The sequence below is a fragment of the Phacochoerus africanus genome, chromosome 9, assembly GCF_016906955.1.
Source record: "Phacochoerus africanus isolate WHEZ1 chromosome 9, ROS_Pafr_v1, whole genome shotgun sequence".
In the NCBI taxonomy this organism is placed as follows: Eukaryota; Metazoa; Chordata; class Mammalia; order Artiodactyla; family Suidae; genus Phacochoerus; species Phacochoerus africanus.
Window position 1 is genome coordinate 45,820,875 of NC_062552.1, and position 125,205 is coordinate 45,946,079.

Consider the following 125,205-nt stretch of genomic DNA (forward strand, 5'->3'; position numbering starts at 1 on the left):
GGCCTTCCTCAGTAGGTTAAGGATCCCGCGTTGCTGTGGGCTGTGGTGTTGGTAGCAGAGATGGTTCGGATCCTGTGTGGCTGTGGCTGTGGCTTAGGCCAACAGGTGTAGCTCTGATTTGACCCCTAGCCTTGGAACTTCCATATGCCTCAAGGTGCAGCCCTAAAAAGCAAAAATAAATAAATAAATAAATAAATAAATAAATAAATAAATAAATAAAACTGGCCTTAAAAGACTGAATTGATTATTTTACAGGCTAAACTGTGGTACCAAAGGAATTTGAGAACACCATGGCCTCAATGAAGAGATGGTTGATTTCTCTTACACATAATATTCCAGACAAAAAAGTAGCTCACACTGGTGGGCAGGTTTGTTCCACGTGGTCATTCACCTCCCAGGTTCTTGCCTGGTTGAGGCAAGTAATCACCACCAGAGACATGAGAAAGCAAGTCCATGGGAAATGCATGAGGTCCTTCACATGTTTTTCTTTTTCCAAGTTTTTATCTTGGTAAATTACACGTAACATAAAATTTAGTACATTAGCCATTTTCAAGTGTAGAGTTCAGTGCTATTGAGGGAAGGCAGACTGCTGTGTAGCCATCACTGTCATCCAGCTCCAAAACAATTTTCATCTTGCAAAACTAAAACTCTGTACCCAAAACTTCCCCAAGCCCTCCTCCCCGAACCTCTGGTAACCACCACTTTATTCTCTGTAAGTATGAGTTCAGCTTCTTCCTTACTTTTTATTTTTATTTTTTCAGAGTCCACGGATAAGTGAGATCATGGCATATCCACCTTTCTGGGGCTGGTTTTTTGCACTTAGCTCAATGGCTTCAGGTTTATCTAGATGGTTGCAAATGGCAGCTTTCCTTCTTTTTTAAGATTGAATGATAGCTAGCTAGCTAGCTAGATAGATAGATAGATACAGATACAGATATCCATTCACCCATGGACAGACATTTACATTGTTTTCATATCTTAGCTAATGTAAATAATTCTGCAATGAACATGGAGCTACAGGTGTCATTTTGAGACAGTATTTTTATTTCCTTTGGATTTTTACCCAGAAATGAAATTGCTGGGTCATATGGTAGTTTTGTTGGGGAACCACTGACTGAAACTGCCCACTTTGGCAGGCACGACAACAACCACTTGCATGAGTTGTCTCACAATCGGAGGACCCGCTAAGGAACGTGGTGCTTCCCCGAAGACTAAGCAGAAGGATTTAGGAGGGGCCCATAGGAGGGAGGAGATGACCAACTTCCCAGGATCCTTGGCGCTGGAAACCATCTTGACTGAGAGGTTATTGCACCACCAAGAAGGACCCTGAGCCAGACCAAATATGAGCTGAGCAAGAAAATTGGCTAGAGACAAACTAACTCCCATGCCCATAGACTGTGAGCCATGAGGCAGAGCAGTTCTCCTGGGTTCCCTCACCCTGCTGGTCTCTGCCTGGACACCCCTTCCTAACAAAGTCTTTTTTTTTTTCCTTGCTTCTTAGGGCCACGTTTGTGGCATACAAAATATCTAGGCTAGGGGAAGAATCAGAGTTGCAGCTGCAGGCCACAGCCACAGCCACAACAACACCAGATCCTAGCTGCATCTGCAAAATACATGGCTACTTATGGCAATGCCAGATTGCTAACTCACTGCGCAAGGCCAGGGATCGAACCTGCATCCTCAAGGATACTAGTTGGTTCCTAACCCATTGAGCCGCAAAGGGAACTCCCCCAATAAAGTCTTTTGCTTTGTTAGCACATGTGTCTCCTCAGACAATTCATTTCCAAGCATTAGACAAGAGTCCATTTTGGGACCCTGAAAGGGGTCCCCCTTTCTGTGACAGTTTTATTTTTAACTTTTTTGAGGAACCTTCTTACTATTTTCCTTAATGGTTGTAGCAATGGTTGTGTGGTATGTGTGTGGGGGGGTGTGAATGTGTGTACGTTGCTTGATAAGATTTTGAGGAAATGAAACACAGAAAATTTCAGACTCCAGGAGTTACCTTCATGGCTCAGCGGAAATGAATTCAACTAGTATCCACGAGGACGTAGGTTTGATCCCGCTCAGTGGGTTAAAGATCCAGCATTGCTGTGAGCTGTGTTGTAGGTGGCAGATGCGTCTTTGATTTGACCCCTAGCCTGGGAACTTCCATTCCATTTGCTGCTAGTGCAGCCCTAAAAAAAAAAAAAAAAAAAAAAAAGAGAGAGAGAGAGAGAGAAAGAAAAAAAAATTTTTAGACGCTATGGAAAGACAGGATTGAATCTTGGCTCTTTCCCTTACTTTGTATGTCCCAAAGGGCAAATGATTTGACTTCTTTGAGCCATTTTTGCCATCTATAAACTGTGGACAATGAAATGAATTCTTCATAGAAATTGGTGATAAATGTAGAAGACAATATATACAAAGTAGTTAGTATGGTATCTAGAATGCCGTATGTGGCAAAGCAATTATCATTAAGAACTACGTTTTTGGGGGTCTGAGTAAGGTAAAGATAGGTCTGTTGCCTTCCCAAGAGTGGGACACCATGGTGGGCACTACCATGGTAAGCTGTTGGCCTGAGGAACTTGAAAGTAGTATGAAGATGGCTTTTTTTTTTTTTTTTTTTTTTTAGGGCTGCACCCACTGCATATGGAAGTTCCCAGGCTCGGGGTCGAATCAGAGCTGCAGCTGCCGGCCTACACCCCAGCCACAGCAACGCCAGATCCAAGCAGTGTCTGCGACCTACACCACAGCTTATGGAAACCCTGGATCCTTAACCCAGTGAGCGAGGCCAGGGATCAAACCTGTGTCCTCACGGATACTAGTCAGATTTGTTTCGGCTGAGCCGAAACGAGAACTTGCAAGATGGCCATTTCTTCTGTTCTTCTTCACCTACCAAGAATGATATAAGGAACTTAATGTATTTACTGGAGGGCATTAAAGGAAAGACAGAGACAGGAAAAATAGGAAGAAATAGGAGAGAAATGACCCACCTGGAATTACTTTAAAATTTTGCCTGGAGAATATTACCAAACTCTAATAATCATTCAGTGATTCTTCCTAACTTTACCTTTTTTTATTTTTTATTTATTTTTTTTTAATTTTTTTTAAAGTTGCACTCACAGCATATGGAAGTTCCAGGCTAGGGGTCAAATCTGAGCTGCAGCTGCCTGCCTATGCCACAGCCACAGCAATGCCATATCCGAGCCACGTCTGTGACCTAAACCACAGCTCACAGCAACGCCAGATCGCCAACCCACTGAGCGAGGCCAGGGGTCGAACCTAAGTCCTCATGGATACTAGTCAGGTTTGTTTCCATTGCACAAGAACTCCCAACTTTAACATTTTTGGAATACTAGAGGAATTCTTTGGCTGAGCAAGAAAATAAAGAGTCCCAAAACAAGTTCCTAACCCACAATGTTAAATTTTTCCTTCCCAGTTTTGAAATTCATGAAGTATCACTCCCACAGTTAAAAAGAATCCCTGAAGTTAGCCTAGATTCAAAAAATAAGCAACACACACACGTACACACACTTCTTGATGAAAAGAGTGTAAAAAAATTTGCAGACAAGTTTTAAAACCTCCATATGATGTATTATTATATTTTTGGACTCAGGTCTTAGGTGTTTATACATGTATTCTGGGTCTGGGATACTGAATATACTAAATATTTTGAGATCTAAGACTAGAGCTCAAACATTATTTAAACAAAACTATTGTATAGCACACATAGTATACATTTTTAATTATGATCTCTTTTACACTGAATTCTCTTTTCGGAGTCTGTAAATATGTATCAAATGTAACAGACAGAATATATTAGCAAAAAAGTGTTTGTCATAGCAAGAACTTTCTCAAAATAATTGTTAAAAATACAAATTAGATGTAAATGCTATGTATTTTTGTAGACGACAGATGATATTAAATAGTCTTGTAGATAAGTTTTTCCCAAACTTCCCTCCCTAAAATTACCAGTGCATTAGAAATGATGCATTTGTTAAAAAGCAATATCCTTAGTTTAAAGGCTCCTCTAATCAATTCAACAGTTCACACATTTTAATCATCATTATTTTAATTAGGAGTTATTCATTTCAATTTGTTCCAGATCAAATCTAATTTCCTAGTTTATGGTCGTCCCTTTGCTAGTTTATTACTTTAAAAGGAACTCAATTTAGGAGTTCCGGCCGTGGAGTAATGGGATCTGTGGCATCTCTGCAGCACCAGGACGCAGGTTCGATCCCTGGTCCAGTACAGTGGGTTAAAGGACCCAGCTGCTGGGTAGGTCGCAGCTGTGTGTGTTATGAGGGGGCCAAAAAAAGAAAAAGAAAAGGAAAAGGAATACAGAAAGTCAATTTAATGTTCAATGACAAGAATATTATCATTATTTAGGGAAGACTGAAATTGAAGAGCTGGCCTGAAAATGATCAAATAAAAACAAAATTCACTAAACTTGACTCTCAACTGACACCTTTGGTTTGATACGATATGACCTGCACTTCTGCCCTAATGTAATTCTCTTATCCAGTTATCATCCAAGCTGTCCCATGGGAAGTTCAGGTTTATGCTTTGAATGAGTATCATTTCCTTTCTTGGAGCAAAGAAAACAGGAGAATTTCTTGAGGGGAAAAAAAGCCTTTATATAAAGGACAAAATGATATCCATGATTTTAATATAAAATTGGGAGAAAAATATATCTGTCAAAGAAGAATTAGAGGTTGAAAATATAAATATGTTACTATGATTCTGTAACTTGATTTTCCTTTAGGACTGCATATGGCATATGGAAGTTCCCAGGCTAGGGGTCAAATCGGAGCTGCAGCTGCTGTCCCATGTCGCAACCACAGCAACACCAGGTGCCAGGCACATCTGCAACCTATACCACAGATCACGGCAACGCTGGGTCCTAACCCTCTGAGCGAGGCCAGGGATCAAAACTGCATCCTCATGGATCAGGTTCGTGTAACTTGATTTTGTGTGTGTGTGTGTGTGTGTGTGTGTGTGTGTGTGTGTGTGTGTCTTTTTGCCTTTTCTAGGGCTGCTCCCTTGGCATATGGAGGTTCCCAGGCTAGGGGTCTAATTGGAGCTGTAGCTGCCGGCCTACACCACAGCTCACAGCAACGCGAGATCCTTAACTCACTGAGCAAGGCCAGGGATCGAACCCGAAACCTCATGGTTCCTAGAGGATTCGTTAACCACTGAGCCACAACAGGAACTCTGTGTAACTTGATTTTTAATGCCATAAAAATGCCATAAGTCAAATGCCTAGGCTGTGACCATGTGGTTTCAGAAAATCTCCCTTTACCAAGTCCCAGAAAACTAACCTAAATCACTTTCTGCCCCACTTCATGATGTTACGTTTTGTAACCACATTTTGCCTTTCATCATAATTGATTTTGTATTCTTAATTAACTTTTCTCATGTGAATACTGTTTCCCCAACTAGACTGTAAATTCCCTAAACACTGAAAATTATTTTTATATACTTCTTACCTCACTATTTAATAAGGTAGTATATAAATATAACAGATACTCACTAATTATGGAATTGTTTTTATGTGAATTTAATTAAATTATTGAGAAGGAACATGTTAAACTTACATCTAAATAGGGTCAAAAACTACCACTGAGTATCAGAATTAGTTTAATTTTATATAACTAATCTCTTCAAATTAAAACAAAACTTTGATGATAAATAAATCAAGTCATGACTGGTGACTGAGAAATCAATAATAATCATTTATGTTTTGACAAAGAATTAATTATTTGGCAATAATACAAGGTAAAGGAGATAAGAGTTCAAAATAACAAAGAGTAAATTGTCAGAGAAGATTAAGTAAAAAGTGAAATAATTCTGGTGATTTCAGCTTTGTTAACTAAAATCTCCATTTCATTATCTGTTAATTAAAACAAACTAAAAAGAGTGACTCGAAGAAAATATTTTTAGCGTTCCCTGGTGTCCTAGAGGTTAAGAATTTGGTTTTGTCACTGCGGTGGCTCAGGTCTGATCCCTGGCTCAGAAACTACCACATGCCTCAGGCGCTGCCAAAAACAAAGAGCCCATCTTTAACCTAGATAGGAACACAGTGGAATTGTAAACCTCACGAGATGAAGACGTTCCGGAGATCCTGCTGTGGCTCTGCAGGTTAAGAACCTGACTAGTATCCCTGGCCTCACTTAGTGGGTTAAGGAGCTGGCATTGCTGTGAGCTGCAGTGTAGGTCACGGATGAGCTCAGATCTGGCGTTGCCGTGGCTGTGGTGTAGGCCGGCAGCTGCAGCTCGGATTCAGCCCCCATCCTGGGAACTTCCATATGCCGCAGGCGTGGCCCTAAAAAGAAAACAAACAAAGAAAAAATTGAAGATTTTCAGTTAAACTCATAGAAGATCAGAGCATGAGGAAGTCTTAAAAATGCCTAATACACTGGCCTGACGTCAGAGGTGAGACGAAATCAGAGACCAGAAATCAGAGATTTGCTATAGATGTAAAAATCAGTGAATAACCCAAGAATAGAAAACACTATATGTGTCCTTTTTACTACAACAGGCAGATGCTCACCCATCTATCAAGAATAATAACACACATTGGCTCAATTGTAAATGCTTATTGTTTTGAATCCTCTAAAAACTTCTTTACCCAGGAAGGTCTCATATTGTCCATTTATCATCTTTTTTCACCATTCGCACAATACCTCAATAGAGTATTTACTGCTAAGCTTCCGAGTTGGTGGAGGAAACATACTTGTTTATGTCATCCAGCACATCATGGACAAAGGAAAAACCTAAATTGAAATAGACTCTTTATCATTTTTGTGTGTGTGTGTCTTTTGTGGGCCACACCCACGGCATAAGGAGGTTCCCAGGCTAGGGGTCTAATCTCAGCTGTGGCTGCCGTCCTACACCACAGCTCACAGCAACGCCGGATCCTTAACCCACTGAGTTAGGCAAGGGATCGAACCCACAACCTAATAGTTCCTAGTCGGATTCGTTTCTGCTGCGCCACCACAGGAACTCCAGACTCTATCATTCTGAGGCTACTTATCACCAATAGATAAAGTTTGCCACAATCATGTGTTAACTTCATATTCAAATATCTCATTATATTCTTAAAAACTAATTCCACTAAAATTAATGCAAACTTTAATTTTTAAATTTATATTTGAATAAAAACATTAGCTTATACTCTGTGACCATGCTGGCAAAAGCAAGCAAGGATTAACCCCAATTAAGGACTTCTTTCATTAATTTAGGATGTATCCAAAATATGTAATCAAAAAAGAATTTTACTAAATCAACTATAATGAGAAAATTAAAATCTTGAAAATATTTTTAGACAATGTACCATGAGTTAAAATCAGCAGAGTGGAGTCCCCTTGTGGTGCAGGAACCTAGTCTGTCACTATAGAGGCTTGGGTTGCTACCGTTGCAAAGGTTCAATCCCTGGCCTAGGAACAGTAAAAAATAATAATGATAATTTTAAAAAAATCATCAGAGTGCCCATATCAAGTAGGTAATCAATAAATATGTATTTAATAAATAAAACTATTGTTCTAAATAGTGTTAGTTCTTTGATCCCTTTTTGCCTTGAAATTTACTGTCCAGGAAAATTATAAAGACCTTGTACGCAAGTAAGGAGGGGCCCCCAAAAGTCAATTATTAGGGCCAGATGTAGATGCGTGATACAGACAATACATGCTCCAGGAATTCGGTGGAAAGAAAAGTGTTTGGGGGGGGGGGGGCGCCAGAGGAAGAGATGGCTCACATAACTGGGCTGGATGTTGCTACAACACAAACTCCTCAGAAGAAAATACGGATGGTGCTGCAATTCAATCTCTTGAAGAGTTGTTTCACTGTTTCCATATAGACAGCTTTTGAATGCATTATGTAGGACGGCATACCCAACAGAAGTGCAAAACTCCTTTTCAAAAACCGCATTTTCCTTATTACCTGAGGATCAAATAATAAATAATAATAATCAATGCAGCTTGAGGAGGAAAAGCCACACTCCCATTTATTCTTTTTTGTGTTTTACCTTAAAAGAAGCTTTGATATTTTTATACATCAGTCAGCATCCAGCTCATTTCAGGGCTGGTGTGTTAAACTTCTCCCTCTGGACACTTGGGATATTAATATTATCCTCTGTAACAATCAGCAGAAGAAATAAAGCATTTACGCAAATACTGCAAATTAGATTAAACTGCAGTTCTGATGTAACCCTGTGACATACAGTTTCTGGCGAATTAAGCCAAATGTACAAGCATTTAATGACTAATCCTTTTAGGTATTTTAATGCCCAGATGAAGATTTATTGAGGAGAAAGGGAAAGCATATGCGGTTTTCCGTTAGAGCCTGCCTGCGGGCGGAGGATTGAGCAGATTGGCTTTTTTTAATTAATATTTCAGTTCTTTGTGTTTTGGTGGGCAGGTTGCACGTGGCCCTGGTACTGAACGGACAGCTCCTTTCTCTTAGGCGGTGCGCTGGGGGCTAGCATTGCAGGAGGGCAGGGGCAGACCCAGGAGAGAGAAAAGAAAGAGGGGGCGGGAGAGTGAGATTGAGCCCTGACTCTTCCGCGCCCCACCTCCCCGCCCCCCGCACTTTCTTATGCCCCACGCAGCCATAGGCTTGCCTCCTCCAGAAATTAACCTACTGATCTATATTGGTAAAATTAGTCATACTAGAAGCCTGCTCAATTCAGCCACAGAAGGGGAGGAGAAGGCTTGTCAGACCCTCCTCCCTCCCCTGGGCTTACTACAAACAACTTTTCTGATGTTAGGAGGAGACCTTTGAAGATGAGACAGGCAAGTTCGCCTGCATTTTAGGAATCCCTCCTGCAGATGGGAGGATTTTAACTAATGAAATCTCCAGGATTCACATTTGTTTGCAATGTTACAAAACCTTGTTGAATAAAGTAATACATGTGAGTGGAGTGTGTGTGTGTGTGTGAATACATGTGTGTGTGTGTGTATATATATATATATATATATGTATGTATGTATATAAAGAAAGAGATGGAAATGGAGTAAATGTATAGATAGGGACAGCCTGTAAAGCCTGATCCACCAACTTAAAATATCAATGATCTTGAAATGCTTTTCCTTTTCTATTTAGCTCAATTATACAGTGCTTTCAAACACAACTTGAACATTGTTTTAAAATTCATCTAGGTATGAGAAAAGATGTCATGATTTGTGAGCTGTTAGTAACCCCATCTTTTGTTTATTGACGGACCCTGAGGAGTTCTCTTGAGGCACAGTGAGTTAAGGATCCGATGTTATCACTGCGGTTGGCTCCGGTCCCTGCTGTGGTGCAGGTTTGATCCCAGGCCCAGGAGATTTCGCATGCTGTGTGGGTGAGGCAAAAAAAAGTGGGGGGGGGGGCTTGAAACATTAAAATGTCATCATAGAAATGTGAGTTAGAAAATTTAAAAATTATTTTGACTGTATGTTCAACTTCATTGCTGATGTCCTCTGCATCTAAGTTTCCTAAATAAAACACCTTAGGCATGCATCAATTATGTCACAGTGATTATTAGACTAAGACCTAGAACTTGCATTTCCGTTTCTATTCCTCCCCTTACACAGATATCGCTCTTGTTCCTCCTTTTCAGTTCTCCCTTCCTTCTGGGCATATGGGAAGATTACACTCTCCCTGCCTGATAGTTCATCAGAGCCACATGACTAGATCTGGCTAAAGTATTTCTGGAACAAAGGATAATTTATTTGTGCCAGATCCTGCAGAGGCCTCCCCAACCTTCATCTCAAAGAGAGAAATATCTCACTAGATCCCTGAGGCTATGGAAATGGAGGGTAGGAACCCTGATGAGGCATCAGATCCACAACGGATTGTGTTTTTGAGACAGATGAACTTTTGTTGTGTTAAGCCACAGAGATTTTGGAATTATAACCACGTTGAAACATCTGACTAATAAACTCCTTTTAAAGAAAAAAGAAAGAGTAGGTTTCCCATGGTCAGAATTGTCAATGGCAGACCTTTCTGGGGACATTATAAAGCAGTCCTGTTCAAAAGAACTAAAATGCAAGCCACAAAAGTAATTTGAAATATATAGCCACATTTTAAAAAGAAAAAAGAAACAAGTAATTTTACCTTTAATATTTATCAATAGGGAGTTCCCGTCGTGGCGCAGTGGTTAACGAATCCGACTAGGAACTACGAGGTTGCGGGTTCGGTCCCTGCCCTTGCTCAGTGGGTTAACGATCCAGCGTTGCGTGAGCTGTTGTGTATGTTGCAGACGCGGCTCGGATCCCGCTTTGCTGTGGCTCTGGCGTAGGCCGGTGGCTGCAGCTCCGATTAGACCCCTAGCCTGGGAACCTCCATATGCCGCGGGAGCGGCCCAAAGAAATAGCAAAAAGACACACACACACAAAAAAAAAAAATCAATATATCCAAAACACTATTATTATAATTAGCACAAAAATTATGAGATACTTTACATTACCTTTTTTCACATGAAGTGCTTGAAAATCATGTGTGTATTTTACATTTATAACACATCTCGCTTTGGACTAGATTCATTTCAAACTGCCAATGCCTTCAGTCAAAACTATCAAAAGTGCATCTGTAGCTGAAGAGACTGGGCTTAGAACTCATTGTAGCAGGGGAGGGCACACATGAGGAATCACAGAACGTCCAATAAAGGGTGTTAGAAAAAACTTAATACAGGATTTGGGTCGTGGCTCAGAAGCAGAAGTTCACAATGGAATACGCGATCTCAGAAAGAGGGGAACTTTCCTGACTGAGTATATCAGTTTCCAGACTGAGTTTTTTTTTTTAATTACTCAATGGATTTTATTGCATTTATAGTTGTACAATGATCATCACAACTCAGTTTTATAGCATTTCCATCCCAAACCCCCAGCCAGTGCTCCCACATATGAATAACTCTTTATAGAGAGAGATGTCTAAAGCTAAAGCTGTACTGGTGAAGAAGCAGCAGCTACCCCATTAGCCAAGAGAGGTGTATGTAGGGTCCTTGTGCTCTGCTTTCAGACACGCTTCCGGTGTGGTCTTCTCTCCATCTTGAACCATCATGGTCACAGAGTGACTCTGTTTGATGTTGATGTCCTGTGAGATGGCTTGTGTTCAACAGAGCACCACGACCTGAATGTGACAACACTGTGGCCTAACAGATAATACTCTTGGACACTAGGGGGTGTTTCATTTTGTTTTGTTTTTCTCTAAGTGCCTGTGTTAGTCTGCCAAGGCTGCTACAATGAAATCTCAGAGACTAGTGGTTTAAACAACAGAGACTTATTTTCTTGTGCCTCTGGAGGCTGGAAGTCCAAAATCAAGGTACTGGCAGGTTTGGCTTCTCCACGAGCCTCTCTCCTTGGCATAGAGATGGCTGAGTTCTTATTGTGTCTTTATATGGCCTTTTCTTTGCATGTACACATTTCTAGTGCCTCTCCTTCTTCCTCTTCTTCTTCTTCCTTCATATTTTTAGGGCTGCACCTGCAGCATATGGAAGTTCCCAGGATAGGGGTTGAATCAGAGCTACAGCTGCCAGCCTACACCACAGCCACAGCAATGCCAGGTCTGAGCCACTTCTGCAAACTACAGCACAGCTCATGGCGTTACTGGATCCTTAACCCACTAAGCAAGGCCGTGGATCCAACTCACATCCTCATGGATACTAGTCAGGTTTGTTATCACTGAGCCACAATGGGAATTCCTCTCCTTTTTCATATAAGGACATGAGTCATATTGGATTGGGGTTCCATTCTTATGACCTCGTTTAACCTTATATACCTCCTTAAAGGCCCATCTTCAAATATGGTCATGTCAAGGGTTAAGGCTACAATATATGAAATTGGAGAGGGGGGGGACATAATTTAGTCCATAACTCAATAGCCAAATGTGACTAGTTATTTCAGGCAATCTGAAACTGATTGTGTCTGTTTGCTAGGGAGGTGTATGGACTGGAGACATTTCCTAGTAGAATCGAAAGATTTTGGCAAATGTCACTGCTAGTACAGGAGCTCTGGATTTTCTTTGGTGTCTCTTTTTTCCCCCTATAATGTAGTGTGCTGACTTCCTGGTAAAGAGGTCTATAATTAAGCGTGAAGATGGCCCAATTTTCTGCATTGGTTTGGAGGTGCATGAGCAGTTAAATAAAACAAGTGAAACCTCTTCCTAGTCTAGCATTTCTTAATGCCCAATCAATGAATCACTTCTTTAAAATAGATACTATGGTGTCATAAAACACTACCTCTGTCACTCCAAGTCACCCAACCGACAGTTTTCCCAACCAAGTAAGAATCATAACATAGCATGTTTCTTTTTTTTATGATTTTTATTTTTTCCATTATAGTTGGTTTACAGTGTTCTGTCAATTTTCTACTGTACAGCAAAATGACCCAGTCACACACACACACACACACACACACACACACATATATACACACATTATTTTTCTCACATTATCGTCCATCATGTTCCATCACAAGTGACTAGATAGAGTCCCTTGTGCTATACAGGAGGTTCTCATTGCTTATCCTCCCCAAACTTCTGTTTCGTATTAGATATACCATGTTGGGAAAAGACAGGATGAACTTTCTACACTTATTTTCTACTAAGCCAGTAGTTTTATTTATCTGTAGGAGTATGAGTTAGGTTCTATGTTCTCTGGGGGGAAAAAAAGAAAACATGGGTCTTGGAGTTATCTTTGGTTTGCTGATTTTATAAAGGGAGAAAAAAATTTTAGAGTGAATGATTTGAGATCCCAGACCTTTCCAATGCTTGGGTTATTTGGGGTACCATAATCTGTACAATGATGGTAAACAAGCATGTTGTCAAGGTATACAATCTCTACTTCCCAACACTTTTGAATTTGGTCCCAACTGTATCTGAAATGCACTTGCCATGCCAACGAAAAGTACATTAAAATGATGTCTCACTAACATTCTGCAGGTACTATGCCTCCTCCACCACCAGAGTCCAGATAATTAAAGAAAGAGCTTCTTCTTTAAGTCAAAACAGAATGTGCCAGGGCAAAGCATCTCCATGTGCTTAGTTTCGTCACCATCTAAATCTTAGCATTCAGATTGGAACACACTCCTAAAAGACTAATGGGGTTTCAATGTATTTAACTAGGGAAAGAAACCTCTTCTCTTTAACTGCTGGCACATAAATATATGAGAAGTAGATAGTGTTCAATCATACAAAGAACCTTACGCTGTATTATTTATCAGAATGTCGACATTCATTACAGATATTTCTAATATATGGTACATATTTAATACATCACAGTCTATACGTGTTTCCACTATCTTGTACCAGAGAGAAATCTCAGCGCTAAGTTTAATCTCTAATTCCTCCAAAAGGGAGGGCTTGAGAGGTGTCATTTTCACATCCGAAGATGGCACAATATTAACCCATAGTGCCTCACTTCACTGAACTTCCTCAGAGGGACATGCCATGACATGACCTACTCCTGGCCAGCTTGGCAGACTCCCCCTCAGGGGAAAAAGCTCAAAGTGGCTTGTCTTCTTTCCTATGGTAATTTCTTCCTTCAGTTAAGACTCTTAACTGAAAACAGAGGGAAAGAAAAGGAGTGCGTGATTGAGAGAGGGAGAGAGGAAATTGATGGAGAGAGGCTCACCAAAGATAGGAGGGGCGACAAGCTGTTTCTGGGACTGGAACCACCAATCCTCTGCATAGAACTTGAGGAGACAAAGGGGATTTAGAAGGGTGCCCATAGGTTCCCTCAAGGCTTTTTACAATGCCCGCGTGGAGAAGAGGCCTGAGCAGAAAGGGTCCCCTTCTGATTCTAGACTTCTAGAACACAATCCTCTGATGTGGAAATTAGTAGAAGTGTAGATATTTCTAGAAAGACAGACAAACCAGAATTTCATGTTGGAAAGGATGAGCCATATTCCTTATGACGACTAGGGTTGATACAAACCTAATGAGGCAGGTTGGCCTCCCAGCGGATGATTTGCAGACATAAATCATACCTAGTCATTTTAAAGCACATTATCACTTACAAAGTTGTTTCATATATATCTACCCCCCATTTAATATGACCTGGCTGTGTGAGAGAGAAAGGTTGAGTAATTTGCCTGGAGTCACAGAGCTAATCAGTGGCAGAATCTATGCCTTCTTCGTCATTCTCTACTTGCTCATAGGGAAATCAAAAGAGAGAAATTTATTTTAGCAATTGTCTAAGGACCACATGAAGCCTATAACCAGAAATGACTGAGTAAGAAGGGGTATTACCTCAAGCTACCAAAATGGTAGGGGTCAAAGTAGAAAAAAAAAATTTTTTTTAACAGAATGTCCTATTGGGTAAGATGTGCAATACAGCAGAACTGGTACAAATTTCTAGACAATATCCCTGGGCATTCCAGTCAGCAGACAGATAGGAGGAAACAAAGGAATAAGGTAAATATGGATGGACCAGGAGTTTCAAAACAAAACTATTCAAGGGTAAGTAAAAGACAGATGTGAGGTCTAAACAGCATGCACAGAGCGTGGAGATTCGGCAAGATTACATAATGAAGTCAAGAAAGTGTAAAGGCAAACACTAGCACAGCCAAGTTGAAGAATAAAAGGGCGATTGCACCAGAGATTAAGATAAATAAAATAATAAGGCATTGTTCCAGTACATAGGAAGAAAAGGTCAATGGAAAAATAAACGGGACCTCTGAGAGGCTGCTAGGGTAATTGACAGAAGAAGCAGACAAAGCTTTTCTAGTTTAAAAAAAAAAAAAAAAAGAGGGGGGAGGAGGCCTTGGTTTCCTCTAAGCTCCCCAAGGCTACTAGGAGGGAGAAGAAGCAGAGGCAGGGGCTTGGGGTCAGCAACCAGACAGGCCCACAGGGGCTGGTGAGAAGGTAGGGGGTGAGATACGTACTAGGGTGACCAGAACTTGAAGTATTGCACAGGGAGAAGCATACACCCTTCCCTGCCCCCAGCCATGTCACTGAGAAGATGCTCAGGATGCTGAGCTAAAGGTGACACAGAAATCTTTGGAGGTTAGAAGGGAGGGCATTAAGTCAGCAGAGGCCCAAGAAGGCACATGGGGACGCTGGGGCAAAAGTGTGGGGAGATAAGAAAAAGGAGGATGAAGAAGGGAGGAGAGAGAGCCAGAGAGAAGAGAGAGAAGAAGTGAAATTCACAAAATTTAAAGACCAAATATTAAGTCAGGAAATATTAAGTAGCCAGAAAAGAAAAGGAAGGGGCTGGGGACTGAGTTGTCCACTCCCTGGATCCTGAATGAGAGGCTTTGGACCAAGTGGAAGTAGGCATTTGGAGATCTAATTCTGGCCCTGGTCTTGTCACTTGCGCAGTTTTGTGACTTTATACACTACACTTCAGCCAAGGGTAGGATCTTGTGGCCTCTGAAGTCCGTCCCAGCAGATTTTCTTTGGTGCCATCTGTCTAAGGGCCACAAAAATGGACTCTGTGGAAGCAAGGAGCCCCTACAAATAAACCTCTGTTTCCAGGCCTTCTTAATAACCCCTCCCTCCAAATAACCATACCCAACATTTATTAAGTGCTTCCCTCGGTCTAGGCTGATCAAAGAGATAGACAGATAGATAATAGATGGATAATTTTTTTCACCTAAGCCTCACAACAGCAGGACAAGCTAAGGGTTAGTAAATTTATTTTTTCCCATTTTGCAAGTAAGAAAATTAAGTAACTTGCTCAAGTAGCTTCGGGGATTGAAACCCAGGTTCTGTGGTTCTAGATCCGCGCTCCTGTTTCCGCACAATTTTTAGCATCTCGGTTATGAAGCAGTCCCAGAGGCCAGCAGTGGATCCACAAAACAGCAGCCTCCGGGATCCGGGGAGCAGGTCTAAGAAGAGCCTGGCAGGTCCCACTAGCCGTCCCTGTGGCGGGTCTCTGGGTGCGCTCTGCAGCCTCAGAGCATCCCTGCGGTGCCTGCCAGCTGGAACCATTGCCACCTGGGGACAGAGCCTGAGCCCCGACCTGCCTAGGGAGGGCACAGTCTGTCACCAGGAAAGGGAGGTGTAAGATCGTGGAGGCTGGATTTGGGGTCACAAGCGTCAAGATGACCTTCCCTTACCGCGAGAGAAACCTGGACCAGGCCTCCAGTTAGTTATTCTATCAGGTTTATTCTATTAGAATAATAATGGAATTCTATTAAGAATTCTATTCTATTAAGCATCTAGAAAGGAATGGAGACCTGGGATAAAAGGAGGAAATTAAAACTTGGAAAAGTTTAGAAGCTACAGTAGAAGGCAGAAGATATAGTAGGAAAAATATATATATATATGGATTTGAAGCCAAGACTCACTGAGTTGCAATTCAGGTGTGACCTTGGTGACCACTCATACCTCTTTCAGCCTCACTTTCACCGCTTGCCTACCTGCTGAGAGAGGGAGAGGCTTGAGCACCCGCAGAGGGCTCCAGGGTCCTCACTTGCACCCATGCCTACCTCCTACGGATGCTAACACACTCTCTACCTCCCTCAGAAAACTTAACTCTTAGGGATGCTGTAAGGGTCCAATGATGCAATGCGTGAAAGAGCTCGGCATGAAGCCTGGCACGTAGGAATTGCTATTACTTTCTTGTTATTCTTCGCTTTATTAAAAGAGAGTAATGGGGAGAGGGAGTGTTCTCAGGATAAGACGGGTCAACGTTGGTAAAAAGTACTTAGTAAAGAAGGCTCCGTTTACAGGAATGCGGGCTGGAGGACTTTGCAAAGCCCCATGTTTGCTACAAGGTTAAACCGCGCAGGGAGAGAGAGGACGCCGCACGGGCCTTTCTGGAGCTCGAGCATGTCTTGGCTAAAAGAAGCAAGTTTCCCTTGGGAGAGCGAGGCCTCAGCTTCCTGCCGCAAAGATTGCAGCCAGTCTGGAGGCCTCCAGGCGCCGCGCCCTCCCGGGCTCGCCAGGCTGCCTGGGGGTGAGCGCCCCCCGACGCCGCAGGGCCGATGCGGCTGCACTAAGCAGAGAGGGTGGGCGCCTCGCCCGCGTCCAACTCGGCAGCTGCCGCAGAAGGGCGACGAGTCCGCCCTCCCGGGTGAGGGCCTCCGCGCCAAGTTTCACTGTTATCAAAGGGAAGACTTCAGACGAGAGAGTTCTTCTGTTTAATTTTCGACTAATACGTTCGCAAGGCTTTTTAATTGCTTGCAAATGCATTTTCTCTGTACGATTACGGAATCCGTGTTGCCTGTCGGCTGCATGGCTAAGGCAGAATACAGATCCGCGTTAGGCTTTTAACATCCGGCCCAGAGGGCGGGTGGTAGGGTCCTGAAGGAGGAGATTTTACAAAAGGAAAAAAAAAGAAAAAGAAAGAAAGAAAGAAAGAAAAAAACAGGAAAGAAAGAAAAGAAGAAAACAGAGTTTAAAAAAATCGATGACAAACGACCCCTTAAACTGAAATGACTGGCGAGTTGGTCAGTTTCCCCTGAATATCCCACAGTTCTTTTTAAAAATGGTCTGTCGTTTCTTCTTTCAATCGAGGTAATATTTCTTCCAAATGTGGCCTTTCTGTTGTTGCAGGGGGGATGGGAATGGATCTATAGAATACCATGAGGAGGAAGAAGAGTTATCAAATTCTAAGTGGAAAGGCGAGAGAAGGGACTTTAGAAAGACTCCCAGAGACACAGCATCAACTCAGGCTAACAGAAGAAAGGCAAGTGATTCACTTGGGGGGGGGGGAATGGGAGGGGGTCTGACCCTGAGTGCCTGCGCATGCTACCCAGACTGCCATGACTTTTTCCCCAAATATCTTGGTCCTGTAACTGGGTCAAGTTTTAGACTCCTGGCTCCAGCCCAGAATTCTCCTAATATTTGCAGCACTCTTCTCTCTCCATTTTTTACCTAATCAGGGACACTGAATGAACCAGGAATGAGGATACTATGCAGTGGATCCAATATGTTTCCATTTCCATCACCTGAAGGATTGCCTGCACCCACAACAGTTACTACCAGGAGGTGTTAGAATCACACCAGATTAGGTCCCTGAATAAGAAAGTGTGTCAAGCTCATTCGCATCTTGAATGACTGTAAAACTTCAGCCCCTTGATGGAGGGCCCTGAGGGCTCTGTGTGTGGTTGGCTAAAGACTGTCGGGGTGGAAGCTCTCAGAAGGCAGAGGACTCACAAGAAGTGAGGGCAGGTAGAACCAGAACACCACTAAGGTAGAACACAGTGATCATTGGCTTTATCTTAATTCTCTGAAGGAACCTCTCTGCTCTTTCTGTGCATTCAAAAATAAGGACTGAAAGGAAAGGGGCTTGGAGGCTTGGAAGGGTTAGGAGAGGTACTGAGAAACAGCTCTACACCTCTGGTTGGCTTTGTGGAAAGAATACACTGGATCTTTAGTGTTCCACTGTCCCCCTATACAAGTACCTTCCAAAGCTAGGGTCTTTGTGATCATAAACATTGTCTCCTGTTGTGCAAGACTCATGTCTGGGTCAGGGGACTGCTTGCCCCATTGGAGCAGAACACACTAAATTTCATTTTTAGACAATGTACACACATACTCTCTTAAGGCCTAAGTTTAATGGATTCAGTCTCATCTCCACCTTCCTGTGAAAAGGAGGCAAGGAAGGAAAGAAATGAGGAATAACAGAGAGGAAGGAAGATACTTTGGTTGATTCATGTGTATATTCAAGGAAATATTTTTGGTTGAAAACGCCCAATAATTACAACCCTTAACCACTCAACCTCACTTAGCCTTACACAAGCAGTTTTGTAGGTTTAAGTCTGTTGGGGCAACAGGAAAGCAAAATCCATTTGGAGGAGCAAAGGAAATCCCAAGTAAGAGTAAGGAGGAGGAGGAGAAAAACAGGTTTACTAGGGATAGACATTCACTTGTTGCTAATTGTCCACCAACCTCAAATGCACAGTGGGTGCAGACCCTTTCAATGGATATGCTTGGGATTGGAGGAAAGCCTGGGTGACTGGTGTGGTACCAGCCTAGAAGCCCAGGAAGGGCCCTGAGCTTCCCACCCCCAGGGGCTGAACTGTAGGCAATAGTTCAGGAACTCTCTTCTCCAGCTCTGGATCTTAAACAAAGCAATCAGGATAGATAGAAAGATTTCTCTGTAGATCCCTGAAGTGACTGTGGTGGAACAGTCCCTCCTGGAGTGTGGAGCAGGGAATCAGAAGGCAGAACAGAAGCGCTGAGGAGACCTTCTCCAGCTTCTAGGATGCTGGGGTTGGCAGGGTTGATCTGTGCTTTTCTGAGCTCTCTTGAGTGGGCGGGAGCCCGCCCAGCCTCAGGCTTAGGCTGGGATGCTCACTACCCGTTTCCCGAGGGAGGGAGCCCCAGGCGATTGTCACTGTGTCTCCAACTCGGCGTGGCCAGTTAATTCAATTACGCCGCCCGCTGGAGAATGTGTGGCCAATCGCTCTCCCGGAAAGGGCCAAAGCATAGAAAGAGGAATTAGCTTTGTTGAAAAGCCCAGCCTTTAGGTCAAGCAGGATGGCACGTATTAATTGCTCAAGACTATTAATTGGATGGGAAGGGAAGACGGTGGGGGGGCCCGTCTGACAGAAACAAATCCCGCGCGCGCGCACATCACACACGCACAGACACCAAGCACAGCACACACCTGCCTCGATGAGTTTCTTTAGAAAAGGGGCGCGCCGAGCAACCCCAGAGCAGATGGAAGGGAGCTGCTGACCAGTATGTGCATATGGCGCGGATGATTTCCCCAACTTCTCTTTCAGGGACCAACAGCTTTTTTTTTTTTTTTTTTTTTTTTTAAGTTGGGATGAGGCGAGAGGGAGCAGTTGGCCAAATGGAGTTTCCCTACAGTTCAAATGCTGGTGTGGGAAGCTGGGGAACTGGGGTAGGAGGAGAGTGTTTCAAAGGAGGTGAGGACAAAGTAGACCAAGTTAAAAGAGATGCACTTTATCCTCCCTGCTCCTTTAAATACAAGTTTGTCAGTTTTTTTTCCTCATCCTGCGTAATCCTTAGTTTCCTCTAATACCAAGGGGGGGGGCGGGGGAAGGCTGGCCAAGGGTGGGCGGGGGACAAGAAGCACAGTTAATGAATCCTTAGATATCTTTTGTCTTGGTACCTAGAAATCACTTGGGAAAACCGGGTGGGGGTACATCTGCCAGTTCTTTGGTGATGTCCCAAAGGATTCAGAGGGCCGCGACAACTGAGAGGTCTTTCTGTGGATGGACTCAGCTCGGGGCCAGAGCTCACGACCAGGAGTATCAGAAGTGTGGGGCTTTGGGGGAGGGAGGTGCTGTGTATGGATCTTCTCCCTAACAGGGACAAATACAGGTGCCAAACGCGCTGGGACAGCAGGCAGAGGAGGCAGCCACGACGTCCTGAGCCTCCTGGTTGTCCCCGAGGGAGAAGCTTTTGCGTCTGCAGCCTGGACCTAAGCCTGGGAAAGAGGTCCCTTCGCCTTCAGTGAAGACGTATCCGACAGCAGGGGGGTGGGGGGAGGGGTTTGGCGGCTCGGCTGAGAAGGGGCCGTCCTTTCCCTTTTGAGCTGGAACTTTATTGGGAAACCAGCAACAGCCACCAGGAAAAGCGGGTCTGGCCATTCCCCAGATAACCTTTGGGTTCTACACATTCTCCTGGGGGAAGGTTTGTACCTTGGCGGGATGGGGAGATTCCTGGGCTAAGTTATGGCAGCAGCCCCCCTCCCCCTCCCCACTGAGGCCTATTTTATCTGTGGATAGAATATAGAGGCCTCCCTCAGTTCCTGACAAACAAAAGATTCCACTGCAAGCATTTTGGGAGTCAGCCCCTCAGTGGCAATGGCCCTGGTCTTATCCCTCCCACTTAAAGATCAGCTTGGGCATTCTTCCTTTTCATCTCCATTGGGTCCTCAGTCTCCTGACTTCATTTAAACCAAAATATGGAATTTCAAGAAGTGGGAGGGGGGCACTTGCACACCTTGAAAAGGGGAGCAAGTGTTGGCAGGTGACCCTTGTACAGGACTGGAGCATTGTGGATCTCCATTTCAGACAGTGCATTTCAATTTTGTCGTGTGCCTTTGTCCATTTATATAAAGCAAAGAGCGCTGAGTGACAGCCCCAGTTAGCCTGCATGAGCAGATCCTAATAAACCCTCCCAAACTCCGACCTAAAAAAAAAAAAGAAAAAAAAAAAAGCCACATGCCTGTTTGCCTGCGGCTTATTATTAAGACACCTTCTCAGCTTAAATACTTAAAAGCGAACCAAATGAAATGGCAATTAAGACTAAATTACCCCTTCTATCTCTGAGATGAGTCTGTGGGGCCAGCCAGTTCTTAAGAAATAGGTGGAGTTGGCTGCAAACCTCAGTATTGCGGGCCTGTAGCCACAGCTACCCGCCCCAGGCGCCAGACCCCTTGGTGCGGGAAGCCGAGTCTGAACGAAGAAAAGCTCAAATACTGTTTGAAAGTTGAGAAATCCACTGAAGAGACAGAGATAGGTACACACTGCCTACTTCCTGCCCTCTCTTTGTAAAACATCACTTTCAAACATTTAGAAGGTTATTTGGGGGTAACGGCATTCAAATACCTGGTGCCACTGCTATAAGGTCCACACCCCCATGCCCATTCAGCCCAGTTTGCAAAAGGAAGAAGAAAAACACAAAAGAGGGGGAAAATGGGTTGGGTCGAGGAGTGGAAGACCACGTTTTTACCTAAATGAAGAATCTTGTCACAAGTCTTTATTCTCTGGTATTTTTCTTAAACATATTGCCAGTTACACCATTTCTTTATGATGGAAACTTGGGACTGTGCATCACAGTTATTTGTTTTAAAAGCTGCTGAAAGTATAAGCTACTGCTCGGCGTTGCCTTTCAAAAACGGGAAAAGAACCCAAATTCATGTAAATATGGAAAGAGGAGTATTGTTCCCACTTGGGCAAAGGCAGACACCCCAATCTGGGTGAAATGGATTTGGGTGTTTGTTGGAAAAAGCAGCTTTCAGCATCCAGGGAGTGGAACCAATAGGAATGAACATTTACTCGTGTAAAAGGAAGCTTTAATTAATATATATTTCTATCTCTAATATACACACATTGGGGCTAGATCTTTATCTTCACAATAAAATGTGTGCAAATGCTCTCTGCAGAGATGAGTCCCCACCTCAGTTGGTATAGAAAAGCATGATAAAGGTTGGAAAAAATGGATAAAAATGTTGAAAGAACCTCCAGTTCCTTATTAGGCGAAGATACAATATTTATTCCTTGTCTCCTGGGATAAATCTCTTCTGCCTATTGTCCTCCCAGTTCTCAGTGCTGATGCTTAATTTTCAAAACTTCTATATTACCAAGGGACCTACGACATCAGCCAAAGAAATACTCAGCAAGTACAAAATCTGTTCCAGGGAGCTGCTTTTGTGCAGAGGGAAAATTTTGTTCCTACAGGTTTTTAAGTGGGTACGAAGCAAGGAGCTATCTGATCCGGGCAAAGCCATTACAATTTAGATCTCTATCTATAGAACATTTTTTCCCTTAAAAAAAATTGGAAAATACAAGAAGTTTGGATTTTTTTCCCGATTCTTTTTTTGGAGGGGGAAATTGCATCGTAAGCTTTCGGAGAAACCCAACATGTCAACTACCTTTCCGGGACTAGTCCACGATGCTGAGGTATTATTACTTTTTTTTTTTTTTTTTTGAGCGCGCGTGTGTGTGGCGGCGGTGGCGGCGGCGGTGGCAGCTTTCCCTGCCTCTAATCTATATTGGACCGTTACGTTTAATTATAATCTGGCTTTCGGGGGAAGTTAAGGAAGGAAAGGGGAGAAAGTTCGTTATGACATCTGTCGCCAGGAAGGGCAACTCTCCGCCACGTTAAGAAACATTTGCCATAATGAGGGGGAAAACATAATCCTAATAATAAAGAAAGGGAGGAGGGGATGAGGAGAAAGATATAGAGACGGAAAAAGATACTCAGAAAGGCAAAGTAAAGAGATTGATGGAGGGGGGAGGCGGTAGGTGGACAAGGGGGTGGGGAACACGCACTCCTTTTGGAATGGGCTTATTCTAAGAAAGTGAAGCAGAAGGGGGGGGGGGTCGGATTCCTTGCCCCGAATGGTTAAGAAATGAGCAAACTGGATGATTTGCACAGACAGGATTTTTTAAAATATGTGGATAATGATTTTGAGCAGCTCTGGTGGAACAGCCCAGCGTGGACAGCCGCGGCACCTCGGTGTTGGGTGCGGGTTAGAGTGTGGAGGCGCTGCGCGCGTGGACTCTCTGGTTCTGCTTCCCGCAGCCCGGGAGGCAGTGGCAAACCTGGCTCCCGGCGCCCAGCTCCCAGCGCAAGTTGGGCAGGGGCTCTGTGTGTGCGTGTGTGTGTGTGTGCGCGCGCGTGTGTATGTGTGTGTGTGTGTGTGTCACCCGCACCTATATAGGGTGGGGGATTTTTTTCCGCGCTCTCGACTGTGAGGACGAGGCCGCCCACCCCCAGTCCGCCTGCTCGCAGAGGCTCCCGGGCAGAGGCGCAGAGCCCGGCTGCGGCTCGGCCCGAGCCGTGCGCGCTCGCGCCCTTTGGAGAGCCAGAGAAAGCTCCTGGCTCCGGGAGAGCCGCGCCTCGGTTGCAAAATGACAAACCTCAAGTTTTTCTGCTCTCCCTTTTCCCCCTCTTCCTTCCAGATACGTCACGACGGATCAAACAGCTACCGTTTGATGCAGCTTGGCTGTCTGGAGTCCGTAGCCAATTCCACTGTCGCCTATTCCTCCTCCTCCCCTTTAACTTACTCCACCACCGGCACCGAGTTTGCGTCCCCCTACTTCTCCACTAACCACCAGTACACCCCGCTCCACCACCAGTCTTTCCATTACGAGTTTCAGCACAGCCACCCGGCCGTCACTCCCGACGCCTACTCTCTGAACTCGCTCCACCACTCGCAACAGTACTACCAGCAGATCCACCACGGGGAGCCCACCGACTTTATTAACCTGCACAATGCGCGGGCGCTCAAGTCGTCCTGCCTGGACGAGCAGAGGCGGGAGCTGGGCTGCCTCGATGCCTACCGCCGCCACGACCTGTCCCTCATGAGCCATGGCTCTCAGTATGGAATGCACCCAGATCAAAGACTCCTGCCAGGGCCCAGCCTGGGGCTGGCCGCCGCGGGAGCCGACGACTTGCAGGTAAATAAGCAGGCAGCGAATTTGTCTGCGCCCTCCCCCCTTCGCCCTCCCCCTCCCGCGCCGCTGATACACCGACAGTTCTTTCCCTCTCTCTCTCTCTCTCTCTCTCTCCCTCTGTCTCTCTCTCTCCCTACACATACACACACACACACACTCACACACACACACACACAACCACTTATGGAAAGTTATCAAAACAATTAGAGGAGGCGTGTGCCTTTCTGTCCCTCTCATTGGATCAGGCGTTTCACCTGGACGCTCGGGGGTCCGGCTAGCTGCGGGGTCCCGACTTTCAGTCGGTCTGCACTGAGGTCTTTTGTGAATCCACTTGTCTGTCCCAGAGGGGCTGGGGAGGGGGAGATCAAGGAGGCTGGGGTCGAGCCAACTGGACTAAGAGTAAGACTCGATAAGTTGATGACCAATCGCACCCTCGGTCTCGGCGCTTTGCTGGGTCTATCCGCATGTTCCAGGCGTTTGTCCCAGATTCAGCTGATGGGGCGCTTACTGTGAATTGGGAGGCTGATTTGTTCTCAGAACATTTGAGGGACCGTGAGCTCTAGCAAAAGTTTCACTAAATGTCCTAGATTGCTGTGGAAAGTAAAGAATTGCTAATGAAAGCCTCCAAAATGTACCCCAGTGGAAGGCTCTTCACAATGCACTTGACCAGCGTGAGGCTGAGCCTAATTCCTGTTGCCTAAGGAGCGCCCAATCTAGTCACCCAGCTGAATGATTCACAACTTTTTTTTTTTTCTCACCAAGTCATTAACTTTTATATAAGCTGCAACTCCTTAAAAAGAAAGAAATGAAAAAATAAAGGAAGAGAGAGAGAGGGAGAGAAAAGAAATGGGAAAGGAGGAAGAAAGGAGAAAATGTAGGCAGGGATAGATGGGGGAAAGAAAGAAAGGGGAAAAAGAAGGAAGGAAGGAAGGACAGAGGGGAGGAAGGGAAGGAGGAAAGAACTCAGATACGGTGAAGACCATTGCTCAATCAGATGATCGCTCCTACTTTCTCTCAATGTATTTTTGCATATTGTTTGCCAACAATAGAATTTATAATTATGCAGACATACTGTCACAGGCACATTTCAAACAAATAAGTCCACGAATGTCCCAAGCAGAACCCAGAAGACCAATGTGTGGCTTCTTTAGGCTGAAAGACACAAAGCTGGCCACCTTCTCCAAGGTCCCCCCAAACGAAAGAGGAGACACTCAAAGAGCACAAGTTGGAGACATGAGAGACCCCTTGTTGCGCACAGAAAATCTTTTCCCCTCATTTACCTCTGAGCAAGGGATTATTTTTAAATTAAAGTGAAAGCCCTTACAGTCCCAACAAAGAGCCATAGCCACGAGATCGGCACACAAGAAAAAAGATTTGGCTCCATAAACCTTGACTTTCTACATTTATATTCACGAAATAATTTTATACGCTCAGGGTACTTTTACATTTTTCACAAGGATCCCCTTATGTCTCCAGAAGAAAAAAAAACCTGCCATTCAATGCTCAGCTCAACTAAAACCTATTTACTCCTTTTAATAGCCACGTCTGCTGCTGATTTTTTTGTATCTGTACAAATTTTTTTTCTGTGCTAGGCACAAAGCCGGGTATTTTTCAAAAGAGGGGATTAGAACATTTGCAAGCACCAGACAAAGAGCGAATCCCGTGCAAAAGAACACCGTAGTTTATCCAATTTTCGACTTAGTGCCATTCAACTGGTCATTTATGCAATGTCATCCGACCAATGTTTTACTTATGAGGGAGAAAAGTTTGTTAAGTGAAGAGACCAAGATTCATTTCTCCTAAGAAATAAACATCTTAACGGTGCGCCAGAGACTGGGAGGGAAAGCGGGTCACTCTCTTGGAGAGCTTCCGGGTCCCTACCGCCTGCATTTCGGATATTTTGAAACCTTTATTTTCCTCCTATATCTTTTTAAAAGATATTTTAAATTTCCCTTTTCTCATTTATTGCTCAGAGTGAGGGAATATTCATACTGAGGGAAGCACTCCAAGATACTGGAATAGAGGAGAATGGTATATGAAGTATTTATGCATCTATGTCGATAGGTGTGTACATACATTTTTGACATAGATATGGATATCTGAAGCAAGTTGTAAATCTGGCAAGTTATTCGCTTCCATTCCTCCTGGACTTAGTTGTCAGAATGACAAAGACAAAGAAAAAAAAAGTCATAGCTACTTTTTAAAAAGAGAAATGGGGAGGGGATGTGTGGGAGAAGGCCGTCTCTCTCCTTTTATTTCTTCCTTTTTAAAACATTCATCAGCATATGCCTCATTTCAAATGCAACAAATGTAAATATACTTTTCCCTGCACAGAATTTTAAGTGAAAGTCCAATGGTTTGGAGGGCGGTCTAAGTCTGCCTAACAGATGCAAACAGTCTTGTGGCTTCAGTTCCATCTTTGAGTCCCCTAAAAAGATTTGCTATGGCCAACAAAGGAAACTGTCACACCTTTTCCCATCACCGCTTTAATTTATGCTCAGTCTCCAAGTTTTTTTTTTCATATTGATTTGATAATCACTTTAAGGCAGAACATTTAAAATAAGAAAGAGCTTGTGAGTAGGTTGAAAAGGGGGGTCTTACAGGCCTGCCTCAATATGGTGAAAATGGGGAAGCGAAAGGGAGCCAGGGCTGTAAAGGTTGTTTTGTAAAGTGGGTTTTTATTATGCACCGACTCTCTCCGCATTTACTTAACTCTTCACGGGCTGTTGGGTAGGTTAACACCCTTCAAGGCCTCTTTCATGTCCAATACCTCGTTTGTTTGTAAAGGAAAATGAGCCTTTAACACATTTTGACTCAGGAAAAAAAAAAAAAAGACATAGAGAGAAATTTTGATTTTTCTAATCAAAAATCAACAGACCTTTTCCTCCTTCCCAGCTCAAATGATCCCTCAACCCATTAGGAACCTGAAGATCTACAGTGAGTGAAGCTGGAGGTGTTTCCTCTATAAGACACATTTTGGGTAGCATAAGATGCTCCTACATCTGGGGTAAAACAGAACCCTCATAAGATATCTTGAATCCTGCACTTGAAATAGCTCCTCTAAGCTCCCAAGAAACCACGGTGCCAGACTTGACACTTCTGGTGTAATTTGCTCCATACAGAAAGTGCCTGGAAACTGTCTATATATATGCTATGTGCCTTGATGGGGACTCAAAAGGCTTCTCATTCTCTTATGCCAAGATAAAAGGCACTCAGGATCTTTGAAGTATGATATTGTATGGTGCTGTAAAATGCATACCTTAAGATTTATACAACTTTTAGATTGTGGTTTTTCTGGCAATTTTTTTCCCTCAAAATTGTGTGTGCTGCCAAACTTGTTTCAGCTCAATGGTTGCTTTTAAATGTCTACTACGGGGTTATGGGAATATGGGGTTCAGGATTGGGGCAAATTGAAAGACTTAACTCATGTGGTCATACCTGTTAGTATCTATATGAGTGTTTTTATTTCTTTTTCTTTTATTAAGGGCTCTGTGGAAGCCCAGTGTGGGCTTGTTCTCAATGGCCAAGGTGGAGTGATAAGAAGAGGTGAGTAACAAATATGAAAATGAAACATTCTTTCATTTGGTACTTTGTTTTGAAGCAGTCTTTTAAAGATCAGATTCCCCCATCTGATGATAAAGAAAAAAATTACTCTTGGTAAGTTATTCTTGTCCTCCCCAAGCATATTCACATTAAAAAGCCTCCCTTCCTCTACTGAGGCTTGAACCCAGCCTGTGTCCAAAAGATTGTGATAGAAGAGATTTGCTCTTCCTCAGTGGAACAGTGACAGAGTCAAAGTTAGAGGCAAAAAAGAAAAGAAAAAAAAATCTTCACACCCCCTTCCCCCATCACCACATCCTCGAGCAGAATTTCTAGTCTCTTTTAGCCCTAAATGTGCCAGCCACAGCCTGGGTGTTTGAGGTGATGGTGTTAGCTTGAGGCTTTGAAGGATTCTGTGAAAGGCTAAATTCATTGGGCTTCAGGGAAGGCTAATGAAACACCAATATTGTAGCTGCCCTTATTTTCCTAAGAGTCCAGAACATTTCTTTCTTTAAGGGAGGGTGGGAGGAGGAGGTGGTGTTAACTGTACCGGATAAAGCTTTCTTGTTCCCATCTGTTGAGGAAAACATCTGAATCCAGAGTTACCCAAGGTGGGGGGAAGGCAAGAGTGGAGAGCTGTTGATTTCAGCTCAGACAGTGAAGGGGGCTGAAGCTCAAATGTTCCATTCTGACAAAAGGTTTTGAACTATGACATTGTAAGGGCCTCAAGGCAGTGCCGATTTTGCTGGCTTCCCCACTTCACTGTACCCCAGGCCTCTAAAGCTTATTTTCTTAGCACGCTGAGTAACCCAAGGAGCACACAAGGCAAGGGGGACCAGCTGTTATTCCAACTTCATACGAATTAATAAGATGTGGTCTATTCACCAGGACTAATTCCAGCTCCAGGGCCACAGTTGTTTCTTGTAACTGAAATCCTAAAAACGGAGTCACTTCTGAAGGCACCAAATAAATATCCCTCAGTCTCTTTCCATCCCTTTCAAAGTTTTTGGAAGATTCCAAAGCTTTTCAAAAGAAAGAAATACATTGATAGAAAGCAGTGGATGCTTTCATGTTTAAGCTGTAGGTTTTAGAGTCAGATGTCCAATGTGAAATGCCGTTTAAATTGAGTGGGAAGGAAACAATGTTTTCCTTTGGGAAATTGACTGTTGTCAGAGTGGATATTCGGAACTTCTATTAAATGCATAATGGCTATTTAACTCTGTTTCACCCTATGGAGATTGGAAAAAAAAACCAAACAAACAAACATTAACTGTTAGTGTTGCTCAACAAATATTTTTAAAACTGAGCCATGTAACTCTTGCCAGCCAGGCCAATACTCAGCCTTGAGGAAATGGCATGAAGTAGGCCCAAGAACAGTGAAAATCAAAATAAAATAAAAAGCACTTATTGTTGGAGAAGGGGCTTAAAATACACAAGTGTAAGAGGGACCAAGTGAGATATGCAGATCCAGGTCTGTTGGGGCGGTTACTCTAAAGGTGAGGCGAAACACTCAGGGCGCACGGAGATGGCGGTGGTGCTGAAGGACAGCGCCACTAATTAGCGCCCGAAGCCCGCCCTTCCCAGAGCCGGGCTCGCAGGACTGCGGATTTTGCGTTCAGTTTCACACTTGCTCCAAGATAACCTTCTCAAATGCTTGGACATTGCATCAGATCATACAATAACTGACAGAGGGTGAGAATTACTTGAGGCCAAAGGGTAGGGGACCTGGAAGGGAGGCGGCTGTGCAATCAGTTGAGTTTTCAGAAATAGATTTAGGGGACATCCCTCACCAGCTATCCGCCCAAGAAAGGCCAATGGTCACCATGAGATGGGAACTGATTTCCTATCCTCTCAAAGCCACAGAAATGGTTTTCCTTGGGTGATGTTTGATTGCTCTCCGGTGCCACTTCCCTTCACCTAAAAATTGGAGCCGAATTTATTTTAAACCAAATATTGATCTTTTAGAAGACCAGCCTGGCTCCAAGGAGAAAGGGGAGGTAACTTGGGGTTAATGTCTACATTGTCTGACTAAACCCTAACCCCTCCCACCCCTGCTCCCCTGTGAAGGAATTCAGAATTTAGTTGCCAAGTTTATTCCATTTCCACGTGTCTTAGAGAAAGGCCAATTAACTTGGTGGAGCCTGGGAGACCAGGGTATGTGTCTCTGTGTGTCTGTTTACTCTGAAACGATCAATGTTTATGACAATTTACAAACGGGTAGCAAGGAAGTATTGCTTTTAATTAAAAGGTGGTGTTTATCCTGCCCCTCCACCCAGCTCCTTCATTTCAGGACTACCTGTTTTTGAAAAAGAAGGCTAAAGAAGTCCCTTCTCTCTATTGTCATGGTAGTGCACAGGATTCTATTATCAATAGCTCAAGTCACCTTTGTTCATCAAAAATTGGGAGGACTTTAGCTCAATCACTCTGCCATGTCGCCATATTGTGCTCAGATGGGAAAGTCTATTTCTCTCCTAATCTGTGCTTTCCAGGTGACTTTTCTCATAAACATGCTTTCTTGAAAATCACAACTTTTTTCCCCTTCCTGCTGAGCTCTTGAATAAACTTACACTTCTAAAAATTTCCAGAATTTACTGTGGGGGGAAAATAGATTTCATTTCCAAACCCCTTGAATGTTTTTCTAGAAGAAAGATAGATCCTTCTATGAATTCACCAGGGAAAGGCCGTCCTGTTTGCAAAATTGTGTGTGTGCGTGCCTGCACATGTGCATGTGTCTGTGTGTGTGTGTGTGTGTTGGGGGGGTGGGTCCTCAGTTCTTTAAAATTGGCCACATCAGTTTGCAAAGAACCAGACACGATTTCCCAGACTCACTTTGGTAAGTGGCAGTTACATTGTTTTTGCCTGTAATGAAGCCCTATAGCCAAAGAAAGCGGAAGAGGGGCAGCGGTGAGGTAATTACCACCTAGATAAAATATTTGCCACCGCCTCGGAGGTGCAGCTCCCCGCGCGCTCACTCTCGGTTAATGGTGTGCGCGATTTTGCCCGCAGCTCCGCCACTCCAACCATCAGAACCAATAATCTTTACTTTACCCTGTGCTTGCGTATCGATAGCTTCTCTCGCCTCCGGCATCAGCTTTGATATGTTAATATTTCTGAGTAGCAAATTCTGCAGAGATCATATTAATGTTGTACGTACAGAGTGGAGCTTTGCCTTCGTTGAATATTCAGATACTGGGTTTCAAAAGGCATCTCTTGAAGAAATAAGGCTTCTATTTACAGGAGTCGTCTGTGTTTTTAATCATTAAAAAAAGAAAGAAAGAAAAGAAAGGAAAACCCACTCTTCTTTTCCCCATGAATCTTCTGAGGCTCCCTCATGGCCCCCCTCCCCTTTGTCAGATGCTGGTCCCTTTCATTTCTCACTCTGAGAATTTAATAGTAAGAGAACAATGTTGATGACAACGATGATGATGATGATGAAGCTAATAATGAGTAGATCCAATTTGGAATCACAGGGGTAGGGGTTCAATTGGGTAGGGGCCTCTGGCTTTCAGAAGAGGATGGAGGTGAGATGAGAAGACCCAGCTTTTCCATATTTGGGTGGAAAGTGACGTTTTGGCCCTGGTCTTTTTTGTGGAATCGGGATGGCAAACTCAAAAAAAAAAAAAAAAAAAGAAAAGAAAAGAAAAAAGAAAGAAAGGAAGAAAGAAAAAAATGAAAAAAGTGAAGAGGGGAAGCGCCCTTGTTTCGCTTTGTGATCACTCTGCCTTGCAGCCCCAGGCTAATTTCAGAAGCTTAAATACCGCCATAGCCTCTGGGCCACGCGGAGAGGGAGCGGACCGGGCGGCCACGGGCAGGCAGGAGCGCTTACCGGATTGCCCGTGGCTACACAAAATACAAACTACTTTGAATCAAAACATTTTTGGGGAATTAATATGATCTGAACTCTGCACGTTTTAAGAGAGCTGGAGTTTGTCAGATCGCTTAGAGGTGACTGGCAAGCGGAGGCATTTACACTGCGGTACAAACATTGTCAGATCTGATTTAATTTCAGAAAAAAAAAAATGCTTCTGTGAAACGGAGCTGAGCATCAGCCGCCCAGTCTGCCAATAACAGGGTGGATGGACTGGCCAGCTCTTCCCTTCTGCAGCCCTCGCGGCTGCCCACAGGCAGGGAGATGAACTTTCCTCTGCTTTTTCGGGTTTCCAGAGGGCCCTGAGCTTTGGAACTGGAGTTAAAGAGAGACTTTGTCTCTTTCAGCAGCTCCTAGAAGGAATAAGATTGAAGAGGGAAGTTGTTGCCATTCTTTTGTCAGAAGCCTCCTGAATCTCTTTACTCAAATAGCCAAAACTCATTTCTGTGGCTCATCCATTGTGATAGTACTGTCAGAAACACACCTGAAGCTCCTCCTGCCTTGTTAATCCCCAAATACAGATGCGGCAGATTCAGAATTCAATCTCCTTCATATGAAGTCTAAAATTCACCTACCGAGGGATCTAGAAGCATGGTTTGTTGGAAATCTTTGGGGGGGGGGGAGGGGAGAGCTACTTTTCTATGGCCCACTAATCAGTCTCTTTCTAATTTCTTTATTGCTTTGAACATCACCAAAAGCCAAAGCACTTCCTGCACTGGGAAACAGGGATTAATTTCATACACACACACCTCTACACACAAAATTACACACCCACTGCCACCTTAAACCAGAAGATCTCCCTGTGCAGACCACCCCCCCCCCCTTTCTTTTGTTGTGCTTGGAATAATCTCCCGGAGAACATTCAGACCTGGTAACCCAGTAATATCTGTAACGACACCTTCTTCCCCCAAAACAGCGCAACTCGCTGCAGATTGAGTCTGAGGCCTATTTGATTGCGTTTTAAGCCCATATCCCTCTACTGTTTTATTACCGTTAATATCTGTTTTGCGTGGTGGGGGAGGGATTACATGGGGGGATTCAGGTTGGGAAGAGCGAGAGGCTAGGGAGGAAGCAACCTAAGAGTGATCCTACCCTACCCAGTTTACACACAAACCTCGCAGAAATACAGCCGGAGAACAAACAGGGACAGGAAACTCCTGTAATGGCTTACACATTTTTAATGTGTCAGAAAAAACGAGCGATCACTGGAGATGAAGAAGGGGAGAAAAAAAAAAATCCCTGCCATTTGTATTTCTTTCATTTGAATTGTAAACATCTGTTTGGCTGTAAGGCGAACAGAACATTTATTTTGCTCGCAAGATTTGGTCTAATTATGTCAACACCGAGGCGCCGGCGAGTGGGGCGGCGCTGCCGCTTCCGAGGCTTTGGAGAGGCTGCGCGCACCGGCCCGCGCCCGGAAGCCCTCCGGGGAGCATCGATCGCACCTGCAGAAGCGCGCGGGGCCTCCAGCCATCACCCGCTTGGTTCCGAGATGGGAAGGCACCCGGAGGGGGCGAGCAGCTTAGAGGCAGCTTTGAGGGCGTCAGGGGAGCCGCAGTTCCTGAGAGAAGACCGGGGCTGTTTCTCCTGCCCTAATTGCCTGGGAGGAGAAGAGAAGCGCTCTCGGGCGTCGGTGCCTGGCTTTCCAATTACGTAGTGGCGCCGAAAGTGGGCGGGGTCTGGGGGCTCCGCCGCTGGCACCCGGCGCCGCGGTAGTTGCGCATTACAATGGTGGGGTTGAGTGGCCTTCATTCAGCTTGCTGAGCACGCGTGAGTCCTTTTCCCGTTGTACCTCCTCACAAGCTGGAGAAATAAGCAAAGCGGGTGTAAGGATCCCCATTGTTCAGATGGGTAAACTGAGGCCCGGAACTACTCGCCTAAGGTCGCCTGAGTCACTAGTTGGTCAACTTCTTACTTGCAGCCCAGTCTTCTTTCCATCCCTCACACTGCCTGCAGCTTGGCCAGGAACGGTGCGGTTCCACCCCGGTGCTTTCTTGGCCGCCTGAGACCTGGCAGCTGGAGGATCTGCATCTTTGTATTTTGTGCTGGTTTTGTCCCACACAGGCTTTGGCTGACTTTTCACTGTAGCTGTGGCAGAGATATCCCTTATATGATAATTATGTCCTAAGACGAGTGACCTTGAGTGGATGATTTCTTATTCTGTTACTATAGCTACCTGAGTGTGCAGCATCGCTAGGAAGCTCTAGCTCCAAATTTCAATTTTTAAAATAGTGACTTCCACAGAAGTACTGCCTCTGTGCACTCTGAATGGAAAGAAGTGCTCTAGAGAAACTCACCATGAGGATCCCAGCTATGGCACAGAGATACCCCTAACTGGAGTGCTGGATCTAGAATAAATACTGCATGATTTCAATAAGAGTTGACATGTAACACAGGCACTGGAGGAACCTCAGCTAGTGAACTGTGGAAACATTTCCCACAGGAGAGTGCTTGGTAGAGTTGACCCTTTCATGACTTTCCTTCCTTGAAATCTCATCGTGGCCATCTATAGCCTGGATCCCCTTGGAGAAGTCCCACCTTCTCAAAACCTTCATTTCGAATGAAAAACTCTGGCTATGTTGACCTACTGCTCTTTTCTTCCTCCTTAAAAAATAAACCACTGGGAAGAAAGGTATCAGGTTCCCCCACACTGCTGTAAACTCTTCAAGTTGCCAAATCTTTAGCCAGGACAAGAGAGTTCCCCAAGGCTGCAGCAATGCCAAGTATCAAAGCAACAGAAATTCCCTTTAAAGATGCTGTGACATAAAAAATAAAAGACTCTAGAGTAGATGGCCAATTCTGAATACAAAATAAATCCTCCAGGCAATTTGTGTGTGCATAAAGCATATTCTTAATATGCAGCCTGTGTAACTTACCTAATAAATGCTTATTTGAGCATGAGCCAGAAGACTAACCTGGATACAGGAGAGAAGACACAGGGCCCAAGGAATTTAATCCTTGGCTGGGTAGCAGATCTAGTGATTTCCCTGAAAGCAGCTGGCTTTCAGCACACGGGGTTCACTTCTCCCAAAGTGGGTGGTTTTCCAATGGGAGAAAGCCCGATTTAACGCCTTCTTTACATAAATTATAATCTTCTACATCTCCCTAAATTTGATTTCTAACCTACCATGGATTAGCAAAGGTAGGAAAGTTCTAAAATTGTGCCCTTCCTTTTCCTGGAAAACAACATATACGCTCCTCTCACTCATAAGAAACCCCAGACCAGTTGGGTGAGATTCCTTGTGTTCCTCACTGTGTTCTAGCTAGTGTGCAAGAAAAGGAGATTTATGTAAGAATATGCATTTGTTGGTGATTCATAGTGACCCTGGGTGAAGGCCCATTTTCAGGAGAAAATGTGTGTATTTTGAATATTGGTTTATTTTCTTAATATTTTCTGCTTCAGATGACCTCACTATGACCTAAATCCTAAAGCTAATAGGGTCACAATTTTCACATGACAATAAAACCCAGATTCACCGATATCTAGCTTACTTTCCTATTCATCTCAACCTTTGAGAAGTCACTGAGTTTACTTTTAAAATACATTTTGGAGTTCCCGTCATGGCAGAGCAGAAACAAATCTGACTAGGAACCATGAAGTTGCAGGTTTGCTTCCTGGCCTCGCTCAGTGGGTTAAGGATCCGGCGTTGCCATGAGCTGTGGTGTAAGTCGAAGACCAGGCTGGGATCTGGCGTTGCTGTGGCTGTGGCATAGGCCGTAAGCTGTAGCTCTGATTAGACCCCCAGCCTGGGAACCTCCATATGCCACAGGTGCAGCCCTAAAAAAAAAAAAAAAAAAAACATTTTCATCTACAGGTACAAAGTGGGAGCATCATTGAAAGTATAATGGTAATTTCTAAGACCAGAAATCTGGGGAAATTACTATTATTACTACTATTGGTATTAAAATGCTCTCTGAGAATGTGAGGTGGGGAAACACAGTTAAATGCGTGTTTGCAGCTCCTGAGGCAGGAATTTGCATGTTTTTTCACTATGTTGGCCACACTTTAGCTGCCAAGAAAAAGATTTCAATTTGAAAATGGAGACCATGACCTCTCAAATTTCAAACGGAGGGCAGGTTTTCAGACACTAGCATTGAGAATTTAGTTGAGTGCGTGGGTCCCATCTTCTCGCCTCTTGTAGAGAGCTAGCTGCTCGCATATTCTCAGTATCTTCTCGTGTATAGGGGGTGGGGGGCTCGGGGGGAGCATTCAGAGTGACCTCCAGCCTCAGAATGCTTAGGGAGACACCCCTAACTGGCACCAGATCTAGAATGAATATTGCATGACTCTTTCAGAGGAATCTTGGATAATGTTAGGACAGCATGAGAAATTCCAGAAAGCACAAGTGTGGAGTGGAACAAAGCTAGCCTGTTCTCTCCACCTAGGTCCAGGGACCCTTTGCCTTTTTAAATATCCTCCCAGGTTCCTTAGCCACTGTGGCCCCCACAAACTCACCTGAATCTGGACACCAGAGGCTTCACGGACATAATATTCTTTCTGAGCTGCTAAGTCAAGGAGGGGCGGAGCTGCCTTGGAGGCAAGTGGTGAGTCTCAGACCCATGCTTCTCAAAATTTAATGTGCACATGAACTACTTAGAGCGCTTGTTTAAATGCAGATTCTGACTCAGAAGGTCTGGGGTTGGGCCTGAGATGCTGCTTCTGCGTTTCTAACAAGCTCCCAGGAGATGCCAAAGCTGCCCGTTTTTTGTTTTTTTGAGTGGAAAAAAAAAAAATTGACAACACTCTCTTGCTGCTTGTTCTTCTTCCACCTACTTTTTCCCCCTCATTTCCCTCATAGAACTTTACCTTTTTCTGGAGGCTATGTCTTAAGATTGCATATAACTGAAGAACTCCAATGTGTACCCAGAAAAGCAACCTTTGAATCTGAACTTGCCATCGAACCTCCAAAGCTCTGCCCTCAGATTGCTCAGTCCACAGGGAGGCAGCCTTGTATCCTGGGGCTATGCAGCCCCTGTAGTAGCTGTGTGGTCACTGGCTCAGAATTTTTGCAGTAGGGGAGTTCCTGTCATGGCTCAGTGGTTAACGAATCTGACTAGGAACCATGAGGTTGCAGGTTCAATCCCTGGCCTTGCTCAGTGGGTTAAGGATCCAGCATTGCTGTGAGCTGTGGTGAAGTTCACAGAAGTGGCTCGGATCCAGCATTGCTGTGGCTCTGGCATAGGCTGGCAGCTACAGCTCCGATTAGACCCCTAACCTGGGAATCTCCATATGCCGCGGGCGTAGCCCTAGAAAAGACAAAAAAAAGAATTTTTGCAGTAGGAAACTCTCTTCATTGATGATTGCTTTGGGTCCTCAAGTCTACTTTAGCTCCTGAGGTTAGAGGATGTTCTCTCCTATTCCCAGAGGAGAAGAAAGCTCCAGGGGGCTTGCTGGATCTTGAAGACAGAAGGCTTCTGCTCCAAGATCCCCAGCATGGAAAAACTGCTTTGGCAATTTTGCTAACAGCAGTTATCTTTGCTTTGTTCTCTAGCAGAAATAATGATCATGACAACCACAACAACACTGTTGGCCACTAACAGTTAATGTGTTATCATTACTACGTTCTAAGTCTGGTGTTGTGTTTGACATATGTAGAGAGATTTTGACCTGTTATCCACCCACATGGGCTGGAAGTTTCTGGCAAGGGGCAAATGATTTTTAGTGGTATGTGGGGACTGAATGACTCTGGTCCCTATAGTTCCCTCGGGATGAGGGAAAGGAAAGGGCAGTTCTCAAACATTTTAGAAAAGAGTTTTTAGGAGTTCCCTTCCTGGCTCCGTAGTTAATGAACCCAAGTAGGATCCATGAGGATGTGAGTTTGATCCCTGGTCTCGCTCAGTTGGTGAAGGATCTGATGTTGCTGTGAGCTGTGGTGTAGGTCACAGATGTGGCCACATTGCTGTGGCTGTGGCATAGGCCGGCAGCTATAGCTCCGATTCAGCCCCTGGCATGGGAACTTCCTCATGCCATGGATGTGGCCCTAAAAAGACAAACAAACAAAGGAAAAAATAAAAACAGAAAAGAGCTTTCAAAACTTTTGTCTATAGAGTGGTCATAGATTAAAAAAAAAATCTATCCATTGTGTGTATGTGTGTGAATATGCGTGCACACATACATATACAACCCCCCCCCCCACACACACACAGACACACATGCAGAGCCATGGATGAATAATAGCTATCCTTTGTGGGTTAACTCATAGAGTTGGAGGTTTTTACCCAACTGAAGTGTTTCTTGATGGGGATGATATGGAAATTAACACTGGTAGGCCAGCCAGCACTCCACAGGATGCAAATTTCACTAAAATTAAAATCATACCCTCACACATATTTTCTGTATGATATTTGAAAGACAAAACCTTGAGTTTGATTTGAAAGGACATCTTCAGAATGGCTTTCTGAGATGATCCAGGTGAGATGTGTATAAAGAAAATTGTGCTGTAAGATCCACGTCCTGAGTATCGGTGTTTTATGCACTTGGCTTCTCTCACGGTCACTAATAGATTATATACTTTTCCCTCCAAAGGTGGCACCTGTGTGGTGAACCCCACAGACTTGTTTTGCTCTGTCCCCGGTCGTCTGTCTCTTCTCAGTTCTACTTCCAAATACAAGGTGACCATTGCTGAGGTGAAGAGGCGTCTCTCACCACCTGAATGCCTCAATGCATCGCTCTTGGGAGGCATTTTGAGAAGGTAAGATAAAGCCGTTTCCTGGCTGGGGGGGTCTTTTTCCTGGACTAACCCCGTGCTCCTCAACCCTCTGTTCTTATGTCTTTCATCCCATACGGAATGTCCCATATGGTCAAGTCGTCTCATCATTTTTCTCGGAATGTCAGCTTTCCAAACCTAGCTTCTCTTTGTTTTGGTTCAGAGCAAAATCCAAGAATGGGGGTCGCTGCCTGAGAGAAAAGCTGGATAGGCTTGGCCTGAACTTGCCAGCAGGAAGACGGAAAGCAGCCAATGTCACCCTCCTCACGTCCTTAGTTGAAGGTATGACTTTTCAGTTCAGCAAAGTAATGATGGAAGGTTAGTGATTCTTTGAAATTCGTATTTGTTAGATGAGGCTGCTTCATTTTTGTTTTGTTAAGAGAGTTGCAGGTGAAATTCCCACTTACTCGTGACAATGATGATTAAATCAGACTTCCTAGAAGGCTTAGATATCGATTCATAAACTATCGTTTAATTTACTTATCTTGGCAGTAATAGGGAAGAAGGTAGCAATGGAAGATTTAGGTACTTCAAGAGTTCCTTAAATAACAGCAACAAAATTAATATTGAAATTATTGATATTATGGTTTGTTTTAGAGGTCAGATAAATCTGGCTTAGCTTATTTTTATTCAGGGCAACACGATCAACAGGATAACTAATAATCCTTTATAAAGGGTTCACAGCATCAAGGCATGATACTGAGCACATTGTGCTAATCCTATAGACAGTTCTTAAAATACAGTGAAGTTCCATGGTTCTGTGGGTGGATAAGCCGAGTCACAGAAAAGTTAAGTTTAACCAGTTGGTGCAAACGTATTCCTGGCTGTTTGTTTGTTTGTTTCCCCTGATTTACCTTTTCCCTTGTGTTTCTTCTGGAAGAACTAAATGTAACATATTCTCATTCAGTCTTCTAAGAAGAGGTATTATTGGAGACTGATTCTAATCTTTGTGGAGGAGCTTTTGAATGTCAAAGGAGAGTTCTTCCATAACCTAGAATGCAGTTGTTTCAAACATGGATTAAGGAACCTTTTTGCCCAGGACTCACCTGAACACACCTGGGACACTTTTCTTCAATGGTTTCTCACTTGACTCTAATGCACTCTAGGAGGTGACATGTAAGTGACACACAAAAGCAAACAGCTTGCCTTTTTCCAGATTATCAATACCTACCACTTACTGAACAACTCTGAGAAGTAGTGGGTTCTTGAGATTTTTCTTGGAAAAATGGCTTTGGTGATGTTACTATTAAGAGGTATCTTTGCTTTGCTCCCTAGTTGTCATAATAATAACAACTCCAATAATATTATTGGTCATAAACATTTAATAAGTATTAATGTTATTAGGGTGCACATCTTTTTTTTTTTCACTTTTTGTCTTTTTAGGGCTGCACCCGTCGAGGCATATGGAGGTTCCCAGGCTAGGGATCCAATTGGAGCTACAGCTGCTGGCCTACACCACAGCCACAGCAACATCAGATCTGAGCTGCATCTGCGGCCTACACCACAGCTCATGGCAACACTGGATCCTTGACCCGCTGAGTAAGGCCAGGGATGGAACCCACAACTTCATGGTTCCCAGTCGGATTTGTTTCCGCTGCACCACGACGGGAACTCCAGGTTGTACATCTTGTGCTGTTGTACCTGTGTGTGCTGATACCGAGAGCTGGCATATCATAAAGGGAGCTGACCCATAGGGGTTAAGGGTACTAAAGGGAGAGAAAAGTAGAAAAAATGACTAATGGGTTGATTCTAAAGAGAGACAGATTCTTGCTTCAGTTATGTAAAAATGTCATTGAAATGATAGCTATTTAACAAAAGAACAAAAATATGTTCACAATATAATAGTGGATTCAAGAATCATACGGGTGGTAGGAATTGTGTGGTTCTCAAACCCAGTTCCACAGTAAAATCCACTGAGAAGGTTTATTAAACATGGGTCCCATTCCCAAGGCACTTGAAATGCAATCTCTGGGGGTATGGTGCAGGCAAATCCATTTAAAAAAAAAAAAAAAACACCACAGATGTCTGATGAGGTATAAGGATCATTGATTTCAATGTTCCTTGAGATACTTTTCACTATCCAGGATAGACTGACTGTGATTTCTCCTGAAATTTGCAACTGGTGTGAAAAGTAAAGGCCCTAAGAAAGACCTTTATCCCAGGTGTCTGTGAATATACTGGCCAATAAAATCTCAGAAGCTCTTACAGGGTATGTTCTTATTGATTGTTATGGTAGCTGAGTACCTGGTGTGGGAATCAATGATGCTAAGAGAACAGATACAGGTTAAATAAATGAAATTCTAGGACGATCTCATGGTCTTGCCATCGACTGTCCCAGAAAGCTCTCCTATCCCAGAAGCACCTAACTTGTGTTCTCGTCCTCTGGCCTCTGCTCACAGAAGAGTCACATCAGCCTTGGCTGATGAAACAAGACTTTATTCTTCCCAGAAACACCTGACTTTAGTTGGATTCTTTTGAAATCCCCAAAATACTCATGATGTGCAGAAATAAGTATTTTATTATTGAATTTCAGGCATTCTGATGGAACTGAGAAAATGAGATGTGGGGGTGAAGGATTTTTTGCATCCCTTAAGGCTCCATGTATTACATTATGATCCTCAAATGCCTTCTTTCTCTCTCTCTCTCTCAATCTCATTCTTGCTCTTGCTGTCTTACTCTTTTGCGCGCGCGCGTGCACGCGCGCGCACACACACACACACACATACACTTTTTAAGTTTCATGGCAATGTGTTCGTTCTACAACATTCTTATTCTATTTCCTATTTTCGTATTCTTTCATGATGCTGCTTGTAAACCCACTACTTTTTTTTGGTCTTTTTAGGGCCGTACCCACAGCATATGGAGGTTCCCAGGTTAGGGGTCCAATTGGAGCTGTAGCCACTGGTCTACGCCAGCCACAGCCACAGCAATGCCAGATCTGAGCTGCACTCTACATCAAAATCTATGCCACAGCTCCCACGGCAAATCCTGATCCTTAACCCACTGAGCAAGGCTAGGGGGTATCCTCATAGATGCTAGTCAAATTCATTTCCACTGAACCATGAAGGGAACTCTACCCACTACTTTTAAATGCTGATTGTAAGCCAAGTTTATTTCAAGACTCACTGTGGAGTCATGGTTCATGACCCACAGTTTAAAAACTCCAAGCATAGAATTCCTGTCATGGCAGAAACAAATCTGACCAGGAACCATGAGGGTGTAGGTTTGAGCCCTGGCCTCGCTCATCGGATTAAGGATCCGGAGTTGTCATGAGCTGTGGTGTAGGTCACAGATGAGGCTCGGATCTGGCGTTGCTGTGGCTGTGGTGTAGGCTGGCAACTGTAGCCAAGAGTGCAGAACTAAAAAGAAAAACAAATTGTAAAAAATAAAAAATTCCAAGCTGTCTTAGGTCAGGAGGACAATACAAAGAACAAGAATATCCCATTTAAATTAAAATAGGCTTCATGTTAACCCTGGATGACAATAAGAGCAGTTTCACTGTCAAGGTCTGTTTTTATTCCCACATTTCAGGTGGGCTGGTGGTAACAACTAACAGCTCCATTCCAGCCAGTGAGATGCCATGTCCTGGATTAGCTCACAGTTTTTGGACTCTGGTGGGTGATGCTCGTTGTATACAGAACAATGGTGACCCAACTCAGGTTTATCAACCTCTTGGGAGACTGAAATAGTTGATGCTTCTCTTCAGCACTTGGGGATCTCAGTCCTTTTTGTGCTAACCTGGGCTTGATTCAGTTACATCAGGTTTGTTTTGCTTGTACAATTTTGGCTTATAAATTAAAACTATACCATATTTAACAGTTTGTATTCCTAGACCTTGAATTGATCATGTCTTCGGGTAATATTTTTTTGCGCCTGTCAGTCCAACATTTTTGCAGGAGCCAGTGACATTTTAGATTAATTTTTTTTCCCCAGGAATTCAAAACAAGATTTCTAGTAGTTGAAAATAGTCCATCAGGGGTTCCCGTCGTGGCACAGTGGTTAACGAATCCAACTAGGAACCATGAGGTTGCGGGTTTGATCCCTGGCCTCGCTCAGTGGGTTAAGGATCCGGCATTGCCGTGAGCTGTGGTGCAGGTCACAGATGTGGCTCAGATCCTGTGTTGCTGTGGCTCTGGCGTAGGCTGGCGGCTACAGCTCTGATTTGACCCCTAGCCTGGGAACCTCCATATGCCGCGGGAGTGGCCCTAGAAAAGGCAAAAAGACAAAAAAAAAAAAAAAAAGTCCATCAGCTCTCTTATAAACCTATGGTTTTGTGGGAAAGAATACTCATTTTTTTTCAACATTTAGAAAAAGTTGATCTTCCTGACAGCCCAGCACATTGCTGGGGTCCAGTCACATTCCCTTCCCCATTTGGTACTGCACTCAAGAACAAGATAAGTAGTATCTGATGGGCATTCCTGATCCTCCACACTTAGAAATAAATCTCCTAAAGGTCAGCCTTCTACGGCTTTATACTACTTGTCTCTGGTCCTTTCTGGGGATGATTTGAACACAACCTTGCCATTGCTGGGATTTTTTTGTCTTTTTTTTATAAATTTATATTAAATTTATAATATATTTGTCTTTTTTTGTCTTTTTTTATAAATTTATATTAAATTTATAATATATTTGAATAAAACACAACATTTCTGTTACGAATATCACTACCCCTCGTAATCAATGGGATGAAGAACTCAAGACTGACTGACTTCTTTTCACCTGACAAAGCTGTTTGAAAAGTGAACATTTTAGTAAGGCACATATTTAGAATAGAGGCTTTTTTTTTTTTTTTTTTGGTCCACAGAGCACAGATATATTTGACCTACAATAAGATATGTTTATTTGAATCCAGGGTCCCCTGAATGTAATACTAGATCAATACACACTTTTTACTAATATGTCTTCATTTAATGGAGTTTAAATATATAATTAATAGTACAACTTCTTGTACCCAACTAATATATATATATATATACAAATATATATATATTTAAAAAGTAAATTCCATATTATATCACTTATATGTGAAATCTAAAATATGGCACAAATGAACCCATATAAAAAGCAGAAACAGACTCACAGATGTAGAGAATAGATTTGTGGTTGCCACGGGGGAGGGGGGAGGGATGGGATGGATGGGGAGTTTGCGGTTAGTGATGCAAACTATTACATTTCTAATGGATAAGCAATGAGGTCCTACTGTACAGCACGGGGAATTCTATCCAATCTCTTGGGATAAGCCATGAGGGAAGATAATATAAGAAAAGGAATTTATATAGATATGACTGGATCACTTTGCCATATAGCAGAAATGGGCGCAACATTGTAAATCAACTATACTTTGAATAAAAAAATAAATTAAAAAAACAGCATGAGGCAGTGAAGGCTGTAGATACACATCAGCAAGAGAAAGGGGACCATTTACGGATATCATGTAGAATCTCCATTCACTCAGTTCAATTCTAAACCCATTTTCACGGTTGCTTCCTTCTTTAGTTGGCTCTTGCTATTGGTTAATATAAGCTCCCAGACCCTGCCTTTCACTTCTTACCTCATCCCCTGGCCTCATAACACCACCTCCACCACGTTTGACACTTTGTCTGACTTTCAGCAGGTTGCTTAACCTGATCAAGCTTCGTTTTCCCAATTTACAGATAAAGATCATAATAGCTGCAATGGTTTGGGGTAATGCTGGCTGGTGTAACAGGTGATTTCCAAATGCTCAGTGGCTTCAGACAGTAGCAGCCTGTTTCCCCCTCTTGACAGTCTGACATGGGGGTTCCTCTCCAGGCCCCTTCCTTCCTCCCATGATCTCCTTCCAGGACCAGAGTCCTAAGCTCAGCCCTCCTCTAAGTCCTGGGAATCCTATGGACTCAGCTCATGATAAGGAGAGACATGAAGGTGAAAGTACATGGCTTCTCACCCACTTGGCCAGGAAGTGCCCCAGGTTGCTACAGTCCACACTCCATGACAACTAGTCACATGGCCACACCTAATGCCAGAGGTGGAGGGTGGGGCATTCCAGAAAACAAAGTGTCCAGCTGGGCAGAATCTTCTCAGCAAAAGCTCCATAGGAGAAAAGAAAGGACAAATTATTACTTTTTTTTATTTTTTATGTTTTGCTTTTTAGGGCCGCACCGGCAGCATGTGGAAGTTCCCAGGCTAGGAATCAAATTGGAGCTGCTGCTGCTGACCTACACCCCAGCCACAGCGACGCAGGGGGATCCAAGCCACATCTGCGACCTACACCACAGCTCACAGCAACGCCAGATCCTTAATCCACTGATCGGGGCCAGGGATCCAACCCACATCCTCACGGATACTAGTTGGGTTCATTACCACAGAGCTATGGCGGGAACTCTGAGAAAGGACGAATCTTTGATGGTCCAGCACGCATTCAATTCTGCCACAGCATCTGCCTAGGGTGTCTTGTGGAATAAATTACCTTCAGTAGTTTAAATACTTAACACCCTGTGGCACAGAGGCACTTAAAAAAAATACTAGTACTTGTCCTCTTGTTTCTTTCTCCCTAAACAGTGTTACTTAATAGTAGAATTTACTCAGAATCATAAAACTCTAGCTCTGGAGGGAAATGGAAGATTGAACAGTCCAAGGCACTAGGTCACACATGGTTCAGAGTGTGCTTTTCGAGTCAAATAATCTCATTTCAACCCACTTCTACCACTTGCCAGCCATGTGCTGGCACACAACTCTGGCAAGACACACACAGCCTCTTTGACATCAGTGTCATCTATAAAGGGGTATTCATAAGAGTATCCTTCTTATAAGATTGTTTGGGGAGTTAAATCAGCATGTTTATAAAGCAGTTCACAGGGTACTTGGCATAAAGATGGTGTCAAAATATATATATATTTATTTATATATATATTTTTTAAAAATCTTTTTAGGGCCGCAGGTGCAGCATATGGAACTTCCCAGACTAGGCGTCAAATCGGAGCTGCAGCTGCCAGTCTACACCACAGCTCACGGCAACGCCGGATCCTGGATAGAACCCAAATCCTCATGGATGCTAGTTGGGTTCATTACTGCTGATCCATAATGGGAACTCTGGTGTCACTACATTTTAGTTATCATTATTCTCACGTGAGAAAACTAAGGCCCAGTGGGATTAGCCATGTTGCACAGGATCATGGGAGCAGCAAGGAGGTGAACCCAGGTCTTCTGGTTTGCAACACCCCCCTGAATTTTTCACTCAGATGTATATTAGTGGCATATGAATTATGAACAGTTGCATTGCTAAACATCTTCTGACTTTACCTATATATTTATAATTATAGTTATAACAGTATAACTGAGGAGTAGAAAGAAGTTATTAATTCTTTGAGCCAGTTTTTCACCATGGATTGGACATCCCATACTGCTAAGAATCCTGGTCAAATTTGGTGAGCTTTCTTTCTTTCTCTTTTTTTCTTTTTTCTCTTTTTTTTTTGTCTTTTTGTCTTTTTAGGGCCACACCTGTGTAATATGGAGGTTCCCAGGCTAGGGATCGAATTGGAGCTATAGCTGCCAGCCTGCACCACAGCCACAGCAATGCTGAATCCTTAACCCACTGAGCAAGGCCAGGGATCTAACATGAGTCCTCATGGATACTAGGCAGGTTTGTTAACCCCTGAGCCACAATGGGAATTCCTTGGTGAGCTTTCTAACATGCACTAGTATACGTTTTTTGGACATCCTGATGGACCATCTGCTGCCACTTAATCCCTCAAAGGATAACATTAAATCTTGGTTCTTTCCTTTTTTCTGGAATAATTATTGATAGTGTCTCTTATACTTCCAAAAGGGTGCCAATTCAGTTAGTTAGTTATAAGACTAGCCTACAAAATCTTTTCTTTCCACTTCCGCCACAGCAACCAAAGGCAGGAGGAAAGAATGCTCTCCCTCAGTGCTAATTCCCCCTTGTTTTTAATCCTGGGCCCGTATGATTGCATTCCTGGGAAGCAAGGAAAAGAACTTGACAGTGAACTCTGTACTATAAAGGAGATAAAGGGAGCAAGTTTTCTTGGTGTGATTAATCCATGGCTTTTTAATTTAGGAAGAGGCATTTATTGTTCACTACTTGAGGCTTATAGGATTCAAACACCAAGATCCTTTGGCCAAGCATCAGTGATAATACAGGCACAGGGCATGCTCAGCAATATTTGCTCTTCTCTCGAGATTCAGGATAAAGCTGATAGTCCCATTGTCTTCAGGCAGGTACTACAGTGAGTTTTTATGGGCTGACCTCCAGGGACTCATGGCACAATTGTAGGTCTGAAAGCACCATCTTGCCAATGTAACTCCTGCACCAGTCATTCCAGTTGTCACATTTCCACATGAGTCCCTCCTATGGGATAAAGGTTTCCAGCTTTCTGCTAAAACGGTATATGATATCAAAATTTGTAAGCTGACCCTTTGTCATAAAAGTTCTAATTGGTGCTCACTTTAGTAAGACAATGACCTAGAAAAGCCCAGTATTCTCTTTCACACACAAACTCTCTGGTCTTGACAAACTCTTCTCAGAGCTTCTCAGTTTTGCATTTCAGAGCTGCCAGTGGAATTAGATGCTAAATACTAGTGCAGTCTGTGTTAGTCATTTTAAGTCTTTCTTGGAAAACAACTTTCTTTTCAGACTAATAGGTATTGTCCTATCTGTAAGTTTCTTATTCTAAGTTTCTTTTTCAGAGAGACTGCTTTGATAAGTGATAATTAGATAATTCAATACTGTGGTCTAGTGTCTGAGAACTAATGTTCAGCAGAATTTTCAATACCTATGGAGTTCCCATCATGGCTCAGTGGTTAATGAGTCCCACTAGGAACCATGAGGTTGCAGGTTTGATTCCTGGCCTTGCTCAGTGGGTTAAGGATCTGGTGTGGCTGTGAGCTGTGGTGTGGGTCACAGATGCAGCTCAGATCCCACGTTGCTGTGGCTGTGGTGTAGGCCCAAAGCTGCAGCTACAGCTCCAATTAGACCCCTAGCCTGAGAACTTCCTTATGCCTTGGGAGCAGCCCTTGAAAACACAAAAAGACAAAAAAAAAAAGAATTTTCAATACTTGGTCTTAGCATCTTACAATGTTATGGACAAAATACATCATCTCAGAGCACATCTTTTTTTATGAATGAATTTTATTACATTTATAGGAGTGCAACAATCATCACAAACAAATCTTAAGGCATTTCCTTTTGTGTTTTTGTCTTTTTAGGGCCGCACCCCCAGGATGTGGAGGTTCCCAGGCTAGGGGTCTAATTGGAGCTGTAGCTGCCGGCCCACACCACAGCCGCAGCAACACGGGATCCGACCGCATCTGCGACCTACACCACAGCTCCTGGCAACGCCGAATCCTTAACCCGCTCGAACCTGAAACCTCACGGTTCCTAGTCGGATTCATTTCCACTGCGCCACAACAGGAACGCCTCAGAGGACATCTTCTTAAATCATTTGTTTACTTCTCAACAGTACTTCCCTGACCTGCATCTTAGGATTTCATTCATTTTCAAGGGGAAAGATGTTTACAAGTAGGGGTAGAGAAAATAGCTATTACACACATGCCTTTGTGTCTGACTCTGTGCCTGTGGTGTCCTCAGATTCCTCCTCTTGTTCTGGCACAAAAAGGTAAATGTATCAAAGCCTGTTTGGCTCAGTTCTGTCCTCGCCCCTTTGGTCCAGCTTACTGCTTACTTGCACGAGTTATGAAGTTCCCTTGAAGGCATATCTCTGGAGTCCTTTTTTCCATTATTCTCTCTTTCAAAGCTCGTGCCAATGGATGTGTTTTTCAAACACTCAGTTTCTGCCTTCTCCCACTATTTACATTTGTCCAAATCTGTAGATATTCTAAGAAAATTACAGACAGTAATTATTCCCAGTGATGTCTAACTCCTACCAAATAGCAATGGGAAGTTTTGGAATTGCGCAGGTTTTAACTTACAACAAATATTAGAGTTTAGAATGAAATCTTCTTAAGAACTGGGTCAGAGAGTAGTTTTTCTTTTTAATTAATATAATTTTAAGTAGATAATTTATACAGATGGTAAAAATTCAAATGCTAGAAAAAGGTATATAGTAAAATACCTCCTTTTCACTTTATTCCCCATTTAGTTCCCCTCCCGGAAGAAACAGATGTTACTGGTTTCTCTAGTTCCTTCCAAGGATATATATGTGTATGCATAGTTTTAGTTTTCATTTAAAAAATTATAGCATTTTATACACATGGTTCTACACATTTTTTTCACACCTATCAGTGTTTTTTTATTTTCAGTTTTTACAAGTTATTCATTTAAACACTCACAGTATTCAGTGCTTCATAATTTAGTTAAACCAGTGCTTTACTAAATATCATTTGGTTTTCTTTTTTTTTTTTTTTTTTTTTGGTCTTTTTAGGGCTGCACCCACAGCATGTGGAGGTTCCCAGGCCAGGGGGAGAATTGGAGCTGCAGCCGCCGGCTTACACCACAGTCCCAGCAACTCGGGATCCGAGCCAAAACATCTTCAGCCTACACCATAGCTCGCGGCAAGGCCGGATCCTTAACCTGCTGAGTGAGGCCAGGAATTGAACCTGTGTTCTCATGGATACTACTCAGATTCGTTTCCACTGAACCACGACGGGAACTTCATTTAGATGTTCTTCATCTCTGGCTATTACAATGAGCAACTTTACACTTATGTGAATAATCCTCCAGATATGCAAGTACATCTATTCAATAAACTCCTAAGAATGTATTGCAGGGTTAAAAGATACTTGCATCTGTAATTTTAGCAGATTATCGGAAGATTGTTCTCCACCATGGTTGTTAATTTGTAATTTTATCATCAGTGGGGGTAAGAAGCATTAATATAATATTACCTCCCTGTACTCTCACTCAAGCAGGGTACTATCAATTTTTCAATCTTTGCTAATTCGATTGGAAAAAATAGACTACCTTGGAGTTCCTGCTGTGGAACTCCAGGTTATAAGAATCTGACTGCAGCAGCCTATGTTGCTGCAGGGGCCTGGGTTTTCCATCCCCCACACAATGGGTTAAAGGATCCAGCCTTGCTGCTCCTGTGACTCAGATTCAGTCCTTGGCCTGGAAACTTCCATGTGCTGCAGGTGCAACCATTAAAAAAAAGACTACCTCTATTATGTATATTCTTAGAAGAAGTTTATGAGCTTTTCTCTCTGATTACTTACTTTGTACTTATAAGGTAATTTTTGACATTTTTCTCATTCATTTGTAAATGCTCATTACATGTAAGGAAAACAGGCTCTATGTCTCTGATACAAGTTGCAAAGCCTCTCCACCCCAGCTTTGGTTTGTCTGTTTGCTATTACAAGTTTTTTGTTTGGTTACTTATTCATTCAGACCTATGTCATGCAGAACATTTCCATATTAATATTGTCATACTTCGCATATATTGTATGCCATGGCTTTTAGCTTTTCTTATTTTTAAGGTCCTTTTTTATTCCAAGATTATAAAATATTTTCCCGTGCTATCTTCTAAATACTTTGTAGATCTATATTTTATATTTAAATCTTTCATCTATTCTGGGAGTTCCCGTCATGGTGCAGTGGTTAACAAATCCGACTAGGAACCATGAGGTTTCGGGTTCGATCCCTGCCCTTGCTCAGTGGGTTAACGATCCGGCGTTGCCGTGAGCTGTGGTGTAGGTTGCAGATGCGGCTCGGATCCTGTGTTGCCGTGGCTCTGGCATAGGCCAGTGGCTATAGCTCTGATTGGACCCCTAGCCTGGGAATCTCCATGTGCCGCAGGAGCGGCCCAAGAAATGGCAAAAAAAAAAAAAAAAATCTTTCATCTATTCTGGACTTTTCATTGTTGTTGGATGTATAATGTAGATCCAGATTTATTTGGTTGTTTCCTGGGGGCCAGCCTGGTGTTGTTGCAACACCTCTTATTGATAATCCATTTTCTCCTACCAGTATGAAAAGCAAGGTTTCTCTTACACTAAATCTCCTTGATTAAACGTACTTTTTTTAATAGACTGAGGACTTTGTTCCCCTAACAATTCTGTCTCTACCTCCCTCTCCACATAGCTATTTTTGTTTCTAGAGGGTATGCTATATCAGCCGAATAAGGCAGAACTCAGTATGAGGAATCTAGATAAACAGAAGTCTTTACAGTTTAATATTAATCCCACCTCCCCAGTGACTGCTTTCCTTTGTATAAGCCACAGAATCTTTGTTTGGGGAAAGGTACAGAGTTTGTTCCCACAGAATGTTTTCCTTTCATCCTAGGGCAGTGGTTCTCAACCTTGGCTTGAGATTATAGCAGGGGCTTTCCAAAAAAAAAAAAAAAATGCAGGTGCCCTTGGTCCAGACATGAATTGACGTGGGGTGAAATCCAGATGTGTATGTGTGGGTGTACAGATATATTAAACCCTCAGGTTATGCGAATAGCAAGGACTGAGTGGGGCAGCAGGTTAAGGACCTGGCATTACCACAGCTGTTTCATAGGTCACAGCTGTGGTTTGGATTCAGTCCCCGGCCTGGGAACTTCTAAATGCCATAGGTGCAACTCAGAAAAAAATAAGAACGGAAGGAAGGAAGGAAGGAAGGAAGGAAGGAAGGAAGGAAGGAAGGAAGGAAGGAAGAAAGAAAGAAAGAAAGAAAGAAAGAAAGAAAGAAAGAAGAAAGAAAGAAAGAAAGAAAGAAGAGATAGGAAGGAAGGGACAAAGGAATGAAGGAGGGAAGAAAGGAAGAAAAACACTTTCTTCAAGTATAATCTATTTTATAAAGGGCTTCACTGATATAATGATATGCTTTATGCGTCTTTCATATTTCATTCTTTCTAGTGATTCCCTTTTGCTCTAGTTTTTCACTATAGTCTTTGAAAGGGATGCCTTTTCATAGTCACAAGACTATTGGTGTAATTAACCAGTAAAATACTTGAAAGCTTTTTCCACTTAACAAATGTTTATTAAGGAGCCATTATGAATCAGGTGCTATACTCACTATGGAATATGGAATTTGGAACAAAACTGTCATTTTGAAGAACAAGGTGTTGGTATGTAAATAAAATCATTAAATAGAGAAACTACCACATCCTAAGGTACTTATCTATAACATAGATTGTATGATACATAGCATTACAGAGTGCATTCCTTTAGAATACTTCTGGAATCTTAAAACTGACACATGAAATCTTTCCTTGTTCTGCAGCTTGATATTATCAGATAACTTATTTAATGTAATATCTAGATTGGAAAATATTCTCATATTTGCTTTCTAATAGGTACTTCTCAGAATAATCCCAGAAATAGATGTAAATGTGCTGTTTTCCATACATGCTGTTAAAATTGAAATCACAGATACGTGACTAGAATTTAACACATATGAATTATTGCTTTTATTTAATAATACTGGGTACTGCAATAAGAAGTTAAACCTAAATTGTTTCTAAGGCAATGTAATTAGTGACAGTTGGTGAGAATTAGCTCGTGAATAACAATGCAGGAGTATCCTTTAGTACAAATGAGTTTTAGATGTTGATTTATAGTTGCCTAAAGTACATTTTCTTCTAAAATACAATCATTTTAAAAGGAAGAAAAAAATCCTTAGTGATTGGATAAAAGGTTGAAGTCAGTTGAGTTTATTTCTATTTAAAAATGCATTTAGAAAAAAAAAAAAAATGGGAGTTCCCGTCGTGGCGCTAGTGGTTAACAAATCCGACTAGGAACCATGAGATTGCGGGTTCGGTCCCTGCCCTTGCTCAGTGGGTTAACGATCCGGCGTTGCCGTGAGCTGTGGTGTAGTTCGCAGACGCGGCTCGGATCCCGCATTGCTGTGGCTCTGGCGTAGGCCGGTGGCTACAGCTCCGATTGAACCCCTAGCCTGGGAACCTCCATATGCCGCGGGAGCGGCCCAAGAAATAGCAACAACAACAACAACAACAAAAAAGACCAAAAAAAATGCATTTAGATCTGCTTTGCGTACAATAATGTGGGAATCCTGGTAAAATGAGCAATCCACTTTCCTCAGAAAACATTTTTCCATTCATTTCCCATTGCTGGGCGACATCCATAATTGCCATTTAAATTTTTCCTAATATTTACCCTTTATTTTTCACTTTTTTGCTTTTGAGTGTGATAAATGAATGCTGTGAAACCAGGGAGGAAATTCTCTATGTTCTTGCCATGTCCTATAACTTGGCTTGTGCCAGCTTTTTGAGAGAGTTCCTCAATATGAATCATCAACCGTTGCTGTTAGTATCCAAAAACATTGAATATTTCTTAGTGGTCTCCCTTGTTTTGGAAGGGGGTGGCACTACTTGACATAGAGTGCCTCAAGCCTTGCACTTAGAATATTCTGTTCAAGCACTCGCACTGTCCCTCAACATCCATGCATCCTACTTCTAAAATAGCAGTTCTTGAAATGACATGAAATACAGCAGACACACTTGCCAAAGTTAGTGTGTTGCTTCCATGAGAGGTAAGGAGGTACTGGTTTGTCAGGTGGCAGAATGCACTGACATAAAGGAAGAGCTCAAATCCCTTCTGAAAAACAACTTCTGCCACAGGGGATTCTCTCTCATCCCCTACAGAAATGAGGTGACAGCAGCCGGGTTTGCTGTCTGGGATCTAGCCCCACCTGGATCATTCTGTCACCCCCAGGTGACTGCACCTTCTTGCTGTTCACATGGGCACTTCACCCGCTCAGAGACAGACAAGCACGTAAATCTCTATTTTCACCCATCAGTCAAATCCTCTCGAGTCTTATTTTCATGCCTTTCTAATCCAAAAATGTCTGTTTTTCCTTTAACCTTTTGACTCTTAAGATAGCTGCTGTGTAGGGTTTAACTATAGGTTTGTTCTTATTTCTGAATAGCATGTGTCTTTTAATTCCTGGATCCATGTATGCATTCACTCTTGGGTCCTCACACACAAAGCTTTTGTGGCACATTTTAACTACGCATCAGAGTGTCTTCACTTGCCACTTCTTTCGATGTAGCATCGCTATACATCCAGTAACAATGTTACATCGCAAACAGGAGAAAGCAGTAAACAGAGCTAAGGGAAGGAAGGATCTGACTGTCAGTGCAAATGTAAATAGCAGCTGTTCCATTCAAACTGTTTTTAAAACTACCACACGGTGAGAGCTTTGCATAAAATGGGCCAGATCCTCAAGAATCAGGTTTTAGCACAAAATTTGAGGCGTGCTGCCATCCTCCTGTTTGCACTGCTGCATTTCTCCTACTATTGCCCAAACAGTAGAGGAAAAATATATATATGTATATAATATATATCTTTTTCATATATATGAATATTCAATATAATATTCATAAAATGTATGTATATATAATAGTCTTAAATGTTTATTGAAATATTTATTTCTCTTGATTATTGCAATATGAAGATATATCAGTGTACATAACTCTACTTACTGTACAAAAATGACATTCTGAGTCAAGAGTTCACATGAGGAGTTTCCGTCGTGGCTCAGCAGAAACGAATCTGACTAGCATCTATGAGGATGCAGGTTCAATCCTGGCCTCACTCAGTGGGTTAAGGATCTGGTGTTGCTGTGAGCTGTGGTATAGGTCACATATGCATCTCTGATCCTGCATTGCTGTGGCTGTGGTGTAGACTGGCAGCTGCAGCTCTGATTTAACCCCTAGCCTGGGAACCTCCATATGCTGTGGGTGCGGCCCTAAAAAGACAAAAAAAAAAAAAAAAGAGTTCATATGAGTTTATCCTTTGGTCAGGTGCTATAACCACTCTTCGATGGGTCAAAATTTAAGACTTTTTACCTCCAATTTGAAATTTTTTTCCCTTTTCTCACTTTCTCAGCAAGACTAACCATCATACATGGCATCACCAACGGCTCTTTGAAAAAAAAAAGTCAGAGTTCCCGTCGTGGCACAGTGGTTAACGAATCCAACTAGGAACCATGAGGTTGCTGGTTTGGTCCCTGGCCTTGCTCAGTGGATTAAGGATCCGGCGTTGCCGTGAGCTGTAGCATAGGTTGCAGACGCGGCTTGGATCCTATGTTGCTGTGGCTCTGGTGTAGGCCGGCGGCTACAGCTCCGATTCGACCCCCTAGCCTGGGAACCTCCATATGCCCATGGGAGCGGCCCTAGAAAAGACACACACACACACACAAAAAGTCTTTATGCCATTTCTTCTGCCAAATAAGCACACTTTTTCTTTCCTAATTGGTTAGCATGATGAGCTGCTGGTAATGAGTGCTTTAAAAATTTTGCCTGAAGGGGGAGGGGAGAAAGAGTAGGATGGACTGGGAGTTTGGGGTTAGTGGATGCAAACTGTTACATTTAGAATGGATAAACAATGAGGTCCTGCTGTACAGCACAAGGAACTACATCCAATCGCCTGGGAGAGACCATGATGGAAAATAATATTTTAAAAAAGAATAAAGTATATATATGTGTGTGTGTGTGTGTGTGTGTATGACTGAGTGAATCACTTTGCTATACAGCAGAAATTAGCACAGCATTGTAAATCAACTATACATTAATTTTAAAAACTATTGCTTGTACATTCAAGCTTTATCCCAAACTGTGACCGTCCAGTAATTAGCACTACCCAGACTAATGGATATAGAGAACCTTTTCATCCAGTTTTATCATCCTTCTGTTTAAAATGGAGGAAAAACTATGTGTTCTACCACATGAATATTAAAATCTTAACTCAAGTTTTGCTGCAGCTTTGAAACAAGCTGGGAGGAGAATCATGATCAGATAGTTCACAAAACATCTGACCTGGAGTTTTCATTAGGGCTCAGCGGTAATGAACCCAGACTAGTATCCATGAGGACATGGGTTAGATCCCTGACTTCGTTCAGTGGGTTAGGGATCCAGTGTTGCCATGAGCTGTGGTGTAGGTCGCAGATGCAGCTTGGATCCTGCGTTGCTGTGGCTACAGCTCTGATTTGACCCCCAGCCTAGAAACTTCCACATGTTGGGGATGTGGCCCTAAAAAAAAAAAAAAAGAAAAAAGAAAAAAAAACACATTATCTGATCTAATACATTTACCACATTGTCATTTTTATATTAAACTATATTCTTCTAAGGCCTAGAACGGGGCTTCTCACTCTTGGGGAATGAAAAAGCTGTTAAAGACTCGGGGAATGGATGAAAAAGATGAATTAGGACCTTAGTGTTTCATAGTAACATAAATAGAAATTAAACACTTGTATAAATGCAAGAGTCTAATTTTGATGCTTGGTTAATATTTGTACACATTGAAACTTCAAGTCAAGAATATTAACTAGTAGATGCATAGTTACAGTGGAGCTTTCCACAGCCTAAATGTGCCTTTTTGTCAAATAAACAAGGACGAGAACCCTACCAGTTCCTACTAGCTCAGTGGACATAAATCGTATAAATAAATCATCATTAAGGGTTTCTTAGTCTTATGTCTTCTCCTTCTTCTTCTTCTTCGCCTTCTTAGCTGTGCCTGCAGCATTCGGAAGCTCCTGGGCCAAGGATTGAACCCAGCACAACAGTGACAACACTGAATCTGTAATCCCTAGGCCACCAGGGAACTCCTCCTTCTTATTACATATCTGGGAAAACCTTTGAGATAAAAGCTTTTAGGAAAAGGAAACTATAAACAAATATTGAACTTCATTAGTTACTTTTCTTTCCTTAGGATTTTTAGTTCTAAAAAAGGCAAGGTAGTCAAGAAAAATTTAAGGGAAAAACTCTCAGGGTTATATTTTTTCAGCTCTATACTATCCTAAAATGTTTTCCTATTTTCTATTGTTGATAATTTTTGGTCATTTTTTATAACTATGAGTTTCCTAATCTGAAAGATTAATATTTTTTTTCTAGAGAAAAAATAGTGTCTTTACTAGGGGCAAGTTTTATTGATGGTCACTAGCCTATTTTGTATATTTATCTATAAACTTTTTCTCTATAATAATATTAACCATTTTTATTTCTTCCTGGTATTAATTCATCAACTACTCTGTTATTCTATGAATATAAAGCATTACTTTGGCCAATCACCAAACAAATGTCCTGTGGTTTGGTCATCAAGCCTGACTAATTTTTAATTACTTCATGGCAAAATTTGATTGACGATGTGGGTGTTGGGTCACCTTTCCATGAGTACCACCTTCTCCACCTTTGAACTTGTGTAACACATTTTATTTCTAACATTCCCTTTACAGTTGTAATACAGCAGCTTGTGTCATATATCAACGTAATGTCAATAGACACGTACAGATTAGGGATAAGGCTTATATTGATGCAATATAAATTCTAAGGTGCTACTAGCTCAGTGGACATAAATCACTTGCTTGGGGCTACCATTATAGATGTGTTTATCACTTTCCTAGAAACAGGGACCATCTTTGGGGCCCTTTTGTATTTCCTTCTACTCTTCCCTAGCACTGTGCCTCGAACAACATCTGTACTTAATATACACGTAGTGAGAGCTTGCATTTCTAAAGTTTTCCTGGTCAAGGAAGATGTGGCTTGATTGAGCTTGAAAAATACTGTTGTTTTCCAAACTGAAGTCCATGGCCAAATCTTACTTTGCCAGTAAGTCATTTTTACCTTATTTCTTAAAAGTTTACGTGGGCTTGGGAGTTTCCATCGTGGCACAGCAGAAATGAATTCAACTAGGAACCATGAGGTTGTGGGTTCAATCCCCGGCCTCATTCAGTGGGTTAAGGATCTGGCATTGCCCTGAGCTGTGGTGTATGCGACTCGGATCCTGCATTGCTATGGCTGTGGCATAGGCCGGCGGCTACAGCTCCAATTTGACCCCTAGCCTGGGAACCTCCATATGCCATAGGTACGGCCCTAAAAATTCCAAAAAAAATAATAAAAATTTACTTGGGCTTCAGATTTTCTGAAAGAACAAAAGTTAGTCATTATATTGGATTTAAGAAGCACTGGATTTTTTATGATATACATAAGAAGCATTGTACATAGTGCTCAAAGGTCCAGAGGCCCTCCATAAAGCCTGATGATGCTAGGACTCTAACTATGCAATAGAGTCTCTTTAGCAACATAATGTTATGAAATTGATATAGTGCAATTATGCCCTTTTCCAAAGTGTTCCATCTTCTTTGAAAAATTATTTGAACCTTTTGCCAGTGTTTTGATTGGTCTCGTGGAAAAGAGATCTGAATATTTTGGATATATTGAGATGAGGTTGTAGGTTGGGCGGCAACAAAATGTCCATGGAGCTTTTTCCCCAGGGCGTTAATGTGTAGCATCTCAGATGTCGGTCTGGTCTCCCCAGAACCTCAAGGGGAGTCAAAACTCCTAGACTGTGGTTCTGGTTCCTCCCACCCCACCCACCCCAAGTTTCCACATTTTCATGCCTGGTAAGTTTCTCCACATTCCCCACCCCACTCGACCCCACCCCCAAAGTTCCATTCCCTTGGATTGTTTGGAGTGAGTAGGAGAAATGATCCATCTGACCACAGCCAGGAAGGAGGCCTGAAGAAATAGGTGTTTCTCTTGTTGAGCTTGGACATTAGCAAGAAACTGACTTTTATTGTCTGCCAACAGGGGAGGCTTTGCACTTGGCTCGAGATTTTGGCTACACTTGTGAAACAGAGTTTCCAGCCAAAGCAGTAGGAGAGCATCTTGCCAGACAACATATGGAACAGAAAGAACAGACAGCAAGAAAAAAGATGATCCTAGCCACCAAGTAAGCTGAATGATGGGGAAGCCTCTATGTACCTTTATCCTGTTTTTACATTTCTTTTGAATGAGAGAAAACAGTCTAGAAAGCACTCATTTTATAAAACCAGGGGATCTCACACACTAGCAGCTAGATGTGCTAAAGAAGGACCACCCCCAATATTGAGCCCATTGCGAGATTTGCAAACTGTGTTCATGATGGAGCTACCTTGGACACTGACGAAAGTTCTAGAAAACTTCTTCAGAATACCAGGAACATGCATGGAGTTTTCCCATGGTGTAGCGGGTTAAGGATCCAGCATCATCACTGCTGTGGCTCGGGTTTTTTTTGTTTGTTTCTTATTTTTTCTTTTTATGGCTTTGCCTGCAGGATATGGAAGTTCCCAGGCTAGGGGTTGAATTGGAGCCACACCTACAAGCCTACACCTCAGCTATGGCAACACCAGATCCAAGCCTCATCTGTGACCTATGCCGCAGCTTGCAGCAATGCTGGATCCTTAACGCATTGAGCAAGGCCAGGGATTGAACTTGCATCCTCACAGAAACAAGTGGGGTTCTTAACCCACTGAGCCACAGTAGGAACTCCTGTGGCTGGAGTTTGATCCCTGGCCTGGGAGCTTCTGCATGCCCGTGGGCACGGCCAAAAAAAGCCAAAAACCAAAACAACAATAACAACCAAACAAAAAAAGAATAACAGGAACTAGTAGGAAAAAAAACATGTTCATGAGATACAGATTGTAGGCAAATAGGCTGGTTGGCTTCTATGTAATTTGGTCTTAGTCACTCACTGTGCCTTAATAAATGAGGATAAAGATCTTAAAACACTAAAATAAATAAATAAATGATAAATAAATAAAAGATAAAAATAAATAAATAAATAAATGATAAAATACATAAATAAATAAATGATAAAGATCTTAAAACACTAAAATAAATAAAATAAATAAATGAGGATAAAGATCTTAAAAGTGTTTGCGGAATGTGACAAAAATAAAGATATTTGCCGACTGTTGAATGTTAAGCAACAACTGAATTCACTCCAATTATCTTATTTTATGTAAGACTAAATCGGCCATAAACATCTGGACATTAGGAGACAGACTCAATGCTTTGTCTTTGTGATTATATATAGTCATTCCATCTTTTTATTAGATGATGTGAAATAAGAATTAAAGAATCAGAGGCTTTGAGGTCATCGTAAACATACTCAATACAAGCAGTCATCAATACACATAAATTAAGAGATGTGTAGGAGTAACATGTCTTTCTGTAACAAATGAAAGGATCCAACGTGTATTCCGTGTAGTTTCTAATTTTCCCAGTGGTAAAACATTGGCCCTTTTCAATGAAAATACTCAGAGCTGAAATTAGGTAGCCTACATGGTTATTCATTACACTCTAATCAGTTCACCTTTGTTCAAAAGACTGTGACAGTTGTATCAAAATACATACAATATTCAAAATTCCTTAGATGAGAGATCCCCTTGCTGAACTGCATCCAACTGCATCGGCACGTTGGCTTACGTATGTCTTTTTCACCTCTGTGAATAATAGATGCGGTTGTATTTAATTATATTACCAACCATACAGTTGTATGAAGGGCTCACTAATTAAGTGCCATTAGGTTCCTAATTCTTCTTTATTCCTAATGCTTTTTGATTAACCAGATATTTTGATGTAATTAGGCCATTATTTAAGAGGAAGAATAGAAACTAGTTTGACAGTTTTTGAAATCAAAACAGTACCATCAGATTTGATTTCTGAAACATGCATGTATACCTCTTCTCTGAATTTAAAACTACCTATGATTAACACTTGAACTACATTGGATTAAAACAGAATAGTTAGCAAGTTTTAACTGTTACCATAACATTAATAGTCAAAAAGAGAAAGAGAACTTTAAATTCAGACATCAGCTAAAATATGCTGTCCTTAAGGATGATGACGTAAGTGATAAAGTTAGAATTTATGATTCATCAAAGTTCATCTTGTGTTACATAATTCATATTGTGACATTTTGTTTGGAGGAATGAGAGTATTTCTTATTGAAACTTCACAAATAAAAATGTAAATAAGAATGAAACTAAGCATAAAAATAATAACTCCGTAACTGTCATAATGAGATGATGATGATACTTGCCTTAGGGAAATCTACAAAATTGTCATCTGTTTTTAAATCCGGAGGCTGTCCTAAGTGAGTTAAGCAGAAGAATCAACTATCAAAGATTGAAAATACTGAAACTTCTTCTGATACAGTTTCGTGTGTGGTATAGTTGAATTGTTTAGCATAAGTTAAATTTTTCCACACTTGCCTTTTCCTTATTTCTTCCTCAACTTTGTTTGCTGTAACTTTCTCTATTTTTTATATAGTAAGGGAGTTGATTTTCCAACTCATAACTTAATTTAGTCAGTTATCAAAAAAAATCCCCACGTTCTAACATAAGAACTACAGTGACATTTCAACCTTCATTTTATTTTTTTATATATTTTATTCGGATAGAAAATTGAAAGACTAGATTTATTTATTTATTTACTTACTTACTTACTTACGGCTGTGCTTGACACATGTGGAGGTTCTCAGATCAGGGATCAATCCCAAACTACAGCAGTACATCAGTGCCCCAGCAGCGGCAACACCAGAACCTTAACCCACTGAGCCACGGGGAAACTCCAAAAGACTAGTCTTTAAACACCTCCAGTATTCCTTTGTAATACCCATTGTATTGACCTACCACATAATAATTCATATTGCTAGTCTGAAAAATTTTATCGAGTCTATATTTTAAAATTCAGTCATGTTATAAAAACAAAGATATCAATATATCTAACTATTAAATAACATGAAGCAACAGATAATGATATCCTGCCAAATGACATCAACACTTAAAGTTGCTACTAGTTAATTAAAATTAGGCAATGCAGGAGTTCCCACTGTAGCTCAGCAAGTTACAAACCTGACTAGTATCCGTGAGGATGTGAGTTTGATCCCTGGCCTTGCTCAGTGGATAAATGATCTGGCATTGCCATGAGCTGTAGTGTAAGTCGTAGATGTGGCTCAGATCTTGTGTAGCTGTGGCTGTGGCATCAGCCGGCAGTTGCAGCTCTAATTCGACCCCTAGCCTACAAACTTCCCTATGCTGCAGGGACTTCCCTATGCTGTAGGGAAACTTCCCTATGCTAAAACACAAAGGAACAAAAAAAGGGCAGTGCATCTTCAAGTCAGCCAACTAAGTCTAACTCAGAACAGAAATAGTGAGAAGCTCAGATCAAATATTCTCAATGGACATACATCATGCAGTTGTTAACATGTGTTTAGGTACTATATCTGAGACTCAACCAACACATCAGCATGGGCATATGGAGGGTCCTGGTCGATTTAGAGGAGATAAGGACTTAACTGTTTGTCTCTTGTTTGTTTCTTCCTCTCCCTCTGATCCTCTTTGACTTTCACTTGTGTTCAAAATGAATAAGGCAAATTCTGTGAAATGACACAAAATTTGAACATGGCATTAAACCTGAGGCTAATTGCTCCAAAAAAAAAAGTCGCAAATGATCTCCGGAAGAATTTGATAAATTTGGGGTACCTAATAATAAATAAGAATCCACTGTTTTTAACTCAATGACACATTATTTGTGCTTTAGGACACTTTGTCACTTTGTGGTAATATTTTTGTTCATGACACAAATGCTTTTTTTTGCTTTGTTTTGTTTGCTTTTTTTGTCTTTTTGCCATTTCTTGGGCCGCTCCTGCGGCATATGGAGGTTCCCAGGCTAGGGGTCGAATCGGAGCTGTAGCTGCCAGCTTACACCAGAGCCACAGCAACGTGGGATCCAAGCCGTGTCTACTACCTACACCACAGCTCATGGCAACACCTTAACCCACTGAGCAATGCCAGGGATTGAACCCGCAACCTCATGGTTCGTAGTCGGATTCGTTTCCACTGAGCCACGGCGGGAACTCCATGACACAAATGCTTTGGAGAGGAATTAGGAATTAGGAATTAGGAATTGATCCATGGATGGACATTCACCTGACCTTTCTGTACTTGTTTTTGGCTCCATAGATAATTGTAGTCAGGGCTACATTATTGCATTTTGCGATTGTCCATTGTAAGTCCAGACAAAAAAACCTAGTCATTAGTCACTGTCACATTATCCCTTGAGTATATGCTGTGGTTTCACTTAGCTGATGGATTCTTTTGAGCAATTCCTCCTGGGCAGTCCTAGACTGCACTCTTCAGCTTTTGTGTTAATTCACTGTTCTGTTGTTTAAAAAAAATACTGTTTCTTTATATTTTTGTTTCTTCAGATTTATATCTTTTGTACTACATATTACAGGGCTTTGTTATCCTATAATCCTGTAGTAATTAAAACTGAAACTAATAATCAGAAATCATTTTTTTTTTTGTCTTTTGTCTTTTTAGGGCTGCACCCGCAGCATATGGAGGTTCCGAAGCTAGGGGTCCAATTGGAGCTGTAGCTGGCAGCCTACACCACAGCTACAGCAACGCTGGATCCTTAACCCACTGAGTGAGGCCAGGGATCGAACCGGCGTTCTCATGGGTAATAGTCGGGTTCCTTAACCACTGAGCCAGGACGGGGACTCCCATAATCATTTAAATTAAGAAAAGCAGCAGAAAAATGCCCTTACTGATAACTTTTTTTTTTTTGCAAGAAACTACCATATGTTGAGCATAACATAATCATTTTTATGAGACTATTAGGCTGAATTGTGGGTAAGTGATTATCTACCTCAAATATTAAAATATAAATTTAGTCTGTAAGAGTCTGAGTTACAAGGAAATATTGGGAAAAGGGAATTCCCAAAGCCTGCTTGAATCATGGCTCTGAAATAAGCCGATAACTTGATTTGAACTTATTTACAGATATGATATCCCCCCTAAAAATCACATTTTAATTTTAGTTTAATCTTATTTTATTTTGGCCACACCATGGCATGGGGAAGTTGTAGGACAGGGATTGTACCTGCACCAGAGCAGTGACCCAAGCCACAGCAGTAACGACACTGGGTCCTTAAGCCACTGAGCCATCAGGGAACGCCACACTTTAATTTTTTTAAAATGATTTATAAATTGTGATCCTTTCATACAGACTTTCCTTATGCAGAGGTTAATCTACAAATATTCGCCTTAAAAATGAACATTGGTTTTGTTAATACTCATAGACTTTTTCATCTGAAATGTTTTGTGATCATACTAGAGTACTAACGAGCATAGTTGCCATTGTGAACCTCATCTGTATATTGCAGTACCTCAGAAGTTGCTTTATGAAATTTTTTTTTTGTCTTTTTTAGAGTTGCACCCACGGCATAGGGAAGTTCCCAGGCTAGGGGTTGAATCAGAGCTGCAGCTGCTGGCCTATGCCACAGCCGAAGCAATGCCAGATCTGAGACGTGTCTGCGACCTACACCACACCTCATGGCAACGGTGGATCCTTAACCCACTGAGCAAGGCCAGGGATTGAACCTACATCCTCATGGATACTGCTGAGCCACAGTGGGAACTATGATTTATGAAAGTTTGTATAGCCGTCTTTTTAAAAGAGAAAACAAGCCTTTGGTAAAATATCATGGAATGAAATTAAAGCCCCCCTTCAAGAGTTCAAGTTTAATTTTGAATCTTTTATTTTAGACAAATTTGTAAAGAATTTCAAGACCTCTTAAGCCAAGATAGATCACCACTGGGATCCTCCAGACCTACTCCAATTCTAGACCTTGACATCCAGAGACACTTAACACATTTCAGGTAAGACTCATTTTCCAGTTTGTTCAGACTGTCTTTTAAATTGTTAAAACCCACCTTTACTAACCCAGACGTTTATATTCCTATCACAGTTCCAGTCAGAGATAACACATATATGTATATGGTTATTGCCTGAATTTTTTTTGAAATTCCAAGCATCTAAGGTCAAATTGTCAAGATGACTAATGCATGAAGCACTTTGGATCAGAAAATTTAATATCTTTTTGTGATTTTCAAGAACTTGTGGCTTTGAAAGTGAGCACTATTCTTTCAAATAATAGTACTTTTAGGTCAGGATTCTGAAATCTTTTAAACAGTTCTTCATCTTGATTAGATGTAAATTGTTGAACACACTGATGGTATGATAGAAATTAATGGAATATCATAGACTGATTTTCCAGGAGTATATTAATGATTTCTTCGTAGTTAGAAACTGCACATAGTACTTAAGTTAGACCATATAAGCATATCTTAAAGAACCCAGAAAGTATTATTGAAAGCATATTTGAACTTTCATTTTTTGGAGGTGCTTTGGAAGACAAGAGACAATTTTTCGTGGTTAATTTATGCCCTGGATGCAGTGGGGAAAAGAATGTGATAATTTTTCAGGTGCCTTCCAATTGGAAAACTCTAGACTTCTATGCCTACATGATATTTCTCATCAATACAAATATTTATCCTCTTTTTATTATTATCACTTAGTTTAAAAAACAATAGTAAGACTAATACATGTTAAATTTGTTAATGTTTTTAAATACCTGTCAATGATTATGCTTTTGAGGAGGAGTATACAAAATAATGAATAGTTAAGTAAGTTGGAATTTATTTGCAACATCAGAAACTTTTAAAGAGAATATTTAATTTTTCATTATGTCACAGTACTCCTCAAATATATTAGACACATCTCTGAACAATAATAAAAAATAAATCTTTAAGATTTATCATCTAAAAATGCACCACGTGTAGGATATGTTCCCAGTTTTCTCCTACCATTCAGTTGGGTTAGTGATGGTGAGTGTACTAAAACTGGGAGTAAATACAAAGCCCAGAGGTTAAGAGCAAAAGGTTTTGGACTCAAAATCCAGACCCCTTATACCTTTGAATGGGGTTGTTTGTAGTAACATAAGCATTCTTCTCTAGCTTCTCTTTCCCTCACTTAAAATGGAACAAGCACCCCTCTGTTATATGGTTGTAGTGAGCTAACATGAGAAAATGAATCAAGAGTAAGTGCTCAATAAATGGTGGCTAGTTTACTGCACCACTGATCCAAGTTTAAAAAGGTATGAATTAGGGGGTTCCAATTGTGGCTCAGCACAAACAAATTGACTAGTATCCTTGAGGATTCGGGTTGTATCCCTGGCCTCGCTCAGTGGGTCAAGGATCTGGCATTGCCGTGAGCTGTGGTATAGGTCAAAGATACAACTTGGATCCCACATTGCTGTGGTTGTGGTGTAGGCCAGCAGCTATAGCTCTGATTCGACCCCTAGCCAGGGAAATTCTATATGCCTCGGGTATGGCCCTGAAAAGCAAAAAAAAAATTATTATCTAGAGTTCTCACTGTGGTTCAGTGGTAATGAATCCAGCCAGCATTCATGATGATGTGGGTTCAACCCCTGGCCCCACTCGCTGGGTTAAGTATCCAGCATTGCCATGGCCGTGGCATATGGTGGAGCTACAGCTCCCATTCTACCCCTAGCCTGGGAGCTTCCAGATGCCACAAGTGTGGCCCTTTAAAAAAAAAGCAAAAAATTGTTCCCGTCATGGCTCAGTGGTTAATGAATCCAACTAGGAACCATGGGGTTGCGGATTTGATCCCTGGCCTTGCTCAGTGGGTTCAGGATCCAGCGTTGCCATGAGCTGTGGTGTAGGTCACAGACGCAGCTCGGATCCCACATTGCTGTGGCTCTGGCATAGGCCAGTGGCTACAGCTCCGATTAGACCCCTAGCCTGGGAACCTCCATATGCCTCGGGAACGGCCCAAGAAATGGCAGAAAGACAAAAAAAAAAAGGCAAAAAAATATATATATGACTTGTATTGGACTACCATATCTGTACAAATATTTTTCATTTTTTAATTTGTATACTTACTAAAGAGTACTTTTTTATAGAAGTTCAATTCAGAACTTAATTTTTATACAAATTCAATTCTGGATTTAAGGAAGTTTATTTGAACTGCAGATCTACTCTAAGAAGAAACTTGTGGGTACAGAAAGAACTGGGACTCTCGGTCATGCCTGCTAATGTTTTCCAGTGTGGCTGCCATTTTACATTTCCTCCGAAGGTGCACGGAAGTTCTAATACCTGCACTTCCTCATCACCACTTGTTAGCACTGTGGTGGTTTTATTGGGGGGCGAGGAGTAACGATCCTCATGAGTGTGAGGTGATAACTGGTAGTTTTGATTTGCATTTCTTTAATGATTACAGTATTAAGCACCTTTTATATGCTTGTTGGCCATTTCGATGGCATCTTTGAGGAAAGGTCTATTCACATCCTTTGCCCATTTTTAAAATCTGGTTATTTGCTTTTTTTGTTGAGTCCTAGGAGTTCTTTATGTATTCTGGATGTTAACCCCAAGTTAGACCTACGATTTGTAAATATCTTTTCCCACTCTGTAGGTTGCCTTTTTATACCGTTGATTGTGTTCTTTGATGCAGAGACATTTTTGATGTAGCTCAATTTGTCTCTTTTTATTTTTCCTGCCTCTGTTTTTGATGTCATATTCAGGACATTCTTGCTATCTCCAATGTCATGAAGCTTTTCCCTATTATGTTTTCTTCTAAGAGTTTCTCAGTTTCAGGTCTTTTTTTTTTTTTTTTTTAATAAACTTTCCTGGACTACCTGAAGTATAGTTGTGTTAGTGTCAGGTCTTTGATCCATCTTGAGTTAATTTCTGTATATGGTATAAGATACCTAACTTCATATTCTGCATGTCTTAAAAATACTCTTTTAAACAAAAGGCTTAAATATGATTGACATTTCCAGTTAAAACCCAAATTGAAGTCTCCTAATGTAGACAGAATTTAAATGTGTGTATTTTATTTTTTACTGTACATTTATTAAAACTAGCCTCAATAAAATATCTTAATAGGACCATAAAAGTCAGCTTGTTGCCTGACCTTGAAGAATGACTCCAAACTTTAAAAGTGTAAACTCTTGGAGTTCCTGTTGCGGCTAAATGGTTAAGGAACCCAACTAGCGTCCATGAGGACTCAGGTTCGATCCCTGGCCTCTCTCAGTGGGTTAAGGATCTGATGTTGCCATGAGCTGTAGTGTAGATCGAAGATGCATCTCGGATCCCACGTAGCCATGGCTGTGGTGTAGGCCGGTGGCTACAGCTCCAATTGGACCCCTAGCCTGGGAACTTCCATATGCTGTGGGTACAGCCCTAAAAAAAACAATAAATAAATAAATAAATAAATAAATAAATAAATGTGTAACTCTTAAAATTGGCTTCACAGTGGAATCTCCCTTGGAACTTTTTAAAATTCTTGAAGACTGAGAGTTCCCATTGTGGCTCAATGATAATGAACCCAACTAATATCCATAAAGATGCAGGTTTGATTCCTAGCCTGACTCAGTGGATTAAGGATCTGGCATTGCTGTGAGCTGTGGTGTATGTAGGCCGGCAGCTGCAGCAATGATTCAACCTTTAGCATGGAAGCTTCCATATGCTGCAGGTGTGGCCCTGAAAAGACGTAATAGTAATAAATTAAAAATAAATAAATAAAAATCTTGACGACTGGGGTACACTTTTAAAGATTTGGGAGTTCCCACTGTGGTATGGTGTGTTAAGAATCTGACTGCAGCCATTCGGGTCACTGCAGAGGTGTGGGTTCAATCCCTGGCCTGGTGCAGTGGGTTAAAGATCTGGTGTTGCCACAGCTGCAGGGTAGGTATGGCTATGGCTCAGATTCAGTCCCCGGCCAGAGAAATACCATATGACATGGACGCAGTCATACACTAAATAAATAAAGATTTGATTCAGTAGGCCAGGTCTAGGATTTGACTCAGGCATTTGTCTTACTCACAAAATCAAGTTGATTGTGAAAGTTAGATGGCTTTACGAACCGTAGTCCTAGGATAGTCTTAGACTTTAGCTTTTTTTTTTTTTCCCCCCTTGGAAGAAAAACAATTCTAATTCATTTTTAAAGTGACAATGAGAATGGTGTAAAATTCTGTCCTGGACACTAAGGAATTTAAAAAAGATCCTGTATTTTTCATCCTGCTAATGATCTGGGTAAGAGTGTGTTAGCATAGAGGTATATATCCCTTTCCTAATTTCCTGTTGACAGCCATAACTTTAATGTTGATAGAAGCCTAATAAGCTCAAGAGAAAAAGGAAGCATATCACTTCCGATGTGGCAAACAAGCCACTGGCAGAATCTTTTTGCTGAGTGCTGGCTGGGCAAGAAGTAAGGAGAAGAGTGTGACTGGATAGGCAGAGACGACTCTCATTAGCAGCATTAACTTATGCTACTATTTTATTTGGTCAGAATCTCCTTCCCCATGCAAACCCCTTGAATTATACCTTCCAAGGTGGCAGATTTGGTGCCTGGAGAACTGTGCCTTACTTTCAGCAGATTGAGTAGGTCCAGGTCAAGCTAGGGAGTGATCTGGCCTTGAAAAGCCCAGATAACTACTTCTAGTTTTCTGTGGTAGCTGACACATTAGGATGCTCTGGGAAACTGGGCACAGCAGGGACTCTTCTCATGACTGACTTACAGGCTGAAAAGCTGCTTGTTTCTATCAAAGTGACAGGAGACAGGTTTATTCGTTATTTATAATTTCCTGAGTACCATCCAGGGTGTGTATGGCTTTAAAGGGGAAGATAATTGATTGAAGTCTGCAGAAGCCCCCACAGACACGATTCCCCAGAACAGTGATGGCAATTAGCCTGAGGTGGCATGGGCTTCATGGACAGAACAGACTCAGCTCAGATGGATACCTGAGCCCTAATTGTCTGAAATGTGAGGAATTCCCTTCTTTGAGCTCTCAGGAAATCTTAACTTTTCTCTTCTTTGTCTCCGATGTTCCCATAATATCCTTGAACCTGAAGTCAAGCAAAAACACATCTAAAAATATATATAAGGGGAGGAAGTTAGACTATTGCCCATACTCAGTTCAGAGAAAACAGCCAATCAGAAAAATGAGGAAGTTTTCTTTCTCAACACCCACCTTAGGAGCCTGATATTTTAGTAGGGGGTTTGTTTGTTTGTTTTTGTTTTTGTTTTTCCTGCTCTTTAGAACCACACTCACAGCATATAAAGGAGTTCCCAGGCTAGGTAGGGGTTGAATCAGAGCCGCAGCTGCCAGCCGCAGCTGCCAGCCGCAGCCACAGCAACACAGGATCTGAGGTGCGTTTGTGAGCTACACTGCAGCTCATGCCAACGCCAGATCCTTAACCCACTGAGCAAGGCCAGGGATCGAACTCGCATCCTTATGGATACTAGTCGGATTCATAACCTGCTGAGCTACGGCAGAAACTTCCTTTAGTGTTTTTTGTGTTTTACTATGCCAGTGGCAGGTAGTTCAAAGATGACCAGAAGACTGTCCCATCTTTAAGACCTTCTAATATGGAAGACAGTTACATACTAAGACTTAACATATTAGGGAAAGATTTTATAATAGAGGATTAATAACCTGGAGTAATTTGGAAAGGCTTTTATCTCTCTATCCACAGTCCTCAGCACATACTATGTGCCCAATAAATGTTTCTAGGTGTAGATTATGGGAGTTCCTGTCGTGGTTCAGTAGTTAACGAAACCAGCTAGTATCCATGATGATGCTGGTTCAATCCCTGGCATCGGAATCTGGCATTGCCGTGAGCTGTGGTGTAGGTTGCAGATGCAGCTCAGATCCTGTGTTGCTATGGCTGTGGTGTAGGCCAGCAGCTACAGCTCTGACTCAACCCCGAGCTTGGGAACTTTCATATGCTGAGGTGCAGCCCTAAAAAGACAAAAGGCAATAAATAAATTAAATAAATAAATTAAAAAAAATAAATGTAGATTATGATGCTAACTCTATTAGGTCTTGGATGTGTTCTCCTCTGGTTCATTCCCAGGGCCATGGTGTTTTAATGGGACCATGGGCTGGGGAAGTGAAATGATTAATGTGCTTAAACCCCTAGCCTGGGAACCTCCATATGCCAGGAGTGCTGCCCTAAAAGAGACAAAAAGACAATATGTATATATATATATTCTCTTTGAGTCGAAAAGTGCACTGACATCACATCTCAGAAACAGACCTCCTACACCTCCCCTAACACTTTGGAAATAAGAAATGCATAGGCTGTCCCAGATATCTGTGTGTGCTGGTGATTAAATTTTTGTCATCGAGTCTCAGTGTCGAAAGACCCCCTTAAGTTTCCCACTCTCCTTCAACATTTGGCTCTTCCCTCCAACATCCCTGTCAAGTTGTCACCCATGCCAGCCTTGGAAACATTCAATGATAGACTCCTCTTTTCTTGACTTGGCATCCCTTCTATCTGTGAAAACTCCATTAGAAATGTCTTCCTTCCATTGAGGCAACATCTGTCTTCCTTACGTTCCACTCCTCGGGGGGCCTTGCAGAGTCAGTTTCATCCTGTGTCCCCCCCACACACACCCCAATTTCTAAAGGCAGTGCTCATGTCTCTCTGACTTTTCTGGGCTGTTCGGCCCCCTTTTCTTCACGTTCCCCGCATGACATGCATTCTCTTCAACTCAACTAGTATCTTCTAAGAGCTATGTGCCTGGCAACACACTGAAGATAGGTGGTGTGTCTCTGCTTAAATGTGGGCACATCTGGGCTTCTCCTCCAGGGTTCCTAAGCTGTTGTCTATTTTTTAAGCTTTCTCAGGATGAGAAAATGGTGGAGAAGGTGGTCAGGAGTGGCTGATTTGTTTCATCATGAGAAAGCATCGTTAGTGTTAGAAGAGAAACGGCAAAATTTCAATTATATCTCTAATCCCCAAAGAAAATAGCATAAAATAAATTACACGACTAGGTTTAGCATTTAAGAAATAGAGTTATTAAGCCTTCTTCAGGATGTCTCAGCAGTTCAGGAGGACTTTTAAGACCATTTTATTTAGGAATATCGGAAATAGGGAGTTCCTGTTGTGGCTCAGTGGTTAACAAATCAGACTAGGAACCATGAGGTTGTGGGTTTGATCCCTGGCCTCACTCAGTGGGTTAAGGATCCAGCGTTGCCGTGAGCTGTGGTGTGCGTCGCAGACATGGCTTGGATCCCGAGTTGCTGTGGCTGTGGCAGGCGGCTACAGCTCCAATTAGATCCCTAGCCTAGGAACCTCCATATGCCGCAGAAGCAGCCCTAAAAAAGGCAAAAAGACAAAAAAAAAAAAAGAATGTTGGAAATAATAGGCCTGAATGGTGAAGTGAAAAAAAAATCCTATGTTGGTCTTTATGGAGGGTTGAAATTAGACTTTAAGACTTTAACCTAGGTGTTCCCCCTATTGTGCAGTGGGTTAAACATCTGATTGCTTAATCTGGCCTGGGAGCTTCCAGATGATATCGGTATGGCCCTAAAACATTAAAAAAAAAAAAATTTTTTTTAACCTAAACTCCAAAAGTGTACTTTCGTTCCTAACGGTAAAGAAAAACATACCTGTAAGTGGTCAGGTCTTACTCACTAGTTAAATAAACAAGTGTAGTCTGTATTTATATAAGCGTAAAAACCAGTTTCCCTTGAAGTAAAATTTTTCAATAGCAAAAATGTGGTTAAAAAATAAAACAGGCAACAGTTTTCACTTCCTTAGCAGATGAGTACACAATGCTCTTCTTGTATGAATTTCCATTAAATTACTTACCTTCCTTTAACATTAAGTAGGAAATTAAAGAATTAAATTAGTTGCCAATGTTTACTGTACTTCACAAGGTGCATGGCCCCAAACCAAATGCTGCCAGAGATATACTCATAAAAGCATCTAATGATATGTTAATGGATTTTTAAGTTTAACACATAGAAGGCTAGTAATTCAAACAAGAGAAACCACTTCCCATGGTGGCTCAGCAGAAACTGACTATCATACATGAGGATGCAGGTTTGATCCCTGGCCTCGCTCAGTGGGTTAAGGATCCAGCATTGCCATGAGCTGTGCCGTAGGTCACAGACACATCTAGGATCTGGTGTTGCTGTAGGCCAGCAGCAACAGCCCAGATTCGATGCCTAGCCTGGGAACCTCCATATGCCTTGGGTTCAGCCCTAAAAAAGACAAAAAAAAAAAGAAAAAAGAAAAAAAAATAGAGAAACAGTCAACTCTTTCTAATAAAAAGTCGCAGACATGAGTTTCTGCTGCAGTGCAGTGGGTTAAGGAACCAGTGTTGTCTCTGCAGTGGCTTGGGTTGCTGCTGAGGTGCAGGTTCAATCCTTGGCCTGACACAGTAGGTTAAGGACCCTGAGTTGCTGCATCTGTGATGCAGTTTGCATCACAGATTTGATCCCTGGCCCAGGAACTTCCATGTACCATAGGCTAGGCCAGGAAAAAAAAAGTTGCAAATGGTCATCCCATAACAACTACATGTATGAATAATTGACTTGGGGATTGCATACCTCAGGGAAGTAATTTGGTAAATTTTTATAGAAATAACATCTATCTTGGAGTTCTCTGGTAGCTTAGTGGGTTAAGGATCTGGCATTGTCACTACTGTGGTGAGGGTTGCTGATGTGGCGAGGGTTCAATCCCTAGCCCTGGAACCTCCACATGCCACAGGTGTGGCCAAAAAAAGAAATGTCCTTTTGTGGACCTGTAGACGGGGTGGTGTGTGCTGCGGGGGGGCGGGGGGGGGGGGGGGATCTGTAGGGAGATGATAGTAGGCGATGGAGGGAAGCACTCAGGATGGGTGTCAGGGGGCCTAGCTCTTGGTTATCAGCTGGAAGTGTAGATTTTAAGCAGATATTTACCAGTCTGGCCTCTGCAGTTTCCTCTATAAACTGGCACAGTTAAGCTGGATGAACTCTAAGACTCCTTCTAGACCAGTGATATTCTACTCCCTTCTCCATTTACTGCTAAAACATCCTGCTGTGTTTCCATGTGCTCTCATTTCTTCTTTTTATGTTTCAGCAACCTGTTCATTTCAAAAAGTCCACAGTTGATGGAAACAAAATTTTGGGGGGGGTGAGCACACAGCTGTGTATACAGAAGTAGAAATATAATGTACATGTGACCCATATATAGTGTTATAAACCAGTGTTACCTCAATTAAAAAAAAATCCCCAAAAGTCAGCAGTTGGATAAAATTCATCTAAGAAAGCATAAGAGTCCTCAGCTTAGCATTTTCCTTCCCCTGATCTACACAGAAAATAAATTGTCTGATACAGAGAAATACAAGGAGATGGTTAATTTATCCCTAAAAAGCTCTATCTCCATATGTAAAAACTAGTGTGCTGATGTCAAAAAATGTCTTAACCTTCAAAATGTTGACTTGGATGTAATTGACTTTGGTCTCTCCTACTGTCTGTGCAATGATTATACCCTTAGCTCCCTTTGCTAATGAGCTGGGGTGCAGTACAGTGGAATCACAGGGACCCAATCCCCTTTGGGACATCAGAGTAAGTGGCTGAGAAGAATAGGAGAAATGTGACCTTAGGGTGGTGGATGGATAACACATCTCCCAATCTGGCAGAGGCTCAGGACTGTCATAAATACACAAAGTGAGTTTCATGGTCCCCTAAGCTAGTCTCATGAGCTGTTCCTTGAAAGTGTGTCATGGTCAAGTGTTTTTCTGGTTCAAAAAACCCGGACTACTACACATCCTCTTGCAGTATGCCAATGGCATTAGCATAGTAAAATCTTCCAGAACTATTTTTGAATGGAAGGAATGCTTCGCCTCCTGTCTCCAAAACTTGATCACAGAAACCATTTTTTTCTCAGAATACCTACACATTCCCTGGAACTAAGGTTCTGCAGAAGTTCTCGGGGGACGTGCTGAAGACGTTCATCATCGTCTCTTCCCTGGGGAAAGACAGAGGACATGGTACTTAGGTATCATTTCTTGGCTCTGAGGGAACACACCCAGCTCTCCAGCTACATGTAAACTATTCAGTACTGTTTTTAAAATACTGATCTTTTGGTCTCATCCCAAACCAACTCAATCAGGATCTATGGGGTGGGTCTGCTCATGAGTGGTTTTTTTTTTTTTTTTTACTTTTAAATTTTATTGTAGTTTTTTTAGAGTATAGTTGATTTACAGTGTTGTGTCCATTTCTGCTGTACAGCAAAGTGACACAGTCATATATGTATATATATATATATGTGTGTGTGTATATATATATATACATTCTTTGTCTTATAGTATCGTCCATCATGGTCTATTCCAAGAGACTGGATATAGTTCCCTGTGCTATACAGTAGGACCTCATTGCTTATCTGTTCTAAATGTAATAGAAACGCCCCAGGTGCTCTAGGTTTGAGAACCACCAGCTGAAGGAACCACGGGATAGTTGTGAATGCTGGTAAGGTCTTCTAATGAGTGGATTGCAAGAATTCCCCACCATGAGAGAACCTCTGGTGCACCTCAGTTAAGCTCCATTTAAAATCCAAGGGGGGTAGTTCCCATTGTGGTACAGTAGAAACAAATCTGACTAGTATCCATGAGGATGTCAGTTCCATCCTGGCCTCGCTCAGTGGGTTAAAGATCTGACATTGCCGTGAGCTGTGGTGTAGGTCACAGACACGGCTCAGATCCCACTTTGCTGTGGCTGTGGTGTAGAGTGGCAGCTGCAGCTCTGATTTGACTCCTAGCCTGGGAACTTCCATATGCTGCAGGTGCAGTCTTAAAAAGGGCAAAATAAATAAATAAATAAAGCCCTGGGGGCTATGGGACAATATGATCTATGTAGAAAAGAAGCCAGTTTCCCTTTTCCCTACTTCCTAAACCAGGGAGGCTACAAAGGATAGATGCCACCACATTCTGGCAGCATAAGCCCCAGCTGCTGTCCTCAGGCTGAGGTCTTTCTCCATGGCCTATATGCAGGGGTTGTACATCTTCAGAGAGATGAAGCTTCTTGCCCACACAGCTCTGCAAAGAACTAAGGTTTTGCAGAGAAGCCCTACAATCCTTTGCTGGCATTCTCCAGGGTCCCTTTCCAGCCTCCTGCCCTCAACAGCTGTTCTCATGAGTGGAAGAAGGCATCTTTCTAGGTGCCATCTAAAACTGTGTGGGGAGCACAGACTGAGCCTCAGGCTACAGTTGGACCTAAATCTGCTGTTGCTGAATAATCCAGGGGAGAAGGAAAAGAGAGCTTGTCTTCCTCTTAAATCTTGCTGCTTGCATGCCTCCCGGAGGTCAGAAAGCAGAAGTGAGGTTGGTGACAATGACCTCTCCATTTTATGGGGGAAATCAAAGAGACATGACAGCAAACACCCATTGGAATGAGGCAACATAACAAAAGAATAGGAACAATAGCCCAAATGGTTTCAACCTTCACACACTCCAAAAGAAGTGGAGAAAGAAAAGTTTGCTTGTCCAACATTTTCCAGGTAGAAAGTTGAAATTTGAAAAAATGAAATTAGCTTTTCCTCTCTCTAATTACCTCAGTGATGATGGCAAGGGTATTTTCTCTTGATTGTCAGTCTTCTGGTTTGTAGCATAATAGTATCTACTGCTTCCAGTCCTTTGTGTCTTAAAAGAAAGCTAGAAAAATCCATCCATGGTGGTCAGATGCAACTGAGCAAGGTGGTCTTTGAAGGGAAATAGTAATGAAACTTTCATTTTCCTTTCGATACTATTATTATTATTATTTTTTTTTTTTGTCTTTTTAGGGCCGCACCTAAGGCATATGGAGCTTCCCAGTCTAGGGGTCAAATTAGAGCTGTAGACACTGGCCTACACTGTGGCCAGATCTGCCACATGTGAGCTCATGGCAACACCAGATCCTGAACCCACTGATCGAGGCCAGGGACTGAACCTGCACCCTCATTGATACTGTCAGATTTGTTTGCGTTGAGCCACCACGGGAACTCCTCAATACTATTAAATCAGTGCTTGCTTAGTAGGTGGAAAGAACGGGGTGAATCCCAGGGCGAAGTCTTTTTTTTTAATTGAAGTATAGTTGATTTACAATACTATATGCGTTTCACATGTACAGCACACTGATTGAGCATTTTTACAGACTGCACTTTATTAAATGTTATTACAAAATACTGGCCCTAATTCCCTGGGCTATACAGTGTGTCCTTGTGGCTTATCTATTTTATATATATAGTTGTTGTAATTTCTAATCCTATACCCCTAACTTGCCCCTCCCCCACTTCCCTCTACCCTCTAGAACCACCAATTCTGTTTCTGTTTTGTTATATACATTCATTTGTATTATTTTTTAGATTCCACATATAAGTGATATTACATAGTATTTGTCTTTCTCTGTCTGACTTATTAACTAAGCACAAAATTCTGTATGGCTAATACATACCATATCTTCTTGCAATCCATTTGTCTTTTGATGGACACTTGGTTGGCTTCCATGTCTTGGCTATTATAGATAGTGCTGCTTTGAACACTGGGGTGCATATATCTTTTTGCATGACTGTTTTCATCTTTTCTGATATATACCCAGGAGTAAAATTGCTGGGTCATATGATAGATGTCTTTAGTTTTTTTGAGAAAACTCCATACTGTTTTCCACCAGTTTACCTTCCCACCACCAGTGTAGGAGAGTTTCTTTTTCTCTATATCCTCACCAGCATTTGTTACTTGTAGACTTTTTGATGATAGCCATCCTGACAGATGTGAGGTGATATCTCATTGTGGTTTTGATTTGCATTTCTCTAACTAATTGTGACACTGTGCATCTTTTCATTGCCAGGCCCAAGTCTTGCCAAGATAGAAAGAATTCAGGGGAAGATTCCATAGGAATTTGCTTTAGGCTATGTTTTAGAAAATTGCCTTAGTGGTTTAATTTAAATTAGTTTAGACAAATCAGTTCAAGTAATGATAAAGCATTTCTGAAGGATAATTAGAGCAAAATGGAAACAGCTTTGTGACATTTCTGTAACGGACAACAAAGCTAGTGAAATACAAAGCAAATCTACTTAGATTAAGGAAAGTAGAGAAGCTCGTATTCCTCTGGCAAATGTGCCTTCAGAATCCTGTATTAACTTATATTTCAAGTAAGCACTGAAGCTTTGGAGATTTTAAAAATAAACATGTAAAAAGCCTTGGCTACAACCAAAAAAAAAAAAAATGCATTTAGCCAGAGAACAAAGGTTGTAGAAAGAAGTTTGTGAAATCCTTGTTATACAGAAGTTTCCTAATAGAGCCTCCTCATTAAGGTCAAGTAGACTATAGGCATAAACACGGTTGGAGTTAAAGATGTCTTGTTAAGGCAATTCCCTCGATGGCACAGCGGGCTAAGGATCCAGGATTTCTTCAGCTCCTTAGGTCATAGCTGCTGCTCATAGTCAATCCCTGGCCTGGGAACTTCCATATGCCTTGGGAGTGGCCCAAAAAAAAAAAAAGGGGGGGGGGTTTCTAATAACATTATCAAAATCACACAGGGAAAAAGAAGGAAGGATTGTAATTTATTCTCTTTCAAATAGCAACCTCTTCTCTACCATCCTCTCTTACCTCTTTTATTTCTGTCTCACTTTCTTCATTTTCATCCCCACTGATTGACAGAGATTACAGTTTGAATTGTTGCAATATGTATTCCTTTACAAAATTAAAGCCTGTATCTGTAGGACATATTCAGGTCAATAAAAATAGTATTATTAGGTCTGCAGTGTGTACACGTGCATGCACACACAATCTCCTAGAAAGGGTGGTTCTATACTGTGGTATCCCTACCATTGCTGAAATGTGAACATAATTTAACATTAAAGGGGAAAGTCAAGAGTAGACCTTGATCTCTGGATCCAGCAAACCGTTGCTCCTTTCCTGACTGAGCCATTGGGAAGAGATGGTTTATGTGGCAGAAAGATGCTCTAAGGAATGTGAATGAAGAGGTCTAGCCAAATAGGAATAAAATTACGAAGATGACTGTTAAATAGAAGTTACATTTTTTTGAGCACCAGGTGCTATAAACTACAACAGTCTGGATTTTCTCAGCAGGTGACTGTCAGAGAAACTTCTTGCTTCTCAGTGTGAAATTACTAATAGGTAAATGAAATCAATGAGCTGGAATCTAGTTAGACAGAAAATAGTTTGAGGTAAAGGGAGCTTCTAAGCCTGGCTAGGTGTGATCACATTTTGACCTTTGCTTTTTGGTTTAGACATTAATTTGGTGAGCCTTTTCCCTACGAATTGCTCGAGTCAGCTCTCTCCCTCTCTCAATGTACTGCACGCGGATGTGTTTTCCTTAATCTCCCCTAAATTTCACATCATTGATTTAGCCCACCAACTAAGCTTTTTACTTCTTTAAGGTATTTCAGAACTTTGGTTCTGTTATCCGTTGTAGGAATTTTCCTCTCTGTTTTAATGCCAGCCATTTAAGTTACAAATCCATGATGCCGTCAATCACATTGTCAATTAAGATGTGGAGCAGAGTGGGATTAACGAGAAAGTCTGGCAGCACTCGACTGGAAACTGAGGAAGCTTTAGCCTTTACGTGATGCTTATTCCTGAGCCCGTGGAGCCCTTCAGCAATCACTTTTATTTTATTTTTTTTTTTACATATTAGAACCTCGTAAATCAACTATAATAGAAAAAATAAAAATCTTAAATAAATCCTGGCAGCAGATAATGTCAGGTAGAGTGTAGATTTGATCATGGTATTGCCCCATCTCAGTCCTGTTGGTTTTAGTTGTCATTGATATTGGCTTGTAGTTTTGTTTTATTTTATTTTATGCATGTTTTTATCTTTTTTAGGGCTGCATCCCCGGCATATGGAAGTTCCCAGGCTAGGTGTCCACTTGGAGCTACAGCTGTCAGCCTACACCACAGCCAGGGCAATGCAGTATCCAAGCCACATCTGTGACCTAGGCCACAGCTCATGGCAACACCAGATCCTAGACCCACTGAGCAAGGTCAGGGATTGAACCTGCGTCCTCATGGGTACTAGTCAGGTTCATTTCCACTGTGCCACGATGGGAACTCCTTGGTTTTACTTTAACAAGCCTTTGTGTGTATATGTGTGTGTGTGTGTGTGTGTGTGTGTGTGTATTTGTCTTTTTGACATTTCTTGGGCCGCTCCCACGGCATACGGAGGTTCCCAGGCTAGGGGTCCAATCGGAGCTGTGGCTGCCAGCCTACGCCAGAGCCATAGCAACGCAGGATCCAAGCCGCCTCTGCGACCTACACCACAGCTCACGGCAACGCCAGATCGTTAACCCACTGAGCAAGGGCAGGGATCGAACCTGCAACCTCATGGTTCCTAGTCGGATTCGTTAACCACTGCGCCATGACGGGAACTCCTTGTATTTTTTCTTTTAAAGACGGGATTCTAATTTTTGATCACCAATGTGTGTTAAGAGCTCAAACCACAGATGCTGGCAGCACGTATAACATCTTATTTGCCACGTACATTGTCTAGAATACTTTGATGTTCACTTATGCTCTAAGTAATATGGTTCCTATGGCTCCCACTTTGATGACCAAGATGTTGCCCTCAGCTGTTTTCTCCCCATTGTCCTCTCCAGGCTCTAGTTTTACATTTTGGGTGTAGGGGTGGGGATGTTACTTCTTTCTCCTCAGAATTCTCTATTTCAGTTTTTTCATCACTTTGGCAAGCTGCTATCCTTTGGCAGGAGTGCATCTTTTTCAGTATCTTAAGGAACTAGGAAACTAACTCTTTTTTTTTTTTTTTTCCCCAATATTATCCCAGGAGCTTTGAAGAGTGAATAGTTTTTAATCTTTCTTTTAGGGCTGCACCCTCGGCATATGGAAGTTCCCAGGCTAGGAGTCAAATCAGGGCTGCAGCTGCTGGCCTACGCCCCAGCCACAGCAATGCAGAATCCTTAACCCACTGAGCAAGGCCAGGGACCGAACCCACATCCTCATGGTTCCTAGTCAGGTTAATTACTGCTGAGCCACAATAGCAACTCCAAGTGAGTCATTTTTAGATTGGAAAAAAAGTAAAAAGAAGGACAAATGAAGGTACACAAAGTAAGAATGATCATCCTAGTTTGAGAATAGAGAAAAGATAAGCCTTTCAAAAATAAAGTAATAGAATATATGATTATAAAAGGTGAAAGAAGGGGACCTGGAAAACTCAAATATATTATGAAATCTGATACCACATTTGTATCATCTGCCTCTGTTTAGCAAAATGTTTTAAACATGGCATGAAGGTAATACATCTAGCACACTGCTCCTTGTCTCTCTCACTTACCTAGTTGAGGACAGACTTTTAGAGGAATTATATGACTTTAGAAGGACCTCTCTGTTTTGACAACATACCTCAAACCATCATGGCTGCTCCTTAGCCCAGATAATACTTGCTTGTGAGATGCTCTCTGCTATTAATCTGATGAAAATAGATGCAAAGGCCAACTATAATGTAAAGATTACATCTTTAATTTTTAAATTTCCTTAAGCTGAAAAATACTATTTTCTAAGGCCCAAAACAATCTCTGTTATCCAGGATTTTGGAGATCTGACTCTAGCGTGCTACCTCACAGACAACCTTAGTTTATTTTATGCCTAGGACTGAAAGTCAGCCTCGTCTTTTCTGTCTTATTTTTCTGTACTCTATACATTATCCCTTTTCTGTTTTTTTGGATGTGAATAAGATAGATATACCTATTTTTCTGGAATGGTTGGGGCTAACAGAAAAACGTAAACATAATGTTCCCAGAATCTTTTAATCATCCTGTGATTTCATGCTTTCTTCTGTGTTATTCTGACACTATTAGATTACCTTAGTTATTTGGATTCCAAAACCTCCCTGAACACTGCCAGAACAGACCTATATCTTGCATTTAGCACCATCCTAGGCAGTGTACCACCCACATTTTTTTGACATGTGGGTAATGTTCAATCAAGGAAATTAACAACATTTATATACTGTTTTGTATGTTGGACGATAGCTCGTCGAGTCCTTGCTTTCCTTATTTGAATATTTCAGTTTTTGACTTCTCTGTTGAGCTAAGTTTTTTCAACTTGCATAACCTTCTGTCATGTCCTTGGTTTGAAGAATTGTACCATAAGCATTATACCAGTGAATTGAAGCTTAGTGCTGGAAAGAAACTTGCAGTTGTTTTAGTTGGACCATTGTCTTACAAGGCTATATATACTTCCCACAAACCACAAAGAGTTTGAAGTCAAAGGCAGCGCTTAGACTGTGTGACTAGCTCTCAATCCAGGGCAAAAGGGACAGGGCAGCTTTGCTAAAGACCAGGTACATGGTTTAGAAGTAAGGAAGGCCATCAGTCAAGACTCTTTCCTTATGGCAACCTCTCTTCCCAACACTGAGTGGTGAAGCACTCACGTAGACCCATCTGCTCTGTACTAGGCTATTTATTTATTTATTTATTTATGCTTTTCAAGGCCATACCTGCAGCATATGGAAGTTCCCAAGCTAAGGGTTGAATCAGAGCTGCAGCTGCTCGCCTGCACCGCAGCCACAGCAATGCAGGATCCTTAACCCACTAAGCAAGGCCAGGGATCGAACCCACATCCTCATAGATACTGGTCGGGTTCATTACGGCTGAGCTACAATAGGAACTCCGAGTGAGTAGGTTTTTTGTTTGCTTGTTTGTTTCTTTTTTGTCTTTTTAGGGCTGCACCCATGGCGTATGGAGGTTCCCAGGCTAGGGGTCGAACTGGAGTTGTAGCTATGGGCCTATACTACAGCCGCACAAACATCAGATCCAAGCCATATCTGTGACCTACACCACAGCTCAAGGCAATGCCAAATCCTTAACTCACCGAGCAAGGCCAGGGATTGAACCTGCATCCTCATGGATGCCAATGGGAACTCCCTATATGCCATGTTATTTATAGCTTTAACAACATATGCATGCTATATATCAAGCATATTTTTCTCTATTTTCTAAGACATGAGTTATAGGGAGCAACCTGGCAGTGTCACTTCAGAAACAATTGACACAGATGAACTGTCTGGGTGGGTTCTGTTCACAAAAGGAATGAACCCACACTTATGAATGTGTTCAATGAGAGGTGACATTTGTTGTGGTTGGAAGTGTTCCCTACGTTGGGATTGCCACAGCCCTCCCTGTGCTGGCTCATTAGTTGTGATTATTAGTGAATATGTTAGCTGCTGAAACCCAAAAAGAGTGTCTCCCAGTAGGTAGAATTTTATTTTTCTCTCATTTAGGAGACTGGAGGTGCTAGGTTCCTGCCATCTTGTTCTGTCCCCACCACCAAGGTGACTCTCCTCATCTGCACAAGCTGCACAGCTATTTTGAGAGGAGATAGAGGGCATTCCCTTTCCTTTTGAGCAGGTGGGAATTGCATACACCACTTCCTCTTGGGGTCTACTGTGGAAGGATTAGCCCTGGGTCCAAACGTAAATGCAAGGGAAGCTCGGGCATATGGGCTCCAGTGGGATGGCCCTGTGCCCACATAAAACTCCATAACTTTGAAGACAAGAAGAATGAGGAATTCCCATTGTGGCTCAGCAGTTACAACCCCAACTAGTATCCATGAGGATGCAGGTTTGATCCCTGGCCTCGTTCAGTGGGTTAAGGACCCAGCATTGCCATGAGCTGTGGTATAGGCACAGACTCGGCTCGAATCCAGTGTTGCTGCGGCAGTGGCATAGGCTGGCAGCTTCAGCTCTGATTCGATCCCTAGCCTGGAAAATTCCATATGCCACAGGTGAGGCCCTAAAAAAAAAACAGAAGAAGAAGAATGAAGCTAGAGGAAGAGCTAGCCACCAGGCATACTCAGCCAATTTCTTTTTATTTTATATTTATTTATTTTTATTTATTTATTTGTCTTTTTGTATTTTTAGGGCCCCACCCACAGCATATGAAGGTTCCCAGGCTAGGGGTCTAATCAGAGCTGGAGCCACCAGCCTACACCACAGCTCAGGGCAATGCCAGATCCGAGCTGAGTCTGTGACCTACACCACAGCTCACGGCAATGTTGATCCTTAACCCACCGAGCAAGGCCAGGGATTGAAACTGCAACCCCATGGTGTTCCTAGTTGGATTCGTTTCCACTGCACCACGATGGGAACTCCACACTCAGCCAATTTCTATCTCTTCTTGTATGATCTATGCCTACACCAGCAGATAGGCCATTCTTTACCATGAGATGACTCCCATAATAGAAATTGCATTTTCTGGCCTTCCTTTTTTTTTTGTCTTTTTGCCATTTCTTGGGCCGCTCCTGCGGCATATGGAGGTTCCCAGGCTAGGGGTTGAATCGCAGCTATAGCCGCTGGCCTACGCCAGAGCCACAGCAGCGCAGGATCCGAGCCACATCTGCAACCTACACCACAGCTCACGGCAACGCCGGATTGTTAACCCACTGAGCAAGGGCAGGGATCGAACCTGCAACCTCATGGTTCCCAGTCAGATTCGTTAACCACTGCACCACCACGGGAACTCCTTCTGGCCTTCTTAATGAGACTTAGAGTGAAGTCATGTGTGAAACACTTGGACTTGCTAATAATTACTTCCTGTCAAGTGTATCCATGACCACGTCTTCTTCCACACAGGCCCTGAATGTCTTATCGTTCGGAGCAGTAGATACAATGACTTGTATCCACCTTCCACAGTGCGTGGCGCAGTGTAGGAAGAGGATCCATGTCCGTGTCGTGGAATGTTCTGGATTAAATGTGGGGATGTGTTGCCCCATACCCTACTGTAAACTCTTCCTCTCTTTTTTCCTACCGCCTCTCCTTTCCAGCTTGATCACTCACGGCTTTGGCACCCCAGCAATATGCGCAGCCCTAAGCACTTTCCAAACAGTCCTCAGCGAGATGCTGAACTACTTGGAAAAACACACGACTCACAAAAACGGCGGAGCGGCAGATTCTGGCCAAGGACATGGCACCTCGGAGAAAGCCCCCCTGCGGAAAACTTCAGAGGCTGCCGTGAAAGAGGGCAAAACAGAAAAGACAGACTAGCTACATCAAACAGAATCTATTTCCAGAGAGTCTTGCTGCTGATATTTTTTCTAATATATATATCTTTGAGGGTGATTAATCTTCAGTGGACCAAATCTCTGCCCTCCCCCAGCCCTCCATAAAAAAACAAAAATGGAAATGAAAAATGAAACAAAAAAGGACAAAACTGAAAAAAAGACAAAAAAAAGGAAAACAGCAGTGTAATCGTGTGATGAAATTGTCACTTTTTAATTTTATGTTAAGATAAACTCCTTTTGTGCACGTAATTTATTGTTCCGGATTAGATACATCACAGTTTTTAAGCACTTCTGGACTTTGGAGAGGCAGTGTATGCTTTTTCACATCTAACTGATGCACTTTCTTATCCAGCTCTGTAGTTAGGGATCAGAAAGCATGACCAAACTGGAAGCCACCACCAGTGCTTAGAGCGCCAGTCTTTCTTGACTTAATTCCCGATTTCCAAAAGAGTGCCTCTTTCCATTAAATAGACCCATCTGGCAATCAATCCATCAATAAATGCTTTGGGAACTGAAAAGGACAGTCATGAATCTTTGTCCTGTGAATTGATAGTGATTTAAAAATTTTGGGTCACTGCTAGCCCACTTAACTATCTGTGCCTTGGTGGTATTTAAAAATTCCAGAAAACTGTCTCCTCTTTGGATGACTCTTCCCACCCCACCCTAGGTCCAGTCTTTTGTTTTTGCTTTTTTTTTTTTTAAAGAGACTCAGCAGAGTATTCAAGAGGTAAAAGATGACCTCTTCTATCCATTCTCCTCACACCCCCAACCTAACAGTTCAAGGAAACAGACCGTGCATGGTGGGTCAGGACAGGATGGACCCCGGCAGGTATAGCTCTGCCGCTCAGGCTCCCAATGGAAAGCCATGGTACTGTCTTGCCTGGAAAAGCAGGCGAATAGGAACAGGCATCTTTCCAGGAAGCCCCGCCCCTCAGAGACAGAAAAGGAGCCCAGGGAACTAGGAGAGGCCCCTCAAAGTGTTGGTGGCCAATGACTATATGGTTACAATGACAGCCGTTGTCCTGTTCCTACTTTGTGATTCTTCTACCTGCCCGATAGCTGTGTTCTAAACCTTCAGAGGCACAGAAGCATTCAGGTCTGTGTTCAATAAAGAAAGCAAAACCAGAATGATCAGAGAAGACTTTTGCTTTTAAGATGCTTCCTTTTTTCATAGCTTGCTCTTAGAGTTTTATTGTCCTTCAGTTAAAACACCGAAAACAAGAGGTTCCCAGCTGCAAAGGCCAGGGGCTAATTGAATGAAAGTTCAGTCCGTTAAAATCTGAATGTGTCAAGAAAGCTGATTGGTACCACTTAGTACTAACCTTTCTACTGCCAATAATTTTCAAACTTCTAGACAAATAAAGATGTAGGTCATCGTCTATGAAAAAAAATCATTTCAATAATATGTGGACTCCTGACACTGGTTAGCATGAAAATAGGCTCCTCTCGTTAACATGTATCAATTACTTTCAGAAAGTCTCTGCCACATTATAACCCCACAGGGAAAATGATTATTATTTTTAATTGAGAGGAAATTGCTCAAGAGTTTTCATGTAGAGATCACAAAAGATTATTTTTTACCTAACAATAATTCTTAAAATCATTTGACTTTTATCTTCAATCTTGTACAGAAAAGAGGAACATAACCAATGAATATCTAAATTTTCTAGACTAAATTCAGTTAACAAAAGACACTAGGACGGAATTCTATAATAAAGGGTTTTATAGTTTCACGGTAGACGAGTTTAAAATAAAGAAGATGTAAAAGTAATGAACGGTGATTTCATGTGTTTATCTAGTTCCATTTTTTAAATTTTACAGTTATTCATGGCTTTACATTTTTTGAAATAAAATAGAATAAAGCTGAGATTCTGCTGCAGTTCCAAATTTCATCACAAAATAAATGGATTCCATTTACATGCAAATTCCCATATTGTAAAATACACATGTGAAACAAAAGTGGCGAATACTTAACATTTAATAAGTAGTAGGAAAGCTATATACAGATAATGTGGGCTACTAATATTTCCTTAATGAAATTTCCACATTGACTCTTACCCTTTTTATTATTAACAATGTATATGTATTTAATATGGCATTTTGATATGCATCTCTGCTAGGTTCTTAATGTAGTTATATACCATGTCAAATGTTCACCCATAATCAGGTACAAAATTAGATCTGGCTTATAGTACCAGCTTACTTCTCCACCCATAGTTGTGGCTAGTTGAGATTCTTAACACCTCAACAGGGTGTGATTATTTATTAGCCTTGGAAACAAAAGTATAATTATAACTACAGTGCATATTTACCAGGATTTTGGGTGTCTTCAGAGCCTTAAATGGACAGCACCCATCAATTTATTAACCAGCCATTAGAACATAAATGAATAAATGGACTGGCCATGTTTAGGGTAATTATTTATCATATTTAATAGACGTTGTTAACATACCGACTTTGGCCTTGTATATAATAGGTACTCAACACTTTTTTAATAAATGAGTAAGTGAATGTGTGTGTGTTCTTTGTCCAAAATGGGCCAAAGGACCTTTCGCTTTTGATTTTTTTTTTTTTTTTCAATATCTATTGCTTCAATCTGGTTAACTTCTTCCATGGTACTTTATTATAGATAACACTTTATTTTGGAACAAGGAAATATTTCCACTCTATCACCTTAGTTTGTAAGTAGATGTATTTAATATAAAATGATAAGGAAAATTAGAGAGATAGAATTTTAACCAAGGTAAATTTATACTAATTATCAGCATCATAGTTTAAAGGAATGTAGCTCACCAGTATCTATCTTATTTTCAGTGTTATAATAAGTAATAAAGCAATGACTGGAGTTCCCGTCGTGGCTCAGTGGTTAACGAACCTGACTGGGAACCATAAGGTTGCAGGTTCGATCCCCAGCCTTGCTCAGTGGGTTGAGGATCTGGCGTTGCCATGAGCTGTGGTGTAGGTCGCAGATGTGGCTCGGATCCCGTGTTGCTGTGGCTTTGGCGTAGGCCAGCGGCTATGGCTCCTATTCGACCCCTAGCCTGGGAACCTCCATATGCTGCGGGAGTGGCCCAAGAAATTACAAAAAGACAAAGAAAAAAAAAGTAATAAAGCAATGACAAAGCTTGCCAGAGTAACTATTACTGGCTCAGAAAATTTGTCCAAACCTCTCATATTTACTCAAAATTAATAGTGACAATGAATCTAAAACTTTTATACTTAAACTTATGAAAGGTTGAGTCAAAGTCCTATAAAAAAGGAATGTTTGTTTTAAGGCTGTTTCAATAACCATTTTAAATGCCATTTCCATGGCTATTTCATTAGAGTTACCATTTGATTTAACTTTGGTTGTTCTTGAAAAATAAATGAAAACTCAGAAGTATTCTATATTTTCTTCTCTGGAAAGATCAGAGAACTGGAAATGTTCCTATTCCCTGTACCCTTCTTTTCAGATGCTTTAAAAATGGGTAATTCTTTCTGGTTTTGTGGTTCCTTTTTCCTTTTCCTTCTTTGAGGGTATGTTCTCTTCAACGTCTAAGACAGGCCATGGCCCTTTAGCGCCTATGAGCATCTTAACTTCAGTGGGACAGTGATGAGAATTTGAATTTTTGTCACCTGGTGCTTTTAAAGTTAATGTGTCAATAAATTATCCTTGTTAAAATGAGTAAAACAATATAATTACATTACCCTATATTTTTTCCTTTGGGGCTTCTTTGGAGGCATTTTAGACCAGTGCAAATTTTAAAATGTATCAGCATCCTTTCCACAATGAATATGCCACCTCCCTACGAAAGCCAAGTCATTATATGAGAGGTGGCCTAACCTAGTGATGAAAAGCATAAACTTGAAAAACAAATGACCGGAGTTCAAATCATGGCTCTTTCACTGTGCGACCTTGGGCAAGTTGCAGAACCTCTCTGTGTCTCCATCTGCAAAATAAGGATGATAATAGATACCTACTCACAGAATTACTGTCAGAATCAAAGAGTTAATGTATCTAAACTGTTAAGAGCAGGACAGGGACATGGTTAGTGCTATGCGTGTGTTAGCTATTGTCATTCATACGTTGGGTTGGGACAAACTGTACTTTTTAATCTAGATACCAGCTTCTCCAGTTTATTGAATCCTTTCTGTATGTCGGGCTGAAGACACACAGTGGAATAAAGCGTTTTTCTTGCGAGTCTCTCACAGTCTCCTAGGAAGATCCCAGCCATTAGATGAGGTAAGTCCCCTCATATAAATGCACTCACGTCACCGCCACACAAACCAGACCTGGGTCCAGGGGATTGGAGGCAGGGGAGGGAGAAAATCCAGGAGGGGAGGGAAAGGCAGAGACCAGAAAGGAGGGCATTGAACACATTTGGGGCAGGATGCGATTGTGAAAACTAACCATGCCCCTTCTGGTTATCCCTACAGCCCCCTCCATTTTGGGGCACCTAAATTTTTTTTTTGTCTTTTTGTCATTTCTTGGGCCACTCCTGCGGCATATGGAGGTTCCCAGGCTAGGGGTCGAATAGGAGCTGTTGCCACCGGCCTACACCACAGCCACAGCAACATCAGATCTGAGCTGCGTCTGTGACCTACACTACAGCTCACAGCAACACCAGATCGTTAACCCACTGAGCAAGGCCAGGGATTGAACCTGCAACCTCATGGTTCTCAGTCGGATTCATTAACCACTGAGCCACGACGGGAACTCCAGGCACCTAACGTTTTGTCTGTACCACCCCAGGGGAGAATGGGACTCAAGGGAAGGCAGGCAACAAAGAAGTTGAACTTTTATACAAGTTTTCAGTTTCAAAATCCTCAGCCCTAAGGAGGACTGGAGGTTTAAAATCATGTCAGTCAGGACCTTTTTCTTTCCTCCCCTAGACCCCCCCACACACACATAGTGACAGTGACACACACAGACACACAGAAACATACAGACACAGACACACATACTGACCCAGACACACACAGACAGAAACATACAGACACACACACAGAAACATACAGGCACAAACACACACAGGGACACAAACACACACAGGGACACATGGAAACACACAGATACAGAACACACAGACACACAGAAACATATAGACACACACACAGGCACGCACAGATACACACAGATGCACAAAAACATACAGACACAGACATATACTACACACATTCGGAAGTACACACTCCCTGGAAGCCCCCAAAACAGTCCTCAAGTCGCAAAAAGAAGGAGAGGATAAAAGAGGAATAGAAGAAAGCATAGCTATCATTGCATCTCTTTGAGAAGGGGCCAGGTCCTGGGGGTGTGAATGGGGACAGAGGGGACCACGTGCTCACCTTAGAGAAAGGCCCAGGAGGGAAGGATGCCCAGCATCGCGCAGCAGCGGAGGAGCAATGTTTGTGAGGGGTGCTAGGCAGACGGTCCTCAGACAGCCTTACAGCGTTTCTCCCAAGGAGGTTCTTCCAACGTGGCCTGGAGGGACCAGGATGATAGGTGCCAGCAAGAAACAAAGCAGCAGTTATTCCTGCAGCCCAGAGGGATGCATCAGAAAAAGGATGTTTCAGGTGCACCCAACCAACCACTCGATCCTCATGGGTTGGACCTGTGTACACACAGGAGAAACCTGAGACACGTGTTAGTCAAAGATCATACGGGAATTCAGGAGAACAGTAACCTCTCCAGGGATTTCAAAGAGGGGGGATTGGAGTTCCCATTGTGGTGCAGTGGAGACGAAACTGACTAGTATCCATGAGGATGTGGGTTTGATCCATGGCCTCACTCAGTGGGCCAGGGATCCAGTGCTGCTGTTAGCTGTAGTGTAGGTCACAGACGAAGCTTGGATCCTGCATTGCTGTGGCTGTGGTATAGGTCAGGACCTGCAGCTCCGATTCAACCCCTAACTTGGGAACTTCCATACGCCAGGGGTGCAGCCATAAAAAGCAAAAAAATAAGATAAAATAAAGAGGGAGGATTTAATAAAGAGAACAGGTAAAACAGGTGTTAGAAAGTTGAAAGAGCAAAAATAAGACTCTGAATCATCCAAATATTAGTAATTTGAAAAATTTGGAGTTCCCTGGTGGCCTAGGGGTTAAAGACTAAGCATTGTCACTGCTGTGGCTTGGGTTCGATCCCTGGGAACTCCTTTTCTAGATGGGAGAATAAAAGGAAAGAGGTGAGGTTACCTGAATCTGGGAGCTTGGAGAAAGGCTCAATAGCTGTTGCTTGAATCTCTGCGATTAATGGCGGTGGTACTGAGGCAGAATAATAATTTAGGTAGTTGGCATAGGAGCATGGGCTTTGATGCATTCTTTGATATGGCTATTAATTAACGATTGCGGCTTAAGGGCTCCAGGGAGTAACGTTCCCACAGTCCCCTATACCCAGATGGACATAAATCTCTAACCCACTGTGACTCAGTCTACTGGAAGAGAAGGGCAAAGAAACCATGAGACTTATGGGACATTTCCACCCCTAAGACCCCTATTGGACAAGGACTGATGTAGGTAACTGGGCAAGGCCAATGGGAGAAAACCACATCTTTCTGGACCCCTCATTGGTACCACCAATCCTTGAGGGATAAAAACCCCTATAGAACAATAGAGAAGGGGGTTCTTCTCCACCCTCCCAGCTGTTCTGGGAGCTATTTGCTTTTCTGTAATAAAGACTTGGCTTGCTTGCTGCCTGCGTGTTTGCGAAGTTCATTCTTCAGCTCTGTGAACAAGAACCCGGATTCCGGTAACATCTTTCCAGCATCATCATCAGTACCTCCAAGGACGTAGTTTGGCTAATGCTGGGATTGCAAAGAAGCTGGAGGCTGGAGCCATAACCTTCCTCTTGTGCTGGAAGAATGGGGACAGGAACCAGAAGTATGGGGAGCATCTTTCCCCCCGCCTCGTCCTTGGAAATCCCACCCGACTCTCCCATTGTCAGAACCTAGTTGGAAGCTTGCTGGCTAAGGGTTATGGGAAAGTTAGTTTCCAGCCGTGACAACCAAAATTATCTGCAGACTTTGCTAAATGTCCCCTTGGAGGCCAAAATCCCACCCCCTCATGCCCTGTTCGTTAAGAACCACTATAATAGAGCCAACAAAAGACTGATTCTGAAAGAAATGGCATTATAGCAAAAACACAGTTCAGTGAAAACAAGACCCTTTTTGGTCAGAACAGTCCAGTGAGTCAGGTCTCTACTGGTCTGATTTAATCTAGGGTTATGTTTAGAGTAACAAACTGATATCCATCAGGACTTTAAGAAGACTGTTCCTCTCAGCTGAACCTCTGACAGATCTTGGGTTGCAGTGAATTCAAAATTGTTCTTCTAGTTAAATACTGTTCCATGGAAACCGAGCAGGAGCCTGTGGGGCTCCTGGACATGAATACACCTAACAGTGTCTTTGTTCTCTACAGCAGAGCATTCTTCATTCGAGAGAGAAGGGTCACAGTTTGATAACCTTGAGGGCTACAGAAGCGCCTCAGGAGACACCCCACCAGCCTACTCCTAGGCCTGATTAAAAGAATGCAGGCCCTGAGCACACCCTGTTCCTTATCAGCTATCTTGCTATAAAGCTTCTCACCAAATCCGCTGGGCAGGTAGCACACTCATTATTTGAAGGCATGAGGCTGCTCTGTCCCCCTTTGCCTGCAAAAGCAATAAAGCTATTTTTTTTTTCTCCTTCACCCAAAACTCTGCTTCCAAGATTCAATTCAGTATCGGTACACAGAGGCTGAGTTTTGGCAACACATGTTATTTTCTTTTGGCCCTGATTTTCCCACCTTCCTAAATCCACATCCTTCAGTGCTCTAGAACAAACTCGAGGTAAGCAGAGGCTTGAAAAAGCACTTGCTTATCCCCTCTCCTCTCTTTCTCTCTCAATTCCAAATCCCTGCCCCTGCCTAGAAGACAAATCCAGACTAGACTACTGGAGGACAAGGGACTTTGTAGAGAAGAGATAAGTTACCAGCCAACCTTCCAGGTTGCCCAGTCAAGCTTATGGTATTACGACAGTTGCCCAGCAGCCCCGTGCCAACGTGTATCAGCTCTAGCGACAGCCCTGTGGCTGTCGTGTCCCAGCTCCAGCAGCTCTGTGGCTGCAGTACCTGGCCAGAGACCAATCGAGCACTCGGAGAGTTGGAGAACTCAGGTTTATTAAGACGGCGGGCTCAGAGGAGATCACTCTCTGGAGTCTGAGCCCCAAAGAAGGGTTTCACAAGGCTTTTAAGGGCTACCTCTTCCGGGTCCATACTTGGCTGGTTGGACCGGAGTGAGGTCAGGCAAGGTAGTCGATGCAGAAGCAAGCTTACAGAAGCAGATGTGCAGGGGATGGGTGGTTAGGGGCAGTTGGCTGGACTTTGCTTAGTCATCATGGCCAGGGTCTCTCCTTTCTACCTTTTCATCGGAACATTTTTTCCTACAATGGGAGCTGGACCCAGATGTGTGGACCAGCCAAGGCCACCTTAGACTGACAAGAAATAGTCAGTGGTTACTGTTCATGTTGCTGAAATTCACCCTCTGTCCACCAGTGCCAAATAGAAACCTGGAGGCAGAGGTTTTGGTGAAGGAGAAAAAGAGTTTATTACTTTTGCCAGACAAAGCAGGCCATGGCAGGCTATGCCTTAAAGACTGCGCACCCCATGGAGAGAATAGAAAGTGGTTCTGGAGTTCCCGTCGTGGCGCAGTGGTTAACGAATCTGACTAGGAGCCATGAGGTTGCGGGTTTGATCCCTGCCCTTGCTGGGTTAAGGATCCAGCATTGCCATGAGCTATGGTGTAGGTCGCAGACGCGGCTCGGATCCCGCCTTGCTGTGGCTCTGGCGTAGGTTGGCAGCTACAGCTCCAATTAGACCCCTATCCTGGGAACTTCCATATGCAGCAGGAGCGGCCCAAGAAATGGCAAAAAGATTAAAAAAAAAAAAAAAGAAAGAATGAAAGTGGTTCTATAATTTGGAAGTGGAAAATTGGGCTACAGATAAGGATCAGGGTGGATGCAAGCTTGCATTGTTTTTCCGGAGCTGGTGTTTAGTGGCCCCAGGACTGGTTCTAATAGTCCTCTGTTCTGCAATGAAGAATGCTCCATCAAATAGTTAACATCTTCTATTTGTAGGGGTTTAGTTCTTCAGAAGGGCTCAAAGATATTGTTATGCATATTTCTTAAAGAGGAACCAGGACCCTGCCTCAAGGCTGCACTATTGTCTCTGGACTGCTCCTCCCTGGTCTCTGCATTCCCTCCCTTCCCTGATTAGCAACTAATTGAACCAGACCTTTGGAACTCAGGGTAGGTCATGGAAGGCTGAAGCTTATTCCCTAAAAACAAGAAATGGGGGACACAGAAAGGCTTGTGTGCCCAGGAGCCCTACAGAGCCCTGCTTGGTCTTATTAACATCTACTAAATTTAGGGGTTGTTTGTTACCCAGCAATACATAACTGACACAGTTACATATTAAAAACTGCTGTACTGAAAATAGGTTGACATCTTTTTGGGAAAAACCTGAGGGGCCAAAGCAGGACTTCTCACCTTTGTGCTGAGTGAGCTGAGGATGTGTCTGCAGGAAATGCTCCATAGAGTCATCAAAAGCATTGGGCTTGTTTTTAGGGAAAGAGCTTCAGCCTCCATGACCTTCCCTAAGTGATCACAGGGAGAAACTATTTCACAGCTTAATGTAATGGATGTATTGGCAAGTTTGGGAGAATAATCTCTGGTGATAAAATATATGTTGATTTGAGCAAACAAATTTTTTAGCTACGATTGAGAAGACCAACGCTGTCTTTACGTTCATCACACAAATATATATTGATGTGCTCCTTGGAGCTTAGAATTGTGCTGCATATGTGGTACTAAGTGAAGTAGACAGGTCCTTGCTGCCCTGCATCCAGAGGGGGCAAGAGCTCCAGAGAGAAAGCTTCATGCAGGACAGGTTAAAAGCAGAGATGGGCTTTTGCCTGGATTGTGATCAAGGTTTGACCACTTTCCTGTGCGGTCCTTTGCTTATGCAAATATATATGCTTTCAAACTGGCTATAACCTTAGGCAAATTACTCTGCCTACCTTGTTTTTCTTATTTGTAACAGAAGGATGATAAGATAGTTCTGCTTCCCAGGATTGTTGTAAGGCTTCCAGAAGGAGTGCATGCAAATTGCTTCCCAGAGAGCCTAGCACAGAGGAAGTCATTTCAAAGACAGTTTTGCCAACGAAAGGATGAGGAATAGAGGGTATTGAAGTCACATTGCTTCACTTGGAATTTGGGCTCAGCCACTTTCCTAGCCTTGTGCCCTGGGAAAGTTCCATAACCTCTCTAAACTGGTGTAAAGTGAGATAAATACCAGAGGCAGGATTAAAGGAGATAAGCCATGTAAAGTTATTAGCATATGTCTGACAATCGGTAAGGACTCATTATCTATATCACTTTATTGAAATGAATTAACAAATAGACAAACTGCAAAATGCTATCCTGAAGACAAAATGACAAAGATTTAATTTAGACTAGGGAGGAATTCTCCTGTGGCACAGAAGTTTAAGGTTCTGAGACTGTCACTGCAGCTGCTTGGGTCGATGCAGTGGGTTGGGTTTGATTCCTGGCCCAGGAAATTCCATGTGCCTTGGGCGTGGCCAAAAAAAATCTAAGCAAGAAGAGATCAGGCAAACCTCATGAAAGGGAAGGAGAATGACCTGAAGGATGGAAGGATTTATTCAGTTCAAAGGAGCAGAGAAGAGCATTCCTGGTGGAGGAACAGCATGTACTGAGCCCCCAAAGAGGAGGAGAGCTTGGCATCTGTAGAAACTGTCAGAGGCCAGTGCAGCTGCCAAATGGTGAGTTAGGGGCAGGTGTAGGGATGGAGATAAGGCTACAGGAAACTTCCAACCTGTGCCCCAGGTGAAGATCCTGTTTTTCATCAGAAGTGCCATAGAGAGCCAGCATTCGTTTTTAATCCAGAAAGTGATGCAACTAGTTGGGGTTTTCAGTCCTCGAAGCCTCTTAATATCTGCTCTTTAGAACTCTTATCTCACTCTTTCTTTTTTAGGGCTCCCTTCTGATTGAAAACAGGTGAGTGTTTGGGGGAACTTGGAAATAGTTTTTTTTTTTTTTCTTATTAGGGCTGTACTGGTGGCATATGGAAGTTCCCAGGCAAGGGGTCAAATCAGAGCTACAGCTTCTGGCCTATACCACAGCCACAGCAACACCGGATCTGAGCCACGTCTGCCACCTACACCACAGCTTATGGCAATGACAGATTCTTAACCCACTGAGGGGGCTGGGGATCAAACCCATGTCCTCATGAATACTAGTCAGTTTCATTACTGCCGAACCGCAACAGGAATTCCTGGAAATAAATGTTTTTAAATGTTTTTAAAGCAGATGTTGGAGTTCCCTTTGTGGCTTAGCAGTAAAGAACCTGACTAGTATCCAAGAGGATGTGGGTTCAATCTCTGGCCTTGCTCTGTGGGTTAAGGATCTGGTGTTGCCATGAGCTGTGGTGTACACAGGCAGCTGCAGCTCCCATCCAACTTTTTAGCCTGGGAATTTCCATACACTGCAGGAGCAGTGGTAATACAGCAAAAAAAAAAAAAAAAAAAGGAAAAAAGAAAGAAAAGAAAAATAAAAGCAGGTGTATGTCCGCAGGACCAGGTGGACAAGGAGTGTTGGCAAGATCCCCCGGGGGAGGTGTTTGTACCTGCCCAGCCCCCAGCACCCACCCTAACCCTCAGCCTCAGGTATGAGCATAATAAGCCTCATCTTCAAAAACCATGGTTATGGGAGTTCCCTTGTGGTTCAACCAGTTAAGGATCCTTCCATGGCTCTGGTTACAGCTGTGGTGAGGATTCAATCTTGTGCCCCAGGAACTTCCACATGCGGGGGGACAGAGCAAAAAAACAAACAAACCATGGTTATGGATGGTCAACAGGGACCTGCTGTATAGCACAGGAAACTCTACACATTATTCTGTAATAATCTGTGTGGGAAAAGAATCTGTAAAAGAATGGATATGTGTGTATTTATAACTGAGTCACTTTGTTGTGCAACAGAAATTACCACAACATTGTAAATCAACCATAGTTCAATGAAACTTAAAAAAAACACAAAAACCCCAAACCCCGCAGTGGCTAAAGCCCTTAGTAAAGACACCCAAACAAAGATCATAGCAGAGCCCTCCTCCCCCCTTTTTCCCCCATATTTATGTTTCTAATTCCCCAGGAGGAGCTTTCTGATGGTGGATCTGGCAACCGATTGATTTCCAGGTATTCACCACGTCATGTTTCAGCTTTAGTATAACACTTCTTTAGATAGTGAACTTGACATTTCAGATGTATTCCAAGCATTTTTGGAAACTATAGTCCAGTGTGTTTTTGTTTGTTTCGTATTCATTGAGATATAATCGACAGACAACACCATATTAGTTTCAGGAAAAAATACCCTCACTGGAAGATCTGCTGGATCTCAAAGTCAAGGAGGAAAGGACTTTTCTTTTTTTTCTTTTTGTCTTTTCTAAGGCCAAACCTGCGGCATGTGGAGGTTCTCAGGCTAGGAGTCGAATTGGAGCTCTAGCTGCCAGCCTACAGCATAGCCACAGCAACGCCAGATCCAAGCCACATCTGCGACCTACACCACAGCTCACAGCAACGCCGGATCCTTAACCCACTGAGCAAGGCAGGGGATCAAACCGCAACCTTGTGGTTCCTAGCTGGATTCATTTGCTGCACCGCTCGGGAACTCCAGAAAAGGACTTTTCTTTAATATGGGGTGAGGGGTAAACAAGGCTAGAAGGAAGCTGCCCTGGGAAGTGGGTGGAGAGACAGGACAGTTAAGCCAGGAATGTCTTTCCTTTGGGCTAACTGATTCGCGGAGAGAGAGGGGCTCTAGGAAGGTTTGCATGCGGGCTCAGGAGGAGAATAACTCCGAGTTCAAGGGTTGGGGGGAATGGTGCAGCTTCAGCCCAATTTGGTCAAGTCAGGTATTTCGTTCAGATGAGTCAGTGGATACAAACAGTCCAACCCATCACTTATGAGGCAAGGAGTGGGAATGCAGAGTGTGTCTGACCATCTCCGAAGGTCAGCAAGGGAACAGTTCAGTCTTCTCTAAGTCACATGCGGAAGCGTGTTTCTTGGCAGTAAGGCATCTCCCTGAATAGGAAGAGTAGGAGGGTTTCTTCATCATTGCCTTTTCCCAAGAAAAAAGAGCTCCTATAAGGTTGAACACTGTGGCATAGATCATTCCCAAAACTGACGCGAGAAATAAGCCAAAAACCCCCTCATGGAGACTGTCCTAGGGAACTCTAGCTCATGCTGTGTTAATTTTTAAAACTATGGATACTCCTGTGAAATCAAGAAATATAGGGAGTTCCCATTGTGGTGCAGCAGAAATGAATCTGACTAGGAACCATGAGGTTGCAGGTTCAATCCCTGGCCTCACTCAGTGGGTTAAGGATTCAGCATTGCCATGAGCTGTGGTGTAGATTGCAGATAAGGCTTGGGTCCCAGGTTTCTGTGGCTCTGGCGTAGGCTGGTGGCCATAGCTCTGATTGGATGCCTAGCCTGGGAACCTCCATATGCTGCAGGTGCGACACTAAAATGCAAAAATAAATAAATAAATAAATATTGGGTGTTCCCATTGTGACTCAGCAAATCACAAACCTGACTAGTATCCATGAGGATGAGTGTTCGATTCCTGGCCTTTCTCAATGAGTTAAAGATCCACGGATGCTATGAGCTGTGGTATAGATCACAGACAAGGCTTGGATCTGGTGTTGCTGTGGCTGTGGTCTAGGCTGGCAGCTGCAGCTCCAGTTCAACCTCTAGACTGGGAACTTCCATATGTCACAGGTGCAGCCATAAAAAGAAAAAAAAAACCAGGATGCCCAGGGGAGTTCCCTGGTGGTCTACTGGTTAGGACTCCATGCTTTCATCACAGTAGCCCAGGCTCAATCCCTGGTCTGGGAACTATGATCCCACATCAAGCTGCTGTCCACTGTATTAATTAATTTAAAAGGATGCCCAATTTTGGCCAGAAATTTCTCCATGATGATTTCTTAAGAGCTACCACCCTGACAATTTACTAATTGATTGTTAAGGATAAATTTACTTGAGTCTATTTTATCATACCATGTTCTTTTTTATCTAAGCACGTAAATTCCACATAAACAGAAAAGGCAGGCTTGAAGTTTGCTAAAAGGTGGAACAAACTTCCAGGAGTCGTAAGAGGGAGTATATAAAACCCTAAACCTCCCAGCCTCTCAGGACAAGTCTGTAGACAAGGCTACACTTTGTAGACCGAATGCCCTGAGGCCAGCCCAGCACAAAGTCTCACCTGTGTAGACCCACTAAGGATGGGTCCAGATACACTGTTCCTAATGAAAGAAGCAGATGAACTTCAGTCTTACTTTGGCCATGTAATAATATTGCAGCCCGAGTTTTAAGCTGCCTAAAACAAAGACGAATCTGTTGGGAGCCTGTTCACCCTGGGTCTCCCATTTTCCTGTCTTTTGCACTGACTGCTCTGATCTGAATGAGATCTTTGAGGTTATTGGCATTGTGGACAGGAGATAGAATAGTGTCTCCCTCTGGAGCAGGGGATAGTCATGTTTTTGTTTATTGCCTTTATAAAAGATTCACATGCTGGAGTTCCTGCTATGGCACAGTGAGTTAAGGACCTGACATAGTGTCCCTGAGGATGCAGGTTGGATCCCTGGCCTCACTCAGTGGGTTAAAGATCCAGTTGCCGCAAGCTGTGGCATAGGTTGCAGACGTGGCTCTGATCTGATGTTGCCTGACTCAGGCATAGGCTGGCAGCTGCAGCTCTAATTCAGCCCCCAGCCTGGGAACTTCCATATGCTGCAGGTATGGCCATAAAAAGACAAAGAGGAAAAAAACCAGAGTGGTAAACTTATAGTCTAATGACAAAAACAGCAAACACAAAGCTCATTGGGATTCTGTGATGTGAGGTTATGTCCATTACCACCTCCACCTACTTAACCTTCACCCAGAACAGTGATGGAATGTAGAAAACCCTTTATTAAAGTGCCTACACATGCATGTGGACACGCCTCCACATACATCATTATGTTAAATCAGTGGTGAGGAATTCCCACTGTGGCGCAGCGCAGCAGGTTAAGGATCTGGCATTTTGCACCTGTGGCTTGGCATTTTGGACCCTGCCTTGGGAACGTCATATGCTGCGAGCATGTGCCTGAAAAAAAAAAAAAGATTCATGTTCCATAAGAGCTCAGGTTTCCTCTCTTATAACACAGTTCATTGCATGTGTAGGTATCAGTGGACCCTCTTCCCAGTGTCCTAAGGAAACTGGAAACTGGTACAAATGCTTACTTTCTGGCTCCTGCTATCACTGTAACACAATGCTTCATCTCTGGCCCAGGAATCTCCTGTCTTCCGCCGGTTTAGAGGAAACCAAGCCAGGCTACCTTGTTGACTTGCAAGTACAGTAAAATCTCAAGACTCTACACAGCTCTTGACGAAACCATTCCCTGAGAAATTTTCTTCTCATTTATTGCTTCAAACTTCTATGTGTGGGAAAATTGAATGTTTGGTTCACTGATATATTTTCACTTCAATACTGATGAAAACTGAATGAAATTAAACATATCCTTTGGAAAATATGTTTAGTTCAGGGTCCTTACAAAAAAACCATTTCCGCCTCCCCCAAAATTAGAACTCATCAAGTAGAAAATGGCATCCAGGAGTTCCTGTGGTGGCTCAGCGGATTAAGAACCTGTCTGGTATCCATGAGGATGTGGATTCAATTCCTGGCCTGGCTCAGTGGGTTAAAGATCCAGCACTGCTGCAACCTGCATCGTAGGTCGTAGATGAGGTGTGGATCTAGTGTTGCTGTTGCTGTGGCCGTGGTGTAGACCAGCAGCTGCAGCTCTGATTTGATCCCTAGTCTGGGAACTTCCAGATACCCCAGGTGTGGCCCACAAAAGAAAAAAAGAAAGAAAGAAAAAAAAAAATGGGGGCACCCAATACCAAAGCATAGCCAGAAAATATTTCTTAAAATTTTGAGCAATTCTATTTTTTTTTTCTTCTTAGGGCCACACCCATGGCATATGGAAGTTCCCAGGCTAAGTATTAAATCGGAGCTGCCGCCGCTGGCCACAGCCACAGCCACAGCAATGTCAGATCCGAGCTGCGTCTATGACCTACACCACAGCTCATGGCAACACCGGATCCTTAACCCACTGAGTGAGGCCAGGGATTGAACCTGCATCCTCATGGATGCTAGTCAGATTTGTTTCCACTGAGCCACGATGGGACCTCCTAAGCAATTCTGTTTAAATGAGCATCAGTTTCCCATGACTCTTATGACAAGGCATAGGGACCCTTCCATGTTTTCGCTCTGTCAGCCTTTCCAATTCCACCACACACCAATCACTCAGAGATCCTGGGAAGATTCTGAACTTGTTCAGCAACCTGAAAGGGCAAGCCTTACCATCTAAATCCAGCGCATGCTGAATTGCTCTCCACCTTCCCCCTTCCCCTTACCTCTCACACCTGTGAATCCTCTGGGTCTTCGTTTACATATCACATCCTTTGGTGAGTGCTTTGTGGTGTCCCTCACTGCCACCCAAGCTACCACCCCAGTCAAGTTTGGATGCGATCCGAGCACAGGCTTCTCCCATCCCATCCATACTGTGTTGCTGGGATGACTTTTTTCATAGCAGAGAGTTCCCTCGGTCTTCCCCTTTTGATCTCACTACCTGTTTGATCATGTTTCCATCCCATCACTCGCATGTACACATCTCCACTGTCCACAAGCATCCCCACCACCCTCATCCCTCCATCCACCTGTTGAGTGATTTATTTCATGTCGCTGTGGAAGTGGGATACTTGACACAGAATGAGTCATTGATGCATGTTAGTCAAATAAATAAAGGGAGTTCCCATTGTGGCTCAGTGAGTTAAGAACCCAACTAGCCTTCATGAGGATGTGGGTTCAATCCCAGTGGGTTAAGGATCCAGCATTGCCTGCCACAAGCCGCGGTGTAGGTCCAGAGTTGCTGTGGTTGTGGCATAGGGAGGCAGCCGCAACTCCATATGCCGCAGGTGTGGCCCTAAAAAGAACAAACAAACAAAACGAAGATAAATAGACGCTTGGAGTTCCTGTCGTGGTGCAGTGAAAACTAATCCGACCAGGAACAACGAGGTTGCAAGTTCAATCCCTGGCCTCACTCAGTGGGTTAAGGATCTGTTGTTGCCGTGAGCTGTGGTGTAGGTCGAAGATGTGACTCAGATCCCGAATCACTGTGGCTGTAACGTAGACTGGCAGCGGTAGCTCCAATTAGACCCCTAGCCTGGGAACCTCCATGTGCCTCAGGTGCAGCCCTAAAAAGAAAAAATAAATAAATAAATAGAGGCTAAATGAAGAGGCAACACTATAATTCTTTGTTAGATTTATCTATTTATTCACTTGTGAGCTGTACCTGGCTGTAAAGTCCACAAGAGAGCAGGGACTTCTTCTGTCTTATTCCTGTGGTGCCTGGGACAGCAAGAAAGGTTATTGTTGAAAATATCGCAGGAAAGGTTATTGTTGAAAATATCGCAGGAAAGGTTATTGTTGAAAATATCGCATCAAACCACTCACTCAGGTAAGAGGCGCTATGTAGAGAATCTGAAGTTGGAATGAACCATATCTATAATACCATCCAGTCTCTTAGTCCTAACAATGAGAATGAAGCCAGTATTTGAGGTGGTAAAATTTTAGATCTTAGCAAGAAAGGTTACTAAAAACTGTTCAGCAAGCCCGTCTCATCATTTCCAGGGTGGCACGCCCTTCTTTCCCCCACAAGGTTGCCCCACGGTTTAGCATCACCTTCGTCACAGCTGAGTGTCTCCAGCATCAGGGCACCTCAAGGAAGTGTGATCCGGGGGACCTTTTATATCTGCTTGCTCCCTGTACTTTGTCTTCCTGATTGAAAACTGGCACCAACAGTGGTCCCCGCAGGGGACGGAATGGAGGGATGTGGGTGGCGGGGATGTTTGTGGATGGTGGAGACCTGTCCACGCAAGGGACAGGGAATGAAAAAGATGATCAAACAGGTAGTGAGATCAAAGGCTAAGGACGGAGGGGAATTTCTGCCGACGCACACACACTTACAGGGGTGGTACAAACAAACAAGTTTTGGGGTGAAATCATCTATGGAGATGTGGCTTTGGAAGAGGATGTCTGGCTCCCCAAACACTTTAAAGTTATTTTTATTTTATTATTTATGTGTTGTCTTTTTAGGGCTGCACCTGTGACATATAGAAGTTCCCAGGCTAGGGGGCGAATCAGAGATGTAGCTGCCGGCCTACACCACAGCCACAGCAACAGCAACAGCAACATGGTATCCGAGCTATGTCTATGACCTACACCACAGCCACAAGGGGAACTCCAAAGTCACAGTAACTATAAGGTACGGATTTACCTTTCTTTAGAAAAACTGTAAATAAACTAGTGACCATTGGGGTTGTAGTTATACTTATGTTCCCTATATCCCATTTCACAAAGAAATACAAAACGGATGAAATATTATTCAAATACGGAAGAGAATTAACAAAGACTTAGGAGTAGTACAGGGTTTGGTGGTAAGGAATGAAGGCTTTTGAGTCATGCACCAATTGCCAATTCCTTAAGAAAAAAGTTACAGTGAAAAATATTTTTTCATCCATATAGCAGAAATTAATGTAACCCTTACTTTTTCTCTAAATTTTTTCTCCCCAAACTTTCCATTACTCTCTCTTCAAACATGTACTCCCTTTCAAAATATGGGCAGTAGCTCCCAAGGCCTTGATAAGCAAGAGAGCATATTCTACTGCCCTCTGCTGGAGGACAGAGTTATCACCCATCAGCTACAGAAGAAATGGCTGCAATCTCCACCATCCATTCAACAATTAGTTATCACCTACCAGGTAATGTCTCATCTAATATAGATGATGGACATACATATATATATATATAGATAGATAGATAAATGATATATGGGGAGTTCCCACCGTGAGGATGTGGGTTCAATCCTTGGCCTTGTTCAGTGGGTTAAGGATCCAGCGTTGTTGAAAGTGGAGGCTGGGATCCTGCATTGCTGTAGCTGGGGTGTAGGCTGGCAGCTGAAGCTCCGATTCAATCCCTAGCCCAGGAACTTCCACATGCTGCAAGTGTGGTCATAAAAAGGAAAAAAAAGAAAAAAATGATAGGTGAATGGATGGATGGATGGATAAATAGATGACGGAGAGACAGATAATAGATGATAGATAATACATGGATAGATAGGTATAGAGATGATAGATAATAGATGTTAGAAGGATAGATAGGAGCTCCCACTGCGGTGGGGCGAAAAGGAATCTGACTAGTATTCATGAGGATGCAAGTTCAATCCCTGGCCTCACTCAGCGGGTTAAGGAGCTGGTGTTGCCATGAGCTGTGGTGTAGGTCGCAGATGCGGCTAGGATCCTGCATTGTTGTGGCTGTGGTTAGGCCGGTGGCTACAGCTCTGATTTAACCCCTAGCCTGGGAACTTCCATATGCCCTGGTGCAGCCCTAATAAGAAAAAAGAAAAGAAAAGAAAAAGAATAGCTAGATAAATGATAGATGGACAAAAAGAAAGAATATTATTCAGAGACAAGACGAGTATCTGTAGTCTCCAAATATATTAGATCTACTTTCAGATCTAAGTCAAACTTCTATAAACCTGCAAAATAAAACTAGGATAACACTTTTAAAATGATAGGCATTGGAGTTCCCATTGTGGTGCAGCGGAAACGAATCCAACTAGGAACCATGAGGTTGTAGGTTGGATCCCTGGCCTTGCTCAGTGGGTTAAGGATCTTGCGTTGCCATGAACTGTGGTGTGGGTTGCAGATTTGGCTCAGATCCTGTGTTGCTCTGGCTGTGGTGTAGGCTGGCAGCTGTAGTTTTGATTTGACCCCTAGCCTGGGAACATCCATTTGCCATGGGTGAAGCCCTAAAAAGCATTTAAAAAAAAAAAAAAAAAGATAAGCATTTGGTAAGTAGAGGATGTGGAAGGAGATAATCCTATCTAATTACAGCTAACTGATAAACTTGAAGATGCTCAGGAGAAGGGAAAGATCTAGGTTAGAAACAGGAAAATTTTTGTCAAATAAATAAAGCATAAATAAATGGATAAAGAAGACTTTATCACGCCGTCATAATTCTTTGTTCTATTTCTCTACTGGCTTATGTGAAGAACACTTAATACAGCATTTGAAAAACAATTGCTAGCAATGAGATCCTGCTGTGTAGCACTAAGAACTATGTCTAGTCACTTATGATGGAGCATGATAATGGGAGAAAAAAGAATGTATACATGTATGTGTAACTGGGTCACCTTGCTGTACAGTAGAAAATTGACAGAACACTTAAACACTTAAACTGGCCAAAAATTAATAAATAAATAAATGAATCTAGTTCAGATCCTAAACCTAGTCAAATCACGTATGTTAGCTGAAAAAATAGTTTACCAGACTCCTCTTCTATTAGATGATTAGACCTCAGGCATCTACTAGATAAAGAATGTTTCTCCTTTCTTTCTTTGATTCTGCCATCCTTTCTTTCTCCTCTCTCAAAAGAATTTAGTTCCAGATTTCCAATAGAGTCTCATTTATTCAAAAGGAAATTTCGTGCACACACACAAACAAGCACACTGCCCCCTACCAAATTTCATAGAACCCCGTGAGTCTGAATTTTCTAAAGTCTTTGTTAAAAAGGAAAATCCCTAGGCCCTACTCCTGATTTACTGAATCAACATTTTTAGGGGTAAACCTGAGAATTTGTGTTAACTTGGCACTCCCCATGAAAGCACCTCATAGTTTGAAAACTACCACCTTAGAGAATTAAGGTCAAACACGGAGGGCGGCAAAATCCACCTGCAGCCCAGGTCTGAGGAGTCTGTTTAGATTCCCTGACTTTATTCTCTGCTCTCACCACCCCTCTGCCCCCGCCCATCAGGTGACTTTGCCTCTCTCTCCTTCTCTCTCTTTCCCTGATTAGCCTTTTCCCTTCTTGGTAAAAATAGGATCTGTGTAGGCTAGAAGATGCTTATGAATTTTAGATCAGTATTTATGGATGTGTACAAGTCTGTGCTGAGGATTTTGGGTTTTAATTACATTGCTTAATTTACTGCAGTATATTTAGATTCAATATCATAATTTCTTTCCAACCCTAGCAAAGTCTCCACAAAAATCTCAAGGGGGTTGAGGTGATTTAATCACGTGGAAGAACATCCTTTCAGGACTTTGTAGGGTCAGTGGCTTTTTTTTTTCTTTTTTTCTTTTTTCTTTGTAGGGTGGCAACTGCGGTATATGGAAGTTCCCAGACCATGGGTCGTATCGGAGCTGCAGCTGCCTGTCTACACCACAATCGTAGCAATGCCAGATCCCAGTCTTATCTGTGACCTAGGAAGCAGCTCATGGTAACGCTGGATCCTTAACGATTCTCCTCATGTGATTCAGGGTGCTCTTTTATTCTAGCGACTTTTACTCTAGGTAGTCACAAAATGGTCTGCTATCTAGAGCTGCCCAGGGCTCATCGTGTGGCCATGGATCCCCACTTCTAAAATGCCTGTGACAGGGAGTTCCCATCGTGGCTCAGTGGTTAACGAACCCCATTAGTATCCATGAGGAGGTGTGATCCATCCCTGGCCTTGCTCCGTGGGTTAAGGATCCGGCGTTGCCATGAGCTGTGGTGTAGGTCACAGATGCAGCTTGGATCTAGCATTGCTGTGGCTGTGGTATAGGCCTGCAGCTGCAGCTCTGATTCGACTCCTTGCCTGGGAACTTCTGTATGCTGCAGGTGCGGCCCTAAAAAGAAAAAAAAAAAAAAAAAAAAAAAGAATCTCATGTGTCCCAAATGCATGAAAATCAATTCGTTCCCGTGAGTCATTTCTCAGAAGCAAGGCAAGATCTGAGGACCAGAGTGAGGATGTATTAGGTTATCATTCTTGACTCACAGAGCCTCTTGGGCAATGAATTGTCCTCCCTGCAGGTTCCTTGGTTTTAGGAGAGATAGTTTCCATGAAGACATGAAGGCATGTCTTCAGCCCAGATTACTCTATTAACCATTCCATAATGTCCTCTCCTGGACAGAACGTTTATACTCCTTGGTTGCCTTGTCCAGTTGGCGTGGTTCCTCCAGAGGATCAAAGGTTATCCTTCAGATCTTTCCTCATGTGTCTGCAGCACCAACCTGCACACAGGTAAGTGACAAATGGGAAGGTGTCTGATTCGTGAGTCCCGAAGTTATAGGGTTCATTCATAAACCCTCTGGTGAAACAGGCTTTTATGGGAGTTCCCATCATGGTGGCGTTGCTGTGAGCTGTGGTGTAGGTTGCAGACGCAGCTCAGATCTGATGTTGCGTGGCTGTGGTGTAGGCGGCAGCTGTAGCTCCAATTGGATCCCTAGCCTGGGAACTTCCACATGCCTCAGGTGTGGCCCTAAGGCAGCAAAACAAAACAAAACAGGCTTTTATGTCTTTAAGTGGAAAATTTGAGGGGACTTCCATTTAACTTCAGGTTTCTTTCCGTGGTACTAATAAGGACATTGCAGCTGCATGTGGTATCTTTATTTAAAAAAAAAAAATACTCTAGGAGTTCCCGTCGTGGCTCAGTGGTTAACAAATCTGACTAGGAGCCATGAGGTTGAGGGTTCGATCCCTGGCTTCGCTCGGTGGGTTAAGGATCTGGCGTTTCCGTGAGCTGTGGTGTAGGTTGCAGACACGGCTTGGATCCCGCATTGCTGTGGCTCTGGCGTAGGCCAGCAGCTACAGCTCCAATTCGACCCCTAGCCTGGGAACCTCCACATGCCGAGGGAAGCGGCCCTAGAAAAGGCAAAAAGACAAAAAAAAAATACTCTAAATGACTACCCCTGTAAATATTTCCATCTGGGGGTCCCGCCATCTACCAATACAGAAATATTATTCATATAGGCCTAATGTTTGTGAAAGATAAAAAAAATCTTGTTCCCATTTTCCCATTATCAGTTTGCTGTATTTCAAGCAAATCTGTCAAGTCACTATACAGATTTCTATAAGGTCACATTTAAGAGAATCCTTTACTTCTCAAAATAAATTATCTTTTTTTTAATAAATGATCCTTTTCAGTGTCCTAAAAATATGCTTTTATTTTCCATACACAAAACATTGCCATTTTGCTAACCTGTTTTTTGAAGGCTCATTTTATTAGCTAATTAAGAGCATGAGAGAAATAGGTGCTTCTTATATATTCATGCATATTTTTCCTTATATATACCTTGTATTTTTATTTAATTCCTGAGCCAGGGATCAGAGCAACCTACACTGCAGCTGCTGAAATGTGGGATCCTTAACCCACTGCTGATCCTGTTGCACCACAATGGGAATGCCTCCTTTCATTGATTGATAGGTACTTAGGTTATTTCCATGTCTTGGCTATTGTAAATAGTGCTGCTATGAACACTGGGGCACATATAACTTCTTGAATTAGTGTTTTTATTTTCTTCAGGTAAATACCCAGAAGTGAAATTGCTGGATCATATTTAATTTTTCTATTTTAATTTTTTGGAAGAAGCTCCATACCGTTTTCCATAGTGGCTGCACCAATTAGTGCAGGAGAGTTCCTTTTTCTCTACATTCTCGCCAACACTTTTTATTTGCCCGTGGTCTTTTTAAATAAAGAGCCAAATTATTATTTAGCTATAATTATTCAGTTAATCAGTAAGTGTTTACTGAGGAACTACAGTGTTGTAGACCCTCTTCTAGGCACTGGGGATATATCAGCAAATAAACTAATGTTCTTGCCCTCATGGATGTTACATTCTAACTTGTCAACTGATGGATGAGGAAGATCTAGAAAATAAGATTTTGGTTCAAATCTTTGTGGTTTTTTTTTTTTTTTTTTTTTTTTTTTTTTTAGGGCTGCGCCTGCGGCATATGGAAGTTCCCAGACTCGGGGTTGAATCGGAACTACAGCTGCCGGCCTACACCACAGTCACAGCAAGGCAGGATCCAAGCCACTTCTGTGACCTACACCACAGCTCAAGGCAATGCCAGATCCCCAACCCACTGAGCAAGGCCATGGATCAAACCTGCATCCTCATGGATACTAATCAGATTCGTTTCCACTGCACCACAAGGGGAACTCTAATATTTTTTCAAGTTAAAAATTTTTTACTATTTTATTTTTTATTTTTTATTACTCAATGAATTTTATTATTACATTTACAGTTGTACAACGATCACCACAACCCAATTTTATAGCATTTCCTTCCCAAACCCCCAGTGCATCCTTCACCCCCTCAACCTGTCTCATTTGGAAACCGTAAGTTTTCTGCAAAGAAGTTCATTGTGTCCTTTTTTTAGATTCCACATGTAAGTGATAGCATGTGATGTTGGTGTCTCACTATCTAACTTCCCTTAGCATGATAATTTCTAGATCCAACCATGTTGCTGCAAATGTTATTATTTCTTTCCTTTTAAGGGCTAATATTCCATTGTGTGTATGTACCACAACTTCTTGATCCACTCCTCTGTCCATGGAATCTAGGTTATTTCTATGTCTTGTCTATTATTACAAATAGTGATGCAATAAACATTGAAGTACATGTATCTTTTTGAGTCATGGTTTTCTCTGGATAGATGCCCAGGAGTGGGATTGCTGGATCACATGGTAGTTCTATTTTTAGTTTTCTGAGGAATCTCCATACTGTTTTCCACAGTGGTTGCACCAATTTACAATCCCACCAACAGTGTAATAGGGTTCCCTTTTATCCACATCCTCTCCAGCATTTATGGTTTGTAGACTTTTTGATGATGGCCATTCTGGCTGGTGTAAGGTGGTACCTCCTAGAGGTTTTGATTTGCATTTCTTTAATAATGAGTGATGATGAACATCTTTGCACGTGTTTAACTCCCTCTAATCTTTATTATCCAATTTATTCTCTATTAATCATTTCACTTCTCTTAGCCTTACTGCTTTCCTTCCTGTTAAGCAATTGTTCAGTTTTTCTTTTTTGTCTTTTTAGGGCTGCACCTGAGGCATATGGAAGTTCCCAGGCTAGGGATCCAACCTGGAGCTGCATCTGCTGGCCTACACCACAAATGAAGCAATGTGGGATCCAAGCTGTGTCTGAGAATTATGCCACAGTTAGTGGCAATGCCATATCTTTAACCTACTGAATGAGGCCAGGGATCAAACCTGCATCCTCGTGGAGGCTATGTTGGCTTCTTAAGCCACTGAGACACAAAAGGAACTTCCAAATAACTGTTTATTAAAGTAACTTTTATCTACCTCATTTGAGTGTTTTGAAGTTAAAGCAGCAAGGATACAGAAAGCCATGTACACAAAAGGAGAAAGGAGGCATTTATGGGATAGACTGAGGGATAAGCTGTGTTGTCTACACTCAAGGAAGTGTTAATCTTGCCCAAAGAGATGGCTGTGCCAGGAGATATATAGTGATTTATCTCTAAACAGTGTGCTGCTGACTTTAGCTGCAGTTGGAGAAATCAAGGAACACTCGACTACCTGGGAGCTGATTCCAGGAGAAGGTGAAACTTGGACTGGTTCCTAAACAATACTGAAAATTAGGCAGAGACTAACAAAAGTCAGAGGTGGGAATTGGAGTGATGCAACTGATGTATCATTATGAAAATTGCTTGATTAGGACTGAGAGAGACAACAAGCCAAATAAAGGGCATGGAGAAACATTTTGGAGGCCTTAACATCCAGACAGGGGGCTTGATGCAATACAGTCAATGGAAGCCTCAAGCAGGAAGGGGCATGTGGACTGTGCTGTCTTAGGAGGGTCTGAGCTAGATACTGAGTCTACTGTAAGATTCCCTTGAGAATAGGTATGTCCAGGAGTTCCCTGGTGGATCAGTGGGTTAAGGATCTGGCATTGTCACTGCTGTGGCAGATTCCATCCCTGGCCCAGGAACTTCTGCATGCCACAGGTGTGGCCAAAAAAAAAAAAAAAAGAAAAAGAAAAAGAAAAATTAGGCATGTCTTGAGCAGTTTCTGAGTCTGTCTTTGATGATATTACAGTTATTTTGTAATATATCTCTCAAATTGCTTGTGCCCAGTGTTCCTGCCTCACAGGAGAAGTGACTTTACCGTGGAGGTGACTGGTAGACACCATTCGAGCCAAGGGATCAACATTCACAGCATCAACCATGGCACAGGGTGAGACACCACTAGCCTGATTTGATGCAACAAAAACACATCATTTTTGTGCTTTTCCTGCCCCAAACTCATAACATGATTCTAACTTCATTCTTTTGTTTCTGGTAATATGCCAGAAACTTTCCAGCAAAATGTCTTCATTTTGCATTCTACCTTTGCCTATCTGTCATAACAGCATGATGGACCATGTGCCTTTAGATCATAAGAACTAAGTTCCACTATTTTGTTGATCTTGGAGTCCAGAGCATTTGCAAGAGAAGAGTAAGTGCTACAAAGACAACGCCAAGTGTAATTTTTTCACCCATAATCATATCTGGGCTTCAGAACTTCCACCGTTTCCTCCACCCTTTGCATCTAACCAATTATACTCTATTTCTTTGTATGCAAATAGGTAGACCCTTAATCTGGAAAGTTGAAAGGAAATCTTAGTTCCTAGCCAACATTCCAGAATTTGAAAAAAAAAAAAGATGATTGCTGATTGTGTTACTTTTAATGCAATTCTTTGAACTTAGGTTAGGACTTTTCACTTGTATTAAGAGAAAAAAAATATTTTAAAATATTTGTTAAAAATGAATTTCCTCTTTTCCCATGAATGCTCAAAGTATAATATTGCTATTATTTGCAGGGAAAATGAAAGCTATATTCTTCCCATTGCCTAATAGGAAACTATGCCAAAATTCATATTTTCAGAGCCATATGAAATTTCATTCCTCATGAAACATGGTAATGAAAAGGAATTTTTTTTAAATCAGTATTTGCTATTTTTATTTCTTCCCACCATATTTCATTCATTTTATGTTTCACTTTGTATTAGGAATTAATTAGGAATGTCTGATTTTAATTACAAATCCACTTATACAAAACTTTTAAAATAGGATTTTTAGTATAATTTACTCCTAACTTCAAATCTTGTGGATAGGGAATGTCAAAGGCTTGTCAAACAACTTCCATTTAAGGATTACAAGAGTAGGGAGTTCCCGTCATGGCTCAGCGGGAAAGAATCTGACTATCATCCATGAGAACGTGGTTTCGATCCCTGGCCTCTATCAGTGGGTCGGGGATCCAGCGTTGTGGTGAGCTCTGGTGTAGGTCTTGGCTGAGGCTTGGATTCCGCATTGCTGTGGCTGTGGTGTAGGCTGGCAGCCAGAACTCGGGTTCGACCCCTTGCCTGGGAACCTCCACATGCCGTGGGCGTGGCCCTAAAAAGACAAAAAATAAATAAATAAAAAATAAAGATTACAAGGGTAATGATCCAGGGAATGGACAAATGAGAACCCCTGGGGGAAAAAAAGCTGAGAGGGAAAAGCAAACATAAATCACTGAGGAAAACCAGAGCCAGATTTGCTTTCCAAACAGCACAGTCCCTGCGTAAACCCAGAGGCATCCTTGAACCTTACCATTCCACCTGATTTCCCTGCATAATAAAACGATAACCAGCCCTATCTTCCATTAGCTCAACTAGAGGTAAGCCCCCACCAATATTATGGTAAATTAATGGACTGCATTTTTCACCAAAAACACTCTTTTTTAAACATAACTGTAATAAACCACATAATGAAATTTCATGCCTAGGCTTTAGGATTTTGTTACAATTTCTCTAAAATATTATTTTACAGTGCTGATATTAAACTAAAGATGACATTATTGCTGCTTTTTTTTTCCTTTTCTTTTTTTTTTTGTCTTTTGTCTTTTTAGGGCATATGAAGGTTCCCAGGCTAGGGGTCCAATCGGAGCTGTAGCTGCCGGCCTACACCATAGCCACAGCAACACCAGATCCGAGCCGCATCTGCGACCTATACCACAGCTCACAGCAATGCCAGATCCTTAACCCACTGAGTGAGGCCAGGGATCGAACCGGAAACCTCATGGTTCCTAGTCAGACTCGTTTTCACTGTGCCATTATGGGAACTCCTATTATTGCTGCTTTTAAAAAATCAACTCATATACGTTGTTTGAGTGGGTTACACCTCTGAATAAAAATATCTGACTCCATTAGTGAACCAATTATTCACCATCCTATGCAAATTTCTGCCACCCAGATAAACGTATTTTTTTTTCTTTTTTCCTTCCACTGAATGAGATCACTAGCTGGATGAAGAAACAAACTACTGAAGGCATTTGGAGGTACAGACATCCACTTCTGCATCCTGCATCTACTGGCTTCCCTCTGGCTTACACACAAAGGCTTCAGGTCCCAAGTTTGGGAGGGATAAGTTGAATTAGGTTCATCTTGAGTCATTTCATTAGCTTTTGAACTCTGCCTTCAGTTATAACCATGGGAAAAGGTTAATCATGCAAGTATCCCTTCCAGGATCATTTCGCCATTGCAGCTGGGATGGGGTGTTGTTTCATTGTCATGGTGCCTTGTACCCATTCCTCCAGGGCCTCTCTTTGTGTTTTTCCTTTTCCTTTGCTTCCTTTAAGTTCTAGCCTCACACCCACCTTCTAGAAATCCTTTTTTTCTTTCTTTATTTATTTTATTTTATTTTTTTTTGTCTTTTTGCCTTTTTCTAGGGCCGCTCTTGTGGCATATGGAGGTTCCCAGGCTAGGGGTCTAATAGGATCTGTTGCCATCAGCTTAGGCCAGAGCCACAGCAATGCCAGATCTGAGCCACATCTGTGGCCTTCACCACAGCTCATGGCAATGCCAATCCTTAACCCACTAAGGGAGGCCAGGGATCAAACCCGCAACCTCATGGTTCCTAGTCAGATTCATTAACCACTGAGCCACGATGGGAACTCCTAGAAATCCTTTCTGATGACCCTCATGTTCTGACAAATACTTTTAGACTGGTACAAGCACTTCCATATATAGGTAGGTTTTGGCCTTGCATGCATTGCTTCTCTAATTAAATACGTATCTGCAAAGGGCAAAGGGATCCTACTCTGATTTTTTCTTCATCTCCAGACCATCTAGTGGCTAGTGCAGTATGTAGCATAATGCCTATAACACATACATTTAGAACTTTGCCTGGCACAGAGAGGTACCTAATAAATGTTAGCCATCCTTCTCATCACCTAAGTGCTGATGACAAGTAAAAGGCACTTCACAGATGTTTATATATTAATGCACAGTTCATTCATGTGTTGGATTTTTTTTGGCCACACCTGTGGTATGTGGAAGTTCCTGGGCTGGGGATCAAACCCATGCCACAGCAACAATCCAAGCTAATGCAGGGACAATGCTGGATCCTTAACCCACTGGGCCATAGTAGAACTCCTTATGCATTTGATTTTAATTGTTGAGCTCCATTCTTCCATGGTTAGGTTACACTGATAAGGAAGTTAGACACATTTGAAAAACTGCATTATATGAAGAGAAACATTAAATTAGTAGAGTTTTCATCAGTTACTGTGAGTTATACAAGTTCACAAGCCAAATAATCTTTTGCAAAGATTATTTGCAAATAATGCAAAATAATCTGGCTCGATCAAATGCAGTACTTTATTACTCTTACATTTCTCTCTTCAGAAGAAAGAGCAAATATTATACCCATCATCACAAATCTTCTCAAAGAGTTTGTCAATGCTGATGTGTGGGTTAGGGTATACACTGGTCCTTGGATGTTTTTAACCTGTAGAGGAATGCTTAGAAAGTCATTTCCGGAGTTCCTATTGTGGCTCAGTGGGTTAAGAACCTGACATAGTGTCAATGAGGATGTGGGTTTGATCCCTGGTCTCAGTGGGTTAAAGATCCAGTGTTGCCACAATCTGCAGCATAGGTCCCAGATACAGCTTGGATCTGGTGTTGCTGTGACTGCGGCGTAGGCCTGCAGCTGTAGCTCTGATTCAACCTCTAGCCTGGGAATGTCCATATGCTGCAGGTCTGTCCATAAATAGAAGAAAAGAAAAAAGAAGTTATTTCCAAGGGAAGGTTAGTAGTGAATTGCAAAAGCAATTAGGGGGAGGTAAAAAACGAAGAATTATAAAGTAGAAGAATGGGGGTTTTGTCCAAGCCTAGGCACTTATGACCTTAGGCAAGTCACTTGACCTTTCTGAGCCCTAACTTCTTCCTCTGTAAAATTATGGGCCTGACATAACGACTCCTAATGTTCCTCCCAGTTCTGACACTGGGCTGTTAAAATCCTCACACGGAACAGTTAGAGCTAATAGTTCAGTCCAGAGCTCCTTCCTTAGAGCTGGCTGAATTTAGGTGAACAGAAATTTACATTGAATGATCCATATTTTCAATTTATATTAAAACTACAAAATGTATCACGCTAAAACTACATTACAGAATTTTTCATCTCAAATCTTATAGGAAAAAAAAGAGATTGACAATACAAAGGCCTTTCTCTTTGGGGTAGCCTAGACTAGTTTAAGGATTAGGATTTAAAATCTCTTAGGAAAAGACAAAGCTATTACAAAATCTCCCATCTTAATGGTTGGACCAAGCAAACCTTAGGCCAGTGTTTCTCAGCCTCGGGACTTTTGACCTCTTGATGATTCTTTGTTGTGGAAACTGTCCTATGCCTTGTTTCATGTTTAGCAGCATTCCTCGTCTCTACTCACTACTTGCCAGCATCACCCCCCCACCCCAAATTGCAAATTAAAAAATGTTTCCAGACATTTCTAAATGTCTTGGGAAGGATCAAGATCCTCATTGAGAACAACCACCTAGACAGAAATTCAAGGGCCCACAACGTGCTTCTCTGTGTTCCTCCCTTTCTGTCCATTTCCCCACTTTCTTTAGTCTTTATTCATCTTTGTTTCCTCTCCTCCATTTGATTTCCTTTTTTTCTCTTCTTTTTTTCTCCACTGCTTCTTTTTTCTATCTCTACTGCATCTGATTTTTTTTTTTTTTTTAGGGCTGCACCTGTGGCATAGTCCCCAGGTGAGGGGTCCAATCGAAACTACAGCTGCTGGCCTACACCACAGCCACAGCAACTCTGGATCTGAGCTGCATCTGCTGCCTACACCATAGCTCAGGGCAATGCCGGATCCTTAACCCACTGAGCGAGGCCAGGGATGGAACCTGCATCCTCATGGATACTAGTTAGCCTGCTGAGCCACAGTGGGAATTCCCTGATTTAGTTTTTCCATTATGCAAACCCCCTGGCTCTTGGAAATCAGAAATAAGCTGAGTCTGGGCCTTGACAATTAACTATAGGATGATTATAGAACTAAGGGCACACCTTTGGAGTTAAGGTTGGGCTCAACGTTTGGGCCCATTTCTGTGACATGTACCAGTTCTATGACAATTTGGGAAAGTTGCTTGATCTCTTTGGGCCTTGGTTTCCTCATCTGAAATGCCTTTTTCATAGACCTTGTGAAGATTAAGTGCACTAAACTATCTAATGTCCTTAGCGGAGGGAGGTCTCAACAGGTGGCAGCTACTACTTCATGATATCAGGTTCCTAGAACAAGGAAGCTATACTTCAGTCACAGTGAAGAAACTTAAGAGCAGAAGAGCTCGCAATAGAAATTAAAACATTATTGTTGTTAATTGTCAAAACAGGTAGAATCTTATCAGCCTAAAGAAAATAAATGTAGAATAGAAGGCAAAGTTGATGGTGGTCTTACTGCTGAGTTAAATCCGCAAATAACTCACTTCATCAAAGTGTCTGTCCTGTGACACTTTCACAGGAACAACTGCATTTATTCTTAAATGTAAGTCAGTGGTACTAGAAAATATATTAATATAATAATAGTCCAAAAGTAATGGATCCCTTCTACTGAAGAAAAAAAATATCGACTAGAAGCAATAGTTAAACTTACCAAATAATGTCTGCAGAAAATTTTTGAAACACCCTGATTTCAAAAGTCTATATCCAGTCACTTGTGATGGAACATGATGGAGGATAATGTGAGAATATACATACATGTGTGTGCATATGTGTGTATGTATATATGTATGACTGGGTCACTTTGCTGTACCATAGAAACTGAAAGAACACTATAAACCGACTATAATGGAAAAAATAAAAATCGTAAAAAAAGTCTAGAGCTGGTATGCTGATTACCTTCAGATTGAACAGGATTTGAAAGGCCTCTCTTTGTAGCCAAAATCACTTGTTTTTGTTGGAATCACTTGGGTAATAGGTCATTTGGAGCCAACATCATCATATGCTCTAAAATTGTATTCCTCATTTTCTAATACTATCCTTATAACTAGAACTGAAATGAAGAGCATTTGTAAAAATAACATCAAGGTCATGGATTAAAAAAAAAAAAAAAACCATTGTTCCAAGAAGCCAGATTAAGAATAAACCAAGGTCAGACTTGCATTCAAGATTTGTGAAAATCGGAGAAGCTGGTAAAGCTGTGAGTCCTGGAACAGATCCTCTTAAGCATCTCCAAGTCACTGATGACTTGCTGCCTGATCCAGCTCTCTCCATGAGCTGTCATTCAAGACACAGGGACACTGAGTCACAGAATCCCGGGCCTGGATTCTAAGACCAAGGGAGGTCAAAAGACCAGATAGTAAGTACACTGGTGTCCAGGCCAGGACAAGCTTCCTCATCCATTCATCTATTTGCTTGCATTAGGCCAGAGGCCAAGAGCTATGAAAATGATAAAAGATGGGGCCCTGAAGATAGGCTTCTGCTGATGAATGTGTAAATCAGGACCTGAAGATGCTCAGGGTGAGATTTTATGGGACACAGTCACTGCTGGCAGAATATGGAAAGATTTCTCCTATTAAGAAATGAAAAGTTTGGAGTTCCTGTTGTGGCGCAGCAGAAACAAATCCAACTAGTATCCATGAAGATGCGGGTTCAGTCCCTGGCCTCGCTCACTCGCTCAGTGGGTCAGCCATCGGCGTTGCTGTGAGCTGCTGTGTAGGTCACAGACACTGCTTGGATCCCACATTACTGTGGCTGTGGTGTAGGCCAGCAGCTGCAGCTCTGATTCCACCCCTAGCCTGAGAACTTCCATATCCCAGGTGCAGCTCTAAAAAAGACAAAAAAAAAAAAAAAGAAAGAAAGAAAGAAAGAAAGAAAGAAAGAAAGAAGAAAGAAAGAAAGAAAGAAAGAAAGAAAGAAAGAAAGAAAGAAATGAAAATTTTGGCATAGAGAACAGATTTGTGGTTGCCAAGGCGGGATGGGGGTGGTCAGGGGATTCACTGGGAGTTTGGGGTTAGTAGCTGCAAACTATTACATTCAGGATAGATCAACAACAAGGTCTTACTCTAGCATAGGGAACTCTATCCAGTCTCCCGGGATAGACCACGATGGAAGATAATATAAGAAAGGAAATGTATATACATGTATGATTGGGTCATGTTGTTGTACAGCAGAAATTAGCACAGCATTGTAAATCAACTCTAATAAAAAAGAAAAAGAAAAAAAGAAATGAAAAGTCTGGGGTCCTAGAACCTGGTAGGGAACAAAGAGATCCTCCTGCCCCCCACAAACCTGCATTTTATTTACTAATCACTCATCATGATTTTTATTTAAAATAAAACAAAACTCCTAGGCAAAAAAAGTAAAATGTGTCAGAACGAGGGCATCTAAACTCTAGATAGAATGCGATAAGTCCCTTGACACTTTAAATTAGAGAATAAAGTACCTTTAAGGTAGTTACCTAGTCAAAAATCACAAACTCTTCTCATTCTGTAACATTTCTCATCCTTTGGTATGACAGTAAAATCTTTTCAAGCAATTTTCTTCTCTGATTTGTCTTTATATCAGTATAATGCTTTGCAAAAGATAAACGGCCTTTAATAAATATTTATTGAAAGAACAGCCACACAAAATCATCAGAAGGCTTCAAAAGTTGCAAATATGACCTAACAAAGTTTCCATTTCAATTGCCTGGAAGCCTTTAGCTTGTGATGGTGGAATTAATAAAAATATTTTACAGTACAGCAGGAAAAGAACACCCTTCCTAATTTCTTTATACATTAAAGTGAAAGCAATGAAGGAAAGCTTTAGAAAGAATGACTTTTCTATTACTGTGGGCTGATGCATTGTCTACAGATTTTGGTGTTGTCGCCATGGCTAAAATTATTTATTTATTTAACATAGCTTTCTGTGTGTTAAACTGACACAGCTTTACTGTTGTATGGGGAGCAAAGCAATTTGTTTACACAAAAGAATCCAGAAATAAAAGTTACTGTTCATTGTTTAAAGCAACAAAGCTCTAATAGCTTAAAAATTTGTGAAACCGGCTCGAAGGGAGTCAGTTTTGGCATGTGATCATTCCATAAACCCTCTGCAAGGGATTTCTTTCTTTCATGGATCAACCACATGTCCCTCAAAAATGAAAACCTTCAAAGACCCTTCATCCATACCCTAAATAAATAGCTTTCCTTTTTTAATTCTATAAAGCCACTCACAGAAATCCAATTAAATATGGGGGAAAAAGTGATAATGACAGAAGCAAAACAATCGGAGACTAGCAGACCAATCAGGCTATTGAGTATAATGACTGTGATGTTATTTCTACTAATAGGAATCAGATAGCATGTGGTACATGGAAACATGGGCTCAGTAAATCTGTACAATTCCCCAATCAGATAATCCTTATAAAGATGCAGAAATAATGAGATCTTCCACATACATCTCTCGATGCCAGTCCTTTGCAATTTTTCTTTTTCTTTCTTTTTTTTTTTTTTTTTTGGTCTTTTTAGGGCCAGTCCTGCAGCATATGAAGATTCCCAGGTTAGGGGGTCTCATCAGAGCTATAGCTGCTGGCCTACATCACAGCCACAGCAACACCGGATCTCAGCTGCATCTGTGAGCTACACCACAGCTCATGGCAACGCCAGATTCTTAACACACCAATCGAGGCCAGGGATCAAACCTGCATTCTCATGGATAGATAGTTGTCAGATTCGTTTCCACTGAGCCACAACAGGAACTCCCTTTTGCAATTATTAATCTGAGAAACTCGCAATATAATATCAAGCTGAGCACGTGGAGAGGCATCACCATATCTTGGCATCATAAAGGACCCCCTGCCTGGCTGGATACTGGAAGGGTCACCCCCTCCCTGACCGAGGTCATTCAGGCTCTGCTTGTGTCCTGCAGGGACCAGTAGTTCGCCACAAAGTTGCCAAGTCCAGTGTTTTACATTTTTAGAAAAAAAAATTTTCTCACACTGAGTTTAATCAGCCTCCTGGTAACATCTGTTTTTATCCTGTATCTTTACAGTAAAAGAGCATCATATCACCTAAAATGCTCTGAGCACGTTTGAACCAGCACTTTGCTGTATGATGGCAATATGAGCATGGATGAGACAAATGCCAGCTTCTTTCTCCATCTATACCTTCTTCCTTGGGCTACACTTTCTTCCCCAAGACTAGCCCCAGATACTGGAAGACAGAGTTCATATCCCTAATTTTTTGGTTTTTTGTTTGTTTGTTTGTTTGTTTTGGCTTTTTAAGGGCGCATCCGTGGCATATGGAGGTTTCCAGGCTAAAGATTGAATCGGAGCTGCAGCTGCTGGTCAACACCGCAGACACAGCAATGCAGGATCCCATCTGTGTCTGTGACCTACACCACAGCTCACGACAACTCCGGTACCTTAATCCACTGAGCGGAGCCAGGGATCAAGTCTGCGTCCTCCTGGATGCTAGTGGAGTTCCTTGCTGCTGAGCCACAAAGGGAACTCCTCAGATTCCTTCAAGTTTCTCTGTGCCAGTCTTCCTCTGACATTGTGTCTAGGACTTTCTTTAATACGGTTGCTCTCTTTTTGATTATTTGGGATTATCAATGATGTTGCAAGCAGGTCACCTCTGATCTTTACTGGATTTTCACTCACTCTCTGTGTCCATCAGTCTCAGTTGTTCACTATGAGGCTGATGTGATCATGTGTTCCAGAAACCACAAGGACCCCCTGCAGAGGAACAACGTATGTATTTTCATGTTTTCCTCTGTCAACCTCTCTTCCCTGGAGTTCCTGTTGTGGTTCAGCAATAATGAACCCAACTAGTATCTATGAGGATGCGGGTTCAATCCCTGACCTTGCTCAGTGGGTTAGGGATCCAGCCTTGCTATGAGCTATGGTGTAGGTCGAAGACGCAGTTTGGATCCCTAATTGCTGTGGCTGTGGTGTAGCTACAGCTCGAATTTGAGCCCTAGCCTGGAACCTCCAAATGCCGCGGATACAGCCCTAAAAAGATTTTTAAAAAAGGAAAGAAAATTATGGCTCAGGGAGGTTAAGTAATTTTCTAACATCCAAGAAAGCAAGAGGTGGATCTGCTACTCGCACACATCTGTCCCACTCCAAAACTCACATCTTTAGTCTAAAGGCAGACTACCTCCAAATACCACAGCATCATTCAACTAAGATTGTGCCAATAAGAAAGTTTTGAAATGTCCGCATCAGTGCGAGATACAGCATGTCTCTGACACGCGGTCTAGTAACTCTATGGCAAAGAAATAGAACATGCCGAATGATCCGTTCTTCCTGAATCCACGCAGGTATCTCGGGCCCCCTCTTTCCCTTCCAGAGTACATGACTAGCCCTGTTGACAGCCTAAACTACCGTTTTTCTGGGGATAATTTACTACCTGTAGTTTCTAGAACCCATCTTTTCCCCTCTTTCTGAAAAATAAAGGTTTTTTTCCCCAGCCTCTGCTTTTACTTCCATTTTGCATATGTGATCAAAGGTTACAGACCATAATTTCAAGATCAAAACTGCAAGCTCTAGATTACATTAGGATGTCATGCTTCTAGGCCTAGATGCTTGATCTCTTCAAAGTGCCTATTAGGCATTAAACTGATAGCCTCTTCCCTCAAGCTGTATTCTTATCCTTTCTTTGTTTGCTTTCTTCTAAGCTGATATTCCTACAAGCTTTTGTGTGTATGTGATTGGTATTTATCAAGTTATTGGGGTCAAAAGATTGGAGTCAATTCTCTTAGACTCTCCCCTTGAGGGTCCCAGAGAGCTGAGATTTTGCTGCAACATGTTCATAAAGAAATACTTTCATTTTAAACTTGCTGCTGCTGCTGCTGCTTCTTCTTCTTGGTCTTGTTCTTGTTCTTGTTCTTCTTCTCCTTCTTCTTCTTCTCCTTCTTCTCCTCCTTCTTCTCCTTCTCTTCCTTCTCCTTCTTCTCCTTCTTCTTCCAGCCTGCCATGCATGGAAGTTCCCAGGCTAGGGGTTGAATTGGAGCTGCAGATGAGGCAACAGCAGCACCTGATCGGAACCACATCTGTGACCTACTGCAGCAATGCCAGATCCTTAAGCCACTGAGTGAGGCCAGGGATGGAACCCACAGCTTCGCAGACATTACCTCAGTTTCTTAACCCACTGAGCCACAACAGACGCTCCTTAGACTTTCCATTACTTACTGTTTGTTGCTTGTACAAATCTCATTAAGTCCATTTCTAAGAAAAAAATCTTAGATACCATCCAATAAATTTGTCTCATTTTAGAAGTTCCCGTCATGGCTCATCGGAAATGAAGAATCTGACTAGTATCCATGAGGATGTGGCTTTGATCCCTGGCCTCGCTCAGTGGGTCAGGGATCCTGTGTTGCCATGAGCTGTGGTGTAGGTCACAGACGCAGCTCCAATCTGGCATTTCTGTGGCTGTGGCATAGGCTGGCGGTTACGGTTCCAATTCGACCCCTAGCCTGGGAACCTCCATATGTCACAGGTGTGCCTCTCCCCTAGATTGTCTCATTTTATAGATGAGAAAACTGAGACCTAGACAGGTCAAAGAACTTGCCCAAGATAACAGAGCTGGCAATTGAAAGGATCTTCTCATGTTATAGAAATAAAAAGCCATAAGAAACATATCATTCTCTCTCAAAATGCATGAGCATGAGTTTTAGAAAGTAGTTTCAAAGTAATGCTAATTTCTCTTCAATGTCCCTTGTACTTGAGACACTTCGGCTCTGGTGTTATATGTCATATGTGTTTATTCATGCTTTAAAGGTTAGGTTTCTGCTCTACATCTTTCCATGTCTTTATTTGCAAATTTTTTCCTCACAGATATGTACTGGTCTACTGGCTGCATTTTGAATCCAAATTATTTAGTGTTCTCACCCCTTGAGATTGACCCTTCTTCAAACAATAATGTGGAAAATGTCCACAATGATCTAAATACCTGCCCACCTGCGTTAGTCACGCCAGGGAAGACAAGCATCTCTCACATTCTGCATGTGAAACATCCATGGGTATTGGAAAAAATTGTTCTGTGGCTACTGGTACCATTTACTCCAAACCCCCATTCATGTTACATTCCTTAACTTCTTAGCTCCGGGAGATAGAAATTTGAAAATGTTCCCCTGGACAACTTCATATTCCCACAGTTAAACAGAAAGTCCTGAGGACTTGGGAATATCTAAAATGTGTCATAAAAATTGCTGCTCCTCAAGGTCCAAGAGAACATAGAAGTTTCCATAGTCACAGTGATTTTCATTCTCACAAGTGATTTCAATGTAAACGTCACTTTAAAAATGCACAACTGTGCCACTGATTAAACATTATGCTTAAAGTAAGAAATATTTGCCTCAATCTGTATAATCATGAAGAGTAAATCTAGAGATAACTCCCCTCTCTTTTATTTTATTTTTTATTTTTGTCTTTTTAGGGACTCACCTGAGGCATATGGATGTTCCCAGGTTAGGGCTCGAGCTGGAGCTGCAGCTGTCGGCCTACACCACAGCCTCAGCAATGCAGGATTGGGGCTGCGTCTGCGACCTACACCACAGCTCTTGGCAATGCCAGATCCTTAACCCACCGAGTGGGGCCAGGAATCCAACCAGTGTCCTCATGGATACTAGTTGGTTTTGTTAACACTGAGCCACAGCAGGCACTCCTCGTTTATTTTTTTTAAAAAAACACCCTTAAGCAAACATTAGTCCCTTCTAATTTGTTTCCTCCTACTCAGGTCCCTAAGTAGCAAATCTCTATAAATCCAAAGGCCAGTGTTTGAATTGTAGCTTCACACATTGGACAGCAATTTTTCCAAATTAACGTTAAAAATATATAAGCAAGATTCCCAAATATATGATCATGAGAAAGCTTCCAGATAGAGAGATGGTAGAAAAATAGAGGCAGAAGGTCACAATAAAAGGTGCCCGTGTCATGTCATTCATCAGCTTGGGGCACAGTAATGCTTCAGATGGAGTAAGAGGTGGGGGCAGTATCCGAGTATGTTAAAATAAGTCGATGTTCCCTTTTCTCTCTTCTCTTTCTTCCTTTGCCTGTTTGTAAATCCAAGATAAAAGTAACTCTGGAAAAACATGATAGTCCATCTCAGAAGGGAGGAAGGAAGGGATGGGAGGGAGGAAGGAAGGAAGGAATACAGCTTTGTTGCTCGGTGGGCAAAGTGAATCTATGTACAGTCTCGCCAACCTCCGCTTTCTAAAAGGAAATTATCCATGTCCCTAGCTGACGGAAGCCTTCACTCTCTTGACACCCAGCACGGCGTCTTGAGTTGATAATGAGAAATTAAATTGTTTTACAAAGCAACAATATGGGAGTGATTCCTTCACATGTGCTAGTGTAACGATTTCTCACATGCGGTCCCATTTCGTAGCTTAGTACACTGGCCTTTAAATCACTTATACGACCACGGAGAATGAGAGGGGTCGGGATCCTGACTTGGCACAACCATCCTATGTCTCGGTTTTCCCCATTTTATTATTTTCGTGCCTTGGAAAGACCCCAAAAAGAAACCCAGGCGGACCGTGTATTGAGTAAAAGAAAAAGCAGCGGGAGGGAGCTTATGAAGCCTTAAATCACAGGTGCCAAGGTGAGGAATAGGAGAATGAAGGAAGTCTGAGAACTTTAGACAATCCTGAATTAGATTTTTAGAAGGAAGAAGTAGTGAGACATGAAGGTGCTAATAGTTGGTCTTTATTTAATATAATGATATTCTTCGGTGACCAAAAAAAAAAAATGTAAACCTACTCGGAAAACCGCCAGCAGAGGTCTCCACGCTAGGTGCATTTGCTTCCATTAGTGGCTCCTACGTTTATCAGAAATAAAAGATAGGGTATCTGAGACTGAGAAAAGGAAGCTACTGGCGGGGGGGGGGGGGGTTGTCTCCTCTCTGCTGTTATCAATAAAAATGAATAAAATGAGAGGGGCAAATACAAACACGACTACCTGGGATGTCTCTAGCGTGTTTCTACTTAGGCAAGCATGTGCTAGATCTGAAAAAACAAAACAAAAAAAACCCCAAAAAGCATGAACATAAGGCAAGACGAAATGGAAAATGAAATGATGATGAAAATATATATTTTGCTCGTTCATCTTCCCTTCGAAACCAGAGTTTGTTCTGCCTTTGCCTTTATTTGGTTTTGCATTTATTTATTGAGTTTTTGCTGGAATCACCCCTACATCACGTGATTAGAGGTTAAAGCGAAATGCAGCAGAAAGTTAGGAGCAAGAGAAGCTGGCTCAAGTTAGGAAATTTTTCTTAGTAGCGAAGGAGCTTTTACTTGTACATTTTTGAGGTGTTTGAACTTTTAGATGCTGAGGAAATCATTTCTAAAGTTAGTAGATATGATAAGAATTGAACTTTTAAAATATTATCAGCGATAATGGGTTTTCAAGAACCGAAAAGAAATCGCTGGGGAAAAAAAAAATTTGAGCGGCAGTGAAGGATTTGCTTACACAAAATCCCGACAGAGGGCGCTGTTGCCCGTTCAATGACATAGGGAAGGCTCCCTAAGAAAGATTCCCCTTGCAATTTCTAGGATTCTTTTGAATAATGCCCACATTGAAAAATTGAATCGCACTTTGATTATAGTTATGTATTTCTTTGCATATTTCTTTATATATGTGTATATTTTTAAATTTATGCTTCATTCACAATAAACCAGATTTCCGTGTTTCTGAAGAATTTACATAAATTTTAATAAAATATTTCAAGATATTTCTAATTTTTAAATATATAACTTTGGTATTAAATAAAATTACATATGCAAAATTTTAAATTATATATACATATGGCTATCTAAAATAGTTACACTAAGAGCGTATTACATATTTTAAGTAATTTTTTATATTAAAGTATCCCTTTGGAGTTTTTTGTTGTTTGTTTGTTTTTAAGCTTTAGAGTTTATTTATTTTACAGTCAAACAATGATATACCAAAAGAGATGAAAAAGGTGTTAAAAATACTTAGAGAAAAAAATTAAGATTTTTTTTCCCAAGTGCTTTTTATTTGGGTTGGAATGATATTTATGTTAAATAAAAGACAAAGGCGTTATAGATATGAAAGAGAAAATACAGCTATTCCCATGAATAGATTTCTGTCTAGAGAATCTGAAATTCCAAGTCTATAATATTTATCTTGCAAAATATTGATCTGGGATTGATTTAAGTTCTGGAAAGAGAAGGCGAAAGCCATTTCAAGTCCCACCACACAACGAAATTAGGAAGAATGCCTTCCCACGTCCAGATTAGTTCTGGGGGCAAATCTTTGCTCAGGCTGCTAATGAAAAATCTGTAAAGATTTTGTATAATTTAAGTTGTTAATGTCTAAAGTAGAGGCAAGAAGGGAGGAAGGAAGGAACTAACGAAGGAACGAAAGAGGAAGGGAGAGAGGAAAACAGGATGGAGGGGAGAAGGAAGGAGGAGGGAGAGAAGGAAAGGCGAAACATAAAAATTAAACTGGAAATGAAGAAAGGGCTTATTTCTGAAGTTCCTTCTGAAGCACCTTCTTTGAGTTCCTTTCA

At 42.2% G+C, this 125,205-nt stretch overlaps 1 protein-coding gene across 1 annotated transcript; it reads left to right on the top strand.

Annotated features, from left to right (window-relative positions):
* Positions 1 to 21,943: 21,943 nt before the first annotated feature.
* On the top strand, positions 21,944 to 83,641 carry TFAP2D (transcription factor AP-2 delta). Its single transcript, XM_047796622.1, has 8 exons — positions 21,944 to 22,508; positions 23,514 to 24,011; positions 27,494 to 27,554; positions 37,943 to 38,108; positions 38,287 to 38,405; positions 57,605 to 57,746; positions 63,391 to 63,504; positions 83,255 to 83,641. The coding sequence occupies exons 1-8, from the start codon at positions 22,470 to 22,472 to the stop codon at positions 83,472 to 83,474; spliced, it is 1,359 nt and encodes a 452-aa protein (XP_047652578.1). The 5' UTR covers positions 21,944 to 22,469; the 3' UTR covers positions 83,475 to 83,641.
* The last annotated feature ends 41,564 nt before the right edge of the window (positions 83,642 to 125,205 follow it).

Excerpts from the sequence above, each read along its gene's own strand:
- TFAP2D (XM_047796622.1), top strand. The coding sequence starts at position 22,470 with ATGTCAACTACCTTTCCGGGACTAGTCCACGATGCTGAG. Across the intron at positions 27,555-37,942 it reads AGGTGGAGTGATAAGAAGAG|GTGGCACCTGTGTGGTGAAC; the intron begins GTGAGTAACAAA and ends TTCCCTCCAAAG. Across the intron at positions 63,505-83,254 it reads AGACACTTAACACATTTCAG|CTTGATCACTCACGGCTTTG; the intron begins GTAAGACTCATT and ends TCTCCTTTCCAG.